Here is a 143,459-nt window from a genome sequence, read left to right on the forward strand (position 1 = left end):
TCTCTAGACTCTGGACCAGGGTTTTGTAAAATTTAAAAAAAGGCACAACATGGTCTCCCACTGGAATGACACTAACGGGTCAATTCCTCAGCTTAGGGGTGCAAGTTTGGCCTTGTCGGCCTAAACCCACCCTAATCCACCCTGAGCCTGAATAAGGCCTGGGTTGAGATATTTGGCCCTGAGGGCAGGTCAAGGCTGAAAATTTCTGGCCCCAAGTCAGGGTCGGATCAGGCTAGGGTTGAGGCCTCAGGCTAAGCCTAGCTCAGCCCAACCTGACCCAAACCTGTTTTAAGTTATTCTATATATATATATATATATTATAAACTTTAAACGTCACCCACATTTTATTATATGATATATTATATAGGACGACTAATATGAAAACAATAAGTGATATAATACATTTTATTGCAGTGTTATTTTACATAAAATTGATCATTTTCTCCCCGGCCATTCTAGCCCATGCATTTCTTTCCCTTCATGATCAGGGGTCGATGCTGAGGGCAGGTCAAAGTTGGATTTTTCTGGCCTTGAGTCAAGGTCGGATCGGGTCCGGGCCCAGCTAAGGGGGACTTGGGGTTGGGCTACGGTTCTATAAAGCCTGGCCCAACCCGACCCTATTACGGCCCTACCTCAGCTATTTCAGAATTTCTATTTCATTTGATTTTTGTTTCACTGAAATAAACGGAAAAAATCAAACCAAACAATTTCCGAAATAGAACACCCCATGAATTTGAGATAAAAATCATACCAAATCATGCCTAAATCTCGATTTCAAGGCCGATTTTGGTCAGGCTCAAGCCTGAAACTGGGGCGTGCCAGATCTCATTTCATTCTTGCTCTTTAATGAGCACATGGTTAATTTGATGAGTGAAGCAGTAATTTCATGTTAAAAATAAAACACCACCCTTCTTCTCTTGATGGTCTCACCACCGTCTCCCTGCCATTGCCATCGCCACCACCACCGCCTCCCTACCACCATCACCACCACCATCTTTTTGGCCCCACCTCCGCCCGCTACCACCACCCTCTCCCAAAAATATATAGAGAATATATTCTCATAAATTGAACTACCAATTGAATTTTTATTCTTAAAATATTTCAGATTGATGTAACCAAAATAATTTAAATTTTTTTAACCAAAAATCTATTTGTTGACTATTTCTTGAAATCAATCTAAAATCGAAATAGAAATCATACCAAATCTGGCCTAAGAACCTTGCCTATATGTGGACCAAGGATTTCTTTGCCCACATTGGCAAGTAGGTTAATGAGTCAGTTAATAAGCATGGGACATACTATGGCATGTTACAAGAATCTCTTACTGCGGAGAAAAGTTTTAAAAAAATACATTGCCAACACGTGGCAAGAATAATCAATATACAACTGCTTCCTATCTTAAATATAAATAGTTTTGAAGGATATCTTAAACAGACTATACAAGTGAAAAAGTGAAAGAAACTACCTTTCAAGAGAAGAAGCTGATGGTTTCTTTCAGAGCTTGAATAAATATGTCAATTTCTTCTTTGGTATTGTAGAAATAAAGGCTTGCACGAGCACTTGCATTGACTCCCAAATGACGGTGAAGAGGCTGAGCACAATGATGACCTGATCGGATGGCCACCCCATGCTGAAAGAATGACATATAAATCATAAGAATATGTCTCTACTTAAGCTAAAACTGTATGGAAAAGATGTGTTAATTGACACATTGTACACTCTCAGTCCTACCTCCCTCCACCCCAACCCCATATTATCATTCCAGAAATTCAAAAAGGACAAATTGTCACAGCAGACCTTGTCTCAATGTTCGCCCCCTTGCAGGGGCAGGCCATGCCTACATCCTATTCAAACAATGTTGTCTATCTGCTCAAGCTAGATGGGTAGGGTAAATTTTGTACTTTCTTTTAATAACAAGGAACCCCCTACCACATAACTCCCATCAATCCAAATCCCCCATACAAAGGAGACGGTCTGCTATACCAGCAAAAAAATTTGTACTTCATTTCATTTTGCAATTAAAATATCTAAGAATAAAACTAGTTACTGTAAAAAGTTGTATTTCCCTTAAACTAGATATTGATGTAAAAATTGTAATTCATTGCAAACCAACATGATTGTTTATTGCTATTAAGTTGGACAATCCTATGCCGAAGGCACTATCCTAAGAATGGCAGAATTATCCCTTTTTCTAAACCTCTGTTATGAGAACAGGCACTCTAAAACACCTTTTTAAGTAAGGGGCAGGTTTCTATAGATTTAGATATGGATAGCGATCAAATCCAGATCTCCAAAAAAAAAAGTTACTTTCCTAACGATATGGAATCAACTTCTAAAATGGAAAAGGATAAACAGGAATGGATTTTCCTACTCAATGCATACTCTGAAATTCAATCCTCTGTTGATCCATGTATAGTGTATAGTTACCTTTCCCTAGAAAATGAGGCATGAAATAGAACATCAAGGGCATTTCGGTGATTGTGGTTACAATCTCCAATGCTTTTAATGCACTAAGTAATTTACTTAAACAGCCTTGATATACCTTTTTTACCCCATGGGAAGCAAACAAAGTGAGGTAGGGGTCTTAGCCTGCATGGTACACACAGGAAGGCCTTGCTGCATGGGTCTTCATATTCGCCATTTAGCAGACCAAGTGGGGTCTAAAATTTGTGAGCAGGAAGGTTCAGGGACATACACTCGCATGCCAAGTTTCGGCCCTAATGGACTTGACCACATTCAAACCCGTCACAAGGTCAAGATTTAGACAAATGGTTAAAATTTTGAAACAAATGACTAGCTGACAAAAAAGGTTTGCAAATGCCAATCTATGTTACCTCAATACTTCAAATTATTAGCCATACCTGTGTCCAACACTTAAAGTAGGCCAATGAGAATGCAAGAAATGGAATCTTTGCAGCACCCATCTTGTGTCCCTTGAAATGTCAGGGTACACAGATGCCAGTTTATTTCTTTTCTTTTCTTTTCTTTTCTTTTTTTTTTTTTGGGGGGGGGGGTGTTACATGACGAATTTTGCTTTGCAATTTGATAATACCCTTCCAGACTCTAGCATATACATCCAAAGGTTGAGATTGCCACATCAACTTTTTCCACATGGAAAAAACTTGGTGGGCCATCTAGACTCTAGCATATATATCCAAATGTTGAGATTGCCACATCACCTTTTTCCACATGGAAAAAACCTGGTGAGTCATAAATTCTCCCATAACTTTAATCTGTGTTTGTATAATTTTACCCCCTGGTTAATTGAATAACCTAGGTTCTAGGCTCACAATTAAGGCATAGACCTTCGCTTTATCCAGTGAATTGGATCTTTTTCCTTCTTTTTCATAAATAAGAATTTTTTTTTTTGGACAAAGGGTAGGTCTTTCTATTATTTACAGGACAGTAAACTCAGTCTCAGAAAAAGTGTTAGCACGATTGACTCTTAACTGTATGCTAGGTACATTGTTTAAGTCCTCTATAAGATACCCCAAGAAACACCAAGTATCTAGCTTTGGTTGCAACTCTATGAATTAACAGCAGGCAGTTTTGCCTCTAACTTCCATATTAACAACTGGGCATGATGTGAGCATAACTTCAATTTTGGAGGAAGATCACTCCAATTTGGTCTTCAGAAAAAGCGAGTAGAATGAAAGGACATCTAACCAATTCATGCCTCACTCTCCATCTCTCCTCCACCTCCATTGTGTTCTGGGATCCCTGCCTCCCAACTTCTTCTGGAGAATCCCTTCTCAATCCAACCCATCAAAAGCACGATTTGAATCCCTGAAGTAAGAAAGCACTCTTCCTGGTAACAACATCCATCATGGTGTCAGTAGACTCAGTACTGTGCTTGATCAATCTAGTGCCATTGACTGTACAATGAGCCCAGGAGCCAGGAAGGAGGAGAAGAAAAAGGAGAGGACTCTTGAGGGTTTTGCTTATACAAATGAAGGCATTCAATTTAGTCCTTCCATTTTACTGTTATATTTAACTCCTAAAATTCATAAAGGAGGCAACTATGGATACATTTCTAAACTTCTGATGAAATGGCTATAGAGAATAGCTTTTGAAATGAGGCACCCACCCAAAAGTAAAAGCACTAAGTTACTGCTCCACTGCATATTTCCAGACACACTCCAAACCCCAAATGTAGCTAATGCTAAATTTCCTATGTGCTCTAATATCAATCCATAAAAATCTCATTTGTCGAGAAACTTGCCACAAATAATTGATTTTCCCAATCATTATGGTTTCTTCTATTTCTAGCACTTGTATTCATATAAAAAGAATTATTGAAAAGAATAGAAATAGATATACAAGTTGTCATTGTTTACCTGCTGATCAAGAATAGTTGCGATATCCGTTGGGTGAATATTCTCAACATTGAATGAACAAAGAGCAGCACGGTGGACAGTTTGTGAAGGCATAGGACCATAGATGCGGATACCAGGGATGGAACAGAGATTTTCGTACAGATACTTGGCCAACTCGGTCTGAAAACAGAAAAGGACCTTAAGTGGGATTGAAAGTAATTCATATTGACAGACACCACGTGGATAGTAGTGTCTTGCTGCTTGTAAAAAATTTGACACTTTATCATGGACTAAAGCGGAAGGAAAACATAAAGCACTGACCTCATAATCATGGATATGTTGCATGCCAATCCCAGACAAATAATCAATTGCTGCACCAAGCCCTATGGCTTCTCCGATTGCAGGTGTTCCAGCTTCAAATCTGATTCAGTTGAAAGAGTGAATAAACAGACACAAAAATTAATTAAAATCCTAGCAAGTAAATAAAAGGTCAAAATAACAAGATCACACAATGTGGTTAAAAAATATCAAGGAAAGTGATTTGATTGGTATTTCATGTTACGAAAAGAACTCAGGTAGCCGGCACATCATACATGACAATGGCAAATAATTCCCAACTGATCTAGCAAGTTTGTAATTTAGATGCAATCACCATTGGTATCAAATTAAATCCTTCAACCACAAATAAGTTTTTTTTTTTTTTAAAAAAAAAAAAAAAAAAGGGGGACCCAGTGCACGAGGTTCCCACCACTGCAGGGTCTGGGGAAGGTCATAAACGTACGAATCCTTACCCCTGCTTTCGCAAAGAGGCAATTTCCAGACTCGAACCCGTGACCACTTGGTCACAATGGAGCAACCTTTACCGTTGCACCAAGGCCCACCCTCTAACCACCAATAAGTAAATGACCACAAATTTAACAACTGCAAACATCACATACTATGAACTGGTATTGTGCAACGATTTTCAATTCATTGTTTATGCTGGGTGCATGTCCATATCCTGGGTACGTACCCAACCCAAAAGTTCAGAATACTTAATATATATATATATATATAGATTTGGATGCCGATACATATACCATACCACACCACTACCTATGCCATGCTAATAACATAAAATTTAAGATAAAATGAAGGACCCATGCATGAGTAGCAGGGGAAGAACAAGAAATTGAATTTTCCTTTTCCAAATTCCACACAAGGGTGAGTTGGGATCAGGGACTGCATCAGTTCTGACTAATCCTAATCCAGATTTGCCTGGATCTGCCAATCCAAACATTAGATGCACCCAATCCTTAAAACCTTGCCCCAGCACTGACAATGACGGCAACACAGCCATACCAAAAATTAATATATATATACATATATAGATAGATTTGGATGCCGATACATATACCATACCACACCACTACCTATGCCATGCCATGCCATGCTAATAACATGAAATTTAAGATAAAATGAAGGGCCCACGCATGAGTAGCAGGGGAAGAACAAGAAATTGAATTTTCCTTTTCCAAATTCCACACAAGGATGAGTTGGGATCAGGGACTGCATCAGTTCTGACTAATCCTAATCCAGATTTGCCTGGATCTGCCAATCCAAACATTAGATGCACCCAATCCTTAAAACCTTGCCCCAGCACTGACAATGACGGCAACACAGCCATACCAAAAATTAATATATATATATATATATATATATATAGATTTGGATGCCGATACATATACCATACCACACCACTACCTATGCCATGCCATGCCATGCTAATAACATGAAATTTAAAATAAAATGAAGAGCCCACGCATGAGTAGCAGGGGAAGAACAAGAAATTGAATTTTCCTTTTCCAAATTCCACACAAGGATGAGTTGGGATCAGGGACTGCATCAGTTCTGACTAATCCTAATCCAGATTTGCCTGGATCTGCCAATCCAAACATTAGATGCATCCAATCCTTAAAACCTTGCCCCAGCACTGACAATGACAGCAACACAGCCATACCAAAAATTAAAAATTTCAGAAGCACAATGGATGTTCATTAATGCTATCCACAGAAGTAGTCTGAACCTCTAGTCCTAGTAATATTCATTTTCCAAACATCATCATTATCCTTCCTGCTTATTTTTAAAATCAAATAAGAATTTCTAAATCAGTACTAGTTGATGCTATCCACAGAAATAGTCTGTGACTTCACAAGGGGGGCCTGCAGTTCCCATCCAGATCTTCTGCCACAAGTACCAAGCAGAGAATTTAGTTCAGCCGACAGCATATCAAAACTAAAATATTTTTTTTTTTGGTGAAAGGTCTTAATCGATCAAAGCATGCTTTAAATAAACAATAGGTATTAACCTTGAATAATATTTAAGAAGCTATACGGTCTTGCATGTATGCAGCATGGAAGAAGATGAGAATAGATGCTCCATATTAAAACTATCAGGAAGAAAGATTCATTTACACCCAATCCCAAACAAAACGATCCTTTTCACTCTAATATTAGGTCAACGTAAATATGCCACTCTAGATTGAACCTGGGAACAATAAACTCAGGACTGCTCCACAGATCTTGCGTCAGAACTTGGTCAAAATCAAGCATATCATCTGATGGAATTTTGGGTAATTGAACTTATGTCGATGTGACACAAGTCCTCTTTATTTATAATGTATCATATGAAGTGCAAGTTACAATTATACCCTTAGGGCAACACAAGCTAAACCCTACTGGACAAATACACCCTTGTACCCATATTACAACACCATCCCATCTTCTGAATTTCTTTTCTCTTAGAGTCATGTGATATAATATTTTGGCCATTCAAAGAAATAAGTTAACTGGTCAAGTTGATTACTAGTCTTGCTACTCCCAGCTGCACATCATAAAGGGTGGGTTTGAATTAATTTTCTTTTCTAAGACCAGATGAACTGAAAATAATAGGTTATCACCTTTGACCGCATTTTTTAGCAAGAATTCCTTATGTAAAGCCAGAGCAGCAGATTTGCAGCCACTCCTACAGTTTTTTAAACAGGAGGAATTGTGGAAATGTGGGATACCATCCAATCTCAGTAGTTTTTTTGTCTACATAATGTGTTATAATACAAATGGTAAGTGCTTACCCTAAAAATCTCCCACCCTTCCAAATGGTCACAGTTCAAACCAAACTCCAGCACATGTGTTGTTCATAGAATAGGTTGGGTGTCTACCAATTTCCATTTCTAACATGCATTTAACCATCTTTACAAAAAAAAAAAAAAAACAGGAATTGTAAAACAAGCTCACAAACCTGGAAGGAGGGTCTGCATAGGTAGAGTGGTCCAGAAACACATCAACAATCATTTCACCACCACCTGAATTAGACACGCCCCAAGAAGACAAAAAAATGCATCAAGACATAATCTTCTTCTCCTATCAATGACCATGCATCTAAGAAGATTCCCAATAGGAGCCAACAAATGGGGATCTTCATCTCAAAGCTTTGGTAGTATAAATGGGAGAGAGAAAAACTACCTAAGAAAGGATCCATCTTTGACAAGAGTTCGCCTTTACCGTACAAGAATCCAATGCCTGTAGGCCCACACATCTGAGATATTTTTAATCCTTAACTTCATGATATCAACCCAAACAAAACTGACAGCATAATTAACAGTAGATATCTCATAGGAACCAAAACCGACAACCAAGAGAGCTCAAACCTTGTGTGAAGATGCAACAAGGAAATCAACATTTAAATTCTGCACATCAACCACCATGTGTGGAACACTTTGACAAGCATCTACAAGAACTTTTGCCCCAACATTATGAGCCCAAATTGTGATTTCATCAATAGGAAGAACAGAACCTATAAAAGAGGAGATTGATCAGGAAATTCTACATTTCCGGTGCTTGGTTTTTAGAATATTCAGTCAATTATAAGTATTATCAGTCATAAACTATTAGATTACAGTTATATGCAGTGAATGAACAAGTAAACCAGCTGTGACCATCCAATGCACATGATTAAATGGTGAGTTTACAATTACATAAGGCAAAAAATCCTTTACATGGCCCACCTAGGACAGAGTTCCTCCACAGCTCAACTACTTTTGCCATGTGGCTAGGTGATGTGGCAATCCCAATGTTGGATAGAATATGGTCTGGAATTCTGGATTGGCCTCTTGTCAAATTTCAGATCCAACTTGAATCAAATAACCCCCTCCCAATGTAGTGGCAGTTTCCCTTCCATTTTCAGCCATCCATTTATTTTCAACCATTTTTTAAATTTTCACATTTTTAACTATTTCTCACAAGATTTTCAAAGCTTTCTCTCACCAGATGGCCAACTCACTTTTGGCTGAAACTTGAAATGTGAGTAGGGTACATGAGCCATACTTGCCCACAAAACTTGGGCCCAACCTGATCTATCATGTGGCAGATATTAGGGCAGTGAAGGAAGGGCTCCCTAGTCGAGCAGTGCGGAAAATCCACGACAAATATTTGAAGCATCTGCTATAGGGATGGCTGTTCATTAAATCATAACTTTTTAGTGTGGCATGAACCGCTCCAGTAATTGTATCCTCATGCCAACCATGAATGCTCCCACCACCAACATCAGATGCCCCAAACTACTGGGCAAAGACATTGTTACCATCCATCCATCAACATCATTATTCATTAGTGCTGTCCAGTTTCAACATGAGAGCTTGGCTCAAGGAAACCAAGCCTGAGCTTTATTTTGCAGCTTGTTAGCTGAGCCCTAACTTCAGATCTGTATAGTAAATAAGCCTGAGCCTTTGATCCCCTCTGTCTACTAAAATCTTAGCTCATCTAAGACTGTAAATGAGCCGGATATTATCCAGATCTGACCCATTTATCACAGATATGGATACACCAATATCATATCTAAGTAAGGTCCGATCCATCTATAGCATATCCTATTAATAGGTGGCCGGATATCGGTAAAGCCATTTACATTTGCTACATTTTATACATGTATTATAAACATTTGTGATATATATGAGTGCTTATAGGTTGTCCACGCCTTACTCATAATTGGGCTCATGAAGTTAATTCTTTATATAAAGGTAAGGTGTTTTCTTCGCTCCATAGTTTGCATCGTTTGCTTGAATGCCCCCGTATTTTTGGCTGAGGCGAGCAAGCAATGTTGCTTGTGGTTATAAATCTTATAGACCTTGCTTCACCTAATACTTATGTGTATGCGTTCGCTCGATCTGGAGTAACATGTAATATAAGGTTATATAGACGGCATTCAACTTAACAAGACTAGACATATTTGAAACCGTGGGGAAGTTTAGAATTCTACCTGATTACCAAATATGAAGTCAGATTTGGAACCACAGATGGAAATAATGGAGAAATTGAATGTATTAGATCGTTCCTCCAATCTTCCTACATTTACTGGTGTGGCATCTTCGCCATCCCTAAAGCCACCATCAAAGCTATTGAGAGCCTCTTCTGCGCTTTCCTTTGGAAAGGGAAAAAAACCTCTAAATTCTTGCATCCAATCAGCTAGAAACCCGTTTGTCTTCCCAAGGCAGAAGGAGGCCTAGGCATTCGCCGCATTCAGGACTCCAACATTGCCGGAATCCTCAAACTCATCTGGAAAATCTCTTCCAAGCACGATTCCATCTGGGTCAACTCGGTCTACTCCCATCTTCTTAAGAACGATTCTATTTGGACTGCTCCTCTTCGCCCTGATGCGTCTTGGGTTTGGCGTAAGATTCTCCTTCTCTGGCCTCTTGCTCTTACAGTCACCTCCACCGCCATTGCTAATGGCTCCTCTACCTCTCTCTGGCTTGACCCCTGGCATCCCTTAGGCATCCTTTACAATGTCTTTGGCCCTAGAGCTGTCTACTCTTCTGGCATCCCCAAATCTGCCCCCTGGCCCCTGTCCCTCATCATTTCGTTTGGTTCCTGGTCCCCTCCCTTTCCCCTTCCCTCTATCCTTTCCCAAATTTGGCCTTCCCCCCCCCCCCCATTAACTTTCCCACTCTTGGCCTTAGGGACAAGACAATTTGGCTTCCCTCCCCCTCTGGTCGCTTTACCACTAGATCAGCTTGGAACCTTGTCCGCAACCCTTCCGGTCCCATCCCCTGGCACAACCTAGTCTGGTTCAAAGGCTCCATCCCTCGCCATAGCCTTACAACCTGGAGATCGCTTCACCTTTGCCTCCCTACCCAAGCCTTTCTCCTGCACTGTCACATCCTCGTCCATCCCTCTTGCACCTTTTGCTGGAACGGTTTTGAGGACACTGCACATCTCTTCTTTGCTTGCCCCTTTTCTTCTACCATCTAGAAAAAAGCCCTTTCTTCCATCTGGTACCGTAGCAGGAGACACCTTCCATTTGACCAAGAATGCATCTGGTTGACCAAAGCTTTTAAAGGCAGCACCATCTGTGACAGTATTGGCAAACTTGTTTTTGACGCGATTGTTCATCATATTTGGATGGAGAGGAATCTTAGGAGATGGACTTCCAAATCTAGATCTTTCGACTTGATTTGGAAAGACATCTCCTTTGAAGTTTCCTCTAAGATCAGTAATATCCCTCACCATTCCTTCATGGACACCCCAAGGAACAGGCACATTGTTGTTACCTGGGGTCTGGATAGCAGTTTGCTGCGGTCCCCTTCTAGTTTAAGGAGGACTTGACTTTTTCTCTCCCCCCCCCCCTTTTTATCCCCTTGTACATCCCCCCCTTCCTTTTCCCCCTGCCCCCTCCTAGGGTTTGGTAATATATACATATTCACCAAAAAAAAAAAAATGGAGAAATTGAAATTACAACAAGTAAGGTATGCCTGAGAAGATAATAGAAACCAAAATAATGACCTGATTTGATGGTGAACAAAATGCAGAAGAATGGAAGAGAAATATCCTTTTAGGGACCAAGCATCTCACCTGGAACTAGACCATAGTTGTCAAGGCGCCTAGGCAAACCAAGGCAATCGAGGGGGTTAAAAACCAAGGCGACACCAGAAATCAAGGCGAGAGAAAGGCGCCTGGACGCCTAGGCGATGCCTTGACAACTATGAACTAGACTGAAATCCCATCATCCCTACTTTAGTATCTTACCAAGGGTTGTACTACATCTCACAGAACCATACCGAATCCCACAAAGCATAAAGGCAAAAAACCGACTTTATTCAACTAGCAAAAAAGTGGGGCTTATGAAGCCTCACAATACTTATATAGAAACTGAAATAGGAAAGAAAGAAATAAGAAATTCCATCCATAATAGGAGTAGATATCTCTTATAACTAAAACTCTATCTTAACTAGTTAGAATAGGTGCCCCACATGATTAAAACTCTATTCAAAACAGGAATAGAAGTTCTATTCACGCAACACTCTATCCTATCCTTAACAACCAAGGAATAACAATTACTTGATGAAATAAACTAATCTCAAACTAACCTAATAAAGTAAATCCCGTATTCCTACCTCCTACCTATATTGTAGGCCCAGGCCCACTAAAGTGACCTATTACCATAGTTCTCAACATAGTCCGAAATCTCGCGAGATCTCGCCGAGATTCTCGGTTTTTCGATTTTCCGAGTCGAGATGGCCTACGAGTCCCAAAAGTATACTTTCTCGCCAAGATCCCGAGATCTCTTCTAGGCGAGATCTTGGTTTGACATAGGCAAATGCCTATCTAGGTCCTTTATATGAGTGCCACATCTCGAAATCTTGGTGGAAAATCTTGGTATACAGACACCTATCTATGCTAGGAACCAAGGCAGACAAGACAGACACTTATTTATGCCTAACATCATTTAAGTAAATGTCTTTGTATTTGTATTTCATTTACTTAAGATATTATTCATAAATAAGCAAATACCCCCCTATTTGAATCCAATAAAAATAGTTAAAAAATCAAATTCCAAAAGGAAAAAAAGTCAACCCCCTAGTTAAAGATCAAAAACTAAATTTTCGACGGTAGGTGCAATTTTCAACTTTCTAATGCTGGGGTTTTTCTCCAATCTAAAAATTTCATAAATCTTATTATGGTAAAACATTGCTAAAAACCAAAAGTGCAGTAAAATATTCATTTGTTTTGATGTCCAAAAAACTATTTTCATTCAGAGCGATTTTGACAGCATTCGCGCACACCGACTTAAATTTGACCGGTACATAACTCTTTCAATATAAATCAGATTTTAGCAATCTTGGACTTGTTGGAAAGCAGCTGTAAAATCTGATTTATATTGAAGGAGTTATGTACCGGTCAAACTTAATTCGGTGTGCGCGAACACTGTCAAAATCGCTCTGAATGAAAATAATTTTTTGGACATCAAAACAAATGAATATTTTACCGCACTTTTGGTTTTTAGCAATGTTTTACCATAATAAGATTTATGGAATTTTTAGATTTGAGAAAAACCCCAGCATTAGAAAGTTGAAAATTGCACCTACCGCCGAATATCCTGTTTTTGTTCTTGAACTGGGGGGTTGATTTTTTTTCCTTTTGGAATTTAATTTTTTAACTATTTTTATTGGATTCAAATAGGGGGTATTTGCTTATTTATGAATAATATCTTAAGTAAAAGCATTTACTTAAATGATATTAGGCATAAATAGGCATAAATAAGTCTGTTTGTCCTATGTCTGTCCTGCTTTCTAGCATAAGTAAGTGTCTGTCCTGCTTTCCCAGTAACTGAAACTCATATTTGGACTTTGTTTTTGCAAAATCTGATAGTGTCATTGTGTTTAAATGGCCTAAAATAGGCTGAATACCAACTTTCAGACCCAAAAGAGGTCTAAAACCCACCGAGATGGGCTTCCAAGTCCGAAAAAAAAAAAAAGTACCAACTCGGTTTTTGGCTGGGCCGAGATGGCTCCGAGACTCGAGTTTTCGAACCTTGGTTCTCAAGGCGTCGCCTGGGCGTTCAAACGTCCTTTGCTGGAAGGGCGTCTTAGTCGCCTTGGTAGCCTAGGCGGCCTTGTTGGTGTTGCCTCGACGTCCAAGCCCCCTCCAATGCCTTAGGTCACCTAGACACCGTGACAACACTGTCTATTACAAAGAAAACCCATTGGACTGAAGGTCCAATACATATGTTACCCAACCTAAGGCTTATTTCTGCTAAAACAAGCCCAATTATGTGTTTTATCTGCATCACAAAATTCCATGGATCACTCAAACCCTAGACCTAGGTTTACATAACTGGACTCAACCCTTTTTAATTTTTATAGACTAAACCTATAACTTCCTATCTTAGTATGACTCAAATTTAAAAACTTTCCAATTCCTAATAACTTGGAACAAGGAAAAGAGGAAAATAAAACTCTTCTAGAACTTCTATAGACATTAACAAAATTGAAACTGATTTGCATCTTTTAACAAACTAAATAAATAAAGAAATAGAAAGATAACTTAGGCACAAACTAAATACCAATTTCGTGCATGGCTTATACCCCACGTATTTGGGCTTATAGTTAAAGCCCAGTATAATAATAAACCCAGAGTAATCAGCCCAAGGCCCATATATCCCAGCAAAAAGCTCAAAATAAGCCCTAACCAAGCCCAATCGGGCTGGCCTGCCAGTATGGCAGCATCAATACTTTTATAATTAAATTAACACACACACACATGATTATATGCAAACAAATCATACATCCACAATACGTCCTAAGGAATTTGCATATTTTTTACAAATATAATGCATGCTTAAGATGCAGTCTTATATTAAATATTCTGTAAATTTTAATATTTCTGATAAAAATAATAATTGTGTTGAAAATATAACTATGAACACAAATGCATATAGATCATATAGCTAACAAATAAATATGACATTCTAATATTATCTCAATTTTTCCCCTTTCTTTTGGTAGTATTCATGCAGTAGTCATTTGAATTCTATTTACCTCAAGCTTGATTCTATTTAATTAAACTTGAGCCTAAACCCACCCAACCCCCCCCCCCCCCCCAAAAAAAAAAACTTGGTGTTGATGCTTTAGTTCTGTCAAAGCCACTCAGATCTTTGTTTCGACTTTTGATTGGCATGAAATGGTTGAAATGTCTAACCAATATGATTTCGGACAAATCTTTGTAAAAAAATTTAATCGAAACATTGATATTAGGAGGGTTTGGATGGAAATTTCGAGCAAAAACTGGAAACCATTGTACCATATCATCATCAAGAACAAGAAATAAAGCCCTAGCACATCATAATAAACTCATACATGATTTTTCCCCATAGGCTAAGACTCACATCACAAATCCACAATGCATCAGAAGTATGATAGAGATATCAACCTATATGGTTTGGAGAAATAAGATAAAGATGGTCAAGAGAAAAAGAAAACGTAGTTGCATAATAGACAGTGTGTTATAACAGAGAGAAACCTACCAAGGGTGTTCGAGACATGGTGGACGACGACAAGTTTTGTCTTCTTTGAAAGCATTTCTTCCATCTTCTCAATATCAGGAACCTCTTCTTCTGTCAAGCCAACAAACTTCAAAACAGCACCAGTTTCTTGAGCCAAAATTTGCCAAGGAACTATAGCGCTGTGATGTTCAGCAACTGTGAGTACAATCTGCAAGGAACTATTATAATAAATCTTAAGAAGATTACAAGAACTTGTTACCAGAGCTTAATTTAAGAGAACAGGGGGGATAAAGAAAAACAGGATATTGGTGAGCAAAATAGCACAGTTCATGCCTTTACAAGGTAAACCATGCATAATTAAATATATTATTGGACACCTAAACTCAATATTGAACAGATAAAGAGAATATTAACTTTGCAATGAGATAAAAAAGATATTCCCACAGGGATAGAGGACAACAGAAACAAGAATTGTGAATGAGAACAGAGATTTCATTCTTAAGGCAACTAACAGAAAGATTTAAAAAAAACACCTCTAGAAAATGAAAAACAACTTTCACTGAACCCTTCCCTCCAATCCAAGGGTACAAACGCTCTGATGTTTGGCTTAAAATGAGCTTTTTTGCTGGGGGGGGGGGGGGGTTATGAGGAAAGGGAAAGGGAAGAACGAAAGATAAATGATCATTGAGATATCCAACTTTGGTTACTCTCTCAGCAAAAAGAAGCAACAGTGGCTCACAGAGACTTCAATATAGGCAAAACAAGATAGAATAAAATGTTTGAACTGTACTATAAACTATAAAGTGAAGATTTTAATGCTTTATGATTAATGTAAATGGGGTAAGGGAAAATTGGGTGAGCAGGTCTAACTAGGCCAGGCAGGGGACAAACTTGGTGATATGCTGCCAATTTGGAGGTTCAAATCAGGTTTTGATCATTTTTCAGGTTTTCTCCAATGGCAAATGGTGAACATTTCAAGTCAAGGTCAGAATTAAGCTTAGAGAATTCCATGGGTTTTTTTTTTTTCCTTTTATTTTTTTACAAGGCAACATGAATTCTCACATCATATGCATGCAATTTTTAAAAAAAAACACTAATTGTTTCAGATACATTTCCATAAAATCATTTTTTGAAGGACTTTAACAGGGTATAACCAAGTCAACTTACAGGCATGTAACAATTAAAACAAAATATAAGGCTCAGTTACATAATAAGAGCAACAAACACAACTATCCAACAATATTCAATGAACACAAAGCCTAAACTTGGGGCCAAAAACACCCAACCTAGGGTATTCCCGGTTAATTATAAAAAAAATAAAAATTTCCTGCTTGGAATCAAGTGGATCCAGGTAAAACCGCCTAAGTGCCCATCCCCATTAGCGAAATTAACACCACATTTAGGAAATGGTGCCAATTTAATCCCTAAAAACTCCAGGAACCTGTAGCAACAAAGCCTAAACTTGGGGCCAAAAACAGCCCAACCTAGGGTATTCCTGGTTAATTATCAAAAAAATAAAGTGTTCCTGCTTGAAATCAAGTGGATCCAGGTAAAACCGCCTAAGTGCCCATCCCCCTTAGCAGAATTAACACACCATTTAGGAAATGGTACCAATTTAATCCCTAAAAACTCCAGGAACCTGTAGCGCATCCTTAATCTCAATACAGCAGCCACTCAAGCGACTAGGAAGGACCACCCTCCATAAAAAAGAGTGAAAATATTTTACAAATCAAGCATAGATTTTTCTATATACAAATCTAATGCTCTGTTGGAGCCATCATTTGTTCTATACATCTTCAAGAAAAATGTAAATGAAACAACAACAAAGGCGAAGATGGTGAAACAATGTAAGTGAAAACCCAACAAGAAACAAGAGGTACCAAAATTAACATACCTCATCCCCTGATTTTACATTCGAACGACCCCAAGAGTGGGCTACAAGATTTATCGCTTCAGTAGCATTCCGTGTAAAGACAATCTCTTGGGGTACTGATGCATTAACAAAATTTGCCACCTTTTTCCTTGCTAATTCATATTCATCTGTAGCCTTCGCACTATTTAAAGGAAACAAGAGCTAATCAATAAGCACGTGAGAGTATGAGACCCAACAAATAATGTTTGTCAATTCAAACTAGGAGTATTTATAATTTTGATGTGAATGGAGACATGTTTAATATCAGAAAATGCATTTGCATGTTTGAGACATAGGAAACTCTCCCACTTTACTATGGTCTGTCAACTTGGATGTAAATTGTTGTAATGTAAACAGGAAAAAAAAAGAAGCATATGAGAAGATAATAGCATTTGGATGGTAGTTGAAGAGAAGAAAAATACTTTCTTTGCCATATTCTTCTACAAAAGCCTACGTACTTTACACAAATAAAAAAATTTGGTTTCAATATTTTGTAGGTTTCTGAGTTAGTCACACAACTATTGTTAGTATTAGCCAGAAATTTTCTACCTCCAACTTCACACTCAAACACTATGCATTCAACCAGATGAAGCCTATTGATGGAAGCATCTGAAGAAGGTTAATTTTAATACCTCAAGAAATGGATCGCACGGTGCACATTTGAATTGTAGTTTTGATAATAGTTCTGCAAAGCATTCAAAACGGCAGTTGGTTTTTGTGAAGTCGCAGCATTGTCCAGGTAAACAAGGCTTGATCCATTTACCTCCTGCAAAAACATTTTGAGGTGAGGATGAATAGAACCAAATTGACATTTGGACCGAAGTGTATGCATTGGTTTAATAATTGCATCAGGTAAAACATCAGTACTGTAACGAAACTGTTATTAAATGAACTGCATGACAACTAGTACAATTTCTCCTTTGTTTTGGCTAAACTTACAAGCCAAAAAATAAATTGCACTGGTTTCTTTGATAGAACGGTTTCTACAGGCAAACCACAAACTTCGGCAGCCTAATAAGGACTAAATTAACTCTAAATATACCATAGAATATCTACGCAAAATCAACGCCTCGAACAGAAAACATCCATGATTCAGATGACAGTAAACAATAAGCAATAACAAAGCTTTACTGCAATCAATCGAAGATACTTCGATCGGAATAATCCAAAGATGATGTTGTATTATTATTTTATAGATGCACTTTGGGTCAAAGCACTTGTTTCAAAAAAAGCACTTTTTCAAGTGTGTGTCAAAGTTTCAAAATTGTGTTTTGTTTCATTCCCTCCTTTTTTTGTTTCCCTCCTCTATTTTGTTTGAAATTGGTTGTACTCTCTTGTGTGCAAGAGGCTAGAATTGAGCTCAAGAATAGTCCCACATTGGTTGTGGGATAGTTACTTGAGGGGTATATATATAGGATTGTTTCCTTAAGGTGTGAGCCTTTTGGAGAGGAAGACACCCTACTCTCTAGTGTGTGGGGGTCCTTGGGGTGCTTTTGAATCGCAGCATGGCGAGCCGAGCCGGGCCGGGCCGTGGCCGAGGCCGAGGTCGGGGTCGGGGTCGGGTCGGGGTGTGGGTGTGGGTGTGGGTGTGGACAAAACCTTATAGGAGTTTTGATGTTTTGTTTAAAACTCGATTTGGTTCATCCATACGGTTGAACCACACTTGTCTATTCGTACATATATATGAATAGTTACACCCCCTCCCCGTACGTGGAGGTATACATACGGTCACACCTCCCATGAAAGGGTACACCCGTACGTATATCACTGTATTCATACGGATGTATCCCTTCATGAAAGGGTACTCCAAGATATATATATACACCATGTCATGCCTGTTTTGAAATAGAAAAGAGACGTATTGTCCCCGCCACATCCGTCCAGAGACAGACATCGTATTTTTGTTTAAGTATTAAGAGGGTCGTATAGCCGTTTGATATCCTGGTACTCGTATTAGGTTCGCAACCTATACGTTTAGGAGTTGTATTTATCTTGGAGGGTAAGGTGCAAGGTCAACCCCGCTGGTAAGAGGGGCATCTAAATCCTTAAGGAAAGTATCTTTGGATACGACTCAACTCGATAGTCCGTGCTTCTTCCTTTCTCGGTTCGTTTCACTCTGCAACGGTGTGCGATAACGAGTATTTCTCTATTTCAGTATATCGCTTTGTCTTACAAGATATGCCTCTTATAACAATCTTAAGGATTTAGATCTTATTTGGCTTATTTTTTGTGTAAGACTATGGTGGGAATAATATGTGGATACTACGCCTCGTGGACCTTCCCCTATCCGCGCTGCCCAAAACATGCCGCTACCATACAACCAAGTATGGAGAAACCGAGAATAGTCTCGAGAGTTTGATAAGATAGCACAGTTCACCGGCAGAATTTTAAACGGTGGAAGCAGATGATGCTATTTGCATTAACGCAAATAGGGGTGGCATTTGCATTGATCGATCCCAAGCCTCCGGATAGTGAGGATATTGATCTCGATATGAAGAGGCTTGCTTGGATCGAAGCAGATTTTCAATGCAAGAACAGGATTCGAATGCTCTATCGAATGAATTGTATAATGTTTACAATTCCTTTCATCATGCCTACATGATTTGGAATGCTTTGGTCAACAAATATACTCGGAAGATGGCTTAAAGAAGTATGTGGTGTCAAATTTTCTCGAACTTCCGGATGATCAAGGTGAAACCATCTCTTCTCAAGTAGACAGATTCCAGGTTATGGTTGGGAATTTGGCTAAAGAGAACATGATTTTACCGAGATCTGTTTGTCACGAGTTCTTTAATTGATAAACTACCGACTCTTGGAAGGATTTCAAAACTACAATGAAACACAAGAGGAAGGACTGGTCTTTTGATCGGTGGTAGTTCGCATCAAAATAGAGGAACGGAACCGCATTAAAGACAAAGGTGAAAAGCCCATTGGATACATTCGATCCAATGCCCATCCGTGGAAACAGAGAAGAAACCAAATCTTAAGAGGAAAGGCAATCCTGTTAAAAGTTCAAACTCAAAGAGGAAGAAAGGAAATTGCTTCATGTGCGCAGCGGTCACTTCAAGAAAGACTGCGAGAACAAGAAGAAGGTTTTGCGGATAAGGCAAAGTCAATCTTTCAAGAGGAAGTCTTTGCAGCAATGATAACAAGTATTTTTGGTTGAAAAACCAAATGACTGGATAATAGACACGGTGCTACGAGGCACATCTCGTGGGGACCGAAACTCTTTTTGAGTTATTCTATTTTAGATGATAAGGTCTATATGGGCAACTCTCAATCACCAAGGTTATCGGCAAAGGGAAAATTACTTTGAAGCTCTCTTCAGAAAGACACTTGTTTTGGACAATGTGTTGCATGTGCCGAAATAAGACGCAATCTTATTTCAGGGCCGCTTCTCAACAAGGCAGAATGAAGTTACTTTTTGAGTCCGAAAGCTTGTAGTTCGAAAAATGATGTATTTGTGGGCAAGGGTATCTTAGCGATGGTTTATTTGTACTAAGTGTTTCGAGATAATAAAAGAAAAGCCTAGTGCTTCTTCGCTTACTTTATTGATTATTATGATTTATGGCATGGTAGATTAGGTCACTACAATGCATCTTATATTTCTTATATGCATAAGAAAGGCTTAATAGACAATCATATTAAGCAACCATTGACAAAGTGCCCCACATGTGTGGAGGCAAAATTCACTAAAAGACCACATAGGTCAATGGAACGACAAAGTGGCCTTCTTGATTTGGTGCATAGTGATCTTTGTGACTATAAGTCACTAATCTAGAGGAGGTAAAAAATATGTTGTTACATTCATAGATGACCACTCTAGATTTACCATGGTTTACCTTCTTAAGTCCAAGGATGAAGCAAGTAATGCTTTTATATCCTATAAGGCGAGGTGGAAAATCAATTAGGGAGGAAAGTGAAAAGGCTTAGAACCGATAGAGGTACTCGAATACTCTAATCTTTCTCGGTTTGTGAGGACCATGGTATTATTCATGAGACCACCGCCCCTTATCAACCTGAGTCTAATGGGGTGGCAGAAAGGAAGAATCGAACATTGAAGGAAATGATGAATTCAATGCTCATAAGCTCAGGGTTACCCCTAGACATGTGGGGGGATGCCATGTTATCGGCATGTTATATTTTAAATAGAGTTCCGCACAAGAAAACCGGATTGTTACCCTTTCAATTATGGTATGGAAGAAAACCTACCATAAAGCATTTAAGGGTATGGGGTTGTTCAGCCAAAGTGGCTATACGAACCAAAGAAAAGGAAACTAGGACCAAAGACATGTGATTGTGTTTTTGTTGGATATGCACTCACAAGATCGCATATCGATTTATGGTTATTAAAACCATAGATGATGTGTTTGACGAAAATGATATCATTGAGTCAAGGGATGCGAATTCTTTGAGAATGTATTTCCTCTTAAGTCTAACCTATTAGAAAGGAAGGTTGATAGTAGTGTATCATCTTTTGGCCAAGAAGTGTCAAAGAATATTGAACCTATATCTAGTGATTCAAGTCAATTACGAAGAGTAAAAGGCAAAAGAAAGCTACTTTTTCAGATGGTGATTGGGTTGTCTATCTTTTAGACAATGATCCTTTATCGTATAAAGAAGCGGTGACATCTTTAGATGCCGTGTTTTGGAAAGAGGCCATCAAAAGTGAACTAGATTCCATTTTAGCCAATCACACATGGATATTAGTTGACTTACCTAAAGGTTCCAAAGTGTTGGACACTAAGTGGATATTTCGAAAGAAATTGAAACCAGATGGATCACTAGATAAGTTTAAAGCCCGGTTAGTAGTAAAAGGCTTTAGACAAAAGAAGAATATAGATTACTTTGACACATTTGCTCCAAAGAGCAAGAATAACTACTATACGAGTAATGATGGCTGTTGCATCTATGTATAATTTGGTTATACACCAAATGGACGTGAAAACAAGCGTTTCTAAATGGCGACTTGGTAGAAGAAATATACATTAAGCAACTGAAGGTTATGTTGTGCCCGGACAAGAACACAAGGTATGTAAGTTGGTTAGATCACTTTATGGACTCAAACAAGCTCCAAAACAGTGGCATGAAAAACTTGATTCGGTACTTGTATCGAATGGTTTTCTCATAAATGATGCTTGATAGGTGCTTGTATAGTAAGTTCAATAAAGGCAAAGGTGTGTTCATCGTACTTTATGTAGATGACATGTTGATAATGGAAACGAGTTTAGACATTGTAAAGCAAACTAAAGGTTTCTTAATGTCTAAGTTTGATACAAAGGACATGGGGAGGTGATGTAATTCTTGGAATTAAGATCATCGTAAAAGAAAAAGAGATTATATTATCCCAATCCCATTATGTTGAAACCATACTAAAGAAGTATGGTTATAATGATTTATCATCGGTTAAAACACCTTTGGACATTAATTGTTTTTTACAAAAGAATTTGGGGAACCGTCTCCCAAAAGAAATACTCACAAATCATTGGTTCGATTACATATCTAATGAACTGCACTGCACCGATATCGCTTTAGCAGATTGGGAAATTGAGTCAATACACTCATAATCCAAGTATAGAGCATTGGCATGCTATGACAAGATTATGCGATATTTAAAGGAACGATAGCCTATGGCCTTCACTACAAGTGGAAGACCAGCCGTGTTAGAGGGCTATTGTGATGCTAATTGGATTTCGATACCAAGGAAACATTAGCAACTAGTGGATATGTTTTCACACTAGCGTGGAGCGATTTCGTGGAAATCGGTAAAGCAATCTCGTGGTACAGGATCCACCATGGAAGCCGAGTTTATAGCTTTGGAAAAGGCGGAACCAAGCAGTGGCTCGAACTTTGATGGCGGATATTCCATTGTGGCCAAAACCATTGCCTTCGATATCACTTCATTGTGATAATCAAGCGGCAATAGCTAAAGCGAAGAATAAAATGTACAATGGAAAGAAGCGCCACATCCGCCTAAGACATAATTTTGTACGGCAAGTATATTAATGAAGGAACAATAGCTATTGATTTTGTGAAATCAAAGCAACTTAGCCGATGGTTTCACAAAACCGTTGCCTACAAAAATAATTCATGATTCATCTAAGGGAATGAGCTTAAGGCACGTTCTGACATAGGTCATGTGATGGACACCCAACCTATGTGAAGAGGTAAATTCCCGAATTAGGTTCAAAGGGTACAAACGAAGTCACTGGATGACCTGTCTAGTACTACTACATTTTTGCTCATTCTAGGTAGATAGGAAAAGTAGTACCACCACAACGGAAGGAGGATGAGTCTTATAGACTCTTAATCTAGTCGGATCTCATGTAAAGTGGGGGTGTGTTAATCGTGGTGCACACTATGGATGACCTAAATAGATGTAGGAGGTGAGGCCGCCACCGATGAGAATTTTATAGGCGAATTCTCTAAACATCTATGAGACCAGGATAGGGACAAGGCCGTTAAAAAATGTCCATCTTTATAAAAGGGATATCACAAACGGTCGACTAGTAGGATGTGGTGTGAACTAGTCGGCTACACCGATGAAGAAAGGTTCAAGAAGTCCGACTTCACCTGTACTCGTGGCGTAGTTCATCGACCTAGTGTAGGTTCAAGTCCCGAAGACACCCGCAACGATGTGTCCTACTATGTCTAATATACTTATCACTCGATATGTATCACTATTTTGAAACTTGTGGGGAATTGTTGTATTATTATTTTATAGATGCACTTTGGGTCAAAGCACTTGTTTCAAAAAAGCACTTTTTCAAGTGTGTGTCAAAGTTTCAAAATTGTGTTTTGTTTCATTCCCTCCTTTTTTTGTTTCCCTCCTCTATTTTGTTTGAAATTGGTTGTACTTCTCTTGTGTGCAAGAGGCTAGAATTGAGCTCAAGAATAGTCCCACATTGGTTGTAGGATAGTTACTTGAGGGGTATATATATATAGGATTGTTTCCTTAAGGTGTGAGCCTTTTGGAGAGGAAGACACCCTACTCTCTAGTGTGTGGGGGTCCTTGGGGTGCTTTTGAATCGCGCGCGCGCCGAGCCGAGCCGGGCCGGGCCGTGGCCGAGGCCGAGGTCGGGGTCGGGGTCGGGTCGGGGTGTGGGTGTGGGTGTGGGTGTGGACAAAACCTTATAGGAGTTTTAATGTTTTGTTTAAAACTCGATTTGGTTCATCCATACGGTTGAACCACACTTGTCTATTCGTACATATATATGAATAGTTACACCCCCTCCCCTGTACGTGGAGGTATACATACGGTCACACCTCCCATGAAAGGGTACACCCCTGTACGTATATCACCTGTATTCATACGGATGTATCCCTTCATGAAAGGGTACTCAAGATTATATATATACACCATGTCATGCCTGTTTTTGAAATAGAAAACAGAGACGTATTGTCCCTGCCACAGTCCGTTCCAGAGACAGATACTGTATTTTTGTTTAAGTATTAAGAGGGTCGTATAGCCGTTTGATATCCCTGGTACTCGTATTAGGTTCTGCAACCTATACGTTTAGGAGTTGTATTTATCTTGGAGGGTAAGGTGCAAGGTCAACCCCGTTGCAGAAGAGGGGGCATCTAAATCCTTAAGGAAAGTATCTTACAGATACGACTCAACTCGATAGTCCGTGCTTCTTCCTTTCTGGTTCGTTTCACTCTGCAACTGGTGTGCGATAACAGGTATTTCTCTATTTCTGTATATCTGCTTTGTCTTACAGTATATGCCTCTTATAACAGATGAATGTGAAATTTTTTGAAAGAGTACAAAGCAAATGAATATATCATTTCGATGTACCTGATGGAGAATCGGAAAATCTTGTCTAACAAAGTGTCCGAGCGAAGCGGATACCGGAGCGGCGGTGATTGCAGAAGAAGAAAATCTTCGAAACCCTAAAGGAACGGTTGCAAAGCTTTGAACGACGGGCTTATGGTTTAAAACATTCAAACAAGGGAGTTTCATAGCGACGCCTTCCATCGACCGCAAGGAAGGAGAAGTACACACAGGAGACCTCCCCTGGTTAATGGATAAAAAGGATTGCTGCAGAGGTGTAAGACTAACGCTCTCGCCTCTCGGGAACCCCCGATCTTAAGTTCTTATATCTGCCACGTGGATTATTAAGTAAGATGCAAATCTCGACAAAACCGAAGTGTGTGCCACGTACGCAAGTTTGCGAGCGGTTGTGCATCTGGCACGTACGTACGGAATATTGCACCGAACAGCGCAGATTTATTTATTTTTTGGGGGAATAAAATTACATAATTATCTATTTTGAGTTTTTCTTTACAAAATTATCCATTTTATATTTCACTTAACAATAATACGCAAAATCAGGGTTGGGTTTACAAAATTATGCAAAATAGTTCTCTCCCTCACCTACATTTTTAGATATTTTTACCCCCGTCTCTTTCTGCCCAGGGGTTTCTAAGTTCCCTACAAGTCTGCAACCCCTACCCCTGCCTAGCCTGCCAATCCCTGCTAAAATAGAATTTGATGGAAATACATATCCAAAAAAAAAAAAAAAATCCATGGAACATTAGACGAAGTAGAGACCTACACAATAGTCATATTCAATCCCGAGCTTATCAACACCTTTTTTTATATCGAATTCCACCCCAAAGTCAAGGGCTTGAAATTTAGAAAAATAGCTAGTTTGTACAGAATAAAATTTGAGAAATATAACAAAGAAATCCCCAGCAATTTTTCCAAAGATCAACGCCAACTCGGGCCAGGTTCTTGAGAGAACACCCATCAATGTTCAACTTAAATCGCCTTCATTTGGTTTGCACCAAAAAACTACAGGAATTATGGGAAGGAACTTTATTAGTGAGTCAAGAAAACACTCTAAAAAAGTTTAAGAGTTTGCAAAAATCGCGTGCAAAAGAAGAATTAAGAGGAGCTCAAGAGTTACAACAGATAAAAGCTAGCACTCATGTAGAGTGGTTGCTAAAATATGTAAGGGGATACCTGTAAGCTCCATGATAGAGAGATTATCAATCCATCTATCAATATTGTTGCTATTCCCCACAATCAATCTCTAATGATCATCAACTTCATTATGAACATATTTTATAGGATGCCAGATTGTGGACGAAATATAGATTGTAATTTTGCCAAAGATGGATTTGTCATTTTTAATAGATCAGCGCAACTTTAAAAACATAGCCTTATTGTTTTTTTGGGGGTTGCTTAACACACAGGCTGCCCTCTTGAATTGGTTAATTTGAAGATATCACACCATTTCATAGTGATATATTTTTTTTGGGGCAAGATGTTTAGTAGCTTATACGCCATAGCAATGTTAGAAGAGAAAAACGGACCCCTTTGAAAAAGCCTTTTGCCTTAAAGAAATCAAAACATGCAAAATATCGATGAGCATATTCCTAAGAATATTTGGAATTATCTAAAAAAATATATATACACAAAATTGCCTATACATATTGACCTAAAAAAACCCCAAACACCTTGCACCTAAAACTTTGGGGATTAGAGTAATAAAGTTATTGTTAAAGCCTTTTCACTAGAACATCCTCGATGAAAGTGTTTTTAATGATCTTGCACATATCAGCTCCAATGAAATCTCAACATACCACAAAAAAGGGAATTTTTATCCTCCACGGTGATGTAACGCATTGTGCGGCAGCTGCAGAGGCCATGTGCACCATGTGGGGCCCCGCTGTGCCACATGGCCTCAACAGTGCCGCACGATGCGTTACAGCACCGTGCTATAATAGGAGAGGATAACGATTCCAAAAAAGCACCATGGAAACCATTTGGACTCGAGGAGTTATTAAAACTATGGTATTTTTTTTTTTCAATCTCCGTACTGTAACAGGAGAGGATAAAAGCTTTTTGGGAAAATTTCATGGACACCCCCTAAAAATATCCAATATCTCAGAAACTTACCATACTTGGTCAAAATGTCACAGACACCCCAAACGTTAAGCACAGTTAGTACCCAAAGGTGAAATATCCATTTTACCCCTTAGTTATTTAAATAAAAGGACAAAACTATCATTTCATCTTCTTCTCTAAATATCCATTTTACCCCTTAGTTATTTAAATAAAAGGACAAAACTATCATTTCATCTTCTTCCCTCTATGGCTGCGGCTCCGGCGACCATCACCTGCTCTGGCTACGACGACCATTACCAGCAGCAAGGAGAAAAAGGTCTGAAACAAGGATGGATTTCCCTGAGCTAGGGAAAACCAAGAGTCGATCCTCCTTAAATTTTCTCGCAAGTCGTCGAAATCGAAACCTCGCCCTGCTCTTCCTCTGCAACTCCGATGGAAACATATCACAACTCCTCCTCAATTACTTCTGAGATGGACCCGCTTCCCAGACTGTCTCACTTTGTTTTTCTTTCTCCCTGCCTTCTCTCTCTCTTACAACGCTTCTGTGCACTGAACGGCCCTGCGGCACTGCACTGACGCCTTGTTTTTTTCCCTCCTTTTGTGTGTACCGGGTTCTGTGGTAGGCGGTGGCGGCCGTAATCACTAATCAGTGGTTAATGGGAGAGATACGAGAAAGAAGAAGAAAAGAAGTAGAAGTTGCTGCGAAGGGACGGAACTATATATAAGTTTCGCTCATGGTGAATCGAGTTCTTGGATATGAAAGTGGAGATAGATTAATTAATTATCCATCTTCAATCATCAAAACAAGATAAACTTTTTACAATAGAAACTGAAAACTCATAAAAATATCTAAAACTAGGCATTCTATGAGTATGATTCAGATTACATATCTCACATTCTAAAACTATGCAAGGTAGGGTTCATCATTTCGAATCCTTGGAACAATCATTCAAAATACAAAAAGACCAACGAAACAAGAATCCTTTGGAAGAGTTTAAGATCCCGCAGATTCAAAATCCCCTTAATCATCCATCCCATCAAGAATCCAAAAAGAGAACATCCAAAGTCATAGAACCCCCCAAAAAAAAAAACAATATCTAGCAGTTCAAGGATGGTAATTCCAAGCTTTCAGTTTCTTTCCAATTTCAAAAGAAAGATAAGAATCCACACAAGCATACTGCACCTGATCCTTTGTAAGACTCTGACCGTCCCAGCAGCTCCTACCAATAAACTCAGGCTTCTTGATTCCATGAAAACCAAGGATTTCGCTCGCCATTGTCTCCATCATATCTGATTCCCACGATGAAACTGTGCAGAGCAATCGCACCGAATACGATTAGGGTTTTAATTTGTAGAGTTAGGGTTTTTATGGGGTTGGATTGCTGAGAGCATGGTCAGGCGGGGGAGACTGGAGAGGGTGGTGGCAGGGTTGCAGGGGAGCAAGAGAAGGAGGGCTAGAGGGGGTGGCGGTGGTGGTGGTGGCGGCGGCGGAAGAAACAGCAAAAGGAGAAGAAGGAGAAGAAGAAGGGGAGAAAAAAGGGATTAAAAAAGAGTATTAAATAAAAACAAGGGCAAAATTGTCTTTTTTTTAAGAACTAACTTCTAACATCATTAATTCATCAGTAAGGGTATTATAGGGATTTCACTGTGGTAAGGGTAATTTTGCAATTTAAAAAAAAATTAACAGACACTTAACTGCAGAGACTAACGGAGTGGACTAAATTGAAACAAATTCATAACAAAAGGGGGTGTCTGTGACATTTTGACCAAGTATGGTAAGTTTCTGAGAAATTGGATACGTTGAGGGGGTGTACATGAGATTTTCCCAAGTTTTTTTCTCTTTTATCTTGGTGGCCAAATGAAAAAACTTGATATTCTTATCTTTACAATGTAACCATTTTGGCTTTTCGAATAGATATTAATTTATGGGGACGAGTTCTTTGGGGGAAAGTGTGGCCCTGCATGCGTGCGCAGAGGCCAATGTGAGCACATTTGTAAGCATCAACAAAACGAGTATTTCTGCCTTTCATGGGAGTTTAGGGCCATCATTTTGCCTCTTCAGTGTCTAGGCACATAGCCACACACTCCCCCATAGAAACAATTTCCCATTAATTTATTTACCAAAAAAAATATTTATTAAATTCTTAAAAGTTGACCTTATGAAGATGACCATTTTTTCATGGGGGCTGGAGTTGGGGGAGGGTCAAAGAGTAATAGAGGGCATTGTTATCAGCTTGATTGCACGTTACTCTTTAGTTTTGGGGTTTTTGCTTACCTAAACACTGGTACCTTTCCAACAAAATTAATATAGGAAAAATGAACGTTTATTGGTGCTGTGCTTGGGCGTGTATCTGTGTCCAGACATAACCTAGCACGAAGAGACTAACACACCCTTGAAACGGCAGAAAAGTCTAGGGGTGCATTGGTCTGTGTCTAGGCGCAGATACACACACCAGCACAACATTGGTTATCGTTCTTTCTCCCATTAATATAATTGCATTTTTTATTCAAAGAGCAGGTTTTGTAATTACGCTTAGGACCAGGGGCATTTTAGTATTTCAACACGCAAAAGGCATGTATAATGAAAGTACAGTTTTTTTGTTTGAATGTACAGTTAACAGGCTTTATTTTTGGTCTGAAATTTATTAAGAAGGATGAAAGATACCAGAAAGCAGTTGTTTGATTGATTTTATGAAAGGTTTAAGTAAAATTAATTAAAGCCATTAATGCCTATGATTTTCCTTGTTTGTTTCAATTATTTATTTATTCGAAATTGTTCAATAATTATCATAGCTCCTTTTTCCCTCTTCATCATATCTTTTGGATTACACCATCAGTGCTTCCGCTTTATTCATTTTGGGGTTTCTTTTTGGCTCGAATGATCTGTTCGCAGGAACTCTGACAACAAAATTCAGTTAGAATTTGGAATCTCAAATGATAATCGACTAATGGACCGAATTTAAACGAGTTGAAGCTGCACCTCTGGTGATGTTCTGTCCCTTTTTTTTTTTTTTTTTGGGTTTTGTTGTTGTTAAATCGTGAGAATTGTTCGCGATTGCATTTGTTTCGTTTGATGACGATGCTAATCTCATTGAGGATTTTGTTTGCTAGATTTTATTTTTCCTGTTTCTCCGCTCAATTGAATTCTATATTGTTTGCGGAAAACTTTGTCCGGTTAGGAGCGTTTGGTTGAATTGGTGGCGGTTAATGCGTGTTCTCATTTGGGTTTGCTTGTGTAGGTTAAGAAGGGTTTCCGTGAGCTACTAAACTTTGAAGGTAATGTTGAACTGCTTCATGAATGTAGTACTTAGTTTTTAATCCTTGAAAATTATTCGGGTTCTAAATCTTTCAGTCGGATGCCTTTAAAGACTTTTGTTCCTCCCCCACCCCCCACCCCCTCCTCTCTATTTTGGTTTCAGTCAAAGTCGCTTAATTTTCATTCTTGTTGGTCTCTCTATGAGAATTTCAAACACTCCATTTCCATGTAATTTTTGAGTTGGGTTTGCAAGGATTGAATCTTCCTCCTCATAATTGTAGGTCTGTACATTTGTTCAATTTTGCAAAATGAAGTACCTCATAGATCTTTCATGTTAATTATATATATCTTTGTTCTTTTATTTATTTTCTTTCTTTCTTCCTTCTATTTCATTTACTTTTATTTATTTCTTTCTTGTTCAAGATCCTTCTGTAGTGTATTTTATTCCAGCTTATGCAAGTTTTGGGTATGTGCCACAAAATTGAGTTGTTTTCAGGAGGGTCATCTCAATGTCTTGGTTTGAAAGTATTTTTTTTCTTCTTCTAAATATTAATATCAGATAGATAGTTCAACTACAACTTGTTGTGATCAGTGCCTTCTGTATTCCCAAATATGGTTGTAATATGAAATGGAATACCTTGTTTGTTTTTGTTGCTTTGATGAAATTCATTTGGCCAGACTCAGCTCTTTTATCGTCGAATAAACAAAATAATACCCAATCATGGAAGTTACTGCTCTTTATATACAGGGGTAGGCTTCCTTTTTTTCTTTATTTATTACACTTCTCAGCTGGACACCCAGAAGCATACAGGGCTGTGGTCACTGTGAATATTTGACATGCAGATTACCTAAATAAAGTGGAACTTCTCTTTTACATTTTGGCAAGGATCAATACGGACAGTCTATGATGTTTGTGATGGTTGTTGGAGTTGAATCAAATGAGCTCCCCAGTCCCCATATGTGTAGAAGTATAATTTCCTTTCTGGCACTCAGGAACTAACAACCCCCACCCAAGAAAAAAAAAGACAAAAGGGAAAATTCTACCTTTTGATTATTTATCGATTGATACATGACTAAAGCTTTAGTCGGAAATGTATCAGATTTTTCCAGTAATCATTTTGATCTTTGGTTCTACCTCGTATTTCCATATGGGCATCTTGTTTCCTTTTTTATTTTAATATTTTTGCTGATATGGACTTTCAGTTCCTGTTGTAAATTTTTATTGCTAATAAGATGTGTTCTGTACTTTCAGGGTGCTGCAGGATTCCTATCAAGAGGAACCAGTACTCCAAACTTCAATGGGAAATTGCGTGGCTAGGGTGAGTCTTTCAAACATATTCCATGTTCTCCAACCTTCCATGGGAATTTGCAGGAATAGGGTGAGTCTTTAAAATGTATTGCATGCAGTAGCTCAAAAAATTTAACTAGTCTTTGATAATAGACATCAACACCCCCTCCCCCCCCACCCCAAAAAAAAAAAAAAAAAAAAAAATTTCTTTATTGTCTGTTTTCTCTTTCGTCCTTATAGTTATTACTGTTTCCAGATTGTATAGTTTGATAAGTTCATTGTCCTAATTGTTGATGAATCTGTATGCAGCTTTTTCTAGTTCTCCGCTCACAATCAATCTTGGATGATTGACCGAGTATACTTCATATTCTCATCATTTTCTTGGTCTTGTTGTCTTCTCTGTTAGTGCATTAGAGAGCAAGTATTCTATCTTGAACCTCGAACTAATGCCCCACATGAGAGGTTTTTTCTGCATCCACTCCACCATCCTCATCTAAGTAGGTTTCTTTATACATGGCACTTCTGCATCCAATCTGCCACCCTCATCCTCAAGCAATTTATTATGCTGCATATTTTAAGTATTTTTTCTCCATATTAAGAGTCTAACCTGAGTGGGTGGACTATTTAGTTAACATTGACCACCAAACTAAGTCAGTTCTTAAATGATCCTAAGGTTAAAGCCTTCCCTTCCCTACTCCAAACATAAAACCTCGCCCTTCCTACCAGGGCTCACAATTACCACCACACAATGATGCTGATGCTTGTTTTCATTCTTGTGTAGGGGTGAGAACTTTTCTATATTTAGTCCTCAGATCTGTGTTCAAGTCCTGATGGCTAATGGCCTTATGTGGGACCGTATGAAATCCCGTTCTTGGCTTAATGTCAAAGGTCCAGTCCGCACCCCAAAAGATGCACCTATTTGGGGGGGGGGGTTGTAAATATTTCATAGTGGCTCCCCTATTTTGAAAATCAATAGCTAGTATGGGTGTTGGTGGCAGCATGGAATGATCAACATATCTGAAGTCTAATATAAGCACACATGCATATCTTTAGACGAGGCAATTTAAGGCAGGATATTCTAGTTTCTCTCTCGACATTTGTTTAAACTTGAATCATTGTCTATTTCGAGGATAAGAATGATGACTATTTGGTATTATGTAGTGACTAATTATAAAGACGCAAAAATAGCAACAATAAATTTTTGGGTTTTTGACAAATGCCCCCCTGAAAATGCCCATTTGTCCAAATGCCCCCTACAACTTTTCTAATTGCAAACTCCCCCCTACTTTCAAAACATTGTAGCACTTTGGTCCCTGCCGTTAATTTGGGACGTTAGATGTTAGTTTTAAGGAATCTAATGATCAAAATGCTCTTCTGATAATAACCCACCAAAATTAAAGAATAAAATGACCAAAATGCCCTCATCTTCCCCAAATCGATTAGGGTTGAAACTGAAAATTTTTCCCCCAATTGGTTAGGGTTTGAACCCATCTTGATACTTTCCTTCCTTCTGGCAGATAGATTTGCCTTCTTAGTAGTAGGCTCTGATAGCTCCAATAAGGTAGTTGGATGACTTGAGTTTTTCCTCCTGAAACCAGCCTGGCCACTAGAAGTTAGAACAGCCGGGTCTAAATAGAAAAGGAACAGAAACAAGAACTGAGATACTCATACTATCAATGCGTAACATTCCCAGAAGAATCTGTATTCCCTATATAGTAGAAACAAGTCAAGAGTGATGGAATACAGTAAATTGACCTTGTCATTGTCTTCTGGAAAGCCAGGGATGAGAAAGCCACAGAATGTCTTCCCCTGCATTCAATTTTAGATTCTCAGCGGATGAGTGGCTGTGCAGAAAGTCAGCAGCTCTACACACCAGCAGTGATCAGCCAAGAAAAGCATTTTACTTCATTCAAATATATAATTGGGTTAAGAACCCTTCGAATCAAAATCCAATAGAAGCATTAGAACTTAATAAAGGTTTTCAAAAAAGAATCCAGTAAAGGAAATTATGTGTGGAAAGATATGAATCCCACCCACATGGCTGTTAGTGGTAATTGGTAAATTAAGCTTCTTGTCCACTCTGTTTATGTGAAAGAAGAAGAATAGAAGAGAGTGCAAACAGAAAAAACCATAGGAATCTGTAGAAAAATTCAAATTCCGCAAGCGATAAAAATAGCAACATCTGATATCCGTCATACGATACATTCTGCGACAATAAACAAATGAAAAAAAAAGGGTGAATTGGCAATAAGAAAGAAAATGAGGAATTTGCCTTCGATTGGTCGGAGGAGATTGAGAAGGGAAAGGAGAAGACGAACTAGTCAAAGGGCACTCTCCTCCACCCATAAGCCATGATTTATCATTACCAATTCTGATCTCTTGCTTTCCAGATGGGTTCAAACCCTAACCACTTTTGGGGAAAAATTTGTCAGTTTCAACCCTAATCAATTTGGGGAAGATGAGGGCATTTTGGTGGGTCATTATTAGAAGGGCATTTTGGTCATTAGATTCCTTAAAACTAACATCTAACGTCCCAAATTAATGGCAGAGACCAAAGTGCTACAATGTTTTGAAAGTAGGGGGAGTTTGCAATTAGAAAAGTTGTAGGGGGCATTTGGACAAATGGGCATTTTCAGGGGGCATTTGTCGAAAACCCTAATTTTTTTATTATTAAAATATGTCTTATTAATTAGAGAAAAAAAATGGTAAAGCTTCAATGAGGAGTTTTTTCTAATCTAGTATTGTTTCAAGGAGAACAAAATGCAATAAAAGTTTCCAATATCAAAATTAAACTTCCATGTTTTCATTATTCCTCTCCCCCCCTTCCTTTGCGGTATTTGTAGCCTCAACCATGAGTTCAATTCATCTGATTCTCATCATATCGGATCGAAACTTAAGGGGATAATCCCTGTATTAGAAATGATCCACGTAGTTGAGTTAGGATCGACATCTGGTTTCAGTTGATTGTTGTAATCAGAGTCTCAAACTTGGTTCTTGATATTCTGCCTGATTCTATCTCAGAAGTTTATTTTTAACATACTACACGGGAGTTGGGATTGATATGGTCTTGAATTGATAGGACTGGGGTTTCCAAGTTTTTCCTAGATTCTCAAGGGATTTGGAGTCCTAGATGAGGGTCTGGTTCGAATGCAAGGGGACCTCCCATCACTGGTTTTTTTTTTTTTTTAATGTTCGTAGGTTGAAGACAACCTCTCGGTTGTTCTTCAGTTCCCTTTATATTTTGTTTTCCCATGTTAACCCTCTCTTTCTTAATTCTGTTTAGTTCTTTTAGCAATGATCTGTTTTGTCCTATTCTGGGATGAGCAGCCCGCAAAGTCTGATGCGGCTCAAATCATTTTCCTTTTTGAGTTTTGTCTTCAATAACTATCCTCTTTTCTTTCTTAAGGTTGAAGACATCCCCTTTACTCGCAATTTATTTGTTTCTTATTTTATTCTCTCACTTGCCATTAATGCCCTCCCCTATTGTCTTTAATCCCTTTTCTCCTTTATGTTGTTTTGCTTCCAAGTCTACCTTCACTCAATAAATACTAATCCCCTTTATATCCTTGTCTACCAAGTAGCACCTTAAACATTCTGATGCAGGTTCATCATAGAAATTGGCTCATTTCTTCAGAAATAGGCCTACGGTTGGGTTATAGACATGTTGGGCCTTTGTTCCGAAGGGTTTTCTATGTATTAGGCCACTTTAATGAGCCTAAACTAGGGGTATATAGGTTGCATACGGGATTAGCCCAATACTTAGTTTATTTTTATGTTTTTTAATTGAACCGGTTCAAATTGGTTGCATCCAATTGGGTCAATTTAAGTGATCATGTGACTTGGTTAAGTGGTCATGTGATGTAAGTTGGGCTGGATTAGGACTCTATAAGTCCAGCCATGTTTTGAGTCTATTTCCTTTAGTATTCTAGTTTCCTAGTCAATTTAAGTTACCTAATAGGTTAGGGATAGGGTTAGGCCTTTCCATTTTAGTGTCTAAGTCTATTTTTGAGTCTTCTATATAAGTTTGTAAGGGAGGCCAGCATTGAAGACGAATTTTGATTAATAAAAACTCAGCTTTATGCTTGCTGCCTTTGTTGCTACCATTGCTCCCTTGTGTGAGTGTTGCCTTGTGGATCTCAAGGTGAAGGGTGAGTGGACTCTCACGACTCCTTGCGTCTGTCCAGTACCGGGAGGTTCTTCTTCTTCTTCAATTGAGCTTCTTCAAGTTGTTGCTGCCTTTGAAGGAGATCAAACCAGTAAGTAATTTTAGTTTCCTGCATATATCCTTCCCCTCTTCATCCTCTAACCTAATCCATCCTTTCCCATCGACCCAATCAGATTACTACAGCCAGCCTTCCATCCCCTCCATTAAACCTGCAACCATTCCTTCGAATTTTAGCTTGATCCCCAAACATTCACCTTCCAACCATCAGATCTGTGCCAAACTTCCAGCAAACATCCCTCCCTCTCCCTCCTATTCTCGATCCCAATTTAACAAAACCGAAATATGGAATTGCTTGGGTGATCAATGTGATCAGCCCAAGGCTTATATTTATAATGTGAAAAATAACACCGTGTGGTAATAATACCCCTGCCATAGCCGACATAGCTAGGCAGTACATAAATAGCAAAATAAAATACCCAAAAGACCAGAATACCCCCACGGGGCGGTATTCTGGTGTACATTATTCAACACTCCCCCTCAAGTTGGAGCAAAGATGTCTATCATGCCCAACTTGACTAGATTAGGGTGAAATAATTTCCCAGACAATCCCTTGGTGAAGATATCAGCAAGTTGATCAGTAGATGTCACAAAGGGAACACAAATCAGTCCTTCTTCTAACTTTTCCTTGATGAAATGCCTATCCACCTGAACATGCTTGGTACGATCATGTTGTACTTGGTTATGTGCTATGCTGATTGCAGCCTTGTTGTCATAGTACAACATCATAGGAAGACGAATAGGAACACCAAGATCCTGTAGCAAACCTTTGAGTCAGAGTAACTCACAAATACCTTGTGCCATAGCTCGAAACTTAGCTTCGACACTAGAACGAGCAACTACATTTTGCTTCTTGCTACACCAAGTGACAAGATTTCTACCTACAAAGGAGCAATATCCAGAGATAGACTTGCGATCCGCAGAACCAGCCTAATCGGCATCAGTGTATGCCTCTATCCGTAGGTGACCATGTGCAGACAGAAGAATGCCTTTTCCAGGAGCTGACTTCAGATAGTGCAGAATACGAAGAACAGCCTCCATATGAGAAGAATAGGGATCATGCATAAACTGACTCACAGTACTCACGGCAACAGCAATGTCAGGACGAGTATGTGAGAGATAAATCAGCTTCCCTACAAGCCTTTGGTACCGGCCTTTATCAACAGGCTCACCCTCTTTTTCCTTGAGACGAACAGTAGGATCCATAGGAGTATCTGAAGGGTGACAGCCTAACAACCCGGTTTCAGCCAATAAGTCTAGGACATACTTCCTTTGGGAGAGAAAAATGCCCTTAGAGGATCTGGCAACCTCAATCCCAAAAAAGTATCGTAGTTTCCTTCGATCTTTAATCTCAAATTCTTGTCCAAGGAAGGTCTTCAACCGTCTGATCTCATCACCATCATTGCCAGTAACCACTATGTCATCAACGTAGACTATAAGAACAGTGAGTTTTTCACCAACCCTCTTTATAAAGAGTGTGTGATCAGTATTACTCCGTTCCATTTCTTCCATCATTGTTGCCTTCCACTTTCCAACTGATAGAGCTTCCTGCCAATTGCTAGGAATACGAACAGAAGAAAGAGAAGAAACAAAAGCACGAAAGGATGGGGAAAGGGAGTCATAGGAAACAACATGAGATATGGGATGCTGAGTGCAAGTCCTGACACCTTTGCGAAGAGCAATAGGTAACTCAGGAGAAGGAACATTACCAGGTGGAGAGGTAGGTTTTGGATCCAGGTTCGGCAATTGGATGGGTACTGGGGCAACAGTTGATTGAACCTGCTTATGTTTCCTTGCATAGGTCTTCACAGTACTGTCATCAATCCTCCTTTGAAATTTACTAATAGTTCTCTGGATAGGAGTCTGGACTGGGGTAGTTTGCTCCCCCTGAATAGGGATGGTCTCCCCCTGACTCAGAAAGAGGACTAGGAGTAGGCCGAACTGGTACAGGCTCATTGTAAACAGACTGGAGTGGAGGTGGAGAGTCTATGGTCAGCACATCTTCACTAACACTCTCCCCCTGAAGAGGTGGGGACGCATAATAGGAAACACTCTCATGAAAGACGACATCCATGCTGACCAAAGTCCGGCGGGATGGAGGGTAATAACATTTGTACCCCTTCTGAGTAGCAGAGTAACCCAAGAAAATGCAGCGGAGACTATGTGGTTCAAGTTTACCAGGGGACCTTGTATCCCTGGCATAACAAACGCAGCCAAACACCTTAGGGGGGACAACAAAGGAAGAAGAGCCAAGTATGAGCTTAACAGGGGGTCTGGAATGAAGAACCCGACTGGGCAGCCTATTAATTAAATAAGCTGCAGTAAGGACAACATCCCCCCAATAAAGGGAAGGGACATTGCGAGCAAACAGAAGGGCCCTAGCTACCTCCAAGAGGTGGCAGTTTTTCCTCTCAGCCACACCATTTTGGGCTGGAGTGTCAACACAGCTGGTCTGATGTAGGATTCCATGGGTAGCAAGGTATTTTTGGAACTGACCTTCCATTTACTCTGTCCCATTGTCACTCCTCAAAATTTGAAGAGTGGCATTGAATTGGGTCTTAACCAACTGGTGAAAATGCTGAAAACATGAAAAAACTTCATTTTTTGTGTGCATGAGGTAGACCCAATCGAATCTAGAATAACAATCAATAAAGGTGACATACCACCGATGACCGGAAAGAGAAACTTTTCTACTTGGACCCCACACATCAGTATGAACAACATGAAATAAGGAAGAAGATCTTTTATTAGAAATGGGATAATTTGAATGTGTCTGTTTGGCCAAGACACAAGGCTCACAAAAAAAGTCTTCCTTATTACAATCTTTAACTAATGCTGGAAATAAATTGGATAAAGTACCTAAAGGGGGATGTCCTAGTCTAGAGTGCCATTTGTGTAATTCAGAAAAGAAAGATGCCGGGTGACAGAGCCTAGAAGGTAATGCCTGGGTAGATGCATGGTCGCTATCAAGTAGGTACAATCCGCCATGCACTTTACCCGATCCAATCGTCTTTCCCGAGCCCAGTTCCTGAAAAACACAATGAGTAGGAAAAAATGTCACTTTACAATTCAGAGATTTGGTGATACCGCTAATGGAAAGAAGATTAGTGGTAAACTTGGGAATATGCAACATAGATGACAATGTAAGAGAAGAACATCCAATGGATCCTTTCCCTGAGATTGAGGAGAGGGACCCATCAACAATTTTGACTTTATCTTTGTCGGAAGCAGGAAAATATGTATTGAAGAGGCTAAAAGAACCTGTCATGTGATCAGTGGCACCGGAGTCTATAATCCAAGGAGTGGAGACTACCGATGCGCAATGACCAGCAAAGGAAATACCTGAACGGGCAAAGAAGGAACCTGAATTGGCAGCAAATGTAGTAGGGGCAGCAGATGTCTGCAACAGACCCCGGAGAGCTTGGAATTCTTCCTGGGAGAAACCAATGTCAGCAGTGGGAGCTGGAGCTACACTTTCAGTGTGATTGGCTTTGTTTTTAGGCTTAGCACGACCATGTTGGGCCTCAAAATCAGCAGGCTTCCCATGTAGCTTCTAACATCGTGCCTTAGTGTGATACGGTTTGTGGCAATGATCACACTTCACAGGCTCTTTGGCTGTAGCAGCAGCAGCAATACTGTCAGATGAAGGAGTCAGGGTGGAGCCAGTAGCCTGTAAGGCTGATCTCTCAACTTTAGGAGTAACCATCATAGCAGCCCGACGGGTCTCTTCACTGTGAACATAAGAAAAGGTCTCCTCCAAAGTGGGGAAAGGAACCCGACCAAGAACTTGCACCCGAATAGGATCATAGTCATCATTAAGGCCAGCCAGAAAATCATACACCCGAAACTGGTCCACATAAGAATGATAGGCAGTAATGTCGGCAGTAGTAGTAGGCTGAAAACGAGCATAGTGATCCAATTGCTGCCATAAACATTTGAGGGCAGCATAGTATTTAGTGACAGACAACTCCTTCTGAGTATTGTTTTGGAGTGTCTTCCTGATCTCATAAACCTGAGTACCACTTCCTGATCGACCATAAGTTCCTTTGACAGCAGTCCATATCTGGGTAGCAGTGTCAAGGGGGAGATACTGACTAGAGAGGTCAGTGTGCATAGAATTCAGAACAAAGGACATCACCATAGCATCGTTGGCAGCCCATTTAGTACGGGCAGCACCTTCTTCAATGGGCTGTTTGGTAGTGCCAGTAAGATGGCTAGTGAGTCCCCTACCAGCCATGGTCAAGGATAGAGATCTGGCCCAAATCAAATAGTTCGTACCATCAAGCTTAATGGCAGCAGCATATGGAAGAAAATCAGACCTAGTCTGACCATCGCCGTCAGAAGTAGTCGTGGTAGTATCAGAGTCTGGCATGATGATGATAAGCAGGGCAAAAATACCAGAAGAAGAAGCCAAATATAGGGTATGAAAAAACCCATGGTAGCAACAACACAATCAGCCCTAACCCCAAATATCGATAAGTTGCAGGGTTTTGAAAAAACCTTGAAAGAGGTGATCGATTAGGGTTAGGGGGTCTTCAAAAAAATCTGAAAGAGGCTGAAAATTCTGTCGAGTACTCTGTGTGGTGGGAGAGACACACCCTCCAAAAATCAGCAACAGCCGAAACCTAAAACCCCAAAATCGATAAAGTTAAGGTTTTGAAAAAAACCCTGAAAGTGAGATCGATTGAGGGAAAAGAGCTCCAATGCTGAATGTAGGGCTGCAGTAGTTGCTGTCCAATGGTGCTAAAGAAGAACCTCCAAAGGTGAACAATCAAACTCCGATGATAAGTATGTTTGATCTTCAAGGAGAGGGCTTCCAAAAAATCGCAGAGAAGAATAGGGCAGCAGCTAACGCAGATCTTAACCAATCTTGTAGAACATAAATTGAGGTATGTAGAGGGCAGCAGCTAGATCATCTGATCACCTCATTAGTATTGCCCTTAAGCAAAAAGAAAAAAACCAGAAAAAAGGAGTGGAGGAAGAAGATGGAGAGGAAGGAAAATGATGGAGGGGTGGAAGTTTTGTAATCTAGATCAGAGAAATAGGCTCTGATACATTGTTAACAAAACCGAAATATGGAATTGCTTGGATGATCAATGTGATCAGCCCAAGGCTTATATTTATAATGTGAAAAATAACACTGTGTGACAATAATACCCCTGCCATAGCCGACATAGCTAGGCAGTACATAACTTACAAAATAAAATACCCAAAAAGACCAGGGTATTCTGGTGTACATTATTCAACAGAGTCCCATCTGACCATCTAAACCCTAGTTTTCAGCCTAGATCCTTAAACCTAAAACCCGAAACCCTAACCCTAATTCTGCAGATTTTCAAACTTAATCAAATCCAATTATTTTTATCCCATAATAACCCCCTAGACCTGCATATTAAACCTATATAAGACCCATTCCCAAATTCCGATCCTAAACCCTAGAATTAGCCTAAAACCTGGTGTTGTCCATCGAACCAGCAACCCCTTTTGCTATTGATCCTGTTATCTGGCTCCTAGTAGGTCTCCTACCTATCTAGGACTACATTACATTCTTGTTATTTATGGTCTTGCCATTCCCCCTTGCAAACTTGGAGTTATTTACAGAATTGCCATTTTCTTCCTACTTTTGGCTATTGTACAATTGGGTGAGCACAGAGAAAAACCCAAACAGGGTTTTTGGATCCCGGAATTGTATCAATTAGTCATGTGTCAAAATTTAGAGCCTCATTCAACCAAATACCCTCCTTTATATTGGCATGCATCTCCATGTATGTCCTTGCACGCTACAGTATTTCGACCACTGCTGTGCATGCTCCCATGGATAGGGTTTTCAAAGCTTTATTTTACAACTTGGTAAATTCCAATTTGGCTGAAACTTGACATGTAAGCTGGGGACTTGGGGGTCTACCTATCCACAACTACCTATCCACAAAATTCCTATTTGCCCTAACATGGCAGAAGTTTTTTTTTTTTTTTTTTGTTGGGGGGGGGGGGGGGAGGGGGCTGTGTAGGTAATGCTTCCTAAATGGACCGTTTAGAAAATCTCCACCCAAATAATATAAGCAACTTTAAATCTTGAGGTACATCATTTTCTTCAGGCGTATTATTGAAATTATCCACAGATATAGTGGGGAATTTTTGAATATCTTTGAATAGAGTTGAGTGGCGAACAAGGTCCATATAGCTGACCCCGTTTAATGCAGATAAATCACAGATGTGGGCATAAGAACTGACATTACAACACGGACCTAAGTTTCAGCAAGTTAGAAAAGAAGGAGATGATAGACAAGAATGAGAATATGACCTGTGAATCACCACCCAAGGCTGGCATCACTACAACAGAATTCTGATTCTCCACAGAACTTGAGGAAGCAAAGCTTTCTTTAATTGATAAAACTATGGAGGCTGTATGGCCTTACAACTTTAAATAGAAACTAGTTAGAATAGGTGTTCCACATCATTAAAACTCTATCCATAATATGAATCGACAACCCTTATTAATAAAACTTTATCCAAAATAGGAATAGGACTTCTATTCAGAAAAGACTCTTATCTATCCTTAACAACCAAGGAAGTAACAATTACTTAATGAAATAAAACACTCAAACTAAAGTAATAAAATAAATCCTGTATACCTACATCCTACCCATGTTTTAGGCTCATTAAAGTGGCATCACTCTTTAGTTAAGAAAAGGATCTGAGTTTAGTTGAGTGAGGACTAACTTTATTTTTGGGTTGGGAATTAAGGAATTAGACAGAATAGATGTACTGGAGGAGGAAAACGACAACAACAACAGCAACATAGCCTTAAAAAAGGCGTACCCATTGCACGAGGCTCCCGCCACCGGGGGGGTCTAGGGAGGATCATAATGTACGCAGCCTTACCCCTGTTTCGCAGAGAGGCTGTTTCCAGAGACTCGAACCCATGACCACTTGGTGACAATGGAGCAACCTAACCGTTGCACCAAGGTCCACCCTCAACAGCAACATAGCCTTATCCCAACTAAATGGGGTAGGCCACATGGATCCTTGCTCTCCAATCATATCTATTCGAAGTCATACATGATATGAGGCCTAAGCTAAGCATGTCTTTCCTCACCACTTCTCCTATGGTTATTTTAGGCCTGTCCCTTGCTCTTTTAGTTTCCTCAATCTGAATCAAATCACTCCTCCCTACTGGAGGTGGAATGTCGTGATTATATATTATGGAGAAAATAGTGAAATTTGCTCAACTCTGTATGTTTTAGTCAAACTAACATTTACTAAGTTGGTGATAGGTGATATAATGTGAACTTTTCTTGAGAAAATGAAGAAAGATGAAAAATTATTGGAAATAGAAACAAATTAGAATACATTGACTCACTGGGGGATGGCAGGTGCATTTTCAATGACTGTCCACTTTAATAGCATGATTCTTCCTGTTCAATAATTTCTTCATTTTGTCCTTACGGCTGCCATATTCCTTTAATAACCATAGAATCATTCCACCTTTATACAGGCTTAGAGGCCCAAAATGTGTTACGGGCATCTGACCATCTTGCTCTCCGGTCAATAGGTCCAGATATCTGGTTAGTAGTGGTGGTAGAATCTTCTTTCATCTAGAGGCATGTGGATGATTGTACAGCTCACCTCAGAGAAAGAAAATCCGTCTTTCCTGTTCTTAGTGTCATATCTCTTCAAAATTTTCTCCTCCGATTATCTTCACCCATTCTTGCCAGAAACAGGGTGGTTTGTCTTGCTGGCATCAAAATGATAGGGTGTTGCAATGAGGCTACTGATCTTGATTGAATAGTTGTCTCCTTTTTTTTTTCCCCTTTTTTCTTGTGGTCGATTATTTGTAAAATTAGACCCACAGGTTAGACCTTTATATTTTCCTTTCCTGGTATGCTCTAACTATGTGATATTAATTTGTTTGCATGGAAGATTTGCTTTGTCCTCCCCCTCTTTCTTAACTATGCTCTGAAGTGGTAATTGCAAAATTTGGCTAATTTATTATTGTACTGGTACTTGTTTCTTACTTTGCTGCGTCATTTTTTATGGGGGAGTAACATTACTACTTGCAAAATTTCAAGGACCAAGACGATTCAGATCATGCTGTAAACTTTGCCAGTGGAAATGTACATCTTGTAACTACCAAAGAAGGTTGGGATGAAAAGATATCAGAAGCAAATAAGGATGGCAAGTTTGTAAGTTTTCTATGCTACTCTTCCTTTTCTGGCTGTGAAGCATCATGTATCATATTAAATGTATCATGGGCTCAAACTTTCTGGTTCCCAATCCACAGCATCTGTGATTTGTCAAATGAACTGAGAACTATATCTTGCTTATGTGAGAAATTTGGCCAACCCTTGGAGTTATGGGAAATACAGCGATAGTAGCATTATAATCAATGGTGCCTTTTTCGGAGGTTCTTAGATTCCTTAAAGAGGTCTTGTTCGGCAATGTGAACCTGTGAGGGTAGGTTGTTTAATCACTGCTTTGGCACTAAGTCATGGAAATGTTGACTTGCTGGTGATTCATTGAGTCCATGAGTTTTAGGGCCCTGTCTTGCTAATTTCAGGAAGCACATGCCGGTCCTCTTCTTCTAGCTGCTTAATGGACAGTTTATTGGGTCTTGAGCTCAAGGTTACTGTCAGATTCTTTCTGATCTATATCTAAACTCTTATTTTGTATTTGGTTTCCATATGCATCGTGCAAGCTTCCCAATGGAATTCTCTCACTCTGTATATGTTAAATCCTCCCATATAATGTCACTTTGTGAGTTTTAAGACCTACACTTCCTGATCCCACACTTGGATCTATTTTCAGTCTTTTTATATGCTCTCACATGTCAGATCAGCCTAATTTCTATTTTTGACCATCTCCTACTTCAAATTTTTATAGTTCATATAAATAGACTTCAGAGAAGAGAAAGGGGGCATTTGTCAGCATAGGAAGCCAACCAAGCGAAGCTCGTTCTTAGTTGACCTATGCTGCACCATTACTGTTGGGGTGGGGCTAGGCCTCTGAACCTACGTGGGACTATTTTCTGCATTGAGCCAGGATCTTCCTTCGTTGGCATCGCTCACTCCACATGCTCCACCTGTGTCATCCACCAAATCATATTTACTCACTATGATCTACCCCTGTTATTTGCCCCTTCTACAATTGTTTCACACTTCCTGGATATAGAAACATCTTTGGTGGATGTAGCCTAACTCAAGCTTTGAACACACGGTCATAACCATCCTAGAAGAAGAAAAAGAAGGTTCATTGGAAGTTATTATAACATGCTAGGCGAAATGAATTGTTTCTATTGGTTGAACAAACGGATTACTATATTATTATATCAGGCAAAATGAATTCTTTTTGAGATCTAGTACGAGTTTAAATTTACCAACGGTCATTCCTCAAAGATCCCATGTATAAAGTACTAGTTGCCTCTAACTTGGAAGCATTACTTGTGACCATTGTTATAGAGATCATGTGTGTATAGTTCACTTTTCTTGCTATGGGGCAAAATAACTTGTAACCTCTTTCCTCGTATTTGTGCATCAGTTATCTGCTTTTCATTACACCAATATTCTTTCCATCATCATTGAGGGGAAAACTATCTTAGTGGCAGAAATCCTAGATTGTGAATCACCGTGTACTACACCAATTGCACTTAAAAAAAGGTTGAATATTGATGCAAACATGTATCAGGTATTCAACATGATGTTTGATACGCTAATAATATGGTGCGTAAAAGCCTACCCTACTAGGAGGTCTCAGGTTCGAGCCTCCTAGATCTCACCTTCCCTCTCCCCCTTAGAATAGAACACCTATAAAAAAAATTATATGGTTCTCAGGAAAGGACAGGCCAGAACAATGGAAGCTTATCTTCCTGTCTCCAAGTATATGTTGTATGCATGTGTACAAAATGTGTCCCAATTTCATAACTGCTGAATTACTAACTGTGGAGGGGACCGCCTACTAAAGCTGGTTCTGATTTTCTTTCTAAAATATTGTACATGCTAAATGCAAGCTAGTATTAGAGTATTTTGTTGATATATGAAGCTATTTGAGATTGAGGGTGGACCTTGGTGCAACGGTTAGGTTGCTCCATTGTGACCAAGTGGTCACGGGCTCGAGACTTTGGAAACAGCCTCTCTGCGAAGCAGGGGTAAGGCTGCGTACATTATGCCCCTCCCCCGACCCCACAATGGCGGGAGCATCGTGCACTGGGTACGCCCTTTTTTTTTTATGAAGTTATTTGAGTTTGCAAATTTACCATTCCAAATTTGTGCTTTCTGTTGAACTTTGCTTCTTTAAATTTTTTTGTGTTCTTTTTCTACATTTTCTGTGTAGCTTGAATTTCCTTATCTGTTCAACAGGTTGTGGTGAATTTCAGTGCGTCATGGTGTGGTCCTTGCAGAATGATTGCACCACTCTACAGTGAGCTTTCTGAGAAATACCCTACACTCACGTTTCTAACTGTGGATGTTGATCAGCTAACTGTAAGTGATACCTCTAGTTTCCATTTGGTTTTCGTCTCTATGTGCATCCATTGTTGGATACTCGCATAGATATGTAAATGCAAAGGGTTAGTCTTCACAAATTCAAAAGAACCTTTCCTCTTCCAAATTTAACCTAGATATCTTTCATGTTCAAAATTTGGGATTCAGTCGGAAAGCCTAATACCAAATAAAACGAGGACAGAAGTCTTCTGATGAAATGGTCCAGGTCAGAAACGCATCAAGTCAGCTTTTGGGGCAATGGCCAATTCATGTTACTGTTTTACTGTCCAGGAATTCTGGCATGATTGCACAGACCTCTGTTAACAAAACTATATAGTGCCCCAACAAAGGCCTGTCCAACCATCCAAAGGGATTAGCTCTGCCAATAGTTACAACATGAGACATTTAGTTGCACGGGCTATCCAGCAAATGGACTTCATATGCATTGTCTTCTAGACACTGTCAGAAGTTCTTTTATGATGGAAATGTTGTGTTTTCTGCAATGATGCAGGAATTCAGCTCTTCATGGGATATCCGAGCCACTCCAACCTTTTTCATCCTTAGAGATGGGCAGCAGGTCGACAAACTTGTGGGTGCCAACAAGCCTGAGCTACAGAAGAAGATAATCAGCCTTGCAGATTCAGTAGCCCAGGTTTCTAAATGATTGCTGATTGCTTTTTCTGTGAGTATTTATAAACTAGACAGCTTGTCTTGTAAATATTTTTTTTTCTCTCTTCTCCCCCCAACCCTCATGTCTAAAGTATGTCATGTCTTTTTCTGTAAAATCAGTTGAATCGTTAGATGAACCCTGTAATTTTTGAGAACTTGGAATTGAGGCACTCTCTCTTCAAAAGCTTAGTAGTTCAGAAAGATCATTTATTGCACAAGCAAGTCTTTTCCCAGGGATAAGAAAGCAATTTTCAAGCTTCTAAAATCTTTGAGTTGGCAGTTGCTATCACCTTGGTATATTCGAATTAAAGGGTATAGAAAAGAAAGGACTGAATTGAATCCATTAAGTAAGGTTCCAGCCATGTTGAAGCAGCTGCAGTGGGATTTACTTCAAAAAGGCGTTGCAAATGCAGTTATTTACTTGTATGGTATGCATAGAAAAAGTATATTCATACTCTGAAAGATAATTTGAGCCTTCCTTTTCAATCGTCTATAACTATTTTTATAAGATGCAATACAAAAACAGAATAACTGAAACAGCAGCCACCCCCTCCCCCACTCCAAAAAAAGAGGAAAAAAGAAACAGCAATTATGTTTAGGGTTTAAAAGAATGGAATTGGGATCCACATCAGTCCCTTCCAAACTCATGGTTTATGGTATCGGCTGACACCGATACCGGATTGGTGCATGCTACCGACATGTGGGCATAATGGTCAAAATACCATATGGTATTGGTATTTTGTTAGGGTAAACCGTTCAATACAGATAGATACTGTTCCCATATTCGATTCAATTCTGATAACCTAGACCGACCCGCCAATACCCAGGATTCACCAGAATAGGCTTGGATCGGCACATATAATATTAAAAAATGAAAAAAAAATTAAAAATGCTAGCCGTTTGCGTGGTTTCTGTGCCATAGGATCATACAAAATTACCGGTTAACCTCCAATGAATTAAAAGATCTCTCGTTCAATCAAATGCTCTTGCATGCATTATTAATTCACCCTATGTATTGACATAAATAGCTTTGGAATTATTTTTTTTGTCAAGGTAGGAGAGAGAATAAAAAAAAAACTATGTGAAAGGACGTCGTGAGATACTTTTTCCATATATTTGGCAAAAGGTTTTGTAGGAAGGGGATGAAGATCTATTGTGCACCCCTCATTGCATCCGATGGCTGTATGCATGACCGGACACAAAACCTCTCCCCTATTTATATACATGGAGCTTATGTATGTTTTGTCCAACAATGATAATATGCTCCAACTCCTATTGAGTTTGACTGCTCACCCACTCCATCACTAATGTGGGTCAACTAAAATTTTCCAGTTGTTTCTACTTGGCAGTGATTTTTAGTTTTGATTTCGTCTTTCTCATCCTCATTCCAAACCTTTCCCACTAGAAACTCCGAAACCACTTGTTTCATGGGAAGTAGAAGCGACTTAAAAAGAGAATTAGAGCGCATTGATTCTAATATAAATACCCAATTGGTTATCTATGATGATATACATGGCTACAAAAATCAATTAGAATTTCTTTATTATTATTATTATTTTTATTTTTTTTGGGGGGATGGGGGTGGGGAGAGAAGTCTTAATAACCCACTTCTCCTACTCTTTGGATTTTCAGTCCACACTTAAGTATCCCAATAAAATCTACAAATTTTTGTGATCAAAATGTCCTAACACCAAGTTGATCAATGTCATATTAACAATTTTATCACATTGCCAAGCATTCATTTATAAGAATAAGGACCCCATACATCTTGTAGTAGGAATTTTTTCTACATGTACAAGATGATTTAGCATTTTTTACCATTTGATAGATAGTAAATCCCTTTGATAGACTACAAGTCCAGTTTGGTGCATCATCTCAACTTTATAACCCCACTATGTATGGGGTTATTCCCCTTGATTTTTCAATAGAATCACTCAACCTTTTTTTTTTAAACAATTTTCATAGAGCATTATATATAAAGGCACATGAAAGAGTCATATCAATGTGAATGCTCTTTGTCTAAACAAATTTGAAGAGGGGGTGGGGGGGGGGGGGTGAGACATTCTTGGGACATTTAGATGTAGAATGAAAGGTCCTACAATTATGAGAAATGGGTTTATTAATGTGTTTTCCTTATTTCTTGGGTAAAATAATTAGATTCTAATTTGACATCTCATAACTCGTTTCCAATCATTGGGTAAGGGAATCATGACTGGCAAAAAATCCATGCAGAGTTTGACCAAAGGTAGAAAATTGGATTTCAGACAATCACATTTCCATGTTTAGTAGAAATATCATATTTAATGTTTCTTTAATCACAATTATATCATAATTAATGCCAAAAAATGCAATTATGTATGAGATCTGAACTTTAACCTCACAGATAAGTTGCTAAACAAATTATCCTGATGTACATAGTTTGGACATCATGGGAAAATAAACTTCAAGCTTATTTACAAGCTTCAATACTAATGAACGGGAAAAAAATTCAAAAGACACAACTTGGTTAACCAAACATAACTTATCTCCCTTTTTGATTTGAAGACAGAGTTCTCAACGTCCTTTGGGGTTCATTATCTGTGAGAACACTGCACTGGGTGTCAAACCATCCGAGTCCTCACTCCCAAGGCTTCGGCCTCCAATGCTCATTGTCATCCCACTGCTACTTGAATCCGTAATGTTCCTCTCATACCCATCTGGGTCCTTTCCCCCACTGCTTTTCTTGAATGGGGTGCCCTCCATGTCGACGTCACTCTGAATCCCACCAGTCTCCTCGGAGCTCTCCTGCAACTGTAATGCAAATTCAAGGTTCCACAGCACATCACCCATTGATGGCCGGTCGATCCCCTGATCTGCCACACACTTCTCTGCTGTCTCTGCAAACTTCTTGAAGCACTCTGGCGCAATTTTCCCCTTCAGATATGGATCCATAATCTGGTCAAGGATCCCTTTCTTCTGGCAATGTAAGGCCCATTCTGCCAAGCTCACCTGCTCCTTCGGCAATGTTGGATTCAATGCCGGCCGTGCACACAGGATCTCAAATAGTACCACCCCAAATGAGTAAACATCTGACTTATCTGTGAGCTGCTGCCGTCGGAAATACTCCGGATCCAAATACCCAAAGCTACCCTTTACAACAGTGCTAACATGCGTGTGATCCAATGTTGGTCCTGTCTTTGACAACCCAAAATCTGAAACCTTTGCTACCCACTTCTCATCCAAGAGGATGTTCGTCGTCTTGACATCTCGGTGGATGATAGTGTGTTTGGCACCGGTGTGGAGGTAGTGTAATCCCCTTGCAGCTCCAATGCAGATTTCAAGCCTTTGCTTCCATGGGAGTGGTGGTTTTTGGGTCTTGTAGAGGTGCTCCCGAAGTGTCCCATGAGCCATGTAATCATAAACAAGGATCATTTCACAGTTCTCTTCACAGTAACCAATCAATGAGACCAGGTGGCGGTGTCTTAGCTTTGAAAGCATCTCAATTTCTGTCTGGAATTCATGTACACCCTGCTCAGAGAGTGGGTTCCCACGCTTGATTGCTACCTTAGTGGTTCCACCATCAATTTCACCCTTGTAGACCTTGCCAAAACCACCTACACCAAGGAGTAATGCCTCGTCAAAGTTTTTGGTAGCAGCGTTGATTTCAGCAAATGAGAAGTGGCGACAAAGGTTTGAAGGATGGGAAGAAGCATAGCTTCCTGTAGTGTTTGTCTTGGCAGATCCCGCAGAGTGTGAATTTCCATAGAGCGAAAGAGGAAGCCAGCCAGATGGTCCATCACTAGAACTGGACTCCTTCTTTTGCCTCTTGCGTCGTGACACAGCAAACACAATAAAACAAAGGAGACAGACAACAATGATGCCACCTATAACACTTCCAGCGATGACTGCAGCATGATTCTTTGAGCCACCTGAACTAGAAGATGGAGAAGCCAAAGATGGGTTTATCACTTCCTGCACCGGAAGGGGAATCGGATTAGGCCCAGCAAGGTTTCCAGTGGAATCATTCACCTTAAAAATCTCCAATCCATTTAAGAGCGCGTTATAATAATTGGGCAATGATTTCTTATTAGGATGCAGTGCAAGCCACATATCCTGCTGGCCTTCCCCCTTTGGAATGAGCACCACATAATCCTTATAGAGAGGAACTTCGCTCACTTGAGTCCAAGCAATCACGTCTGCCGCTTTCTCTGCAGTCTGATTATTGAGGAAGATGTCGAACACCCTCTGATTAATCTGGGTGTACTCAAACTCACAGAAATGAAGCCTCACCAGGTAGAAAAACCCTGAGTCAACTGGGAAAATCCATGTCAGATTGTAATTTATATTGACATTTGGATCTGGACCCATCGATCTAGCGGTGGCATATACATTCACTGGTGCAACATAGCTAGGCATGCCTTTGGGGTATTGAATTGCGGATGTGGAGTTTGCCGTGTCAGTCACACCGATCGCTGCACCAAAGATATATGGCGAATCATCGGACCAAGACCTCAACATGCCAGTATCGCCTGTCGGTGAAATATCATTTCCACCAACATTTAGCCGAAAAACATTCTCAAGTGCAGTACTGTTATCAATGGAGAATGGAGCACCTTCGCCAACGATAAACACATTTTCATTTGCAGTACTATATATGTCAGGCATTGACACAATCTCAATCCCATTCACGAAGGCATAGGTATTGGAAGCCTTTGATGGTGTGAAAGTAAGGTTCAATCTTTCACTATCTTCATTAACTGAGAATTCTTTGATGATGAATGCGTAATTCAGAGCCTGAGTGGTCTGGGAAGCACTGAAGTTTTTGAGTAGAGTATATTGCCCGCAGGTGACAGTAAAGAGCCCATTAGAGACATTGAGGCCAGAATAAGAATCCGGGTAGAAATAGAGACGGACAAATTTGCGACCAGAGGCAACAGGGAAGCTGTAAGTGAATTCAGAGTGGAAGATCCTTGCAGTCATGTAAGGGACTTCAGGAACAGAGGGATTTTGAGTAGCAGCTGGGGATGCTAATGAGTTATCACCAGTGGCCACAAACTTGGAACCGATGTCAGAGGTCCATCTCAGACCGTCCGTATCCACAGTATCACCGTGTGCACCACAACTCAAGAGGATCTTGTCAGCGGGAACAAACGATGAATTGTCGGCACAAACCACACGAAATAAAAAGATGAAGGACAACGAGATGATAATGGATACAAGATGAACCTTACTGGTCTTATCCATCGATGGCAAACAAAAGGGAATCCAAGAAAGCTGATTTTCAACAGAACCCTCAAGATTACAGAATAAGCAAAACTAATCAGAGAAAGAAAGAAAGAGTAGATCTAGGTCCTCGGCCCCCTATCTAGGGTTTCGACCGAAAAATGGGGAACAAAAAACTTTACCATCAGAGAAAGAAATCTCAGCTAATACTCAGATTCATCAAACGAACTGCTTTAAAATACTATGCAAGCTAAAAATAATCTTCCTAGAAAAAAAGGAAGAAGAATAACGAAGTGGCTAGTAGTGAAATGCACTAAAAAGCTTCATCGGAGAAAGGAGATTTCAAGCCATTATAGCTCAAAATACAGAGATAATAAGCGATCGAATTGAGAGAAATACCTTCAGACGAGCGGAGAATTTCGAAAACAAATCCGAAACAGATCTTCCAAATGTACAGAGGATTTGAAACTCCACCGATTGCTTCAACCAAACTGAGAAAATACTAGAAGTGAAGTACAGAACGCGTAAGCTTTAGTGGAAAACTAAAATAAAATAGCTCATTTTCACCAAAAATAAATAAAATAGCTGATGTCGGCGTTAATGGCTTTACGTCGTCGTCTTAGTTGTATATCTAGATGACCGATTTACCCTCCACGTTTTCATAAATATCAGTACTATACCTTCCAGTGAAGAACAGCTGCCAATGACAAGACACTTCTATTCTTTTACTTGATTTACGAATAATACCATAACTAGAACTTGTCACTTCTTGTGAAACTATAGGGATAGTTTCGAAATTTCCTAACGGAAAATTGGCCTTTTTCTTTTTCTGACAGTGAGAATTATATAATTGCGCCGCGTATTTGGTGGGGCCCACCACCGCCAGTGAGTCTAAGTTGTCCAGTTTCTGGTGGGGATTCTTCTTCCACTAACTTCTTGGTCTTCAGCCATGTGCGGACAGTTAAGTGTTGGATAGTGACAGTCCAAGATCTTGCCAAGTGGCATGAGTGTGATGAAGGACGGTCATGATTTCTAGTAATCATTTAAGAAAAGGAAATGTGGGACCCGATCAGTGTGGGCCACATAGAGTGGGTGCATGACAACTCAGATCAGATATTTAGATGATGAGTCAACTCGACTTACAGTTGGAGCTTAGTTGGAAAAAACTGCCAGTAGGATGTCACGCTGTTTGTTGGAAAAAACTCTGTTTGAATAAGGAGACTTCAAACTGCTTTGAACGCGATCTCGCTATCTTAAAAGAGATATTTGTCTCACACGACAAATTCACCTTCAGGAATCAACAAAGCAATAAATATAAAACACAGAACTCCACTTAGAGATATTGAATTGTAAGAGGGAAAGATAATTCGTTTGAACACATGACTCCTATTTTATAGAAGTGGAGCACCTCTTCTAAATAGACATATCTATTCATTCTGTATCCATTAGATCAATTGCCATATGATCTAACGGTCCAGATTAAACCAGAGATGAACCTGTTCACACAGTCATATCCTATCGAGGCGTGACCTTAGGATCTTCTAATCCGAGCGGATCGATCATTTAAAAAAACAACGTACCGGATCGGATCGCTTGCATCGCGATGCAAAGTGCTAAGTGCGTGCGTACGTCGCCACTAACGCCTCTCTGACCTTGCCCACGCCGCGCGTGTGAGTGCGCGTGTGCGGACGGCTACGCCGTCCTCGCATATACACTGTAGAATGTCTCCCTTTTCCGATTTAATTCAAGAGATAAAGAAGGTAATATAATAAATACCATTTATAACTTTTATAGTTTTTCGATGTGGGACTAAAGCATTTTTCCCAAAATAACAAATTATTTATATAATCTCTCTTTTATTACAATCTATCTAACACTGTTTACGCCTAGCGTGTCTAGTTGGGGCCGATTTTGAAAGATTATGGCTAATGCTGATGTAATAATTTAGTTCATTAGATAAATAAAAATAATTTGTAATGGCCACAACACCCCGTGTTAAATTATAAACTCATTAAGTTCTTAGGTCATATTCCTATGCTCTCGCACAATCTCTCTCTTTACTGACACTGTGTCCATGATATGAGAAGTTTTCTCTCTAGTATTATGAAAAACTTCATCCCTAGATGTGATTATTAATCCTCTCATATATTGATATTTTCTTTTTTAAATATGACTAGTGAAATAGATCGCTTTACTATTGGCCACATAATAGTAAATTTGTTAGATCACGTGGTAGATGAGCAAATCGCTTTACTATTTGCCACATAATAGTATGTGAGGTCCTCTATCACATAGACTAACACATGTACTACCAAGTAGTAAATATAAAGTGTCATATCAATGCATGAATGTATCCATTTTTATTTTTTAATATATATGCAGTTTTTTTAAAAATAAATTATATAAGTTAGATTATCCTCACATATCTTATACCTTATTATTGTTGCGACCATTGACTCACTAACCCATTAACCCAATGCTTGCATGGAGGGAAAAATATTTGGTTTATGGTAGAGCGTGAAATAAGAAATATGTTATGTTGTGTTGTGTCTTGAATTGTTTATATCAAAAAAAGTTGTCTTAAATTGTCATTTTTTATTTTATGACAAAAGAAAACATGTGCGGTCAATGTGTATTTTTCTCTCAGTATTTCTATTCTCTCCTTATTAAATATGTGGGTCTCTTTTTTTATTAAATATATTATTTTTATAACTACTATTGATTTGGTGTGTAAGACGCTAATGTAAGCGAGCATATAGATCCCTCTCCCTTAATTTATGGGAAATTTACACATACCACCCCTGAGGTTTGACGAAAGGATATTTTCACCCCCAGTTTTGGAAAATTCTGCGTACCCCCCTGAGGTTTGCAAACGATAACAAATAAGTCTATTCCGTCAGTTCATGACTAACACTGTTAAAAATTATACTTGAACTGACGAAATTGCCCTTATAAGAAAAAAAAGAAAAAAAAACACCTGCAACTCATCTTCCCCAATCGATTTGGGGAAGATAAGTTGCAGGTATCCTTGTAGGGAACACCATGGAACCGATCCTGATTCACTCTCTTTCCTTTCCCTCAATAACTCTCAACCCCCTGATCGTCAAGATCTTCTCTTTTTTTTTTGTTGTTGCTTCATTAAAGCTTTAGACAAATGGAATTGGATGATGACGGTTGCCTACCTACCTCACCTTTCTGATGAACACTCTTTTGATTTTTCTCCGCCCTCATGTATGAAGGAACGTCTCTCTCAATCAATTGCAAATTGCAATCGTAAAACATATGACTCTTACACTGCAACTTCTGTAGTTTTTCACTTCTAAACACCGCCTACAATTGCCTTGTCTTTCTCAAAGCTTATCGGAATTCAGAAATGGAGTGTGTGGACAATAAATAAAGAAAGGGATAAAAGACAAAAAGCGAAAGAATCATAGATTTTTTATGTTCAGATTCCTCTGCAAAATACTTATCCATGTCATATTACTTCTTATAGTGGGAAAATCTCCTAAATTTCAATTATTTTGCTCACGAATTTCAGTTTCCTTGATGAAATCCACTTATTGAGTACAAGGTTTGATCCGTTTTAGGGTTTTGGATTAGAGATTTGAAAGGTTTCTGTATCGTTCTAGAGCTTTTGCTTTATCTTCTCAATTCAAGGGTCGCTATTCACTTCTGTTTAAACTTAATTAATGGCGGCCGCGGCCGAAAACCCTAGAAGTGCAGCCTCCACTGGTCCCTCAAAACACTCGTAGAACAGCAACTCAAAAGTTCCCTCTATTCCGAGACCACAACTGTTCTCTTCATATCATGACAACGCAAATATCTCTCCGAGTGTGAAGATTTTCTATGAAATCATCTCCAAAGTCCTTGTTCCTGAACTTGAAGTTGCGTTATCACGCACCAGAATTCCTCTGTTGCCAGAGCACGTTGAAGAGGTATTGTAGTTTTGTTATGGGTCTCGTGCAGCTACTGTGAAGTTTTTTAGATGGGAAAGCAAATGGAAGAGGGAAAGGAAAGAGAGTGAATCAGGATCGGTTCCATGCTGTTCCCTACAAGGGTACCTGCAACTCATCTTCCCAAAAATCGATTGGGGAAGATGAGTTGCAGGTGTTGTTTTTTTATTTTTTTCTCTTGTAAGGGCAATTCTGTCAGTTCAAGTCTAATTTTTAACAGTGTTAATCATGAACTGACGGAATTGGCTTATTTGTTACCGTTTGCAAACCTCAGGGGGGTACGCAGAATTTTTCAAAACTAGAGGGTGAAAATATCCTTTCGTCAAACCTCAAGGGTGGTATGTGTAAATTTCCCTTAATTTATTTGTATGAAAACAAAATGGGAAGAACACTATCTCGTCTCGTGGCCCCATCACCTGGGGCCAACGAGGGGATTTGTAGGGACATCGACCAAAGGATTTTTCATTTTTGTAAAAGGGTGAGACGGTTACTTTAGAGGGTTATGTTTGCGCGTGACCAGACAACGTTCTTCTCTCTAACAAAAGTTATGAAATTATTGTTGAAAGAAAAAACACTATTTGATAAGGCAGTAGCTGCAACATTTGAGAAATGATCTTGTAGACAACTTACCCACTTATTTGACCATGTCACATGAGATCATGGGCTTGGTTGCCCAATAAAATAAGGAAATAAAAGCTAATGAAATTGTGATTGAATTAGTCAACTTAATCAATATGAATCTCAAAATTTGACATGTGATCAATTAAGATATTTCTCCATAATTGAAATTGACCACACCACCCCTGAAATTTTCCATCTCTTCTCTACCAATAGTTTTGGTCTTGGAAACTGAAATTTCATTTAATAGGTTTGGGTTCAGTTTTAGGAAACCTAAATCGAACCTAAACCATACTAAACATACCCTAAAGGCTAAAATATAAGTTCTAAGATTTTAATTTCCACTTGTCCTTTCTGCCTTTGTCTTTAACTGTCGATTCTCATCAGTTATCTTCTGTAGTTCTGCACGTTTCTTCTTCCGTTTCATGCTTCTTCAAAGCTAGTACAAGACATTCCCAAATCTCATAGGAACTGAAGAAGTGAATTGAACAAAATCGAATCACCAAGACCATTTACGACTTGAATAAAATCGAATACATAAAAAATATCTGTCCGTATCGGCCCTACTATTGTTTCATGTCAGACCTTTACCAAAATAACAAAAAGTTTCCATGCCCTAGCACTCCAATACTTTGTCCATAAAATCTAGACATGTCCATAAAATTTCAATCCCACCTGACCTACCATTGCAAGACGACAAATCTAGACATGAACATTGTTCATAAGCAATCCATATTCTGATTCCCACATAAGCATTCTCAATCACCAAATAAATGAGTGTTTTTATTGGTGAATTTAGAACTTGACACATTCATTTAATTGTCATTTGTTTTATTCTCAAAAACATTTAATGCAGATTTTTCAACGAGAGTAAATCTGTCATCTCTCATTAAATGTTGCATTAAAAAAGAGGTAAGAAAGTAAGGTTACAAATCTATTGACAGCTTAGAGGTGTCAATAAAAAAAATCCCTAAAATAAAATACCAAATAACAAGACATTAAGAATCTAATTCACACAATAGCCCAAGGAGAAATGACAACCAATTCAGCACAAAAATTTAGTTCCATGGCTTATGATAGAATACTGTATCCCCAGAACAAAGGTCCCCAGGAAGAGGGGGGTGGTGCCAAAAGAAAAAGAGAGGGAAAAGACAAGAGATCGTAGATCATGTCCCAGCCTTCCTACGTCCAACACGTGCAACAAAACCAGCCTTGATTGGAGCAACGGACCGTCCAGAACCACACTGCAAGTAAATATGGTTAGAAAGAAGAGATAAATGTCTGTCCATTACATGAGCCATCGCGAATGAATGTACAAAATTCTTCTTTTTGGTAGAAATAATTATTCATCACAAAAACCATCAAAATGATGAAATCTGATGCATTTTATTGTAGTCATAAAGCAGTAGTGGATTGTCAAAGAAATTCTAATAAATCAAATTAGAACATAATATTCAGGCTGAGCGTCAGGCCTCACTGGATTGCAAGTATATTTTTATCATAGCTGATACAAACAACCAGTCTAGACACATGCAAATCATCATTAACCTCAGCAACAGAAAACAATAAAGGTTTCTCATGTCATTTCATGGACAAATCTCTACTGAGGTGTAAGAATACCATATATAAGACAATTAAGTCCTACAAATACATGATAGCAAGCTATGAACAAGATTCACATCGCATATCAAGACCTTCCACATGCTTGGGCTGAACCATGGTCGTAATTTCATGTGACAAAGAAAGAAAGTTGGTTACCTGCTCGCATCTGAGAAAGAATAAACGGTTCTCCTTTGAGAGAATTGTGTCCGGACTTTTGCAGCCATTGCATATGACATATTCATCTGGAAAGAAATAAGTACCAGTTAAGAGAGAAATGAGAAAAGACATATTATCAACAGGAAAGAGAGTAAAACTGCATCAGAATTTTGCTTCCCACTAAAGAAAAAGTGTGAAGTTACCAAGCATTCAGCTATTTATTTAATGTGGTAGTAGAGGAACTTACTGACATATCTTCGCAATATCCCTTCAAAGTTCTTGGGAGCAAATCTTCCCTTAACAACCAATCTTTGCTGCCCATCAAGAGATCCACTCGTTCCCATTTCAGCCAATAGAAAAGTCATTACGTGCTCTGGCTGCCTATGCATCCTGAAATGAGAAAAAATTAAATATTGCGGGCACTCTTAAGTATGACAGTTAAAAAATTGAACCACATATTATACAAATCTTCTAACCATAACACATCCTACTATAGTTGTGGGAAGATTCATATGCAAATCAATAGGTTCAATGATTGGTCTCAAGTCAAAACACCCTTACAAGAAAGACAAACATGGGACCAAGGACAAAGACAAATAGACCAGGAACTCATATTGAATAAGAATTAAAATTCCAATTACCATCAGAACTTAATGCGTGAAAAAGGATGCATTTTACCACAGCGACAGCATTAAGCAAACACTAGTATAAATTCATGTCAATTTACATCACAGAAATTAAAGTAATTTCCAGTATGGAACCCAATAAAATATCTCATTCCACTGAAGGAGTAAGAAAAAAAAGGAATGAGCTCAACCCAATATTTATAAGCAATAAACAAGGAGCTCCGAAAGGCATCATAAACATCTGCAACAATACCAGCAAGCAGCAACCATAAAGAAAGGGAAGTTCTGATAAAAGAGAATAATAAAGCAAAGTTTAGGGTGCCAATCATACGTCTTGCATAGATCCATAAAGTTCACAAAGACAGTCTTTTTTGTGCCTTCACGGAGTACTTGAGGTGGCCTCATCACCGTTCTACGTCTATCTCCTGCAAGCTCAGGATTATTTTCACGCAAGATGTTGAACACCCTGCCTAAAAGCTGCATCCGTTAGAAAAAAGATATACATTAATTAACAAAATTAAAAAACATATTAATTCAAAATGTAGAAAAAGTACTGAACTAAACTCATCAAACCCTATGCAAGTGAAAAGACAAAATGGGTGAATGAAGAAATTGAATATAAAATTCTGGGACTAACAGCACTTTATTATTAAAACACAGTCTAAATATTTGTAAAAAAGAGAAATAACAAAAGTGATCTACAACAACACACGCATGGCTCAAAGTAAGAAAGCAACGAGAAAGAAACTGTTAAAGATGATAACTTTGAATTATCCAAATGCAAATAATTGCTCAATCACTTAATCAAAACCAGAGAGTAAAAGATTACAACATAATGACACATAAGGGAGGTCCTTGAAGAAGAGAATAACTGCAAGCAGTGTAAGTCCTAGAACAAAAAGAGTAACCACAAGCAGGGTAGGTCCTTGAAGAAAACAAGCTAAAATTTTGCCTATATAGGTACCCCCCCCAAAAAATCACAAAAGCACACCTCTTCATATGTATAATCCCGATCACTTCCCTCCCAAGGATATCGTTGTCCAAGTACAATCCCTTCTCCTTCATCATCCTCACCTACATGGTCTGAATAGAGAAAAACAAATCAGTATAAGATCATTAATTACATTAAATAATGAACTAATATTATGACCGATTTGTAACAGACTTTGGAGTTTAAACAAATTTGAAATGAGAGAACATACCATCCAAATCTTCACCTGCATCCCCATTTTCATCACTCAAAGTATCAGTTTCTACCTGCAACAACCGTACTCCAGAGATTATTTACCACCTGCTGTCGGAGAAGATATGAAAGAATAAGGTGCAAAAATGCATTAGCATTTGTGCTCAGGTGAAAAAAATGCTTGACTTACAGGTTTCTTCTTCTTTTTCTTCATGCCAGCAAAAGTATTTTCAACTCCTTCAGACACTGCATGCGAAGAATCTTATAAGTCCCCAAAGAGAAGATCAGTGTAAAAAACATCAGCACTAGATGAAATCCATTCAAAAGGAAACTCGTGGTCATCAATTTTAAATGTACCAGACAAATTTTCTGTTTTCTCAGCCAATTTTTCCACAGCATCGTCAACAGGATCTTGAATAACAACCTTCTTCTTCTTCTTCTTCTTTGTAGGATCAAATGGGGCAAGCTGCAATGAGGTGTTCACAGACCACAGAGAGTGAATTATGACAAACATGACATATTACTCATCAATATTCAGACCAAAAAATTGAAAACGAAGACAAATGGCTAGTTTTCCACTACAATTGCTTTTTAAAGTTCCCTGTCGTTTCTATATTTATTCAGACAGATGGGTATATCAATTTAACAACTAACCAGACAAATAGAAATTTAGGCTGAAACCAACAACATGCCCAAATTCAACTACCCACACCACAGAAAATACAATATTTTGATCCCCACTACATTCTTTATCATCTCGAATAGATAACAAGCATGTCATAGAAATTAGAATACAACATCACTGAATAGTAGAAAAATGGATTTAAAGAAAGGCAGAGCATAGCTTACTTCTCCCACGTCAACAGGAGTTTCGTCTGTCATGGCTGCTGCAAATTCGCCAAAAAATGGAAAGATGCAAGTCAGAAACTGAAATTACATTAGCAAAAGAACAAAATAATTAGAATAGGAATTGATAAATACTGAATGAATGAATGAATAAAACATAACAGAACACCATCATCGAAAATGAGTAGGGAAAACCCTAATATATCGCCATCATAGGAACAGAAACAAACATAACACTCTCCCACACGAAAATAAATATCAGAAAATTTCAAACCCCAACCCTTTTCTTCTTAACAGGTCGAGGACCCTAGTTTAAAGAACGAAGAAACTTGAAGCTCCACAGAAAATCATAATGAGATTTCTAGCAAACTATAATACCTTCTTTCTATCACTTCTAATTCTCTCTCTCTCTCTCTCTCTGTTTCTCTTCGTATGGCTATAATGGCTGTAATCGACGTCGCTTAGGTAATAAGCTTGACAAGCTGGTGCTAGGCCTTCAATTCTCTTGACATTTTTTGCCTCATTCTTTTTATTTAAATACCTTCTTTTCATCATTATTCTTTATGTAATTTCCTTCTTATTTTTCCATATTCTCTGGTACCCTTTGTATTTTTAGTACTTAAATACTCCTTAAAAATTTAATTCCCCTATTCCTCTCACTCTCTCACGTGTGGCCCTTCCTTATCCATCCTTGACGAATTAAAATCTTCTGCCATTCCTTGATCTTAAAATTTAGCGTGAGCTCGACATGTGGAACATGTTTCATACAACAGGGCAAGATCGATTGATCCAATTTTTTTTTTTCTTTTTTCTAGAACTCATCACGGTTCTGTTGGATGTTGTATCTTTCACATGTCGAGCTCTCATGCCCAAACTCCAAGGGATTAGATCCAGCAACTTGATTTAAAACCATGGAAAGAGATCTTGGTCGAAACCAATCGAAACCATCAAGATATCTCAGCTTCTTGTGAAATCGAGACGAGTTAAGGTGGAGTTTAAAAAATACAGGGTTTCGGTTGGTTTTGACTAGTATCGATCATATTTCATTAGTCTCGACCTGAATACCTATATAAGTGTCACTTATCCCCATTAAAACTTAAGAAAACTTGGTTGGAAACCAGCTTGACACTTATGCCAAAAACCAGACCAAATACTTATTTATGCCTAATATCATTTAAATAAATATTTAGTATTTTATTTACTTAAGATATTATTCATAAATAAGCAAATACACCCTTATTTGAATCCAATAAGAATAGTTAAAATCAAATTCCAAAAAGATAAAAAGTCAACCCTCTAATTCAAGAACAAAAATTGGACATTCAGTGGTAGGTGAAATTTTTAACTGTATTTACTGAGGTTTTCTTAAATCTAAAAATCTCATAAATATTAATATGATAAAACATTGCTAAAAATAAAAAATGCACTAAAATATTCAGTTGTTTTGATATCTAAAAAAATATTTTCATTCACAGCGATTTTAAATAGCATTCGCGCATACCAAACTAAGTTTGACCGGAACATAAATCCTTCAATATAAATCAGATTTAAGTAGTGTTCAAAGCTTTCCAACAAATCCAGTTAAAAAAAAATATTTTCGGTTTAAAAATTTTAAAATCATTAGTTGGCTCGGCAAGAAATATGTAAATTCGTTTTTGGTAAAAGAATATGTAAAATTGCGCGTGGTTAGTACACATTTTACTACTTACCGTCTTGCCCTGTGAAGTCATACGGAATTACAGCTGGCGCGTATCACTGACGTCACCTCCTTTATATAAGTATTTTCCCTCGACCGTTTTTTCTGTTCCCTCCCTTTCAAATTAACTCTATTCTCTCTTTTCCCTCTCATTCTTTCGTTCCCTCACACCCTCACTCGCATGTAAGCATTCTGTGCCTGTACAAATTATGGGAAATTAGTTATCTGCTTTAAGTAAACATTACGTTCCTCCATATATATACATTATGGGAAATTAGTTTTATCCAATTATGAGATCAAGGTGATTTTGTAGGTATACATTACATTACTCCATATATATACATGTACATTATTCGAAAGGGCCAACCAATATACATCCTATCCAATCAACCCATGAGGCCATGACTCATGGACTAGACCCATGACCTATTTCTTGTTTATTTGTAACGTAATAGGAATTTTCACTTGTGGCCTAACAAGGTAAAGATAAGGGCAAATCTTTGTCTTCTACCCGAATGAGGCAACATAAAGATATTCTGTATCCCTTAAAGGGGCAGGGTGAAAACCTTCTATAACCTTAAGAAAATTTTCTTTCAGGCATCGTCAAGGGATTCTCTCTTGTTTGAGGGGATTCGATAGTGTCCAGAGGGTATCAACAATAATAAAGATATTTTCGAGCATTCATATATAGAGGGAAAATATTGACAATCACCAATGTCTGCCTATTTCCTTCATGCAACGTGAAAGATTACTTTCCCCAAAACAAAATGGAACTCAGACAATTCACAAAAAATAAATAAATAAATGATTGAAAATGCAAGCAAAAACACCAATACATTATGGATGCACATGATTAAAGGGAAGTATTAATTGCATGCAAAGCATGTGGGAATGCTCTCTTTGGGATCACTCCAACAATGCAAGAGTAACCCATGGGAAAATTCTATTGCTCTGCATGCAAATAGCACTCACTTGTAATTGAATTGAGGTTAGAAAATTACCATGTGGCTAATGCAAATCATGTCCTATCCCAACTCTAGTTATTTAAGGAATGATATTGACTGACCAAATGATAAAAGGAGTGAGACAGATACCATACCCCCTTATATTGGCATCATATATGCTTAGAGATGAATTTTGATGGGTTTTCAGTCCATAGATAAGGAGACCCACGTCATTAAATTAGGAAGAGGAGAAAGAGCTTATGAGGGGGCGTGTACATGGTCACAAGCCCACCTTTTTACAATAATAACTCAGCCTTATCCTAACTAAATGGGGTCGGCTACATGGATCCTAGTAGAAACAAAAATTAGTAATAAGAAGTAGAAGAAGGATATTTGTTTGGGTTGGCTACATGTTTCACCCACCTTTTTTCCCTATAGTAAATTCCAGACATTCTCTCTTAGTCTCTCATAACTTTCAATCATATATAATTCAATACACCCTATTCAGAGGTTCAAGATTTTCAAAGCTCTACTTTTTAACATTTAACATATGAGTATAGGATTCTTTGTTTGGGTTGAAATGTATACAAAGTTGGGATATTGAGTTACATTTGTCTACAAATTTTGGGCTCCACACAAACTAGTTGCCATCGTCCAAGAAACCCAACTGACAAAGATCAATTGACATTACTTCAAAAATTGGAATTGGATTGGTCGAATTGACCAATTTAGATATGTATTTACTGTGATTGATCCTGATTTTGGATAAATTGATCCAGTTGATTCTAGGGTTTTAGAACCAAATCATTGAATTTTTGGATCTAAGGGGTCAATTCTTGGGTTTCTAGTGTAGGTTTAATACTTGATTTTGAATTTAAAATCATTGGTCCGTCTTGCAAGAAATACGATAAAATTGTGCGTATAACACAAATGCTTTTTGTTCCTAAGGTGTTTAGGATCCATCAGTCGAAAAGCGGATGCCTATCAATTCTAGGGCTTGTAGGACAGGACCTTTATCCGCTACTGTAATTGGAGCGCTGCTATGCGCATCGTGCGGCACAGCAGTGGCCATATGTGCACAATGGGACTCGCTGTGTACACATGACTGCTGCTGCACCGCATGATGCGCACAACAATGCTCCAATTACTGCAACGGATAAAAATTCTGTAGGACCCATTCTTTTTTTTTAAAGTAAAATTAAGGACCCATGCAATATTTCTAAGACATCGATTTCCAGTTTAAAACCCACGTGGTGATTAGGCTGATTAGCACATGATTTTGAATTTTGATAGTTATGGCGGGACTTGGGAACAGATTTGGAAGGAGAATATTTTATTACATTTAGTGGGACCCATCAGTAGCTTTCAATTAATAACTGACTCGAGATCGATATCTTTTATTTTGGTAAGAGACTCGATCGACACCATTGACACGATTGCACGCATGTCTCTACAGCGGGCGTGTATCTTTGACGGCACCTTCATAAATATCTCTCCTCGACCGTTATTTCGTTTCCTCGCTTTCAAAACAACTCCAAATACTTTCCATTTTGCTTCATAGCTCAAGAGCTGATTAGCTTCGTCGTGTACAAGTCTCAATATTACCTTGTAAGAAGAGACTTTCTATTTTGTTTAGTTTCTATTTTCGAAGTAGGCAGCTGCAGCTATAAGTATTGGAGACCATAGAGTCTTTCCTCCACAATTTATGAATGAGATTGAATTTGGCTTTGTGCTAATGGTTGTGTGATACAGTGAGGTGAGAGACCTTATAGGTGAGATACCTAGGAGAGAGTGAGAGGCTCGATCCACCCTTACCCCCTCTACCTTTTCTATCTTCTTTTTCTTTCCGTTTGATACCCTGTGTTGTGGTTACTATTCTGAGATCTTTTATTCAACTGAGATTTTACCGTGAGTATTGTGTTACTGCTGGAATTCTATGTTGAATGTTGCAGGAGTGCTTGGGATTATAGTTGCTGGTTGGAGAAGACTGAACATACCTTGCGGCTCACTGTCTTTCGCTCACTCACAGCCTCACTCACAGGTAATTACTCCGCGCCAGTATAAATTCTAAAGTTTTAAAACTCTAACCGGAAAAATCCTTAGAGTCATGAAACGAACTCTGTTAAGATTCGCTCCCCTCTATACTCGCCGCAATTCGCTCTCCCCTCCGAATTGCAGAAGCCCAAACCCTTTTTCTGCTTCCATCATCACTATCACTTCAACTCCTTCTTCGAAGCTGAGGAGGTGGTTCTTCTTATCCATCAACGATAAAGCCAAACCCTTTTTCTGCTTCCATTATCTGGCATTGTCACATAAAGTCAGATAATATGCTGGTGAGTTTAAATTATTCTTCCATTACTGGGGTGGTTTCTTTTATGACTTTCTTACTATGTAAGTTGTCCCGTTCAGGTAAATGAGACAAAAAATGTGTTGAAGCTTTGTGATTTTGGTAATGCCATGTTTGCCGGAAAAAATGAGATCACACCGGATCTTGTGAGCCGCTTTTACCGAGCTCCTGAAATAAGTAAGTTCTTTGTGTCATATCCCTTGATTTTTTTTTTTTTTTTTTGGGGGGGGTGTTATGTGTTAGTCGAGATATATATATATATATATATATTTTTATTGGTTTCTGTCAGTAAAATATGTAAATTTTCTTTTCCTGCTGCAGTTCTTGGCTTGCCATATGATCATCCCATGGATATATGGTCTGTTGTTTGCTGTTTATATGAGCTTTATTTGGGGAAAGTCCTTTTTCCAGACCCATCAAACAATGACATGTTGCGTCTCCACATGAAGTTGACGGGATCTTTTCCAAAGAAGATGCTCCGCAAGGTTGAAATTTGATTTTTGTTTTCTTCAGATTCCCTGCAACCCTCACGAGCGGTGTTTAAACCCTTTTTTTTTGCAGCTTTGTTTCCATGATCATCAATATCTTTAGCTTATTATTTTAGGTTATTGAATGGAAATACTATGTTATGATTCTTATTTTTATTGCTTGTGCTCATTTCAACATTTCTTGCTTTTTCTACAGGGTGGATTTACCAATCAGCATTTTGACCAGGATTTGAATTTTCATGCTACTGAAGAAGATCCTGTTACAAAGAAGGTGAGAAGTTACTTGTCAATGAAATCTGTAGTGATTATGTTTCAGTGACTGTTTCTATTGTTTTTCCTACTACTGCAACCACCCTCTTCCCCCCCCCCCCCCCTAAAAAAAAAAAAAGAAAAAGAAAAAAAAGGGGAAGCATCATTGCCCTCAATTTAATTTAGCCTTGTAAATTATGTCTGCATACTGTGAATAGGCTGCTTCTCAATATTAAGCAAAAAGACATTGGTTCCTTAATTACAAGCTCCCCTGGTGAGGATCCGAAGATGTTGGTGAATTTCTAAGATCTTCTAGAAAAAGTATTTGTCTTAGATCCAGAGAAGAGAATGACAGTATCTCAAGCATTGAGGCATTCATTCATCACAGGCAAGTGATCAAAGATGCTGATTTTATGACCCCAGAAATGCTGTTGAGCTAGATACATGTACATTATGATCTCAAAATATTTTTAGCTCTCTAATCATTGGGCATTTCTCTGTCTTTATCTCTCTGTGACTGCCTAAGAGGATCGACACACTGTTATTGGCGTGGATGAAATGCGAAGAAGATGATGTTTGGTCTGAAGACCTTCCTACATGGCGGTTCTTTCAGTGGGATGGCTTCTGTTTCTATTGTAAGACAACTCGCCAAAGGCGTTTACATCTCTTGTAATCATTCTTAATGATGGGCTTTGAGAAGATTTATCACATTTATTCCCCCTTGAAATTTTTGTTTGAAGTTTGAAAGCAGTGTGCTGCAACCTTTTGCAAGCTTTAGTGTGTTACAAAATTCACACCAATGCTAGTTACTAAATTAAACTCAATGAGGTTGTGAAAAGTGTTCCTATGGCTTTTGGAAAAGATAGATTCGATAAAATCTTTTCCTTTCAGATAGCTTCCATCTTACATTGGATTTCATCTTTCCAAGATTTAGTGGATACTTGGATATTGCATTTTTTTTGTTGTCTACATTTTTTTCATTTATCCAAATCACTTGGATCCTGGAGTCTAATTCTATTTTTCATTCAGGGTTTCATCCAGGGCTATGACGCAACCAATCAGTGCTTTACATGCTTAGAAGGCAACCAAAAGAAGGTACCCTGGTTTGTTTTTTAGGCAGCGTACTGTGAAACCCTTGAAACTACTTTGCATGCTCTTAACTATAAAATTGGGCTCCTGAACTGTCTTCAGACTTGGAGGAATTAACCAGAAGAATTTTACAACCTAAAGTTGAATGGTCAATTTCTTCCTTGCCTATCAGAGCTCTCATGCCTGTTTGCATGTACATGTTCCTGCATTGTGTGCGTGCGTGTATGTGTAGAAATAGAGGTTCAATTTCTGTAATATGGAATATTTTAATTTTTATTGGTATACCCTCCTACAGGTAACAAAAAAGAAAAAAAAAAAAAAGATTCTTAAGGTGAATAATCATAGTTTATATTTTGGTAGTGGCTAAATTATGATTAGAAACCTTTGTTCTGTTTGCCCTCATTATTTTTTGTGAAACTGCATTACATCTGATCTATGGTTTGGTGATTCTGGAGGCTTTTGCACTGGGTATGAGAGGTTGCAGTGTTGCAGTTAATGTTCAAATTGGTTAGTAGTTGCATCTGATTTTAATTTTCTTTTCTTTAACATGATCCATGAGTTTTAACTTTTTCATGTTTTTCCTGATAGGAAACATAGGTTTAGTGTTGTCTCTTCATTCTGTAGTGTATAACAATGCTTTTTGGTTTTTCTAGGACATAGGTGCTAAGTTCATGGAATTCCAGTAAGTTCTTCATCTCTAATCCTATTACTCCATTTTGTCATGGTTCTGGTTGTTTCAGGTATTTCGTTTCATGCATATTTATAAGGAGATCATGTAAATGTTGTTACTTGTATGGTTGATCATACTCAGGAAACCTTGGAGATTTGCACATTTAGTTGGATGCATTCCTCATCTTGCCTCTAGCCTGCATTGCTCTTTTCAATGACCGCCTAAAGTGGTCAATGAGATGGCTGATGAGTTGAAAAAGTAAGGCGTTTTACTTTTGAGATTCTGTTATGGGAATACCATTCCATTATGAGGTGTGGGCTTTTATAGGGGGGCGGGGGTGTAGTTCTTTGTTGTATTATATTATCTGTGCTCTTGCCTCCTTGGATTAATTAAAAAAAATATATTGTTAGTGTTACCAATTAAAGTGTTCCATATGTTTCGGATATTCTTTTTTCCCTTTAAATCATATCCCTCATAGATATCTTTTGAACTTTTGACTCATGAGGAGGATTGATTTATCTGTTGCTTGATATACTTTCAGAGCTTGTGTGGGTATCCCTTATTCATGTACACCATACTTTTGCAACATCAGGTTCTGATGGTGCTTTCAATTTTTGGGACAAGGACAGTAAACAGAGACTTAAGGTTTGGTTGCCTTCTTTCTTTTTCTTTCCATTCGATATCCTGTGTTGTGGTTACTGTTCTGAGATTCTATCGTGAGTGTTGTGTTACTGCTGGAATTCTATGTTGAATGTTTTTTTTTGGGTGACTAAGTAATTCATTACCAAGAGAGAGGAGAAAAAAGAATTACAAAGGGCCCCAAAAGGGGAAAACCAAGCCAGCCAGCCTATACATTAGAAGAGGAGGCTGGAGCTAGCAAAGAAACATTAGAGAGACCCCAGGATTGAACAATGATTCTGTTCCTAGGGGTGTCAGTACAAGAAGAGGGGGGGGGGGACACAAGAAAACTTTGCTTTAATTTCAAAGGAAATGGAATCCCAAATCTTCTGGTAAGTCCGAGAGTTGGATGTTACGGAAGTGCTTGGGCTTATAGTTGCTGGTTGGAGAAGACTGAACATACCTTGCGGCTCACTGGACTGAGTTCTCTCTTACAATAAAAAAATTTGAGCCCCAAGATCTTCCAATCCACCCATCGGTTGCTGGCCAACTTTTGAGGTTCAAATCAACACTCCAGCTCTGCTGTTCGACAGTAATTTCAGAGTCATCTGCTGGTCCATCAACCCTGTGGTAACTAGTTACTAAGTTATGGTCCTTGTGTATGATATTTCTTAAATTCTTAAGTTTCAGTTGGATATATATTGTTTCACATCCTTTTTGCAAATAGAATTTGTGATTCCCCTCCCCCCCCTAATCAGTAGGTCTTCCCTTATGGTATGCATTTTGAGGTTTATCTCTCTATTTTCTCTGAGCCAACTCCAATCCATAATTCTGTAAATGCTAAATTTCTGGATTCTATTAACCCTATAGAAATTTGCATAAATGCTATCTATTTTCTAAGTCCTAACTAGATCTTGATCCGCGTTTGAAAACTTCAGCACCTAAATTTTTTTGGGGATCAATGAAGCCTAATGAAGAATTTTATTTATAAGAAAAAGGAAGAATGAAATTTTACAACAAAGAGCCAGCAATAACACAAACAACTCAAGCTGTACACTATGAAAACAAAATCTGCAAACAAAACTATCTATAAATTCTGAGAAAATTTCCATCACTGGACTCTTCTCACAAAGGCCATAGCCCTCCATATCTTGAGACACCTTTAGACCCAAATCCCACAAATATGCAACTCCAACAATGGATGCCCATCACTTCACATCAAAATCTACAAGATGAGGTGAAAGTAGACATAACTATCCTTCCTTCGACCCTTCTCAGAATAAGAAATCTCTTCTGAGAAAGTAAACTTGATACTTGATTGTATTTCTGAAGCATGTTCGAGGCTGTTTCTTAAGTTGGAACTCATGCTTATGGACTAATTGTCAGTTTCACTACCAGACACATGTTTGACAAACTGTCAGGCCAAACAGATAGGATTTCATATTGGTCATGCAGATATGGAAAGAAGGATCTCTTTCTCTATTTGTGGGATAAGTAGGAAAGATCCTGCTTTCTTATTGGCAGTTCCATGCAGCATGTTTCCTCTGGCGTTTTTGAAGGAGATCAATTTTTTTTATTTGGGGGATTTTGTTATTTTAGAGACTTAACCAGAAACTATACTTCATTTAGGCTACTTAGCTGGCTTTACTCCCCCAGCATCTTGGCTGATCAAAGCCTTGAATTTTTTTCCTTCTTCCTCTTTTCTGTTCCTTATTTTTTAGTCATTCTAATTTGTGCTATTTTGAAGTGAAGATTGTAATCTACTCTGTTCACATTTCCTTCTTCCTCTTTGGCTTTGGATTTTGGGTTTTAAATCTTAGTCCAGTTCTTAGTCTGAGTTTTTCATAATTATTTTTAGAAGAGAGGGAGAGAGAGAAGAAGGATCGGGACAGGGAGAAGGTCTCGGACAGGGAGAGAGATAGGTACAGGAATAGGGAGGGGGAGGGAAAGAGGGAAATTAAACTTAAATCTGATTCGAAATTAACATGTGAACCATTAAACAATCCGACACTATCACATCGAGCAAATTAAACTTGATGAAACTTAAATTTGATTGCAAATGAACATACTATGCTAATTTTAAAGGGAATTGCATACTTGTGCTGAACTTCTAAAAAGTTGCTTGGTATTGCAACTTATTTAAATAAAAAAAAGCTGGATATTATAACACGGTGATTTTGTAGATCAAAAGTAAACTCTATCAGGTATCTAGTTCAGTTGCCCTATAACAAAACCTCTTTGACCTGACGTAGTCTGTTGGACCTATGGAAAAGCCATGTGTACTGCGTTAGAGAAAAAATGATCTGGAATGTCCGGAAATTGACCACTCTGCCCTTTTTTCCCCTCTTGGCTCTTGCAAAATTACATCGTCTGATCCTTACAAGGGTGTGGGTTGGTAAAGCTGCAATGATTTACTGAACAGAAAATGGAATATCTAGGACTGAGATGTCTATGGAATTGTTATTCCTTTGTTATTTTATCTTTTTTATTTTAATTTTTTAGTGTTATTCTGCTTTGCTCTTGTTGGCTCTTTATAAAATTTCTTGTTATTTATCCTTGGGTGGGTTGTCAGGTTTTTGGTTTTTGCTATAAATGCATAATAATGTGGTAGTGGAGTTATTTTACTCCCACTTGTATTATACTTCATTTATCAGATACAGTGGTTGCTCTCTCTCTCTCTCTTCCCCCACCCCTCCCAAATGACTTCTATTCTTCACTGATTTTGTCTTGAACAGTTAGTAATTTTTGCAGGGAAAAGGAGATGGTTTGCATCTTGAAAGAAGTGGTCTTCCTGACAACTGGGACGATGCAAAGGGTTATGACAGTAAGTCCTTCATCAAACCTTTCTTTGTTTTCTTTTGTCATATGCAAGCAAAAGAACTATTATGTCTCTTCGGTATCAACTGGATTTCGGGTTGACCTATCTTTTGCAGGAATTGTGCTTTGTTATTTTCTTTTCATCGTATTCACATATTCTCTGTGTAGGCTATCGATTTGGAGAAATATTTGACAGTAGGTATGAAGTTACTGCAGCCCATGGGAAAGGTGTTTTTTCGACAGTAGTTCGTGCAAAGGACCTCAAGGCTGGGAAGGGTGATCCTGAAGAGGTGGCTATAAAAATCATACGCAATAATGACACTATGTGAATTGATGTTACTCTTTTTGCCCTCAGATTGCTTTAGTTCTAGCTAAATATTGATTTTAACTGGATAGTGCAAGTTACTGTTGACTGTATTTCAATGCACAGGTACACCAAGTGTTAAATGCTAAAAAATGATCAAATTACCCTTTCTTCTATCTTTTCTAAAATTTTGAAAAGACCTAATTGCCCTGACCTATTGGGTAAAATTTGAAAATACCAAAATGCCCTCATCTTCCCCAAATCATTATCTTCTTTTACATACCCAATACCACCACCATCACCACCGTGAAGCCCCACCTCCAGCACCACCGCCACCCACCACCATTAATACCACCAATCATCTTCTTCCCCAGTTTGTTTCTCCAAAACATGAAACCTTAAACCCATTTTAGGGTTTCAAAATCCCACTGCCGCCTAACAAGGAAATAGCCAAAACACAGCCCCGGATCGAATATTGTTAAGGATTTCTCAATCACATTACATCTGTATCCTTTGGCAAAGTTGTAAAGGGTTTGCTGAAAGACTTAAATTGATTGAATGGTTAACATCAAGAAGTTGGACAAATTATACAAAAGAGGACTAAGAAGCTCCATGTTGTTGAATGAGAAGGAGGGTAAACTTTCACAGAGAGTATTGTCAAATAGGTACAGGGCAAGCAGAAAAACCGAATTTTCAACTTGAATTTGGCAATTAAACACCGGTCATGGCTATCATTGGAAATGAGACAATGCCTGTATTACATATGTTATTGAATCAATAGGCATAGAACTGACTGACTAGCTGTGGAAAAATCTATAGAATCAAATCATAGATTAACAATATTGTTTCTGAACTCCAGTTGAAATAATACACTTTTTCCCAAACCAGGCAGACAAATACCTACTCTGCAACCGAAAAAATTACTTAATCAAACATCATCTACCTAAAAGGGCAGAATATTATATAACCCCCTAACCTCTAAAAGCTTCCTCTTCCATATTTTCCCTATATTAAGAACAGAGTCTTTTAACCCCTATGTATCATATCTTAATTATATCAAACCCCTGAAATGTCTTGCTTATACTATCCCTCCTCAAAAAATCTACCCATTTTGATTGATGAAATACACATCATTTCAAAAGAAATTAAAAGGGGGGAAAACCTAAATTTAGTCCAATCTCTCTCTCTCTCTTACACACATGGTTATTAGAAAGATTAAGCTATCATAGTAGGTAATATGATGATAACCATACCGTGAAAATGAAGCTGTAACCACGTCTGAGGATATCACCAAGGAATTGAACTCTTGCCCACATCATCTTAACAAAATTCTCAGACATGAAGAGCCCTTCTCCACCGAAATCAACTCCATCTGTTACAAGTTTGTAACAGTGAAGCCATCTGAAATTGCAGCGGTCAAAGGACGTTTGATCAATTGCAACAATTAGATGGTTGGTGGTATTAATGGTGGTGGGTGGCGGTGGTGCCGGAGGTGGGGCTTCACGGTGGTGATGGTGGGTGGTGGTGGTGGTATTGGATATGTAAAAGAAGATAATGATTTGGGGAAGATGAGGGCATTTTGGTATTTTCAAATTTTAGTAAATAGGTCAGGGCAATTAGGTCTTTTCAAAATTTTAGATAAAATAGAAGAAATGGTAGTTTGATCATTTTTTAGCATTTAACACTTAGTGTGAACTTAAATGGCAGTAGGGGGTTTAAGCAAGGGTGGTACGTGGAATATTGAGGGGTGGTACGTGGACTTATTAGAAGTTTAGGGGGTACTTGGAATATTGGATGCATTAGAGAGGAATACGTGTATTTAACCCATTATTTTTATACTCTCTGATTTTTAAGAACCTTAAAGAATAAGACAAGAGACAATTAAAGGAATGTATCACATTATAAATGCACCTACATGGGTATCATTCACACACTCCCTTCGAGGGATAGCGATGTCATTTGATGTGAAGATGAGCTCCACACACCTACTGCACCACCGACACTGTAATGCACCGACTGATCCATTGAAACCCAATGAGGCAACGAATCGTTGTCCAGTCCAATTCGTTGCTCAGTCCAATTCGTTGCTCTCTCCGATTGGCCCAAGGTGGGGTCCACTTCCCCCTTAATTCTCTTCGACCCCCCGCATGTTGACAGTTGACAGTTGACGGTTGATGGTTGATGGTTGACGTTTGAACGAACCCGCCAATTCTCTTTTTGCAAACGCTGCCTGCAAGTCGAAGAGAAGTAAGGAACCTAGGCTTGTTGCTCGCCAAGACCCACCATAGATCAAACCCTAAGTGAGAGTTTCTTCTGAAACTGGGACTTCTCCGAATGCTCTATTTCTCTCTCATTTTCTCCGCTAAAATACTACTTGGGATTAGATAGTGAGGCGTCAGCTCTCTACGGTTTCTGTGAAAACTTTACTCTCCTCCATGTCTGTACCACTAGAGCGGTAAGCCCTAAGCCCTGCTTCCAAAGATTTACTCCAATGTTGGCCGCTTTCCTCTAGATTTACTATTTGAGTTTTCTCTCTTCCCATTCTTTGGGGTCAAGCATTTGGTTCTTCTTTGAAAATTTATCTTCTCATGTGGGGTATCCCCTACTGCGTGTCTGCACAACCATCTCAAAATCCAATTGATGAGGAGAAATTTGTTCTAATAACTTATCTTAGCAGTGATGTTTATACCTAACCTGTTACATTTGGTTCTCCCTCTGCCAGAGGGGATGGGATGAGAAGGAAGGAACTGCAAAGCAGTAAATCATAGAATTATTTCTTTGCTTCAAAGGCAGAGAGACACCTTTTGTCTCCTTGCTACTCATGCTTTACTTTGTGACAGGCATCTACACTATCTTTTTGTGTTCTTTATATATATGTGGGAAGTGGGTACAAGAATGATGGGATTTAAGTGAGTTAGGTTGAGTAGTGACCATGGATCAGAGAACTACTACCTTATCAAAATTTGGATTCAGAATCATTTTCTTAATTGCCAATTTTATGTTCTTGTTTGCGAATTCGAGCTCCAACTATCATGGGTACTCCCTTAGAGCAAGGAAAATGAAAATATTTTCATTCTTTTGCTTGTTTTTAATGCTCACCATTTTCTGGACAAAGAACTTCATTATAGTTAGTTTCCCTCGATTTATGAAATTTTATTTCTTTCATGTATCACAGGATTCATGATTTGGGTGATATTGATGGTGATGAGTGGAGGATGGTGGAGAAGAAAGGAAACCAATTCATGGTTAATGACCAGCCCTTTTACATTAATGGGTTCAATACCTACTGGTTGATGGTCTTTGCCGTTGATCAATCAACCAGGGGCAAGGTCAGTGAGATCTTCCGAGAGGCCTCTTCTGTGGGTCTTACTGTCTGTAGGACTTGGGCTTTTAACGATGGCCAATGGAGAGCACTTCAGAAATCTCCTTCATTTTACGACGAAGACGTTTTCAAGGTATCCATCCCTATGGCTCAAATTTTTTTTTTCTTCTTTATATGTTAAATAGGCTATTCTGCTCAATCTTTAGTTATGTGAAACCCCAAGTAGAATTTCAGTTTTTATGATCTTGAATTGAATGAGGAAAGAAGCATCTAATCTTTTCTTTTCCCCTTTCAACTTACAGGCACTGGATTTTGTAATCAGTGAGGCCAAGAAGTACAAGATCAGGCTTATCTTGTCCTTGGTTAACAATTGGGAGGCATATGGAGGCAAAGCACAATATGTAAAATGGGGAAATGCTGATGGCCTGAAACTATCTTCAGATGATGATTTTTTCTCCGATTCTACTCTTAAAACCTACTATAAGAATCATGTCAAGGCAAGTATAGCATCTTATGATTATTAGCATATTATTACATTCCAGTGGCATTTCTAACTTAAATCAAGCCTGCCACCTAATAGTGGATATATGTAGAACTGTCTAAGTGATCTATTTGATTTGATCAAAAGGAATTTACTTGGTTTATTAATATAAATTGAAGAAAAGTAAAGATTTTCCATCAATCTTTAATATGTTAACTGAAATTTCGCCAATGTTATGCAGACAGTTCTTAATAGAGTCAACACATTAACAAATGTGACCTACAAGGACGACCCCACAATTTTCGCTTGGGAGTTGATGAATGAGCCTCGATGTCCCTCGGATCCTTCTGGGGATAAATTGCAGGTTTTGATTCCTCTTGACTCGGGCTGAAACAATTTGAAACTCCACTCACACTAATGATAATTAAATCAAAATTTTAATGGATATGCTAATTTGTCATAATAATAATGAAATTAACATTACTTTCTTCAGTTAATTGTAGTACTCACTTCTTGAAATAGTGTTTCCATGATATTGCTTCTGTGACAAAACTGTACATGGTTTCCTAGGCCTGGATACAAGAAATGGCAATCTATGTGAAAACGATTGACCCAAATCATCTATTGGAGATCGGATTGGAAGGATTTTATGGTTCCTCAACGCCTGATAGAGTTCATTTCAACCCAAACACAGTTGCTCAACAAGTGGGAACAGATTTTATTCGGAACCACCGAGCTCTGGGTGTTGATTTTGCCTCTGTTCACATCTATGCAGACTCTTGGTGAGTTTTCATACCATTGATTGCTTCTTGTAAGTTCTGAAATTTAGACTATTTTTAGCTTAGCAGAGTGATTCAGATATATTTATATCAGTCTTTCCACTTTGCAAAGTATATCATCTTAGAAAGAGGTTATATTGGTGCACTTATATTATATCATAGTATTCACCCATTTCTATGTTTTATCCATGTGCACTTATATGTACATAAATGCAAACTTAGGGAAGACAACAAACGAACCTTCCTCCGATACCATATTAAATAAAATGGGATGCGCAGTGTTCGAATCCGTTTCCACATATTTCTCACTGTTTCAATGAGAAGGGATTGTTTTTCCTAAAAGAAAATTGTACTCTTTGGTGAAGGATTTCGCAATCAATTTCTGATGCTCACATCCAATTTGTCAAGTCATGGATGGGAGCTCACATCGAAGATGCTGAGAAGACACTTGGAATGCCTGTTGTCTTTGCCGAGTTTGGTGTATCAGTAAGAGATGCTGGTTATAATGCTTCATTCAGAGATACCCTTATTAGTACAGTCTACAACACCATCTTGGCATCCACAAAGAAAGGAGGGAGTGGTGGTGGGAGCCTTTTATGGCAACTTTTTCCAGATGGAACAGATTACATGGACGATGGGTATGCAATTGTTCTCTCTAAATCCCAATCGACATCAAATATCATTTCTCTCCAATCTACAAGGCTTATGATCTTCAATTCCCTGTGTTCTATGAGGTGCCATTGGGGATGCAAGAAAAAGAATGTTTTGGATGGCTTTCTTTACCTTAATGATCTTTGAAATGATGTATTAATCATATATTACATATAAGTCAATGAACTTGATTGAGATTGTAAATTTTACTGCTACATATTATCAGGTATTTGTTTATTATGTAAATAAGGATCTCTTCTCTCTCTCTCTCCCTCTTTCACAAACACCTAGTAGTTGTAATTGAGTTCACGGGCTCTAACCCCTGGTTTAACAATGTTCTGCTCAGGGAAGATCACCCTGTATCCAATTTCCCCTTCTTTTGAATAAATTTCCTTCATACCAAGAAAAATTCCACAATCACTTAGTCCAACTCTCGATTAGGCTCTCACTGGTATGATTTCAATTTCAAAATTTCATTGATTTCTTGAAATAAGTCAACAAATTGATTTTTGGTCAAGAAGTTGAAATTGTTTAGTTGCAAACATTGAAAATTTTTTATGAATAAGAAATTCATTTGGTAACTAATTTTTTAAAATTAAGTTCATCTCTTCGAAGAAGAGAGAGAAGGGGGTGGAGCAGGAGAACAGGGACTCTGTTGAGAGGGAGGAGATGAGAGAGAGGGGTTGGGGGGGTGTTACCTGCTCCATCTGAACGGCTGTGAGTTGTTCATGTACGCTCAAGTACGTGAACATTCCCTGCACTCTAGAGATAGAGAGGTAGTCATAAGATTAAAGTTAAATGGCATATTTGCCTCTATTGCAAACGTGTGCTCATTTAAGGCTGTGTTTAGAACGATAGAGAAGAAAAGAAAATAGGGTGTCAATTTTAGGTTGGAACCGGGAACCAGGAACTGGATCAGAACCAATCCTCCCAATAGCTTATTGGTCTGGTTCTAGATCTACCAATAAGTTATTGGTCCGGTTCCGTATCTATCGATTAAGTTATTGGTCTCCCATTGCTTACAAAATCGATAGACCATTTAGGAGCCGTTGGAACCAAAACCGGTAGAACCAGAACAAATTCACATCCTAACCCTATATATTATATAATTAGAATACTATTGTTCTTTTTAGAGAACTGGCAGAACCAGAACAAATTCACATCAAACCCTTTAGTTTTTTAGTCTTTCACTTTGACTGGTACCACTTGTCTCATATGCTATTTTACCAAAGATTTGATTGTTAATTTAAAGGTCCATTTGGGAATATGCAAATATAAGAACATGGATCATTATCCTCTCAGGCTCCCTGCCTGGTACGGTTGTCCGATTCTTCTCATAGGGGGCGAAAATGATGACCTAACCCCCTGCCCGAACACACTGGCCGGGTGTGGTTAAGTTGTGATTTCTGTCCCCCTATGAGAGGAACCAGACAACCCGATGGGGCAGGGAACCTGACATGAAAAAAATTCTAAGAGCATACCTTAAAGTAATCCTAACTTATGCAGGTAGTGTGTTCTTACTTATTAATTGAATACAAAACAAGAAGAAGTATGGACTAGTTCTGTGATTTGAGAAAAAATGATAGCGGGTTGCATATCTCATGTAAATGAAATTAAGATCTTATTGTAATATTATTTTTTTTTTTGGTAGAAAGCAGGGCTATTGATTCATGCGAGCCCGACGCCAAAAGAAAGAAAAAAAGAAACATAACACAGATAGTGGACATGTGATACACAAGGTTTTAAACCTGTCAAGGTTCAGAAACCAGGGAGAGACATATGGTCCTAATATACATGCCATAGGCAGGACCGGTCGGGGGAGGCAGTGGGTAACAACCACAACCTTATTGTAATATTATTGAAGATATGTACATTGTGTTAGAGATTTTTTTTTAAAAAAATTTAGATTGCTTGGAACCGTTTAAGAACTGGAACCGGCCCACCTATTAATTAATGGCCTTAGATCTCAGGTTTGGAACCAATTAGCTTATTGATCCGGTTCTGTTCCTGTCCCCTAAGGGCCGGAACTGTTAACAAACCGGACCAATTGACACACTGGGAAAATGTTGAAGTGTTCCAAAATACTTCTTCCCCCTCCCCCATTAACATTATAACAGGACAACGGTCACATTTCAGGATTCAGATCCTCTACTGCCGAGCTGCCCGGCAGGACCGTGGTGCCCAGACATGGTGAGGCGCACAATGACCGCCTTACCCCCACTCGGGTAAGGCGGTCATTGTACACCTCGCCATGTCTAGGCAGCACGATCCTGCCGGGCAGCTCGGCAGTAGAGGATCCAAATTGCACATTTCAGCCAGATAAAGAACAAAGTGGTTGAAACTAAAGTAATATATGGTTTCATAAACTGATTATTACCTGAGGGAGAAAAAAAAGAAAGGAAAACCCACTTCACAATGATGTGAATATAATCTATGGCAAAACTATGTGGAAAATCTGATTTGGATAGATAGTCGATGGTCTGGAATGGATATCACTCATCAAGTTTCAGACTCAAATTTAACCATTTATTCCCCATGTATTGTCATGCTTCTTGCATCCCCATATATGTCCATTGAGCACTTAATTTTGAACCAAACAGGGCCTCAGCATATTGCCTCGGCATATTGATGAATACTATTGTTCTTTTTAATTATATTCACCCTGATTAAGTTTGACTCGTCCGAGTCACCAGGTTTTGAAGATGGCAAGTCAAGTCCAGTCCTCGAAAAACCTGGCTTTTTCAACTATGCTTAGAATGCAGTAGTGAATCAGACTCAGGAACTACGACCATGCAGTTAATGGCCATGGGGTACATCCTCCGTACATCGGTTTTTTTTCTTCAAAGGTGATAACCATGAGATGAACAACTCTATATTCGATTTGCAAGTTGATATTTTTTGAGGATGTGTTCTTTTAAAAGAATAATTCTAGTTAGAATCCAAGACCTCAGGGTGATCAGGTACTGTAACCAATTTATAGGTGGGTGAGTAAAGAAGTTCAAACTTCTTGAAAGCTGTATGTAGCTGGAGGCATACAAATGCTGGTAAGCATCCCTGAACTCATAGAGCATTTAATTGCAGAGAAAACAGATAATTAGTTCAAGACTAGATGGTTCACAAGTTCTGGATAACAGTAGACAAGATCATTGAACGTGAATAAATGAGTACAATTTAAGAAGCAGCAGCAACCCAGTAGAATCATCAAGAGATCCATGTCTCGTAGAGCCTCCTTGGTGGACCATGAACACATTCCTAGCACAAGGACCCATTATTCTGAAGAAATGGGGCCACAGGCCTCACATATGTGAACCCATTGAAGGAGCAGTCATTTGGTTTGGGGCTGGCAGCCGGAGAATCCAAAAGTGGCATGTTGGTCCACCGTTCATCAAAGTTAGCAATGCAATGTTTCCCCGCAACTTCTGGGCAAAAGCTTGGCTGAATTTGCCGTGCCTCCAATTTTTTCCAGTTGATTTGTTTAAACCATTTGTGGCGCTTTATCTCCTCATTCCCACCAGGTCCACTACCAAGGCGCTTGCTTGCATCCTTCTGCAATAGCTGAAACAGAACGGAAGAGAGGTGAATCTTTCCTGTCTCAGTTTCCTTGTTCATGAAACAGAACATAATTAATGAATCAAAAGAAAAATAACTGCAGCAAAGAATGATGTCCGCCTGCTTGCACATTTCGTCATCCACTGAGCAGATGCCTGGATAGAAGTTACGCTAACCAGACCAATCTCCTAATGAAAGATAAATTTGTCTATATAGATGATGAGTTGAAGGATCTGGATAGCTGGATTTCCCCAGCATCCACAACAGTGGATGGCTCAAAAAAAAAAAAAAAAAAAAAAAAACACTAGCATATTAAATTGAAGTTAGAATTTACCCCTTTCAGTAGGGAATGAGCTTCACTCGATAAAAATCCAGGTAGCTTGATCTTATCCTTGATTATCTTCTGCTGAATCTTCCCACGATTGCCGCCAATGAAAGGTGGCTATAAAAGCAGCAACCATAACAACAATGAGATAATTTAACCAAGCAAGCAAGCAAAGCACACCAACATCTACAGAAGAGAGTAGAAATCAAAGATTTCGGTGAATTTATTACATTTACAAAATTTGATATTGTCAGCTGTTACTTTAGGTTTTTCAAAAGCAAAATGGCATCTTTTCGACCTATAACAGGGTATTCCTTCATAACAGAAGATTTTATTATTATATGTGGAAATGGTACACAAATAAAACAATGGCTCAGAACCAGATGAGCCCTACAAGTGCCAATTCAGGTGTGCAGTGTGCTTCTCCACTTGTAAGAAACTTAAATAGCTTGCCCCAGTTTCAGGCACAATCTAATTCATGTATGAACATGAACTGAATTGGGAAAAAAAAAAGCAAAAAAGTAGGAAGCTCAGCAAAAATACGTGGCAGAAATTTCACTGGTTCATTCTAGACATGTCATGCCTTACACAATTTGCAGAAAATTCCAGAAACCAAGGAGTATTTATTTTTGTTTTATCCATTCTATTGTTGTTTTGTTCAATTCTGAATTCAAATCTTTGAAGCTCTTCACTCATAATCAAACTTTTAACAATTTGCCACCTCAGATTTAACCTGGCAAGTCTTCGATTCTTCTTCCATTCCTTTCTTTTTTGGAGTCAAGAATCACATCTTAGTCAAAATTCCAATCATATCACTCCATGATGCAAAATACATTCCTGGTCTAGTAACCACGTAAGACACGTATTTTAGGTACACATCATCACGATTAAGGTAGATACTAATTTGGGAATTCAAGATTGAACACTATTTTCAATATGCTTGTAGGAATTATTAATCATATAGTTCAACCTTATTACCATATTTATAAGGATGTTCTTATATTTCTTCCCCAACCCACTAGGTATTCACATGAAGAAAAACCAATTGGTAGATATACTGACCTTCCCAGTGAGCATCTCAAACAATAGGACTCCCACACTCCACCAATCTGCAGCCTTATCATGACCTTTCCCAAGAACAATTTCAGGTGCCATGTATTCTACTGTTCCACACAGGGAGTTTGATCTTGTACTCTCATCAAATTCTTTTGCTAGACCAAAATCAGTCAACATTGCCTAAAACCAAGATGCCAAAAAGTGTCAAGGTGTGTATGAGAATGTGTGTGTGTGTGAGAGAGAGAGAGAGGGGTCTGTCTCATACATGGCCATCAGCACCCAGTAGAATATTTTCCGGTTTTAAATCCCTATGCATTATGCCATTTGCATGGAGGTGAGAAACGGCAGAAACAATCTCAGCTGTATATATGCGTGCTAGATCCTCTCTGAAACAGATTAAAAGAGTCAAATTGTTGCATGCCCAAACTTTTTCCTTATCCACCAAAGAGAAGTAAAACGTACCTGAAAAGCCCATGGTGATAGAGCTGAAAAAATAGGTGACCACCATTTACAAAATCAAGAACAAGATAAAGCCTGTACTTTGTCTGCATAACAAAAACAAGTCAAAACCTTAGAATGCATAATATGCAGGAAAAGCTCCAAAAACTAAGCAATCTGAATTTATTTTCAGTCGAGGGAAATCAGAAAGTACAAATGGGGGGAGATGTGACAGTCATCTTATTCCCAACATTGAAACTTATATGGGTAAAGGAAAAAGAGCATAGCATACCCAATTCATCTCCACAAAGCCTTAAGAAAAAACTACTTAGAAAGAAATGTACAAATAAATGCCAAAAAAATTATGAAAATAAAACTGCTAAAATCCTATCAATCATACGCATGATTTTAACATTTTCCTAAAGAAAAGAATAAATTAATTTCTAGTGAGGTTTTTCTTTTTATGGTAAATTTCTAGTGAGTTAACATCACCCCTGCAAGAAACTAAATTTGTCATTGTATTTTTCAAATCCCATATATTACGATATCTTTAGAAGTTAGATGTCTAGTAAAGATAGTGGAAGAGTACTAAGTTGTGAGATATGCCATTACTTGGAATGAGTATCTGAGCTGCACGATGAAGGGATGATCTACTTTTGTCAAAATATCCCTCTCAGCTTTCATGTATTCTGCATGATTCTTCTCCATAATCTTATCCTTTCGCATGACCTTCATTGCGTATATTTCTGAAGTACCCTTCTTCCTCACCTGAAACACTTTCCCAAATGCACCTTGTCCAACAACCTTCATAACTTCAAAATCCTCCAGTCCAACACTCTGATTCTTCAAACTTTGATCGTCACCATGGCTGGAGGATTTCTCTAGAATGGTATTATCACTAGTAGGTTTCTTTGGTGCCTCTCCATTGACACACTCTAAAAGTTGCAGTGAATCCTCTGTCTCATGTAACGTGAGCATGCTCAGCTTTAATGATTGACTAACACAAGTTGATGGGCCCACTAAAGAATGGGATCGGTTGTAAATGACCACAGGATCAATATAAATCATTTCCTTTGAATCTGATCCAGCTGAGCAATTTCCCGCTGTCACTATATCAGCTTCAAGTGAGGCCTGCAATGGTAAAGGACCAAATACATCTGAAAAGTCAAACTCGACATAATCAGATGGAACAACATCAGGTGGTCCCATAGGAAGAAGCAACTGGCTTGGCAGGGGCTTGCACATGCCAGTCCTGGACAAACCAGAAAATTGTGAGGAAACCATCTTTGTAGTACAATGGGTGAAGTGAATAGCAGATGGCAGATGGATGAAGATTAATCACTTCTGTGGAATAGTCTCTCCAAATCAGGCCAGGATGCGAACAGATGAAGAAGGGTTTCTAACAATGGCCTTGAACAAGAGGAAGTTCACGTATGCAATTGGAGTTCCAAGGAATCTTGGGAGAATGCAAACCAAAATCCAAAAGAAGAAGTCGTTCTTGTTTCCCGATTTACAGGAAACAATGGATGCTGCAGTACTTCTTGAATTCATGAAGATCAAGTTGTGAAATCTGTAGTGCAAAGTAAAAGTACTAAGTTAGTACCCACCCAAGAGTTAAGTATGTATCATTATGACGTGCATTAGCATTTAATTTGTCCGTAGATGCATATGGAAGGCATGAGATTCATTTAGAAAAATTGAAATATATAATACACAACAAGGCTAACAGGAATGACATAGAATGCTTCAGAAAAAAGACAGCCAAACCCTTGCAACTTTTAATTTCATTATAAATGCAGATGCAAAAAAATTGGTCACTATTAAGAATGTATAGATAAGGAATGAAGTTTAAAAATAATTAGTTTGTCTTCATTATCAATGCCACAGTAAATTCACATTTATTTATTTATTTGATAGGTAAGCCCCAAGAAGAGTTGAACTCATGACATCTTAATTGTGAGGTGTTGTTCCTTGCCAACTGTGAAACCCCCTTGGGGATATAAATTAACATATTATTTACATGCATACCAAACTTTAAAAAACTAAGTACCAAATGGCATATTTTTCAAAGATCAGGAAAATTTAACATATCGTACACTTCAGCCACATTGTTCACAAATGTTTGTCTTATTTTTTTATTTTTTAGATGTTTTTGTATTTATCAAATTACATAAGTAATTTATATTAATATTTTAATGTTAATTATTACAAATTGTTCATTATATTTTCCAACGATCATCACTGCATTATATGCAAAAAATATCCAGTATAATAACTCTCCCAGATCACAAATTTACAAACTATGGTCCAACCCACATTTGGAATGTGATGCACATACCAAAGGCTCAGGATCCATCATTTGATGGTGTCCCATGTGGCAATCCTAGGGCATATCCATTCTTTGGTAACAAACAACTTGCCAAAAGAATGAATGCAACATGGCTAGATAAACGATGCTTTGATAAAATCATGAAAAAGTGCTAGTATCTTTTTCTTAGATCTTCATGGATATCTATATTGCATGTGATAAAGGATGCCACATCCATCTCACATGTCTAGTCTCAGCCCAAAGGCCAAAGGGAGGTGAGTCAAAAGTTTGTTTAGAGTTTCTCATCAAATCTTAAATTATCATTTTGCCATAATGTAATCTAGTTGCTTTTTTACAATTCTTACTAGTTTGTAATCACTTTTGAGTCACTTCCCCACTTGTTTGGAGATAAAAACTTGACTAGTGATTCAACTAAAAACTCTTGCTGCAAGGTGTAATTCACGACCTTGTAAAAAGATGAAGGTAGCCAACTTCAAATGGCCAAAATAATCAGTGACATTCGGCATGGATGTAAGATACCAATAGGATGAAAAAGACCATATTTGAGAAAGAAATAAGAATGTTGAGTAAACAAAACCAGAATCCACCTGTCAATCTATCGATCTCTCTGTTGCTGAGGTACAGGTTAAGCAAGTAAACTCCCCAAAGTAGCATATGGTTGGATCGGCACTACCATGACCTCAATTGGGATGGTTTTTCATTATGCAAAGTGGTTCAGGTTTTACCAAAATTGGGGGGAAAATAGGGTCTTGAGCATTTTACTAGCCCATAACTCCATTCCTTTTGATTTTCCGTTTCTCCCTCAATACTTTTACTGAGAATTTTAGATTTTATACACAGGAAATTAAAGTATGTTACAACCAATTTCGATCTCAATCAGTAATACAATAAAACAAACTAAGCATAAATCTAAGAAAAATTGTTCGAATTTAATTCCATTCAAGCAAATTCTGGAACTAATGATTAAAAGACAACCAAGCAAAACCAAAAGGATGAAAGAGATAAACGATTCAAGAGGGGAGGGAAACCAATGAGATCTTCAATTCCGTCCAAGCCCATATTCTAAAAGGTTTTTAAAAAAAAAAATCTATGCCATAATCGTGATGAAACTCTTCAGAATTTGATTCCCAACAAAAAACGATGCAACAGGAAAAAGATTTAAAATAAAAAACGGAAACTAAAGAAGCATTAGAAGTGACTTAAAATCAATAACGAAGTTCAAAAAACTTGCCTTTGGGGAGATCGCAGAGGAAACGAAAGGTGTTCTTGGAGCGTCTTTTGGCAAATCTTTCACGCAGGGGTGGCTTCGCTAATTATACTAAACAGAAAACCTTCTTGGAATTGATGCTCGTTTTCTGTTTTTAAAACGTGGCACGACGACAATGGTTAGTCGGAATAATTAAACTAAAATCCAGCTCAGACGAAGATACCTTTTGAGGTTAGCCCTCCCTTCCCGACTCCTTTTCCCGAATAATTAAAAAAAAAAGAATATGCATTGGATATTTGGATTTGGTTTCGAATTGGCGCCAGATTTACGCGACGACAAGTTATAGTAACATGAATTGACTAAAATACCCTTAAATACATTCTTGATTCACAAAATTAACCTTCCTGCTTACACGATGGCGTCCCGCGTGGATCGCAAGTTGCGGAAGAGGAGAGAGCGCGCGCGCGGCGTTGTGCCGCCAGATTAGACTTTCTCGCGTGGGCTTTGATTGTCGCTGGTCAAACTTAACGTGAGAGGCTGGGATTCAGATCTTCTACTGCCGGGCAGCTCAGCAGTAGAGGATCCAAATTCGAGAGGCTAAGAGCCTAACAGCCTTAACAACCCTCGCTTACAAGTATAAATTGAACGGCTGATGCAATACCTTACAATGTCAAGTTAGCCCCACGATACAGTGGGTCCCATTACGGTGTTGAACGGTTGATGCAATAGCATTTTTTTTTTTTCCGTTTTAATAAAATACAATGTCATATTGTTATGATCTTGTAAAGTTTTTTTTTTTTTTTTTTTTTGATAAATGGAGACTACTGAAAAGGAAAATGTGTACAGCCAATTATAGCTTCTTTTACATAGATCATGAAGTCATGGAATGAATTGCGGTCAATCTGTCACACACACACACACAAAAGATAGGGCATCTACTAAAGTGTTCATAGCCCATAGAATATATGAAAAATAAATGGGCGAAAAATCAGAAGAGAGTCTTTACACATTTGATATCTAGTCTGCAACATCGGTTGGTGGGAGCCAGTTTTAATCAAGAATAAATTCCACCGCAACATCTCTTGTAAAGCTAGTATTTTTTCTTTATTCGATGGCTCATATTAATTTAATTTTTAACAAGATAAGATAAGGGCGAAAATATACATTGTGAGTTAAAAATAAGGGAAAAGGTTCTATAAATAGTTGGGCTGCGATATGCTAACACCTCTTTGTTTATCTCTTTATTTTTACCAAAAAAAAAAAAATTTATTTATCACATGAAATGACTTTGTTGCCCTCCAATAAATGATATTATTTTATGGCGCTTCATTTTTTATTATTTTTATAAAAATGTAATCACACAAACCACATTCCAATCCGAAAATGTTAACTTTTATGGCACTTCATTGGTCCCTATGTCTCTGTCTCTTGCTTAGATTCCTGCACTGCCTTTAATATGTTCTCTCAACTTTCCATATGAATGATATATTTTTTAGGACATATATTGGTAACATGCGGAACCCTCTCCCAAATAATAAAATGGAATTTAGATGGTTTAGGTTCTGAAACTGCAAATGACATATTCTAGTGTTGTGGATAATTGTAATGATAAATTATTTTTTTCTCTAATTATGAAACATGTAGTTTATTCTACCTCAATGTTTGTAACATATAATTTCTAAAATTTGTCGCTAATATATGTCTCTCTTTTTTCGATGGTCTATGTCAATTTCTCTCCTCCTCATATGAAATGACCTTTCTACCCTCCAATGTATGATACATTTTTGCCACAGCTCATTGATGCACTCCTCTATGCAGCTTGCTCAGAGAACCCCTCTTCCATAAATTAAATAATTCGGTTGTTATGTTTTTAAATTTATCATTAAAGTATGACTAGTGTTGGATGGTATCTTTGGTAATATATATATATGTATATATAGCTTTACAATAAAGAGTATAATTTTTATTTTTTTTCTTAAATTTGTAAAATAATAGAGTACAGCAATTAAGTAGTTAGGGTTGTTAAAATATACTTCTCAATTTGAAAGATAAAGCAAAATATTTGTTTGTTTTCATTGACAAATCTTATAACATTTTAATTTTGTTCAATTAAGAAGATTCAGTCGGACACGCCTCCTAGATTAGCATAGCGGGCAAGTGAATATTCTTTTAAAACACTAAACATGTTTTATTGTAGGGAAAAGCTAATCAAAAGGGTTGGCCAAACATTTGACATGTAATAAATCATATAGAACCCAAATTTTGTGGAAAGATAAATCCAAAGTTTCCCTACTCATGTCAAATTTCAAATCAAACGGAGTTGCCCAAGTGGCAAAATAGATATTTGGACATTCTGGATCATGGGAGAATTCACAATACTAGTTGGAGTATTGTAGATGACCATGACCATACATGGAGATGCATGCAAATACACACAAGATATCTAAGAGGCCCATACAAGGTAGGTCATGCAATTGGGTTTGGTTACTAATTGTGACAAGTGGTCAATCCAAAGAATTTTTCATTCATCTAATGGTCAAAATTACCAAATCATTTTTCAATATGATAGATATAAATCACATTACTCGTGAGAATGGTCTCCCTCACTATCAACACAATCTCCCTAGCTAGCTCTTTTTTTTTTCTCGAAAATGAAACAAAACAAACAACCACTACAAGGACAGTCTGATGGGAATCGTTATCCTCTCCTGTTACAGCACGATATTGTATTGCATCGTGCGGCGTTGCTGAGACCATGTGGCACAACGGGCCCCACATGTTGCACATGGCCTCTGCAGTTGCCGCACGATACAGTACAGCACCGTACAGTTACAACATAGGATAAAAATTTGTCTTATGGGGGTGTTCACTATGGATTAAAGGCAAACATTACTAGAAGTCTAGAACAATGAATCAAATGGAAAAATACAATTAAGCATTTTCCCTTAAACAGAGCATGTGAGAGTTTAATATTGTTGGCTGGTGTCTTTGGTTCCGATGGTGGAAGGTTTATATTCTTATGGTGGAAGTTCTCTATGCAGCAGCGCAGATTGCACCCAGACATATGAGGATGGGCGAAATGACCATCCTACCCCCTAAATGGGCAGCCCATGTGCCTAGGCGCAGCCTAGCTGCGCTGCTGCACAGAGAACTTCCACCTTAAGAATATAAACCTTGATCGATCTACATGACAAAAATAGTAAATCAAGGTTTTTTCTTTAATTATAATTTTTTGTATATATAAAAGGTGGGTTGATATTACAAAATTAACCTTAAAACCTTTTTTTTCTATTGAACTAATCCATGTTGCATGCATCATGATAGGACCTAGATATTAAATCTGAATGAATGATTAAGGACTTGTTTATTATTGTATCACTATTCATTATTCATTGTTCTTAATTTATTAGATGGTCAATATTGGTTGTTGCAATAGATCCTACTTGTCATAGATGTGGGGTGGCTAAAGAATCGATAGATCATCTCCTATTGGAATGTCCTTTCACCAAAGCAGTTTGGTATGAGAGTCTTCTATCCTATATTCCTCCATCGGATAGAATACCAAAATTGGCGGAGTGGTTGAATAGTTGGGATCTATTGATACGCCAAGATAAGAAGGTCAATCGAGAATCTCTTTCCCAGGTTTCTTTTATATGTTGGTATTTGTGGCGTGCTAGAAATGACAGAGTATTCAAAACAAGGATTGGAGTCCAATTGATGCTATCTCTATAGCTGAAAGAGCATTTCTTGAGTTCCAGTCAGTTATTACCTCTTCAAACCCTTCTCAAACCAATTCGGGTGCCATTTCAAGTAATGAAGATGATCGGTGGAATGCCCCACCGTTGGGTTTTATAAAGGTGAATTGTGATGCTGCAAATCCTCAAGGAGATACTGCTGGCGAACTGAGAATTATTTTTAAGGATCACAATGGACGTCCTCTAAAGACACTCTATTTCTCAGGCCTTATCCTCTGCAATCCAAGGAGAAGCTCTAGCCATTAGAGAAGCACTAATGCAAGCTCGTGAATTAGGAATCACATATCTCCTTGTTGAATCAGACAACAAGGAGATTATTAGCTTTATTGAAGATCCTAATCGTGTTCCGCCGCTTGATGTTGCAGTTGTCGTTGAAGATGTTCGTGAGCTACGTTCTCCTGTTGTATCTGTTTCTTTTCTTTTTGTTTCAAGGACTATAAATATAATTGCAGATGCCCTGACAAAGAAGACCCTGTCTATCATGTGTATGACAGATTGACCGATTACCACTCCGTGGTTTGATGATCTTTATTTATCTGAACCCACGGATTACACACATGATTCTCATCGATAAATCTTCGTTGTTGCTGCTACTTAATAGCATTCTAGTGTGTGAGGTAGATTTCAATTCAGAAATTCATTTCTACATTGAGTGTAAACATGTCTTTCTCGAGTTTTAAGGGGCTCTCTCATTGGGAAAGTCAATTCCTATTTCCTTTCCTACTTTTGCTTCTTAGAGGAATGATTCCCCTCCCACTTTCCTCTGATGCATTTGATTGATTTGATAGGTCTCTCAGCTCTCAACAGATAATGTACTGTGTGAACTTATTTCCTTATTCTTAATGTAGTATGAATTATTCTGTTTTCTGGCGCCACCCAAACGCGACTCTACTATCATGGTTATAGGTATCGTCATCTTATCGTCCATATCCGGCGATATGTACCAGTTTTGGATATAGCTGATCCCGATATTGTATCAATACCGTATTAATGGTATGGTATGAATAAGGAGTAAAATGATCAGAAAACTCATTTTTAAGGAGATTTAGGGATAATTTTGTCCGACATAGTCGATCTGTTCTGATATCGTATCGATATTGTATCAATTTTGCAAGTGATCGATACCCGATCCGATACCATGCACTAGAACCATGATCCGTGTTGGTCATGTTTTAAGTGCATGGTATCAGATCGGATATCAATTACATGCAAAACTCATACGATACGGCATGAAACAGTTGTATCGCATAAGTTTACCTTCGATTATCCTTAAATAATGAGTTTACCTTTGATTATCTTTAAATAATGATTTTTTTTTAAAATTTATTTTACCCCTTTTTTGTACCTTTTCAATTTTCACAGATACGATATCAACACACCATCCGGATTGGTGACTTATGATATTGATACATATTGCTCAATAAGGGCAATATGATACCAAAAGCGCAAACCATGGTGTTGTTAAGTATCGTAACTAATATTGATTGGAGGGAATAATGATTCATATGGATCCATCGTATTGGTTACGACTTTACAATGGTTTTTTTTTTTATTTTGGGAAAAATTTTCTGTGGGGTAATGTACAAAGCCTATCTTCAGAATGTCTAAATAATCACCCTCCATAGATGCATCCACAGAATTATCTTTGAGAATAACTTCACGTCGAGTTTTCTCTACTATCCAACGTTGGTTGGTTCTTCTCTTCGAAGATGAAACTTACTGCTGTAACTGCATCCCCATGTAGATGCTTATCGAATTCAGACTTCTCCTATAGATAGTCGTTCACCACTATCAACTCATTAGGATCATTCCTTAAGGAATCATTTATTTTGACTCCATCTTTCTATATTTGTATTGAAGTTGCAGTAGTTTGACCTCCCTCTAGTTTGTCCTTGTACTTTCTTTCTCTTATTTGTAGAAATGCTTGCTCATGCCCAGAGACAAATGGGAGCAAAATGACCATCTCGATCGCCCCATGAACACTCTCATTAATTGCCATATTCACACAGAGGCCACGCTCTTCCACAGTGAACACCGACACCTTTTTTTTTTTTTTAATGATTGCCTTCAATACAATTTGTAAATGGATCTGGTATTATGTCAATTCGGATCCTTTACTTTCGCCTGCCCCTAGTGCCATGTGCGCCCCACACACAAGTAAGGTGGAATGTACTGCCTTACCCTTGTCTGAACGCCTTGCCCGAATGGAAAATAAAGTGGTACTTTCTGTCGTGCTTATGTATGGAGATGCACGATAGTACCGAATAGACAGAAGTAGAGGAATCGGATCCCAGTTATGTAGAGTATACCAATACGATGGATAAGTAAGTGCATATTAGAAGCAAGTGGCATTTTCATATTTTTGTGTAACTTTGATCATCATTTTTTTTAACCTGTTATTGTCTATTTGCATTAGGCAGAAAATGGAATAATAATACAAGGGGTGCTAAACCCTATATAACGGATTACAAAAATTTCAAACCAAAAATAAAATAAAAATTACAAAATTCACCAACATTTGTAATCTTCTTATTTACAGATTTTTCCAAGACCCAATAAGCCAACGGTATAACAAAACTGAGATTGGTTTCCACCACAAGGATGGGCGTGAGCCGTGAGGGAGAGAAAGGAAGGAACGTGCAGCTAAAGAGTGAATGAAGCAGAGAATACTATTTACTGCCAGTAGTCTACTATTACTTTTTTTTTAGCAGAAGCAGCAGGAGGGTTGATGTGACAGGTGATGATGATGATGATGAAATGGTAATGGTAATGCCGTAATGGCCGCAGCATTTAAGTGAGTGGGAAGGCAGACGGTAATGTTGGGGGAATTTGGATCGTCTCCGGCCTGCCTGCTCGTAGCAGTCTTCTATGTAATGATCGTCTTATTCCTGTTCGCGTGCCTTACCCGTGCTCAGGTAAGGCGATCATTGCGTTATGCCTCATTAAGAGGCTGCTACGGCTATTACGGGGCAGCAGGCCATAGACGATCCTGATCCATGTTGGGGATGGATACTACTTGGATTGCCCAAAACCGATGGTTATACTCTGTTCGAGGGTTTTCTGAGATCATTCATAATAATCCATAACTCTTTATTTCCCTTGGGAAGCAGTTTTCTGTTAGAGAGTGTGGCCTACGCCAGCACTCACATGTGTCTATCTCTCTCTTCCTTAAAACAAGGGGGCAGAGGTGTCTTTTCACATCAAGAGGAGAGAGATAGACTCATGGGAGTGCTAGCATAGGCCACACTCCCAAACAGAGATCTTTTTCCCATTTCTCTTTTATCTTCTTTGAATGAAGACCGCGACAGTGTGGAAGAATTAAAATCTTTGGCACGTGCAATCAGCCGCCGGCAAAGAGACTAGGATCCTCTGCAGTATCGGCGGGGCAACAGTGCACATCCGACGGCACAACAGAGGCCATGTGTGCCATGTATGCCACATGGCCTCTGTTGTGCACTGTCGCCCCGCCGGTACTGCAGAGAATTTTAATACCCGGCAAAGGCACTGATGTAGATCCACGAATCCCTATTTCTCTCACTCTCTATCGCTGACACAGTAGTTTCCTGTCCGAGAGTGTGACCTACGCCAGCACTCCTATGTGTCTAACTCTCTCCTCTTCAAAACAAGGGGGTGTCTTGAATTTTTATCCTCTCCTGTTACTGCACGGTGCAGTATTGCATCGTGTGGCGTTGCAGAGGCCATGTGGGACCCACTCTGCAGCCGCCGCATGATGCATTACTACACCGTGCAGTAACGGGAGAGGACAACGATTCGGGGTGTCTTTTCATATGAGGAGGAGAGAGATAGATTCATGGGAGTGCTGGCGTAGGCCACACTCCCAGACAGAGAACTTTCTCCTTATTAAAATTTTGGGTAAAAGAATTTGACAATGCAGATCGTCTACGGCCCAGCTGCCCGTAGCAGCCTGTCCGACGCAGATTGGGTCACGTGCTCAATGACCGCCTTACCCCCTGCCCAGCGCCTTGCTCAGGAGTAAGGCAGTCATTGCACGCACGGCCCTGTCACGTTGCACAAGCTGCTACGGGCAACTGGGCCGTAGGAGATCTGGATCCAGAGGTACATAAAATTATTCAAACAACGAGGGTTACTTGTAATTGAACCAAATTATAGGAGAGATACATATAATTTGCTCAGGAGTAGAAGTCAAGGTATGTCACCATGGCTTCCCATCAACTGCCAAACTACAAGAGTACCACCCAAATTACATTACAATATTATGGTAATCATAATCAAAGAAACTTTGGTCTATCATGTGCATGGCCTCAAATCATAATCATAATAGGGTTATTTATTATCTCTCGCATTTCATAGCATGAAAACAAGATGTGGCAATGAACTCAGGCTGGTCTTCTTCACAGTGCCAGACTTGATAATGTCAATGAACTCAGGCTGATCAAATGGTGAAAAGGGGGGCCAAAGGGAGAAACATCAGAAATCTATTGCAAATATATACAACAAAACCAGGGGGGAAACTAAATATAAATTGAAGAAAAGAACTATAAATGCCGGGGAATAATTTGAACCCTTAAAAGTTATTTTTCTAAGTGTGCATTTCATTTGCTATTGTTTTTTTGGTTGGGGGGTTGGGGGGAGGGAGAGGGGGTGGGAAATCACCTTTAGGGAAGCTCCACCAACCGAAAATCCATCAACGTTGATCTGATGAGTTTGCTATTAGGAACAATCAGATGGGCTCGACCCCATACTCCCCTTGATCTGATGTCGATTGAGAGAGTTAAAAGAGTTAAGGGCAGGCTTAAACTGACCATAAATGAGGTTGTGAAGCATCACATGTATAGCCTGGGCCTCCTACCAAGTATGACCTCAAATAGAACCTATTAGAGGGCAAGGATCCACATTACCGATACCATGTAGCTAAGATTTTCTTGAAATGCTGGGCTATCCTCTTTCCTCTTATTTATATCTTTCACTTTCCATTACTTATCTTGCTTATCAAATTTCTTTTAAGATTCTCTTACTTTCCTTTCCCATATGAGACCTTAGTTTCCTCTACTTTATTTTTAAAGGATCCATGTAACCGATCCCATTTAGCTGAGATAAGGCTGGATTGTTGTTGTACTATGGCTTGCCTTAAATTTGTCTACATAGAGTATTTTTTTCATGGAAAAAGATTCTTTGAACCACCAGAGTATACTACACTACTCTCTTTATGTCAATCTCTCTTTCTCACATAACTGACCACGTTGGCCTTCAATGTATTATTTCATTTTATCTTATCTCATTGGTGTGCTCATCTATACCGTATGCTCAAAGAACCCTCTCCTATTATTTATTTCCACTTATGAGTGGCTATCTGAACAAGCAGGAACAAGTAGATCATTCAGGCACCATGCACATGAGTGATCCAACTATTTCAACAATTTGACAAATATTTGCTTAAATCTCTAGACCAGTGACATAAAAATTGTTTTTCTAACTCAATCATACCATCACCCACACCTCACTTTTTTTTTTTTCCTGATGAAACCATACAACCTCACTTTCATACCAAAGAAGAAATGTGTTATATTACAAAGGCCAAAAAGTATGAGTTGTAGTAATTAGATTTAAGAAAATGTCAAAAAGTTCAAATGACCAAACTTTCTGGTTCCCCTGCATTAAGCATGTGCATAGCTTAGCAATATCTATCCAAACTTCTATTTGTTGAAATCCTTGTTCTATGGCATGATACAAACCCTGCATGATGTTTCTGACTTTTGATGCAAACATGTTCCCTGAAAGACCACAACTCAAGGAAGCAAAGAAAATATTGGAATGGAAGAGTAATACCACAGTCCACTCACAGCATAAAGAAGATGAATCAACATATCTGTCACATATAAGGGTACATAGAGCTCTCGATCATGAGAGGGTAGTGCTTGGTACTGTTGTTACAACATCATGGTTCACAAAACCAAACATGAGATAGAGAGGAGACTAGTCTGGGTATGCTAGCACCCTATGTGTCTATCATCCCATTACTAAACGAGACAGATCCAAAATTATGGATCATTTAATAAATGAGACAATTCTAAGATTGACCCTGTTGGGATTGGAACCAGTAATTAAGGAACCATCCCAATTCCCCAGAACCGTCCCATTTGGAGTTGGGCTCACATTCACGTACGTGAATGTATGAGAACGGCTCCCAGCTGTTCAGATGGAATCCATTCTGTGGGATCGGAATCCACTCCATGTGGGATCCCACAGAATGGATTCCATCTGAATAGCTGGGAGCTGTTCTCGTACTATGCTCACATACGTAAACGTGAGCTGGACTCTCCCATTTGACACCCTCAACCTCAAGAGAGAGGAGGGAATCGGTCTCGGCCAATATCATGTAATTATAAAAACACTTGTCAATTTTGGATAATTACTCATGCCCCTTATTTAAAAATAATAATAATAATAATAACAAATGCACCCATACCAACCGTATGAGGTATTGAGTCATTTTATGACCAGTATACCCTTGATAGGGTCCTCTTCAACAATTCTGTAACTCCTCTTCCCTGGAGAAGCAAGCATCTCCAGACAAAAGACCTACAACTCTTGAATCTGCACACTGGTCAGACCTAAAACCCAGCTTCTTCATTTTATCAAACAGTTGGTAAAGGGTTGTGGGGTTTTGGTAAATTCAATTCAAAATTCTTTTTTTCTACTAAACAGTAAAAAACTGCACATATATTAAAGTATCTAATACAGGATGGTATACAAAATTACTTACATCCATCATCCAAAATGTCCACAATTTAATAGTCTCATAAAATTAAAATGTGGGGTTAGTTAACCTTTTTCAACTTAGTTTCTTGAGGACTCAAAATATCTTAACTTACATGGTGATAGTCTTCATGTTTTCATTTCCTGCATGTTGTTGGGTGAGCTGAAACACGCGTACATCGTCTTCTTCCAAGTAATTATCCCACACAAAATTCCTTCATCCTCCATTCAGTCCATCTCCATCACTATATCTAGCAACCCATAATACTAGAGGAATTTTCTATACACATGAACAGCAAAAGAAACTATATATGATTAATTATCATGTCAATTTACAATAAAAACTAGAAAAGTGATCTGGGAATCCCAATTCGATGGTTGGTATCAAGAGAAGAGTGGACTGGATTAGTCAGGTGCCAATTTTCATACTTACATTCAATCAAATACCCTCCCTGTGTATTGGAATGTAAACCACATACTTTTCTTCTCCATTATTTTAGGCTGAAATTAATATTAATTACAAGTGGAATGGTTTCAAAAAAAAAAAAACAAATGCTTGTTTGAAAACATGAAGAGAAGATGCCAAATGGTTGATAAATGATTTTCAACTGCAGATATTCTAATTCTAGATATGGATAAACATAAGATACATTTTCATAGAGACCTTCATCAGTGTGGGTGACAAAAGAAAGCCATCTATAGATGACGGAAAAAGTTCCCACTGCAATGGTTAGAAATTGGGACACGAGCACGAAGGGAATCGACTATTTGAAGTCAGAACCACCATTACTACTGCATAACTTCACATTTTTCAGGGCAAACAACTTTAGCATCACTTGTAAGACAATTGCTGAAGAAAGGGCACATGATAAAGCCAAAAACATGATGATGTGTAGTTTCACTTTACAATGTCTTAAGGGTTTCCTGAATAGTTGAGTACATGGACTTGTTTTAATAGAGAGATTTTAATACCTGAACACCCTTTGCATCTTTCAAAGATTGATTTAGAGGAGCCAAGTTTAAAACCAGCACTGGTGAATTGTTTTAGACTTCTAATCCCTATAGCAGATGACCACATGGACAAAAGTGATACTAAGATGCAGACCATGATGATGATATGTTCTATTGTGAGACACACATTAACAACCACAGTAATCACAGTAAAAAATTATTCTACCATAACAATAATCTGATGATAATCTTTTTTTCAAACTTTTTTATGCTACATAAGATGGTATTATAGAGACAATATCTCTACTTTTTTTCCTTCAAATGTACAGCAATAAATGGATGGAATTTTTTTTTGTTTTTCTTTTCAAGTAGAGAATAAAAAAAGTTGCAATTTGCAAAGTTGCCTTGAAAGTATAGGAAGTGACAATTTTGTCCTATCAGATGTCATGGTATTAGAACTCATGCCTCATAAGGTCATACTAATAAATTTCCTGATATTTTTATCTTGTTACTTATAATAAGCATAAAAACCAAAGTGGAAAGAAAACCTATAATAAGCATATTTCTCTCTCAGTTTAAAACCAAAAGGTAGGTCATGATGCATATCAAACATTACTATGCAATTATAAAATCCTCTGAATTCTGAAAAGAAAGACAATAGTAACAAACAGGGCAAGGGTTGCCTCCGATGCCCGTGTGCAGTTTCGGGTTTCGGGCATTGTAGGGGGTTAATTACGCAACCCTGCAAATATGGGGTGTTTTAGGGATTTCAAGAAGGGGTGCTACAGTAAAATGGGTAGAACACTGGCATCATGGGAATCTTTTCTTTTCCCCCTAATATAACAAAATAATACACGATTTTCCCCTGTTTCCAACTCTACACAAACTCATAATTAAGATCAAACTGTAACAAATTATAAGAAGTAATTTATCCAAGTGATTCTCAAAATTAATTAGGAATTATGTAATAAGGTGTTTAGGATAGTTACCAAGATTAGGTATTGCCGAAACTGATGACCCTTCTACGAGTATCTGCAGCAGCAGATTATGTTTCCATTAAATATTAATAGCTTAAAGGGGTCCAGTAAAAGAATCAAACTTGGATGATTTGATAAAATAGAGTGGTAGATTGATTGAATAATTGTTGACCTGATCTTGAGATACGATGAGTGAATCGTCGTCGGTGGTACTGTTTCATTGAATCGCTCTCTGCAGCCTTTCCACCAAGCTTCTTCTTCCTGCTCTCTCTTTCAAAAATCTCAGTTTCCCTTCTTGTTTGCAAGTTTGTTGGGAGGCCTACTACCTTCTCATACCCACTCTCACCATCAAAATTAGAAACCATGAAAGTGGAATCCCCTCCATACTGAAAAATAAGAATGTCCCCTGTCTTCAGAGAGTGAAAACCAACAAAATCTCTCCAACCCTTTTGAAAAACCAAGTCTTCACCTCTTTCTTCTACTCCAATGCTCCATGATTTACCACTCATACTGTTCTTAAGAGTTACAGTTTTTTTTACTAGTTGTTCTCTGAACTTGGAGACAATATTTCTTGGAATAACCTAATAAAAGTAATGATATATAAGAAATTAATTAACCCATTTCAATTTCAGGTAGAAGAATAAAATGGAAGAATCACATTGGATCTTGTGGAAGAAAAGAAAGGGAAAAAAAATAATAATGAAGATCAAACAAGAAACTAATAAAATTGAAGATTAGAAAATGTACCAATCCAAGATCAGGTGTGAGAATCCTGCAGAAACGGATTTGAGTGGCTTCAAGATCGTTCCAATACCAATATTCTTGCCAATGCTTGCATTCCATGCATTTGTGTTCCATTTTTTGCAGCCAAGAAACGAAAACCAGTAAGTAATAAGAAACTCACAATCAGCAGGAGAATGCTCTTCGTTTCGTTTTCTTTCTGTTGTGTGTGACCTAGATTGTACAGTGAGAGAGAAATAGAGGAGAAAAGTAAAGTAAATCGATCTATCAGGAAGACAACTCACTCTGAAAGACAGACAGAAATGTCAGATGGAGTGATATAGTTTCCTTTTTAGGTCAAGGGGAAAAGAAAATAGAGTCCGATTTCCCCTGTAATCTTATTCGATCTCGAGCTCCTCGGCTCCCTTCACGTTTCGACCTAACTGCTCTATTGATGTAAGTCTGCCTCTCCTGATTTCTTTCTCTGGTTTCCTCGATCTTAGTTCTCTTTCTGAGGTTCCAAATACGAACTATTCAATATGAATTTTTAATTAATCTTGATAAATCGATCATTTATTACCTTAAGTAAGATGCCCGCCCCGTCCTAGCCCAACTTGAATATTACACAGGGTGCTTGTTATTCACTAGCTGCAGATATTGAACAGACAGCGTTTTTAGGAGAACCCCATTAGAATAACTTCTCCATTTTAATTTTATGGTCTTTTTTTGTTTTAGATTCTTCTTTTTCTCCCCTATGCAAAGAGGCAAATAACAAATTGATCCTTCCCCAGCATAAAATGAGATTAGAAAACACACTTAATTAAATCACATTTAATAACCTCCAAATATTGATGATAAAAACATAACTGAAAACCATCAAATCTAGGAGCTTTAAGACCCTGCTGTCGAGACACAATGAGGCGGTGAATGACTGCTTTACCTCTGCGGCCTTGCTCGAGCAGGGGTAAGGCGATCATTCAATGCCTCGCTGTGTCTCGGCAATACCGTCTTACTGGGCAGCTCCGCAATAGAGGATCTAAATCAGTTCATTCATAGATTAAGAAACAATGGGGGGAAAATGACTATCTACAAAGGTGGGGGGTCTAAAGGATTTGATGTAGTATAAATCCCTTTAAGATAGTGTTGTAGTGAGGCTGGTGTTAAATAATTTGTCTGCTTACTTTTTTGCCCATCTAGTATAACACATTTTGTTTAGGGAGAATGTTCTCTGTGCCGGGGCACAAATTGCGCCCAGAAACATGGAGGTGGGCGCAATGACCACCCTGCCCTTCTGAGTGGCAGGTCCATGTGTCTGGGCACAGTCTACACTGCGGCACAGAGAACATGAGCCTACGTTGCGGCCATGAGTGAAGGTAAATCTTGTCATTTTACATATGTACTAAAAAAATGTGCAAATGTAATTTGATCTTGATAATGAAATAAGAATGACAAATCACTTTCAAATTATTTTAGAATCCCTTTTTTTATCTTAATTTAAAGAACTGTGAATAAAACAAAGGGTAATCAAAAGAAGATTACAAGTGCGATACACACCAATACTGGTGTTCGTCATTTAGACAGTCTCTTTTAATTATTTACTGGAAAAAAAAATGCATAAACATGGAATTCATTAATTAAAACCCAAAATTAAATTATGAAAATTAATTGTTGGGAGGCACTGCGCACAAGCTTCCTAATTGCCAAGGGTAGACCTAGAGGAGGCTTTGAGCAGAATGCTAAAGAGTTCAAGGGGAGTGGAAAAGTTGGGACTATGGTCAGTCTCCAGTTCAAACACCTGAGAAGGTGGCCACATTTTAACCATCTCATCCTGCTGCTTGGGCGTAAGAACTCGGTCATGCACTGTCTTGATGTATACCCGTTTCACTTGGTCCGCTTCCGGTCCTTCGCTGAACCTTGCCGTCTGTAGGGCTATGACCGGCGCTGGACGCATTAGCATTGACGCTAGGATTGAGTCCTGAACCCAAAATGCAAACCAGGAATATTTCTTTAATCACTCTGAAATTCTGTGAATCATTGGTGTAGAAACTCCATCAATTAATTCTAGCACCATAGTTTTAGAAACTGGGCCAGGCTGCGAAGTGAAAATGTGTCACACTCCGGTTTAAGTGTTTAACCCAAAAAAAGGGTTGGTTCGACAACAGGTTTGGTTCAGTTTTAGAAACCATGTCTTGATTGACACTTAAAAAGAAAATTTTTCCTTTAAAAATTGTAAAAGTACTTTCACTTCACAGGAAAAAAATAAGTTTTGAAGTATACCTCTAGAGGGCTCAAGTGGTAAAAGATTTTGCGCTGAAATTCTTTCTTAACAATGGCGCTGGTGGGTGGATGATCCAGTCCCAATCCGAACCCTATTTCATATGCGTCCCCAAACTCAGATAAATCTGGTTGACCCTGTTTCATCGTAAAATAAATCATTAAAAAACATGGAAGATGAGAGTTGAATATAACGGAGAAAATTAACACACTTGCTATACATGTATTACATTTAAGGGAGAATGTTCTCTGTGCCGTAGTGCAGGCTGTACCCAGGCACATGGGCCTGTCACTCAGGGGGCAGGATGATCATTACATCTACCTTCATGTGCGCAACAAATATGGACATCACAGAAACCACGAAGGTGCAGCTTTGATGTAATCTATCTGTTTTCTCTATAGAATTAAATTAGAGGCGAGGCATTGTGCTTATAATTATATTGTTTTCTTTCAAAGAAATTTCCAGAGTTCACTTTCTAATCCATACCTTTTTGTAGAATACCTGATAGACTCAAATTATAAAACTTTTGATAGTAGAATATAGAAGAAGAAAAACTGGAATTTCAGAAACCCTTTGATTATTAGAGGGGCGTGGGGGAGGTATTTTTGACCCTATACAATTGGTGGCCTGAGTTATTAATAAAGAAAAAAGATAACAGTTTGATCGTGTGGACCCTTTGCCCAGACACAGGAGCATGCAAAATTATTGTCCCACCCCCAATAAGTAATAAATCCCCATTTATGTTGATGTCCACTCTCATTGACCCCGCACTGTTGCAAGGGCTATGCGACCAGCAACGATCTGTTGTCTTAATAATAATATGGAAGTTCAATCACTGGGTGACCTCACCAGTAAAGAGAAGATTCTATCTTCTCCAGAGGTGAATTAATTCTATATTTAATACTCAGTACCTAACATCCTAGTAACTATTATATCATCTATATGACATCACATAAACCATAGATATATTATTTTTCTTCTTTTTTTTCTATGGGTACTAAAACAAAGCGAGATAATCAAATGTGGGCAAGAGATCTCTATTTGGTCGTATGATCTCTACACAAGTGTCTGGGCCAATGGGTGAGAATGCCTGAGTATCTACTCAGGAAACAGAAGTGTCATCTTACGATGCCCTATGAGAAGGCATAGAAAAAAACACCAAGCTGAGATCCTTTTCCCATCAAATTTATATATAGAGCATAGAAGTAATGTAATTGTGGTTACTGGTTAGTAAATTATGAATTTATGTACCCAATGGGCCTATAGGGCCACACAGCTCATAAAGCCCATAATGAGGGAAATACAATCAGATCTGACGACTATTCTCCTCCCCGCCCCCCACCACCACCACCACCACCACCACCACCACCCAACCACCTTTGCTTCATCTGTGGCTTTTGGCTAAAAAATTCTGTAAGGGTATAAGGGTTTTCAAAAATAATTCTTTAAGCATTGATTCATATTTTGGGGGTCAAAGATTGAGCCCCAATACAGATTCCAATCTAACCCCGGTTTTAGGTATCGGTATCGGTATCAAATCGTCAGATACAATAAATCGATATTGTATTACTGCAAGATTTTGAAGGTGACCAATATCGATACCTGACCCATTATATCGGTGAAATGTATGAACAAGGGGTAAAATAGTAAAAAAATAATTTTGAAGGAAAACATGAGAAAGAGAGAGGTTCATACATGGAGGACATCAAGTGGAGTGGAGAAGCCAGAACGCAACATGGTGGCAGCGACGTAGATGGCGACATGGATCTTCTTTCCAACTTTATGAATTGCATCAGTCACGCTTAACCCTCCGGCGCTGTGCCCCACCAGTATCACCTGATCATCATCATCGATCCAGTGACCCAAAATTTCAAAAAAAAAGAAAAAAAAAACATTTCTTTTGGTGTAGAAATTTGTATTAATTCACTGAGTTACACAATTAATCCAATTAGAAACTAGCTAATTAATTCAAGTCATCAGATCGATTGAAGGGGAAAAAAAAAAAAAAATGAAAATTAAAGAACTGATTTGGGAAATTTTTGAAGTAGTGGTAGTACATACTTGATCATGTGGAGGCAAGGCGGAGAGGAAGTCGATGAGAGGTTGGTTGTAGTCATCGAAGGTGAGAACGGAGGAAGCATTGGAAGGGTCGATTCCGGCGGACTTGAGGTCTAGACAGGAGACTTTGTGGCCGGAGCTCTCGAGAAGGGACCTGATCTTGTACCAGCACCATGCCCCGTGCCCTAATCCATGCACCAACACGAAGTGCAACGACGCCGACGACGACTGCGACTCACACTCTCCTTCTACACCATCAGCTAGTGCTGCTGCTGCTGCTGCTCCTCCGTTACTCTCGTTGTTGCACGTCGTCTCCTCCATGGAATCTCTCCCTCTTTCAACTCTCAATTTCTGTTCTTGAATCTGGAGCCCAATTCAGAGTTTCAGACACCAATTACAGTTATATAATTAACGTCTTCTGCTCTCTCTCCTTCTCTTGTTCTTCTTGTAACCTCGGATCCAGCTGGCTTTATTTACTCCTCCTTCCAAGTGTAAGCTGAAATTTCATATTCATTATCTTTCCACTTCAATTAAGAAACTCATTTATAGTTGCAAGACACATTTTAGGACTTGAAGAGAGAGAGAGAGAGAGAGAGAGAGATATGTGTTTGGAGGTTTTTTAAGGGAGAAACAAAGCTACCTGGTCGAGTGCCGTGCGTGCCCTTGTGGCCACGTCAAATGATTATCGTGTCTTTAGAAATTTCTAATTTTCATGGGGTCATGACAGTCATTTTATGCGGGCCTACGTTTGGGTGTAGAGACCATGTGCTGCGAGTCTATGACCACGTAGTATTTTTTTTCCTTTTTTTTACTATATATAGTATTACGAGAGAGTTCTCTGCCTGGCAGCATGGCCTACAATGGTGCAAGGGCCAATCATAGTTCGTCCAAGAGCATCAACAAGAACAGATCTTTTACATCCACTGGGTAGGGCTGTCATTGCACCTCCTTTTGTACGTAGACACCAGGATGTCATGTAGGGTTCTTTTCCCTACATGAATGGGATTTTTTTATTTCACAAGGGATTGGATGGTAATATTTCACGCTCATTTGTCTAGGGTGCAGGGGTTATCTGACCGGGGCAGCATTTTTTTTTTTCCGAATAATTATTGGAATGGGATTGAATTGAAAGGAATTGAATTAAATAGAATAGAATGATACAATAATTAAGATATATGTGTAGGCCGCACAAGAGGATATCCTTGGAAATTGGTGTTTTGTCATCAATTACATTACATCTGCTATACAACTCGAAATAATTGTCCCCACGATATATGGTTGCAATTTGTTGCAAATAAAATGATTAACTTTTTTTTGATAAACAATAAAAAAAAAAATTTGATAGTGATTCACTACGTACTATATATATTATGTGAGAATGTTAATGATACAATAATTAAGATATATGTGTAAGCCGGACAAGAGGATATCCTTGGAAATTGGTGTTTTGTCATCGATTACATTACTTCTACCATATAACTCAAAATAATTGTCCCCACGATATATGGTTGCATTTTGTTGCAAATAAAATGATTAACTTTTTTTTGATAAACAATAAAAAAAAATCGAAAGTGATTCACTACGTACTATATTATGAGAGAATGTTAATGATACAATAATTAAGATATATGTGTAGGCCGGACAAGAGGATATCCTTGGAAATTGGTGTTTTGTCATCGATTACATTACATCTGCTATACAACTCGAAATAATTGTCCCCACGATATATGGTTGCAATTTGTTGCAAATAAAATGATTAACTTTTTTTTGATAAACAATAAAAAAAAAAATTTGAAAGTGATTCACTACGTACTATATTATGTGAGAATGTTAATGATACAATAATTAGGATATATGTGTAGGCCGGACAAGAGGATATCCTTGGAAATTGGTGTTTTGTCATCGATTACATTACATCTGCTATACAACTCGAAATAATTGTCCCCACGATATATGGTTGTATTTTGTTGCAAATAAAATGATTAACTTTTTTTTGATAAACAATAAAAAAAAAATTTGAAAGTGATTCACTACGTACTATATTATGTGAGAATGTTAATGATACAATAATTAGGATATATGTGTAGGCCGGACAAGAGGATATCCTTAGAAATTGGTGTTTGTCATCGATTACATTACATCTGCTATACAACTCGAAATAATTGTCCCCACGATATATGGTTGTATTTTGTTACAAATAAAATGATTAACTTTTTTTTGATAAACAATAAAAAAAAAAAAAATTTGAAAGTGATTCACTACGTACTATATTATGTGAGAATGTTCTTGACGGCTGGAGGAGGGTATGTCCACGCCTTTCTCTTTTCTTTATATGAATTGACCTCTATGTCTTCTTCTTATGTACGAAACCGTTCCACCACACTTCATTGGTGAACTCCTCTATGCCACTGGCATAAAGAACCTTCCCTTATATCATTCACAAGACTTTATTGTTTTGGATGTTTTTTTATCTTCACTGGAAAAAAAAAGAAATATGTATACTAAAAGGAGGGGGGGGGGGGGGGGAGAGTAAGATTTACAATTTGAAAAAAAAAATGCTGCTTGATCCTGGAATCTTGTGCCCAGACACAACAGTGCATGAAATTACCATCCCACCTTCTACGTGCGCCATGCGCGCTGGTGCAAGGGCCACGTGATCAGGCAATGATCTCTTGACCCTTACAAATTTTTTTTCCACCTATTTTGATTACAAATTTACAATAAGATTTTTCCAATAAAAATTCTCCATTTCTAAGTATTCTTGTTCGAGTTAATTAATTTATTTGAAAAGAAATATTTGGGCGAATAAACTTAGACTTCAATAATATTTTTTAAATAATTGTTATAAAAAAATGTTTTGGTACTTTAATATGATTATTGTTAAATAATAAGTAAAAATACTAGTATATATTCAATATGCATCAAACATGTACATCATTCAGCAAACATAATGAGAGCATGTAAAATATTAATTTATTGAAAAGAATCATATTTATTACCCAAAGAAATCATATCAATTAAAATAAACATAATATAGTAAATATCTATCTTAATAAATATATAAAAACATAGTCAACCATTTGATAAAATATTTTAAAACTATCAATTCATAGTTGTCATACAACTCATTAAACTCTCAACATACAAATCATATATATATATGATTTGTCACCAGTGCAGGGGCCAATGAGGAGTTCATAGATGTGTGGTGATCAGTTGTCCCCTTGTGTGTGGCCACAGGGAAAGCGATCAATAGTAGGAGCTTGTTGGTTGCAGGCTTGTAGTGGCAAGTGGGGAGAGAGAAAAAGGTTTAGTTTTTTTTTTTTTTTTGGGTTAAAAGAGAAAAGGTTTAATGATAATAGAGAACATGACATTGAATAGTGGAGATGTAGAGAGGAAGATGTAATGATCAATAAGATGTTAGTCTACAAGCAGAGTTTAATAAGTCAAAATCAATCAAGATCAATGGAAAATCAACCAAAACATGTCCTAACCATAGTTTTCATACAAGAATCAGACGAGCCAGATTGATCAAAATCAAGATTACTCTCGATCGATCCAATCTTTATTTTTGACATGTTTGCAAGATTCTATTACACACCGTTAGTATATAGATTCCTCTTCCTTTGTTGCTTTATATCAAAGGTCCAAATGATTTTAAATTTTAATAATATAAACAAAAAATAATATTTTTCTTTATTTTATTTTCCACTATTTTACCCATTGAAGCAAATGAGGCCATAACTGACATACAAACAAATGATGTTACTATTGTATGTATAATTGCAAACCAACACATTAAACTATAAACCCCTCTCAAGAAAGCTTGAATTTTATCTCTTTGTCTCTGGATCCCTTGGTTTAGACCATTAAATAGTGAGTGATTGCTCATATGGCTTGCTTGGGCACCTTATTCTTCTATATTATTATGTTTTGAGTTAACCTAAAGAAATTCAAGATGGTCTAGTATACCCTATAAAGAATAAGAAGGATTGTAGGTGGTCCCTGCAAGCTAGATTTTGTTTTGAGGAGCCCAACCCACTTTGTGGACCCCTATATATATATATATATATTTGGAGGGAATAAGGGTAGGATGGGCCCACCAAAAAGAGGGCCCATCAGTTGTTGACCTTTACTATATACCCCAAATGGGTGTGGCCATGAGTAATTTATGATTCTTCTTCACAGGGACTCCTAAATCCTAGGATTGTTTTGGCTCCTTCTGTCTTTTGCTCTTGGATTTGTTTGAATAAAATGTACAGAGGTCTGCCTAATGGCTGTAACTTTGGACTTTGATGTTTGTCTAAGGAAGTAGTTAATGAATGATATTTAATCATTCTCACAATAATAATAATCTAGTAGATAAACCACAGATTAAAGATTTAGATATCTTCTTGTAGAATTTGAATTTACAAATATGCATGAACAAAAGAGTTCTGGAAAATATTTGAATTTTTTTTTTTTTCCGCACTAAATGATTAAGGGCGTGCCTAGTGTTCTGGGGAGGGTCATGTTATTTCCTGACTTGAACCTGCAACCAATAGATCACAATGGAATAACCTTATCGTTATATTGAGGTCCACCTTTTTAAATATATAATAATAATTAAATAACAAAAACTATTAAAATTTATTAGTTTATTTTTTTTTTTGTTTGGTTCGGTCCATTCAAGCGCTACATTAGGGTGGATGAACAAATTGAAATTTTCATGATCATAATTTATTTTTTGGGCCCTTGCCCTGATTAATTCAATTTTAAGGGAAAACTATGATATGTGATCCCTCTATTTTCTTATAGTAACCAATAAGATGAAAACTTTTCTGGCTTTCCAAGTAGAATACATTCTCTTTGAATTATTTACTGAGAAAATCCATAAACATAGAATTCATTAATTAAAAAAAATTATGAAGATTAATTGTTGGGAGGTAGTGTGCACAAATTAACTTAACCTAATTGCAAAGGGTAGACGAAGAGGCTTTGAGGAGAGAGCTAAAGAGTTCAAAGGGAGTGGAAAAGATGGGGCTATGGTCACTCTCCAGTTCAAACACCTGAGAAGGTGGCCACCTTTTAATCATCTCATCTTGCTGATCTGGCGTAAGAACACGATCGTGCAGCGTCTTGATGTAAACCCGTTTCACTTGGTCCGTTTCCGGTCCTTCACTGAACCGTGCTTGTTGTAAGGCCATGATCGGTCCCGGACGCAATAGCATTGACGCTAGGATTGAATCCTGAACCCAAAATTCCAACCAAAAATATTTGTTAATAGTGTCTCCTCTTGAATCACTGGTGTAGAGAAGCTCTATCAATTCTAGAACCAGAGTTTTTATAATTGGAATAGACAGTAAACCAAAAATGTGCCACGGTCCGGTTTAAAACTGGGTCTAAAAATAGATATGGGTTCCCTTTTTTCTCTTTTCAGAAGAAAAAACATAAAAGTTGTTAATTTGAAGTATACCTCAAGAGGGCTCAAGTTGTACATGAGCTTGCGCTGAAATTCTTTCTTAATAATGCAGCGGGTGGGAGGCTGATCCAGTCCCAATCCGAACCCTAGTTCATATACGTCTCCGTACTCGGATAAATCTGGTGCACCCTGTTTCATCGTCAAAGAAATCATTAAAATGGAAGATAGGGAATGAATTATAGGTTGATTTCGCATTATCGGATGATAAAAATAATTGTTTTTACCACTCAAGAATGCAAAATCAACTTAGAATACATAACAAACACATCACATAAGTTCGTAACAATTTAATGTCCAAGCTCAGGCGGGCTTTGAAGAGCATAGTAGTATATTATTAGGGATGTTAAGCTATACTTCTCTGGCTACTTTGGAGCTCTGGTTAGAATAAACCGACTGGTCTTGTATATTTACTGCATGAGTTTCCTACACCAATTAGAGAGAAAGAAAGAGAGAGAGTCAATGCGGGCCTATGGCTCATTATGTTAGAGGGTGTAGGAAGAAATATCCATTAGTATTGATGGAGATTCACTCAAACATGTGGGGAGGGGGATCACTCCCAGACTGCATGGGCTCTACACCAACATGGGGGCCAAAAGAGAGAGCACATAGGAGCATCCAACATGGGTGGAATTTTTCATTTCGAGTAGGAAGGGGAGATATTTTACCCTTCTAGTGTTTGGTGCAGGCGCCACACAGCCTTCTTTTTTCTATCTTATTATTATGGAGAAAGGTCAATGGAGAGGAGATTCTCTCTTCTCCACAGGAGAAAACATCCACAGGTGAAGTAAAAAAAACTTAATCCCTCTATCTAATACTAGTAACTTGTATATTCATCTATATATATGACATCCCATAAACAATAGATATAATCTTATGGGGCATACGAGTACATTTAATGTGTCTACTAAATTATGAGCTTATGTAATCAATTGGGCCTATTGGGCCAGCCAGCTCATAAAAAAAAAAAAGCCCAGAATGAGGGGGAAAAACATTCAGATCCGTCGACTATTCAACTTCTTCCTTCAATTCAGTTTTGACTTTGGTTGCGTGAATTGGACAAAGAAGAAAGTCAAACTTCTAATATAGTACTATAGTAGTAGTGTTTGACCCGAAAAAATCTGGCATTGGTTGGCACTTTGGCAACTTGGGAGGCTTCAGCTTCTCCCCCACAACTCTTCCATTCTAGCCGGAATTAGGAATGTAAGAATTTGGATTCATGCTTTGGTGGTCAAAGATTGAGGCTTCATGGCAGATTCCAATCCAACGGATTTAAAGACAATTCTGTGGAGTCTAATTAGCTTAATCATCATATGGATGAAAGTTTTCTGTGGGGCGGGGCAAATGAACGCCCTCCCCCCCCATGAAAGGCCACGTTCCCCCATAGAGAATTCTTCCCCTTATCTTATATATCAATAAAAAAAAAGAAAAGTACTCTTTGGCCAGTGGGATTCTACTGCCCATGCCTAGACATAATTTGGTGGGGTGGGGGGGGAGAAAGGATTGAAATGACCGTCCTATCTCCTATAAAAGGTGAAAATCCTACCCCTTATAAAAGGCATAAATCACATCCTTCATGATGCTTCTACTCTTACTCCCATTGGTCTTCACACGCACACAAGAGTTATGTTCCCCATAGAGAACACCCCATCAAATAAGTTCAAAAAAAAAAAAAAAATCTTAATCCAAAGGTTTTAAGATGGAATAATTACTATCACTCCTAAACACTTAAGCATATATTTACTAGAAGTCTCAGATCGGGCTTTTCTAAGGCATAGGGGTGTGCTATACATCTTTTGATGCGGTACCAGAGCGACGAGCTTCCATTTGGATGGTGCGGATTGAATTGAAAATTTAGATTCAAAATAAAAAAATCCTCTTGTCCATCATATAGGCACCATGCTCAGCTATGCTACAACGATCTGCATCATCCAAATGGGAGCTTATCCACGAGGTGAACTCTGAAGCTGCGCCAAAAGATATTTGGCCCACCCCTGCGCGGTAGACGGGTAGAGTAGCCCGATCTCAAAATCCCCAACTCTTAACTTCTTTTTTTTATACTATCCTATATTTAGACTTTTACCTCTCTCTATAGGTTTCTCCTCAGAAAGAAGTGTGACAGTGCGTGTACAGAAGCAGAGAAGAGGAGATTGGTTGGTAAGAACAATAATAAAGCACGGAGACACCAAGGAGGATGAGGACAATCTGGAGAGAGAGAGAGAGAGAGATACATACATGGAGAACATCAAGGTCAGTGGAGAAGCCAGAACGCAACATGGTGGCACCGACGTAGATGGCGACATGGATCTTCTTCCCAACCTTATGAATTGCGTCAGTCACGCTCAACCCTCCGGCGCTGTGCCCCACCAGTATCACCTGCTCATCATCCATTGACCAAAATTTCAAATTTTTTTCTTCTTTTTTAGAAATTTGTATAATTAATTCACTGATACAATTAATCCAATTAGAAATTAACTAAATTCATGAAATCATTGAAGTATATAGATTAAAGGATTTAATTGATTTCCACGAAGCTTGCATCATGCATGCTTCATGATTGATCTATCATATTCATGGCTAGCTAATTTCATTTCCTTATCCTCTGTCTTCTGTGATTCTTAAAAGAAACAAGAATTTAAGATGGAGGGGTGCTTGATATGATCAGATAATTGAGGAAAGAAGGAGGAGGTTTAATTTGAAGTAGTAGTAAGAGAAGTACATACTTGATCATGTGGAGGCAAGGCGGAGAGGAAATCGATGAGAGGTTGGTTGTAATCATGGAAGGTGAGAACAGAGGAGGCATCGGAAGTATCGATTCCGGCGGACTTGAGGTCGAGACAGGAGACTTTGTGGCCGGAACTTTCTAGAAGGGGCCTGATCTTGTACCAGCACCATGCCCCGTGCCCTATTCCATGCACCAACACGAAGTGCGCCGACGACGGCTTCGACTGACACTCTGTTCCTCCACCAGCAGGTAGACCTACTGCTGCTGCTGCTGCTCCGTCACTGCCGGCGTTGGCCGCTTCTCCCATGGAATCAGTTCCTTATCTCTCAATTCCTGTTCTTCAGTCTGAGCCCAATTTAGACAGTACCAATTAAGAGTTTGTAAGTAACGTCTTCTGCTCTCTCTCTCTCTCTCTCCCCTTCTCTGGTTATTAATCTGAATGGAATGGAACGGGTCAAGCTGGCTTTTACTAACTCCTCCTTCCAAGTGTAGGCTGGAAAGTTCATATTTATTCAGCTTTCTACTTCTTCATTTAAAAAACTCCTTCGTTGTTGCAAGACGCATTTTAGACTTTTGGACTATTAGCAGCTGTGCGTATGAGAGAGAGGCGCTACTTGTAGTTTTTTTCTTCCTTTTTCTCATAATAATTAGGGGGCAAGAGATCGCTGATTGATCGTTTAACCCCTCATCTGCGTGGGACCAATAAAAACTTATGCTACATCAGATGAGATTTTTTTATTGTTTGGGAGCAAGGATCAAAATCCAGGTATTAGACTCGGGATTGATCATGGCCGATGCCAATCCAGATCGGTAAAAAATGATCAAAATCTAGATTTTTCGGATTGGTAAAAAATATTAATAAATTATTAAAAATCAGTACAAATCGATAATAAAATAAAAAAAAGGGTTTTGAACAAAAACCCCAAAAAAATGGCAAGGATCATATCGAATCAGCCGATCCAGGGAATACCAAGAATCCCTTGATGAGTCGGTCTAAAACCCAAAAATATAGGCTCAATATGTATGATACCTTTTTCAAGACACCCATTGGTGTGGTGTGTAGATTCCTCTCCTCAATGACAATGTAGGGAACTCTCTCCCTTACAATTTCCAAAAGTTCTTTAAATTAAGTGTAACAATTAAAGTGATTTTAAAAAAAAAAATTCTTATTGACGTAGTCTCTTAAGGCATCAAATAATTTGAACCTATTACCAAAAAATAATAATAATAATTTGAACGCGATTCACTATTATATTATAGGAAAATCCATCAAGAGAGGGTATGTTAGCATCCTCTCTCTATCCTCTTCACGTGAATTGACCTATATGCTTTCCTATTGTAAAAAACCATTCCCCCACACCTCATTAGTGTGCTCCTCTATGCCATTAGAAAACCCTGATCCTTATTACCTTATATTATTCTCAATACTCTATCATTGTCTAATATGTTTTTCATGTATAACGGTATACATGTATGTGAAATGACAAAATTGTAACGTTGTTAAAAAAAGAAATATATTATACTAAAATGCAAAAAAATAATAATAATAATTACAAAAATCTTTTTCACCAACTTTGATTACAAGAGTATTTTTTCAATAAAAAAAATTCTCAATTTTTATTAACGGAAAATAAAACAAGGACACAAAGTTAACTAATTGGAAATACAAACATAGTTTTTTTTTTTTTGTTTTAGGACAAAGTTTTCTTTCACCCATAGAGGATAGTTCACCCACCATCCTAGGGTTCACAAACTCCTCTTAAGGTTTTAGTATGTTCCAAAATACCCTCTTGAAACCCACAATATATATGGGTATAGCAACAACAAAAAAAATAAAAGTATGGATATAGACGATAATTAAACAAACTAAGACTTCAATAATATATTTAAGGGACAACGAATGTTGCTTGGTAGTGTGTTTCTCACGCTCAGAAACAAGAGCACACAAAATTACCTCCCAACCCCTCTTAAAATAAAAATCCATATGTGTTGATGGCCTTGCGTGTGTTCTCATTGGACCCTGCGTTGGTGCAGAGGTTAAACGACCAAGCAACAATGTCTTGCTTTATTTTTAAAGGAGAAAGAACATATGTGTACGTAGCCTATGCTAGAACCTCTTGTGTCTATTCTCTACTCCCACAGTAGATGTAGATATATATGTCATTTCATAGCAGGGAGGAGAAAAATCGACATAAGGAAACTTGCGTATGCTACGCAGTCTGACAATGTTCTTTCTCCTGTATTATCGTTATTATTAATTAGTATTAATAATCTTTGTTTTCCATATTATTAATGTTGAGGGTCAATATGGGAGGGGCAATTTAAAATCATATTTGTATATACTTGGATTGAGTTTGGAGAGTCATCCTTCCACCGTCCCACGTATGAAATGCTAAGATGCGTTTTGATAAAGCTGACTTCATTTTTAATTTTTTGCTTTTTTTTTATTTGTCTGATTGGTCATGTATCGTTTTTATATAGAAAAACAAGTTTTCAAGTATGATTAAGATTAAAGAGGGTTAAACTCAAGGGGTTAGCGCAGATGGCTTGGAGGGGACATGAGACTTCGCCTCCAGAAGCTAGGTCTTGTGATCAAACCTTTACCGTTGCATAATTTCTTGAGACCACTCGTCTGAGACTTACTAGAAGCCCATGTGTCCGGGCACATCTAATAGAGAATAGTACGGACAGATTAATACTGTATGAGGGGAAAAGGTTATCAAGGAGGACACAAAAGCAAAGCTGACGAAAGAGTTAAAGCTTTTAAAAAATGGGTAGGGAAGGGAAGTGCGGAGGAGAAGGTGTGGAGTGTGGGCAACAGAAAAGCACTAACTTTGCATTATACGTCAACGCCTTCTGAAATTTCTAACATGTGAGGTGGTGGTACGTGACAACTATTAAGGTTAAGTATTGAATAATAATATAATAATAATAATGGATTCAATTCTGTAAAAGCATAGTATATAGGGGGACTTCTCACCTCTCAAGTGGTAGTTTTATTAATTTTAACACAGCTAAGCCATCAACATTCTACAGTTTAGATTTGGACGGAAGAGTACTATTGTAAATTTAATTTTAATGTTCAATATAAGGGTAAAATAGTCATTTTATACTAATAACTAATAACAAACTAATATCGTTACTGTAGAGAGGGTGATTTGAGTTTAAAAAAAAAATGCAAGGGGTGATCTGAGTTTCGTTTGAAAACGAGATATTGACGTGTAATTTACCAAAAAAAAATCCCTATAAAGATTAAGGATTGTAGGCAGGTAGTCCTTGCCTCCTTGAAATTTTTTTTTTTTTTTTGGGTTAAATCCATACCCTATAGATTTTGTTTTGAGCAGCCTAACTCACTTGGTGAGGTTCCTACTCCCTATGTCTTGAAGGAATAAGGATAGGATGGGCCCACCGAAGTGGGCCCATCAGTTGTTGGCGTTTATTACTATATCCTGAAATGGGTGTGGCCATGATGAATTTATGATTCTTCTTCATAGGGACTCCTAAATCCTAGATTGTTTTGGCTCCTGTTGTTGACGAAAGAGTTGTGCAAAGTGCAATAGGGATACCAAGAAGGGTAGGGCTGTCTTTTGCCCTTGAATTTGTTTAAATATGTAGAAAGGGGATCTGCCTAATGGCTGTAATTTTGGACTTTCATGTTTGTCTAAGGAAGTTGTTAATGAATAATATTTAATATTTCTTGTTTGTCTAAGGAAGTTGTTAGTGAATGATATTTAATCAATCTCACAATAATAATTTACTAAATAAGTTACAAATTAAAGATTATATTTTCACTAAAAAGTTAAGCAGTGAATATTAAAAAAATATTGAAGTATATAGATAGATAATATGTCTACCTCGGATTACCAAAAAAAAAAAATACACGGGCAAAACTAGCTAGAGTTAACCACCTGCGATATCGTCATCAACGGTTAGTAATAATATTTGGTCCATCTATTGATGAGTGCAAGTTTAATCTGACTTGCATGATTTACACTAGAGTGTGAAATGATCAGTTTTGTTTGGTTTTGGTTGGACTGATCGATGCCTTCAGCATTATTCGATTCAATTCATCGATCCTTAAAATGAAAAAGCAAAACCAATAAGCTATCAATCCAATCGATTTCGATCCCTTATCAGTTGTCATATATAAAAATAACAATAATAATTAACAAAAAAAAATTTAATTAGCACCCTAAATTGAATTCCTATAGTTCGTTGTATACTTCATATTTCTTGATTTTTAGCAGTTATGATCAATTATAACCTAATGATTAAGTATATAATTAATAAATAACAAAAATTATTAAGTTTTATCAATTTATTTCAATTTTGATTGGTTCTGTCCATTCCATCGATTTCAATTCCAACTTATCAGCCCAATTTGACTAGAACAAAATAGACTAATATTTAATTTTTAAACCAAAACCAAAATCAGAATCGCTTGATATTAAATTTTTTTTAATCACAATCAAAACCAAACTGATAAGGAATTCAATTGGTGCAGTTTTGACTTATCGATTGGTCCCATCAATTTCGAGCGAAATTTGTCACCCCTGATTTACATCATTAAAAAATGACAATAATGACTAAGTGTAAGGGTGAATCACCCACCAACTCGACATCACCCGATAATGAGATCTATATGATCGAGAAATCTTTCATGTGGAAGATTAATCTCCTCCATGAAATGTTTAATTAAGATAAATGGGTTTTTAATTTTTTTGATAGTGATCATTTCATTTTTCTTTTCTTGAGATTAGGATGTTGGTGCATTGCTGATTTAATTAACCATAGCAAAATTAAAGGAGCAATTTTGATCTTAGAAGATAGAATATATATTGCTTTGAAGAAATAAACATCTTATATTGTGGAAAGAGGAATAAAAGAAGGAAACAAGGACAAACCGAAAAAGAAGATTAATGTCAACGATTACTAGATAACAAACCCTAACTATAAAATTTTGAAATAATTAAAAATTATTAAAGCAACCATGATTGGTAGGGATAAGGTTTGGTACTTTGATAGTGGCCTTTAACATTCAAAACATTAAAAAATGATACAAATTCATGAAAGAATTTTTATTTTTTAAGAAGTATTATATGGGGGCTGGAGCTTGGAAGGAGAGAAATGATAGAGGGATTCGTCTAGGCAATCATGACAATATGTTTGGTTCCTAAGTCTCCAAGAAAAATGGATTAACTCTAGTCAAGAGGTGGGGGTGATAATCCTAAAGGTCCTCCACCTCGGTGTTTGGTAGGACCCACTTCGGACCTTAGGAGTTCTTTAATGCTCTTTGCCCTCTTTATCTTATAGTCTCTTTGGATTTTGGTTTCCTTCAGTCATGGCGGGAGTTTGAGGATCCAGCCTAGCGAAAATATGAGGGGATTTGGTCATTTCATAGGGGGTCCACATGGGACCCACCTATGAAATGACCCAAACACCCTTTGTTTTGTTGGGCTGGATCCTCTAGCTCCCGAGTCCCACCACAATTGAAGGAGAGCCAAATTGTAGTCCCTTAGAACTACTGTGGCATATTTTCTACTTAATAATCAAAATCATTCCTTGTTGAAGAGAGCTAAAATGTGAAGTACTCAGCATCCACTTAAATTCAAACATTTATAACACTCTCTTAGGGTTTGATTTCCCTTCTAATGGTATTGAGCTGCTCCTTATGTATGGATCAAGCATGGAATGTTCCAAGTCATTGAACATGTTGTCAATTTTTAACTTGAATTGGTTGGTTCAATCAAACCGACCAAGCCCTTATCAGTTTGGTTTCGATTTGGACCTGAATCAGATCGATCGAAATCGAAAATCTAATCAAAACTTTTAAATATATATAATATTTTGTTTTCATTACTCTTTGGGCAAATTTTTCCTTCATCGTACAGTGAATGTTAACCCACCATCCTAGGGTTCACAAACCCTATATAGGATTTTAGTATTTTTTTCAAAATATACACCTAATACCTCACAGATCTAAAGCCATCGTAATAAATAGATTCTCATTCACTATGGTTGAAGGAAAACTCAATCCTTCATTATTCCATTTGAAATAAGACGAAATCAACCTATTGACAACTCTAACCTGAAAGATGAAATCAAGTGGACCCCACCCACCGTGTATTATAAGAGAGAGAGAGAGAGAGAGTGTGTGTGTGACTGACTATGAACATGTTAATTGATACAGTATGCATAATATAAGTGTGGGCCGTTGTGTTGGCATCTTCCTTGGGAACATCAATAGAGAAAGAAAAAAAGTATGAATTTGAGATAGACCCATATGAAACAAACATGAGATGGAAGCCACAAACCCACAATACACTAAATCTTGAAAGTCTTGGTTCCATCCAATTATTATTATTTCCCCCCAATTTTAAGCCTAGTGTTGTTCTTTTTCTTTTTGAGAAGAAGGTTTTGAATCCCAACTGCAAAACCAGCTTAAATTGACGAGCCAACAACAAACCCAAAAGTTGCTGGTCCTTATATATATATATTTTTTGAGAAGATAAAGGAAAACCCATTACCCACTCCTTTAAAAGATTTAATTAATGAAAGGTCCTCACTCACATGAGTTGTCTCTTTCTTTACCCTGAGACCTTATTAGAGACTGAGATTGGGTATTAGGTGATACCCCTAGTGGCCCAATCTGATACTGATTTGACATTAGACAGCAGCAAAATCATGTGATGAAAGGTCACTCTTCAAGTGAGTGAGTGAGTGCCTATACATATCATTTGGGGTTGGAGTGCACCAAGAAAAGGTTTCCTCTTTATGTCTCCCTTCCCTTGCTACACAAAATTAAGTTTAACTGTTCTGTGTCCTTCACAAATTACAAGTTAGAAAGAGGGTTGCAATGAGATGGACCCGTCAATGTGTTAATTGCTGCGGAGGAGGAGAAAAAGGGGCCCCAAGCATTTGGGAAATGTGGGTCTCTCCCAAGTCCCACCCACCACCTATTGCTGTCTCCACGAGTTGGTGCGTGACAGTGCTCGACTACATCACTTTTTAATGAACTGATATCTCTCACTAGTCACTACCATTGCAATTCAAGCGTCAAACACTTAATGAAAGTGTTTTTAAGGTTAATGGAACACACACTCTCTAATCTCCACGGGGGAGAATTTAAGAGATTAAAAGTTTTGATGGTGGTGAAACAACTTACCATTAATTTGTTCCATTAATTCAGGTTTGTGAAAAATGGATTTTGGTGGTTGATTTAATTTAATATTATATTTATGGGAAAAAGGTGGGCATGTGACTACGATGTAGACGATCCTCATAGACTCTCTCTCTTGATCTCTTTTTATACAAATTGATACCTAGCAAAACTCTTATCTTCTTCTAGACGTGTATGGTGCCAATCGTTAGACAATAGATATTCGATTTAAGATGTGATTGAAGAACCATTGATTGTGAGTGGGGGACATTGGTGAATATATTATGTGTCAGACTATATCAATCCGAATCGGCCAATCCCATATCGATACCTTAATCCATGGCCATCGCTGCTCTACAATTGAAATGCTGAAGTCAGCTCCGCAATGCCTCATTAAAAAGCCCAAGCAATCGGTGAGGAATTAGATGGGCTGAGGCCCACACTAGTTTTGTTTCACAACCTTTTCAGAAGCCCGATGCCCGTGCTAAGTAGCTTAGGCCCATTTTCCTTCTTAGGATCCAAAAATAGATTCATTCCAATTGGGCCCAAAAACTATTATCCTGAATTGGCAACAAAATAGAAACCGAAACCGTTTAAACTGAACCATTTATTAATTAATTTCGATTTAGGGTATTGAAACCGTTAAAGAAACGATTTCTACCCTTCACATTTTGAATTGAACTGAAACTGATTCGATTAATCGAAAGTTCGAAACCGAACCAATAAACACACTTACTCTTGCCCCCTATTAAACCCTAAGGCATACACCCCTGTCCCCCGGCTGGACGTCCCAGAATCCAGTAATGGTCCTTTCAAATTGTAGAACTGTAGGCTTAGAGTTGGATAACCGCCAAGCGCCAACTCCATGCTTCGCTTCACGGGAACAAGACTCAGAACAGCGGCGTCCGCAGGCGCTCGGAGCAACGGGTTAGCTTTCCAATCTCGGAAACGTTCCCTCGTCTTTTCCAAACCCTTCAGGTTTTACGGAACCAACGCCCCTGATGTCGACCCTGTTTCTCTTCAGATGATCAAATACGCACTCGATCACGCTAGATCTCAGAAATCAGGTCCATCTTCCTCTCTCTCATAACCCAAAGAATGTATTTAATTTAGTTGTTATCCTCTATCCATTCCACGATGGTGGCTTCGATATTATCTGAACCATTACAAGTGGATAAATTCCTGTTATATAGATATATTTATATTATCTGTTCACAGATGAATCCTACGCACAAGGCCTCCTTGTTCTGGAGCAATGCCTCTCCGGTAACTTACGAGAGGGGACAGATACTTCAAGGGGAATGGTCCTCCTCGCTATGTCCAGCTTATTATCAGAAAGGTTCGTTAACCTTTGATAAAACTGAAAGCAAACCAAACCCAACAGAAAATTCGTATTAGTTTTACTTATTTAACAATTGACACTACTATTTGCGGTCAATCCATTTTTTTTATCCAACAGGGGAAAAATCGACGAAGCAATAGAGAAACTGGAGACAATTCAAGATTTGTCCCGATCTTCTTTGGCTCTTAGAGGTTGGTTGGCATCTTCCTTATTGTTGTATTTTATATTAATATTCAAAATTTGTTGCCGGCATCGGATAAGGATTTACCGACATTGGGTGAGGTTTTTGGGACTAGTTGCCAGTGTTGAATTGTTGGTAATATTCATCCAAAACCATAAATGTAAATAAGGGAAACAAGATACTTATTTGAACCATAGACATACCACAATTGATAAGGGCAAACTTAAGCACCCAACTTGGCATCACGAAATTGAAAATGCATGAAGAACCTTAAGGAATTGGTGGAGCTGAGTTGCGCCACCAGTCACTTTCCTTAAGGTTGTAGACACCCCTTATGGTGCAAACCTGGTTCTTGCAGATCCCCTTGCTTACTGGGCCGTGTTGGGACACACTCGGGTTGTGCTCAATCAACAAAAGAAAGAAACTCTCAAGAACACACAAAAACACTTGAAAACAACTAAGCTCTACTGAAAAGTGGGAGAAAGTGTGTGTGATGTAGAGAGGAGGAAGGAGACACTTAAAACTCTAACTATCCAAGATGTCCTCTATTTCTAGAGGAGAGGCATCCCTTGGAAGCACCTCCAATAGAGCCCAAAAGATGTAACTCTCTATTAGAGAGAAACTAAAAAATTATCCATTATCGAAGCCCAATGAAATCTGGACGACATGTAATATGAAATTTCCGACACTGTCGACATGTCGATTGACACACATCTGACATCGATCAAAACTCATTACACATTGGACAACATATAAACCATGTAAGAGTTTCTTATAAAGCCCAACTATGAGAAACCTTTGTCCAACGTTTAGAGAAGAACCACCGACATTGGCAACACATCAACAAAACCTCCCCGACATTGGTAAATCTTTATCCGATGTCGGCCATGAAGTTTGAATTCAACAATCATCCACAAGATTGAAAATTCCTAGAAAACAAAAACCGGAATGATTGAGCACACAAGAATTAGTAGGATGTTCCAGATGTCTTTCGGACTTGAATTTACACTAGGTCTGATAAATCATGCTATGGAACAACTTTAAAACCCTCCCAGATAGGATCCCAAGTCAAAATCCCACTTTGATAGAAACCCGAAAACTGACTGAAAACTCAAACTTCTCAGAATAACACCAAACTCTAGGAAACAATAGTTAATATTTCATAGGAAGAAGGATAATAACCCCTCAAAAGATGAGAATGATCCGATGAACGGTTTGGGAGTAATTTGGGTAATAGTGATCCCACGGGTTTGAGTCTGGAAACAGCCGTGAGTCTGGAAATAGCCTCTCTGTGAAAGCAGGGGTAAGGCTGCGTACATTATGACTCTCCCTAGACCCCGCTGTGGTGGGAGCCTCGTGCACTGGGTATGCCCTTTTTTTTAGTTATCCCACTAGCAGAGATCTCAGGAGCAGTAAAACTAAAATTAAATTTAATCAAGTCAACGGATTCCCTTCAAACTTGGATCGAGTCTGAGACTAGGTAAGACTAATAAAACCCCTAGGATTGGAACTCAATCAGATGGCTAGATAGGAAGCAACTAAAGAAATAAAATTCTGAAATCCCAAATTTGCAGGTTTAGAGTAATTATTGATAGCAGTCAAATAACAGAACCAAAGGACTTCAAACTCAGGTCGAGTTGCACCCTAGGGGAGGCCTTTTGTATCCCAGAGTTTCACAGCAGACAACCCAAGGGTTTGGGTTTAATCAATGCTCAACTATATGCTGAAAACACGAAGAAAATAGAGCATTTGCAGGTATGGTAAATCAGAGATTAAACACTGTTTTGACTTCACCTGTGGATTGGGGTGGACCTTTATCCCCTGAGGTTCACTGACCGGTACAGTTGTGCGGTTCCTCTCATAGGGGGGCTGAAATGACCATTCCACCCCCTGACTGAACACACTGCCCAGGTGGGGTCCACCCCCCTTTTATTAGAGGCACTAGGGAACCGCACCAGGCAGGGGAACCGCAGGTGATAAAAATTCGGATTGGGGTATGATGATGGAAGAATAGGCAGGTAAATCTGTTGAATTCAGTGATTGAACTCCAACCAACAACAACAATTGTTGATCAGATCTCAGGTCAGGATTTAAGTGGCAGTAGAACAGAGGAAGATGAAGAAACTAGAAGCAGTCGACCTCTCTCAGGTCTGGGAATCTCTCCCACTCAATCTCTCTCTGATTCTCAGAGCTCAAAGCACTCAATCATTCAATTAATCAAAGCATGTCTGGCTGAAGAGCTGTACATTGTATATATAGACTTAGAAAGTCCTATTCAAACTATTCAAACTGGAAGTCAGACTCCTATCATGAATAGGTAATGTAGTCCTAGATGGGTAGGAGACCTACTAGGAGCCAAACAACAGGATCAAATAACAAAAGGGGCTGCTTGTTCGAATGGACAGCACTAGGATTTAGGTCAATTCCTAGGGTTAGGGTAGGATAATGGGAATATAGTTTATACGATTAAACTAGGCAGGTTTTGGGGAGTTTAGAAAGCTAGATTTGGTTAGGTTTAGATGAGAATTCAAAATTTCAGAAATTAGGGTTAGGGTTTCAGGTTTTGGGTTTTAGAAATTAATCAAAGTTAGGGTTTTAAAAGACAAATAGGGGCAGCAGTTGGGGTCGAATGTAGGGGGGTGTTAAGGAGAGGTTGTGGTTTGAATTTGAAGTAATTCTAATGGTCAAATATGGCTGGACAGCAAGATCTAGGGTTTGATGGAGTTAGGGTTTATGGGATTCAAATAAAAAATAAAGGGGATCGATTGGGGAAAAGGATTAGAGGGTTAGAAGAAGAAATTGGGTGTCAAACTTACTGGAGATTCCACTGGCAGCAGCTTGAATAGATGTGAAGGATAGAACCACCTTCGAATTGAAGAAGATCCTCCCAGCCGTCATGGCGTAAGGAGTCAACTGGATTCCACCAGTCCCTTTCCACCTTGATAGAACCACAAGGATGCACACTTACAAGGAGCAACACTCAACAGAGCAGGGCAGCAGCAATGGCAGCATACAAAAGCTTTTCATTAATCAAATTCGTGTTCAAGGCTTTGCCCCCTTACAACCTTATATAAAAGACTCAAAAATAGACTTCTACTCTAAAAAGGAAAGGCCTAACCCAATCTTTAACCTATTAGGTAACTTAAACTGACTAGGAAACTAAAATACTAAAAGAAATAGACTCAAAACCTGGTTGGACTTATAGAATCCTAATCCAGTCCAACTTACATCATATGACCACTTAAACAAATCACATGATCACTAATTACATAAAAATCAAAACTAAGGAATTAAAACAGCTAATCCCGTATGCAACCTAATTACCCATACTTTAGGCCCATAAAAGTGGCCTATTACACAGGAAACCCATGGGATCAAAGGCCCAACATACATATAACCCAACCCTAGACTTATTTCTAAAGAAATAAGCCCATTTCGGTGATGAATCTGCATCAATAGGAGTATGTACAGCCTTGCTAAAATTAAAAATCAACTAACAACTATATTCCTACTTGAATTAGGAAAGAAGTAAACTAATTAACTAACTAAAACTACTAAGAAGCTCATGCGAGCTTGCTGAATTGACCTAGCCCATCCGGCTGCTGTCTTCCTACTGCCCTTCTTCTTCCTGCGGCTGTTGTGTTGTCCAGCATACTTATCTACATCAGCAACCCTACAAGGTATCACTACTCAACAACAATACTTTGGAGGTAAATCAGCGTACTTGTTTAGTACTGATATTATTTGTTTATTCTGGTTTTTTTTTTTGCTAAAGGTCAGCAATTTGTATTCAGAAAAGAAATGGAAAAAGTTACAGCAGCTGATAGCTAAAAAAAACTATCAACAATATGTACATAGGCCCCTCCCCTTTACATGAATCTATAGTGTGGCCTCCCTAGTGCTTCCCAATTGACCACCTGAGCAACAAAACTCGGAGCTGAGTCCCAACTCAGCGTAGTCCTTCCTTTTGCAGCATGGTTAGCAAGAGCGTCAGCAGCTGAGTTTGCTTCTCGGAAGCAGTGCGTGATGCGCCATTGGATAGTATCTAGATAGTCCGAGACCTCCCACCACTCTTGCATGTATCGCCAAGGTAATGATCGACTAAGGACTGCTGAAACAAGAGCTGCAGAGTCACTTTCAATCCACAGGTTATCAATTCTTAGGTCTTGGGCTTGCTTGACTCCAGTGAAGAAGGCTCCTAACTTTGCCCTGTAGTTGGTCCCTATCCCCTGAAAAGCCGCAAAGCATCTTCTTACCATGCTCTAATGGTCTCTAAAAATTCCTCCTGCACCCATCAAACCTAGATTACCCAAAGATGACCCATCGATGGTCATCTTCCACCATCCAGCCTGGGGTTGCCTCCAACTCACCTCAATTATCTTTCTGGCCGGGGGTTTTGAAATTGCACACTGCAGCTGCCTTGCTAGAACCAGGTCCTGAACCGTTCTAACTTGCACTCCATGCACTCGAGAGCAGTACATAACTTCTCTGAAGCAAATCTTTGTCACCTGCGATGGAGTTCTTCTGCTATTGTCATAACGTCTTCTGTTCCTTTTCAACCAGATTTGTTGGCATGCAATTAAGAGTAACGCATTCCACGCTTTCCAGAGGGAAACAACGTTTGCTTTTCTTCGCCACCATGAGAATAGCAACTCCATGGTTGGGAAGCCGCCCCAAGTAATATGAAATAAAAGCATTATTTCTCTCCAAATCTGTTCAGAAAATGCGCACTCCAGGAACAGATGTTGGAGCGTTTCACTTGCCTCCAAGCACAGATCACACCTGGACGCCATAGACACTTTTCTACTGATAACTTTGTTGTCAGTAGGAAGAGCATTGTATGCCAATCACCATCCGAACACTGACGTTCGAGGGTGCAAATCCTTATTCCAGATCAATCCATACCAAGCAGGCTTCTCTGCTTTCCTTCTCAGCTCCTCCCATGCCGACTTGATTGTGAATTTTCCATTCGCAGTATGAGCCCAATAGCGCCTATCCTCCCTAGCTGATGGTTTTATGTTTAGAGTAAGGATCTTATTAAAAATATTTTGGAGAACATTGTCACCAACAGCCGGGAGATTCCACTGCCCGTCTTCCACCACATCTGAAATTTTGGCGCTTAAAGTTCTTGGGATCACACTGGGCTGTAGGAGATCTTCAATGCTTTGTCCTTCAATCCATTTGTCATACCAAAAGCTGACTGAGTTGCCATCACCGATCACCCACCTCTCCGTTGATGCGACAAAATTCCAAACTTTGCGAATGCCTGGAAGCATCGTAGAGGTCCCAGCCGGTTTTTTTAATGAGCCATCTTTCCTCACAAATCTTCCCCTCAAGAAACGAGCAAAGACCGTGCTATCTGTTTTAATTGTCCATGCAAGCTTGGCTATGAGTGCCAGATTGAGGTCCCGCAGCCGACGAATTCCAAGACCCCCTTCATGTTTTGGCTTACACAGGCTATCCCATCTCACCGTGATGGCCTTGGCGCGGTCAGCTTCTCCTGACCAAATGAAATTGCGTATGCATCTTTCCATCACCTCTATAGCACTCACAGGCCAGAGGTACACTGAGAAGTTATGTGTATGCTGCCCATCACCGATCGAACCAGCTCTATGCGCCCCGCCATAGAGAGAAGCCTTCCCTTCCACGAAGCCAAACGTTTCTTGAATTGGTCCATAAGGGGAAGGATCAAATCGCTGCGTACTCTGCCTTTCTTCAAGATTACCCCCAAATATTTTGTTGGAAAGGTGCAAACTGGGATATGTAGAATCGACTGCAAGCGCTGCCTTCTAATGCTTGAGATGCGGCCCAAGAACACTTTGCTTTTTGCCAAGTTGACCACTTGCCCCGAATACCTTCCATATGCCTCCAGGAATTGCTTGACTTGTCTCACATTTGCAATCTCTGCCTTCATAAATATAAATAAATCATCAGCATAAAGTAAATGTGAGGGAGTGGATACCTGCCTTGAACCATTCAGCGCCTTCAACCACCCTCTTTCCCGCATCGCTATTAGCCCTCTACATAAAATTTCTTCTGACAAAATAAATAGAAGAGGGGACAGCGGGTCACCCTGTCGCAATCCCCTTTCCATGCCAAAAAACCCGGCAAGACCACCATTAATTAAGACTGATATTCTTGTTGATTGAAGAATCTGGTGCACCCAGTGAATCCAGCGTTGATCAAAGCCAAACGCACCCATCACATCAAATAAAAAACCCCATTCAAGGGTGTCAAAGGCCTTTTGAATATCTAGTTTCATTCCTGCAACTCTCGACAGAGAGAGTTCTTCACTCCTTCGAAGTTCGAACTTCTCTGGCAACCTCCAGGACTCCAAGTAAGTAAATTTTTATTTTTTTTAAAATTTGGTTCTTCTTCCTCCTCCCAGTCCTCCGGCAACTCGATTTTTCAGTTCAGTTCTTCAGTTCTTCTCCTCCCAGGCAGACCTCTTCTTCTTCTTAACTTCTTCTTCTTCAGTTCTTCTCCTCCCAGCCTCCGGTAATGATTACAGCCAGTACTAGACTACTAGTAGTATCGTTTTTTTTTTTTTTTTTCCTTCTTGCCTAGCACAGCCACAGTTACACACACAGAGACAGGGAGAGAGTCGAGAGACAGAGGGGGGGGATTTATTTCAGCTAGTAGTCCTCGACTCCACTCGGTTTTTTTTTTTTTTCTTCTTCACTTGTACAGTCACAGAGACAGGGAGATGGTCGAGAGACAGAGGGGGGAGGGATTTATTCCAGTCAGTAGTTACAGCCATAGCCTATCATTTGATTTTTACTATTGCTTTCAATTATTTGATAGGCTAATCTATATTTTCATACTTTCATATACACTAATGGATATTACACTTTCATGAATTAAACTATAGTATATTAGTAGTACACTTTCATGTTGATTTTTGATGTTATAAGACATATATTATAGCATACTAAATGACATTAAAAATAGAGAAAATAAAAAATAAAACATGGTCGACATGCTCGCCATGGCAACGCCATGGCGGGCGACATGTCGATATATCCACGTGACACCCCTCCACCGACTTGGATCGCCGTGACAACTATGCTTGCAGCGACTTCAACAGAGCTCAACTCAGACCTCAGTCCTTCGACTCCTTCTCGAGTTCTCAGTCCTCCCTCTCAATCTCCATCCTCCACCGGCGTCCGGCGAGGCTAATTGTAAGTATCGTGTTTTTTTTCCCCCTTTTTCCTTCTAAAATCTAAACCCCTTTCCCCTTTTTAAGTTCTAACTTCTAACCTCTCCTCTCCACCGACACCCCCATCTCGAGCATCCACCCCCACCGGCGACATCTCCAGCCTTGTAAGTATTGTGCTTTTTTTTCTTCTTCTTTTTTCCTTCTAAAGCTAAACCCCTTCTAACCTCTCCACTCTCCATCGACATCTCCAACCTTGTATGTTCTTTTGTTTGTTTCTAAAGAGGACCGTGGACTGTGGAGTAACAAACAGTTCCTTTAACTTCATTCAATGTTGTCTTTCCTTCTTTTCCTCCTTTTTTTTTCACAGAATTGAATGATTTCTTTAAGGGACTAAAATGAAGTGATCACAAGACCAGAACTTGTAAATATTTTATATTTATGAATGGTTTTGAACTTTTGATTGGGCCGCTCTCTTGGCTGCATTAGGATGGACTTAGGAGAGAGGTCTTTTCGTTTCATTTTATCTTTCCCTCTTTTCCATGGAGGTCTTTAAGGTGTTTGTAGAATGCCCTACCCTTAGCTGACATGTCATGATTATGCTATTTTGTAATTCCTTGATTATGTACTTCAATTCTTTAATATTTATTTAGGATACAAGTAGAATTATATAAAAATTAATATGCTATTTATGCCTAATAAAATGGTTATATAAAAAAAAAGAACACTAGAACGCCTTGTTTGCCAAGGTGATGCTTAGCAAGGTTCGAGAACTCGCGAGATCTCGGATTTTTTAAATCTCGAGACGAGATTGCTGCGAGTCTCAAAAGTGCAATATCTCGGCGAGATCTCGGCGAGATCTCGGTTTCAACCCATTATTTTAACCCACCTACCACTTAAATACCTTACCTAATTGGACAAAACTCGACATATCTCGGCGAGATCTCGGATCTCGGGTCCAGATCTTAGGTTGACCCAAAGCGAGGCTTCGAGTTGAAAAAAAAAAATGCACCAACTCGGCGAGATCTCGACTCGTCTCGGTTTTTCCAAGAGTCGAGTTGGCACCGAGACCCGAGTTTTAGTACCTTGATGCTTAGAGGCCGCCCTATCGCCAAGGCGCTTAGGAAGTCCCTCAAACGCCATGGTCGCCTTGACGCCTTGATAACTATGTCAGCCACTCTAACTTTATCTTTGCCAGAAGCAGGGGAATAGGTATAAAAGAGGGTAGAAGAGCCTGTCATGTGATCAGTGGCACCGGAGTCTATAATCCATGGAGTGGAGACAATCGATGCACAGTGACCAGCAAAGGAAATACCTGAACGAGCAAAGTGGGAACCTGATGGAGTGGAATAACTGGCAGGAACAGATGTAGTAGATACAGTGGAAGGCTGTAACATAAGCCGGAGAGCCTGGAACTCCTCCTGGGAGAAACTATTGTCAGCAGTGGGGCATGTAGCTACACTTTTAGTGTGATTGGCTTTGTTTTTAGGCTTAGCACGACCACGTTTATCCTCAAAATCAGCAGGCTTCCCATGTAATTTCCAGCACTGAGCCTTAGTGTGGTAGAGTTTGTTGCAATGTTCACACTTGAGAGGCTCCTTTGCAGGATCAGTAGCAGCAGCAGAAGCACTATTCTCAGATGGAGGAGCTTTGGAACCAGCAGCCTGTAGGGCTGATCTCTCAACTGTAGGAGCCAACATCATTGCAACCCGACGTGTTTCCTCAGTTAGAACATAAGATAAGGCCTGCTCTAATGTAGGGAAAGGCACCCTACCAAGGGCTTGCACACAGATGGGATCATAATCAGCATTAAGACCAGCCAAAAAATCATAGACAGGAAACTTATCCACATATGCTGAATAGGCAGTAACATCAGCAACTGTAGTGAGCTGAAATGGAGCATAGTGGTCCAATTGTTGCCATAGACTTTTGAGGACAGCATAGTGCTTGTGACGGACAACTCCTTCTGGGTAGTGGAATGGAGTGTCTTCCAGATGTCATAAACATGTGCATCATTTCCCAATTGTCCATAAGTGCCCTTAGCAGCAGCCCATATCTGTGCGGCTGTGTCAAGGAGAAGGTACTGGCTGGAAAGTTCTTATGGCATGGAGTTCAAGACAAAGGACATAACTATAGCATCATTGGCAGCCCATCGAGTTTTTGAGGAGCCCTCTTTAGTAGGCTGTTTAGTGGTGCCATTAAGATGGCCACCAAGTCCTCTACCAGCCACAGTGAAAGAGAGAGACCTGGCCCACATTAGATAATTGGTGCCATCTAGTTTAATGGAGGCAGCATAAGGGAGGAATTCTGTTCGTGGCTGAGTAGTCTCCCATGAGGTAGATGGAGCCTTGGCAGGAAATCAGAAAAAAGGACCTTGAATGAATGGTAGATTGATCCTCCTGGCAGCAAAAAACCTAGGAAGGTAATGGCAGCAACAAGCAGCCCTAACTCCTAAAAATCGAAAGAGCCCTAGACTAATGATAAGAAGTTCCTTGTTATTGGTCCTGGTTTGATTGGCTTCTAGTAGGGCTTTACCCTATCTAGAACTACATTACAGGGTTTTTGAAAAATGCCTGAAAGAGAGAATCGATTGGGATTAGGGATCTTCAAAAGGCTGGAAAAAATTGTCGAGTACTCCTTGAAGTGATGTGAAGGTGCTCTCCAGATCAGCCCAATCATAGAACAGAAATTCCAAAAATCGATGAGTGTCAGGGTTTTTCAAAAAACCCTGAAAGGAGATCGATATTGGGTATATGCCTCAAATCTGTTGAAAGAACCTGTGATAGTTGCTGTCCAAGACTGCTTTGATGGATCTCAAATAGGAAAACCAGCTTCGGATGCAAAGGGAGACTGATCTTCAAGAGGAGAGAACTCCAAAAAAAATATCGCAGAAATAATGGCAGCAGCTATCGAACTGGAGATGGGGTTAAATCATCTATTGAAGAGGTGATATATAGGGCAGCATCTAGATCTCAAGATCACCTCATTAGATCTGCCCTAATGTGGGAAGAGAACCAAGGGAAAAAAAAGGTGAGAAGATCGAGTGGGAGGGGAGGGGTGAAAGAGGATCGAGTGGAAGGAGATGAAAGAGGAGAACAATGGAAGGGGTGGAGTTTGAAAAAAACTAGATCAGAGAAGTGGCTCTGATACCATGTAGAGAAGACAGAATTTAGGAGAATGCTTGATTGATCAATGAGATCGGCCAAGCTTTATATTTATAATATGAGGAATTACAACCAAAAGACCATAATGACCCTAGCATAACCGACATAGCTAGGAAAACATAAAACATAAAAAATAAAGCTGTAAAAGACCAGAATACCCCCACGGTATTCTGGTGTACATTATTCAACAAAGACCATATTGGGACAACCAAAAAAGCCTGTTCTCCACGTCCTCTGCTAGAAATGAAGGTGGTCATATGTTGCATTACATCCAGCCCTCCCTTGATCCCTTATAAATGGAGTCACAGGCAAAATAGATCATTAGAGTAACTAGCTAGTGGGGCATTTCTTGGGCAGTAGGCCCTCTTTTGAGGCTGTGAAAAATGCTCTTCTCCGTCAGTTGGCAACCATTGTCTCCCTACCTCCCCGCTAGATGGTAGCCTACGTCTTGTGGTGGAAACCCTTGTTGTTGACACTTCTCATTCTGTATCTTCCTATGGAGACACGTATGCGTTGGTGGGGCCTCTGTCCCTCCTGTCGCAATGGTTTCGCACCCTAGGGCTTTACCCTATGTTACAAACTCTACTTCCACACTTCTTAAATCTGATCATACCTCTTCCCAGAAACGCAAAGGCAGACATGATAAGAAAGCCACAGCCTTAACCCCCCCCCCCCCCCCTCCTGCATTGCTGGTCAAGAATCACCCACTTGTTTCTCCTCCTTCAATGCCTCCCATGTGGCCCTCCATAGCCCCCCCCCCCCCCGGGAGTTTGGGTATTCCCCTCTGGCTGAATCATTGCACAGGTTACATCCCCAAAATCCTCATGAAGGTCCTTGTAGTGACCCTCTTTATCCAATCTACATGCTTCAAGGTAATTGGGAGTTGGGACTTCATCAAAGAAAGTGCTCTAAAGGTGGATACTAGCAAAGAAAGATCAGCCAGGCTGAGCACCTCCATGGAAAACAACCTTACCCTTTCAGGGAAACCTCCACCGGACAATATCCTGGAACCTAGTGCTGCTGCTCTAGTGATCATCCAAAAGTACTCCACTACTCCTTCGGGCTCTTCTAGTCAAACCTGAGAGGCACCCTTCAAGCCTCTCCTCGAAATTCCACATGCTTTGCTGAGAGTGGAATCCCATCCTCATGCATCGGTAGTTTAGGCCGGACTCCGACCCTATTAGAGTTGAATCTAGTTTTTTCCAATGGATGAGAGTTGAATTCTGATGCAGAGCTACAGCCCTACATCCGCAAAAGGAAGAATAAGAATAAGCTGCTGCCCAAGTGATATATTCAGTAATGTAGGTGGATCCATACTTAGTTTATTTTAAAGTGTTTCTTTATGTTTCGAGTTGAACCGGTCCAAACTGGTTCATCCTTTGGTCCAGTTTAAGTGACTTGAGTCACCATTTAATTACTTATGTAATTTTCTTTTCTTTTCTTTTTTCGGTCCACACCATACTCCCACAATTTAGAGAGGAGTGTGGATTAGATAGGTCGGCCAGGGGTAATTTAGACTCCTTGGCTAATTATGTTTTAGGCTGTTAAGCCCTATTTAAGATTAATGAAATCGTGGAGCTCCTCATCTCCACTTTTATGAATTAAATCTGCTATTAGCAAACTGCTCTTCTCTCTTGAGAGTTTTGCTTTGTGTTTGTTCAAAGCAAGGTTGGTGTTTGATCCAATAGACATCTTGCGTTGCGAAGTCCGGGTGGTTCAAACAAGCTTCTTCTCCAGTATTCTGCTGCAAGGTTCGTAGTCTCTTCAGGCTGCTACTGCTGCCAACATTCTCTGCATCTCCAAGTAAGTCCAAGGTCCTCCCCATCCCCATATCTTCTCTCCTAAAACCTCCACAACCCAACCCTAACTTCCCCCCCCCCCCTTCCCAAATTAAAACCCAAAACCCTAAAACCTGCACAGCCCTTTCAAGCCATCACCTTCCTCTCAAATTTGGATCGATTATCCCCCTCCCCAATTGGGAAACTCGATCTGAGTTTGGTCCCCAAACTCCCACCCAAACCCTAGAAAATGCTACCTCCATTAAAACCCCAAAACCCTAGTTTTCTGCCCAGCTATTTCCCCCCATCAGAATCTGCCCAAACTTGGATCGATTCTTCCCCTCACCATTAAGGGAACTTGATTCAAGTCCCAGCCCAAAACACCATCTCTAAACCCTAGTTCCCTTCACTTCCCTCTTTTTAAAGACCCGAAACCCTAACCCTATCCTGCTGTCCTGTGGTTTACCTCATTCCGATTCACCCAACCACCACTAGACCTATATTGTTAGCCTTCTCTACACCTGCCTAGCATTACCTTACCATCAAACTCTAACCTCACCCAACCCTAACCCTTATTTTGATCCAAAGCCTATTTCTGCCCATTCGAACTGCATGTTCACAACAGATCCTAAAGTAGCTGATCGCTTTCAAGGCCTATTTAGGCCAGACTACCTCCCTATTAGAGAACAGTTGCCTAACGCTCTACCCAATAAACTTCTCCTTGATGACCAGTAGTCCCTCCTCAGGAAAATCCGCAATGAAGAGGAGATTTTTTAGGCAATCAAATCTTGAAAACCAAACGAGTCCCCCACCCCCAGACAGATTCAGTTAGTAGTTTTTTACTTCAGCTTGGAACATTGTGAAAGAGGATCTTGTTAGTGCCAACAGAAGCTTCTTCACCAACCCTTCCTAGATCAAGGAGGTCAACCAGACATTCCTATGCGTTATTCCTTAAGCTGAAGGGACGAGCTCCATCACCAAGTTCAGGTCTATTGCCCTTTGTAATCTCCTTTACAAGTTCATTCTAATGTTCTAGTCAATAGACTCAAAAAGGTGGTTGTTTCATTAGTGAGTGAAAATCAGCCTGCTTTTATTGAGGGTAAGAAATATAAATGAAAACATCCTTCTATGTTCGGAACTTGTACGAGGTTTTCATAGAAAGAATCACTCTCCAACTGCTATGATGAAACTTGATCTCCATTAGGCTATTGACTCTGTGAGATAGGATTATATCAAAGAAACTTCAAATGAAAGTTCCTTCAGCTTTTTTGTATTGGCTGTACTCTTGCATCTCTACTACTCATTTCTCTATCTTGGTGAATAGGGGGGACTCTTATGGGTAATTTTGGCAACAGATTTGGAACCCGACAAGGGTGTCCTCTCTCTCTTTCTCTCTGCTCTCCCCTTCACCTTAGTTATGGAAGTCTTCTCCAAGTTCATTCAAGCAAAGGTAGAAGTCAAGCTCATTGATCTCGCTTCCAAATGTAAGCCTTTCAACTCTCTCATTTAGTGTTTGCTAATGATTTGATGATTTCCACAAAAGCAAGCTCCACTTCCTTTGCTGAAGTCTAAAGCCTCCTGAGCTCCTTTGCCGCCATGTCTGGTCTCAGTGTTAACAAGCAGAAGTCACTAGGTCCCTCCTTTATTTTAGCTGGTTGTTCTGAGGACCAAAAAATGAGATTGAAGGTCATCTCAGGCTTCCCTGAAGGTCATCTCCCTGTAAAGTATCTTGGGTTCCTCCTCAATTCTTCAAGGCTTTCAACTCACCACTGCTCCCCTATTTTGGACTCCCTCAAGAAAAGGCTGCAGCTCTTGAAAGCCAAACTCCTCTCGTTTGTTGGTCGGTTGGAATTGATTAGATCGGTCATACAAAGCTCCTACATCTTTTGGACAGGGACTTTGGGCTCCCTTGGTCTATTATTCAGCAAGTTGAATATTTAATGAGTACTTTCTTTTAGAAAGATACAGACAGAAATTTCTTCACACTATTGGCCTCCCTCTATTTGTTTGTCTAAGAGGGAGGGTGGCCTTGTTCTGAGAAGGGCTAAGGAAGTAAATTTGGAAGGAATTCTCAAGCTTGGTTAGCGGGTGGCTGATAAAGTTAAGAGCATCTGGGTGGACTCAATCTCCTCCCATTACCTCTCAAAGGATTCCATCTGGCCAGTTACAACTTACAAGTCACCAAGATGCCTCTTGATCTTGTAGGAAAATCTTAAATTATAGACACTTAGCGACCTCCATCATATCCAAGATCGATGATGGCTCATCAACCCTTCTTTGGTTAGACAATTGGCACCCTCATAGTGTTCTTATGGACACTAATGGAAGAAGGATTAGATACAATGCGGGTTTTGAGAGACTAACAACAGTTTCTTCAATTATTAGAAATGACAACTAGTGTCCAGGGCGGGCTTCCTTCCCCAGCCTTATTGAGGCTTGGGGTTGCTCTTCCTGAGATCTCTATAGGCCCTCGAGGAGCTGTTGACTGGGTTCGTGGACTGTATCTTCTTCTGGTGCCTTCTCCCCCTATCTGCTTGGAACCTAGTGAGGTCAAGGGAGACGAAGTTCCTAGGTTTGATGTTAACTGGTTCAAGCAGCTCATCCCTTGTCATAGTTTTATAGCTTGGAGGGTCCCCACCATCTCTCTCCCAACTCAAGATTTCCTTATTCAGAAGCATATCTACTCTTCATCCTCTTGCTATAATGCCCTGGAGGATATACTTCATCTCTTCTTTGCCTCTCCATTCTCCTCTCATATTTGGGAGTCTCCTCTGGAAGTGCTGGCCTTAACCTAGACAGATCCTAGGTTTCGACAAGGAATGGAGGTGGATTGAGAAGAAATTTAGTATGAAGCCTAGCATTGACTCGCTGGAGCCTGGGAAACTTGGTATTTTGTGCTACTGTATACCAGATACTGCTAAATAGAAATACAAGAACTTGGACTCGACATCCTAGGACCTCTGATTAGATCTTGGGCTCCATCTTCTTTGAGGTTCGTGCCAAGTCGGAGCTAGGAACTTGTCAGGACTCTCCCTGTAATAGACATATTGTGTCATCATGGCAGCATCCAATACAGTTAGGGCCTTGGTTGGGGTAATTTCCCCTTTTCTTCCTCTTTCTTTTGTGCTTTTTCTGTCACCCCACTTTGGGGTTCGATGTAATCCTTGGGCTTTGTTGAAATAAGTTGAATTTACCTCCCCCCCCCCCCCCCCCCCGCCCAAAAAAAAAAACAAGGAAAAATAATTGCACATCACTCAAGTGATGATCAACATTTTAATGGTTGAATCCAGACAATGTGAATCTTGATATAACTGATACCTGTAAAGTGTATACAGGTTGCCCCTATCTGCTTCAGGTGACAGATATTTTCCTCCATCTCAATCAAGGTCCAATTGCAGAGGAAACTTATAAAGATCATTTATCTATAAAAATGAAAGACAATAATTAAATCATTTTTAGAAGAGAATATCAAATAAGTATTGGGGTGAAATTATTCTCCCAGCAAGAGAAATTCATTTTCTATTATAATTGTGAGAAAGAAGAAGAAAAAAAAATTCAGCTCATAGCACAAAGAACAAAATATAATGGTTCAATTAAACAATTGACCAAAATAAGTGACCCGGCTGCTTACTAAAAAGGAGTACATAAAAAGAGCAACTAACCATAATATAAAACAACAATTTAAAATTTGCTTTGAGTCAGTTTTCACTTGAACCCAATATGGCTTCATATAAAAGGCACTTAAAGTTACCAAGCAAGGAGGAAGACCAAGGGGCAGTGCCAAGATAGGATCTGTACCTGCCATAACGAGGAAGCTACATCCTCGTAAACATCTCCCCATGCACAAAACAAAGGGCTTGAGTGCAAATCCTCTACCAAAAGACAGCAGCCCCAACACTACTACATAAAGCAGTGACTAACAGTGGACGTTGGCAAAGATGGTCACCAGAGTTGCAAGGTTCAATGCAGCATTAAAAAGAGAGAAAGGAAACCAGCTTTAATCTCAGGTTAATTTATATCAAGATCTATCTTGGTAAGCCTTCCAACTGATGCTATTATACACTGCCTTGCAGTCTACAATCTGTATGCACAAGACTAGTACTAATCTCAGAGTACCCCTGAAAAGTTGTGTGTGTAAACTAAAACAAAGCTTTAACACAACAACTACAACAAAAACCTTATGCCACTGTTATACGCTACCAGAGACATCTTCTAATAAATCACAAGTCATCAAAAGATTTCGGAGCACCTTGAATCACACCTCTTACCAGCTCCACTGGTACTTATAGATTCTTTGAATTGCATTTCATCACTCCTCAATACATTTGTCTTCACTGCAAATGATCAAGTCATCTCTGATGTAGAACGAAGAAGGAAGAAGAGAAGAGAGGCCAACGAGAAGCCCAATTTGGGCCCTTGTGGTTGAGCTTGGTCCACTTAATAAGCCATACGTAAGTCCATCAATTGGTTCTTTAAAGTAGTCCATGTGTGAGGGCCTGTATGCTAGTTTCTATTTTACTTTTTAATAGTTACTACAAGTAGTTAGTTTCTATTTTGGTTATTTGGTAGCAATAGGCTAGTTTCTTAATGTATACAGGTCCCTAGTGATAACCAGTCCACAAGAGGATCACAAACCTCAGGTCCAGCAAGAGTAAATATTTCAATTGGAAGTCAGATTTGTAGGAAATTTCCGAACAATAAAATATAAAAAAAAAAAGCAATTGAAGAAGGAAAGAAGAAGATAGGGTAGTCTCTCTCAAACTCGGGTCTCTCACCCACGGCCTCTCACTGTATTTTGGTCTCTCTAACCAATGGCATCTCACCATACTCTCTCACAGAGCAAAGCACAAAGCTATGAATTTTTTTTGCTCAATATCATTAATCAAATTCGTGTACAAGGCTGTTGCCCCTTACAAGCTTATATCGAAGACTCTAAAAAAATACTCAAACACTAACAAGGAAAGGCCTAACCCAATCCGTAACTAATAAGGTAACATAAACTGACTATGAAACTAAAATAATGAAATAAACAGATTCAAAAGAAGAAACTAATGAAGTAAATCCCGTTTTCCTACTTTCTATCCATATCTTAGGCCAATTAAGAAGCCCATTACAAAGATTTTTTTTTTTTGGTAAACCATTACAAAGAAAACTCATAGGATCAAAGGCCCAACATGTATAGAACCCAACCTAAGGCTTATTTCAAATAAAATAAACCTGTTTATGTGATTATCTGCATCAATTCGCCCACCCCACCCCACCCCACCCCACACTTAGAAAAAACTCAACCATGAGTTTTGGTTAGTTGGGGACTAATCTTCACATGGTGAATGTTCGCGTTCAATCCATGCAAAATTCAGGCACCTCCTTGAAAGTACAAATGTAGTCGTATAGGCAAGGAGGACTCTCTTCAAGGTACTTTCAGGGAATGATGAACTCCACATGCTTAACTTCAACATCCTCAGATGTATTATGGGATCATCCACATATGCCTCTCCAACCATCTCAACTGCAAACTCGAAGCTCTTTCTGTAAAATAGGTATTTTTAACCCTTAGACCCCCTCCCCCGCCTTCAATAATCAACCAATAACCCAACCCAAGTAGATCAATAGGCAGCAGCCTATACAATTCATCCGCAGGTCAAGACTCAAGAGTCCAAAAAATAAGTTGAATCAAGAAACACTGAAGCACATTAGGGACTGGGAGGGAATATCAACCTGAAGGTAAAGTAGAGTAGGAGAGCCGGTTGGGGACGGGAAGAAGAAAAGGGAAGGTAAGGTTTTGGGACAGAGGAGGAATTAACATAAATACTTACCATGGTGTTCCAGTTACGGGTGAAGCCTTTGCTTTCTATTATTCTATCGGTGCCTGTTCAGGGACAGAGCAGGTAGAGGTAATGAAAAGAGGGAAGGGCAGTAGTTGAGGTGCGTTCCAGACCAATGACTGAAACTGAAGTTATTTCAATTCTTGAATTAGGTCAGAAATTGTCACACCCCCATCCCCAGATCAGGATGATTTGATGGGAATATCCCTGTATCCCACTCTAAATTACAGGATCGACACTTTGCTGTGTCATGTTCACTATCCGATTTCTCATTCGATGATCAAGAAAAGAATCAAAGTAACGGCGGATATGAATAATAATAAAAGATCAATAGTAAAGAGTTATAAATGATATCACATTTATATAAAAGGTCAATTATACCAGATAGCAAGTACTAAATAGCAAATATAAGAAAGGATAAAACCATATCGAATTAGAATTATCAGTTACAGTCATCCTCAATAATTCTCAACATAAAGCATGCCAAAATCCAGCCACAGTGCATCGTGTTGAACGAAACCCAAAAGTTTCAATTGAAAGAAATAGTTCAAACTTTTCGTCGCAACAGTGCATCTACTGTACTGAACCTTATAGAATATGTTCTGCAGAACCCAAGGAATGCTCACATCCATCAGGGTAGTTGGAATTTTGTACACAGCCTGAAATACACAATATCAAATACAATACTTTGTTATTAGAAAAGTAAAATTACAGGGAAGGGAGGGGAGGGGGGAAGAAGCAAGTCCAACATAAACTGTTTCCTTTTTCGAGCTATATGCCGAACAATCCACATCCTCCTCCTCATTCAGAAAATATGGAACATTGAAACGCTGAGAACAGTCACCTTAACAGACTACAGAGCCAACTGTAACTCCCAAATGAAGCAAAAAACAGAGCTTGGATCAAGTAAACTCAAACCCTATTGATTTAATGAAAACCTTAAATTCTATTCAGAATCTCTTAATTGAAAGAAAAAAAGAGGACAATTTTTTAGATCTACTAGATAAAAACGAAAATCACAAGATAGGTAGGTTTCAAATTTGTTTTCCATCCATTACTTTCTATTTTAAAAAGATTTACTCAATCCCCAAGTTGGTTAATAGTCGTGTGATGCAAGAATAAACTTCCAAAATTACCCAAAAAAACCGTTTTAAACTTTTAAACCACGATCTGAAAATAGGAGGGAAGGGGTGCGCAATTTTCTCTATAGCTTTTCTTTTTTAATTGTTCGTATCATTTTTGTTTTTTTTTTTTTTTATCGAATTTCCTTCCATCAGTTTTTAAATGAGATCCTATTCACCGAAGGGAGAGAGGGTGGGAATAGGTATTGGGAGGGTCTTTTGGAAGATACTAAAACCCTAGGAGAGGTTGGTGAACCCTAGGAAGGTGGGTGAACCGTCCTTATTTTCTTATTTTATTTTATTTTATTTTTTAATATGTTTTCATTGTTTTTTATTCCAACAATTAAGATGTACTCTCCTTTGGATTCGATGTTATAATTTTGTTTTTATTTCTTTTAGGAGATAATAACCGCTTTGATTTCTACTCCTACAATTAAGGTGCACTTTAATCGGATTTCACAGTTTGTAAAACAATTAAATGAGGTTGGGTATAGTAGCAGACTTTTTCTCTATCTCTCTCCTATTCATATGAAATGACCTAACTATCCTCCTATTTACAAAACCATCCTGGCACATCTCATTAGTGTACTCCCCCCTATGCTGCTTGCTCAAAGAATCCTCTCACAAGTAATAGGGAGAATGTTTTCTGCGTGGGACGCAGGGGCCACGCCCACACACAATAGGGGCCGGAATGACAGCCATGCCCCCATGTATGGCGGAAATTCCGCCAAATCTCATTGGTTGGCGCATGCGGCGTGGCCCCTAAATCCCACCCAGAAAACAGCACCCCTATATATTTTATGGGAGAAAGTTCTCTATGAGAGAATATACTATCCACCTCCCGACACAGAGGGGGCAAAATGACCACCCCCAATGACGAAATATCATCCTCTAAGATGCCAATGCGTGAATTCTCATTGGAACCCCTTGTGTGGAGGGGTCATGCTCCCACACAAAGAACACCGACCCATATGAAATAGTAGACGAAATCCACCAATAAACCAATCCTCAACACCCCACCCCCCCCGGGAGCCGACTTTGAGATGATAAGGTCATCTAAAGACATTTTCAGATAAGATTGCATGAGGCATTCAATAAAGGAGGGAGAAGGGATGCTACATGGCTCCCAATCCCATTGCCCCTTTTAAGGTGGCTCATTTATGGGCACCACGCTCTCTCACAGAAACCCATTTTCCCAACAGCTTTTGTCCACGTGTACAAACGCCCCTAAAATTTCTACATCCCTCTTTAGTCTTTATCTATCCCCCAAACTTGTTTAGGACTCAGGGAGAGTTGGCCTGGATTTTCAGAAACCCAGGCCTGATTTTCAAACGCTTATCCCAGCCTAGCTCAATTTCCAGCTGGGAAATACTAAACCTGCCCCGGTTCTGTCAGGCTCATCCAACCCATACTCCGTCCAGAAAAACTGATCAAAAATGTTTACACAAAAGCTATTTAGTAGGGAAAGTCAAGGTCATTAGCATTGGAACATACAGTCATATTTGGTTTTCTAATGCTCCAAGTATTTCACTTAAATGAGGTATTGGAAAAATGTATTTAAAATGTAAAGTTTCAAAAATGCCTCCTTCCCATACTTGAAAATTTGGTTTTACTGCTTTTCTTCCTATAAGGTTTGTTACGTTTATACTGTTGTTTTATTGGAAGTAAAACACTTTTTGTGTGGAAACTTTAGTCCAACATTGGAAGTGAATGAAAGGTTAATATATGGAAATACTCTTTGTGGATGTCAAGCTTTGTTAGAACTTCCAAGGGTTTTTCATCTCTATTTATAAAAAAATTGGGGGGAAGTCGGGTTTTATTGTGTCAGCTTTTGAGGGCTTTAGATTTATTTTCTAGTAGAACATTGGCCTAAATTCAAGGAGAGGTCGCTGTTGCGATTCCCCCATCTGATTGATAAATATCATGTTATTCCACTCTTTCTTGCCCTCAGCCACTCTCTTTCTTGAGTTGGGTATACCCCTTAAATAGGATCTAACACAAAATAATAATAATAATAATAAACTTACAAACATGGTATTATTACATGGTATCGGATCAAGTTTTGATCATGCTCAAATTGATATGATACCGGTATAAATTAGTTATATCGAACAAATTTACCTCTAATTTTCCTAAAAAAATGAGTTTTGTTTTTTTACTATTTTACCTCTTATCCATATTTTGTCTCATTGATACGGTACTGATACCGATCACTTTAAAACTGTGCAGTAGCGGCTGTATCAGGCGATCCGATACCAATATCTTAAACCATGGTTGCAAAATGTTTGAAGGCGGGAAGCCACTTAAGCCAGCTTGGAGTCCTTCCCTCAACGATTTGATGGTTCGATCGGTATCGGACCGGCAGGTTTATTGTCGCCTCTACGGGTTCACGTAAGCCCAAAAAATGAGATTCAAAAAGTTTTGACTTTGTAAAACGTGTTATTTTCCCGCCAGCAAATGAATTTGTTGCGCAAGGCACGATGTGGTGACTTCAGACTTTTGAGGACCCACACGTCGGAGTTGTTTTCTTCTCACGTTTTGACGTTAGAGGTTAGACATATTTCCAAAATTACCCTTATACTTGCCAAATTATCGCCTTTCAAAGCAAGGTCGCGTTTACCAAAAAATAAAATAAAATGGACACTTTCGTAGGCGTTAATGGACTTATCTCTTTACCAAAAAAAAAATAAAAATGGACTTATCTGATATTAAAGTTCTTAATGCTTCTTTCATTGATATTTCTTTTCATTTTATTCTAAGGGACCTGAATTGTATAGAAGATAATTCGTCTAGGATGGCTCTGTCTTTGGACCATTATCGTCTCCTGTTCTTTGCTCGGTACAGTGATCCAGTTCCTCTCATAAGAAGCAAGAAATAATGACCTAACCCCTGCCCGAACACACTGCTCGGAGAATGTCATGTCCACCTCCGTATGAGAGGAATTGGACCACTATACTGGGCAGGGAACAGAACAAGAAAAAAATTCCTCTGCCTTTCATGTGTGTGCCAAATTGACCTGTCTTCATTCTTTGGTTTCAGATGATGTGTTTGTCCGAAGTCTAAGGCCTTTCACATGATAATCATCAGCAATAGAGGAGAGAGAGTTTATTGATCAGAAAAGAGGTGGAGACAACGGGGAGAGAGAGAGAGGTCCAAGAGCCATGGCATGATGTATATATGCTTTGACAGTTAGAGTGGAGCAAGGGTATTGACATTTGACAACCGTGGGGTCAATTACTTTTTTTGTTTTTATGGGAAAGGGTCAATTACTTGCTATGGGATGAAAAGGAAGACTCATTTCATTTCATCATAGTACGAAAATAGATGGACACTACTAAACTCACTTTTCATGCATGTATAACGAAAAAAGGTCATTAGCACTCCATAAAAATGTTACCAAACTAGGCTTTATGAGTAGGGATGTAAATGGTTAATCGAAAATTCAAATTCGATCCACATCTGTATCCGTTTAGGGATATTCGCATTCGTTTAAAGATATCCGGAAAAAAAAAAAATCCGAATACTTAATAATAGAAAATTAAGTAAATAATGATCTTAAGGGTTTTTGAAAAGAGAATCATGATTTAAGAGATATGGGGATCGAGATTAAGTTGTATCCGCTAGGGGGAGGAAGGTCTGGGTTACATAAGGCATAGATATAAACAGATGGTTGAAAATCCGAATTTGATCCCCATTAGAATCCATTTAGAGGTATTCTTATTCTGGCAGGGAATATCTAGAATCGATCACATCCAAGCCGAATCTGATCCATTTATAGGCCTATTTATGAGAGGTGTTTTTTATTGGACAAAGTTTTCCTCCATCCATAGAGGACAGTTTACAAACCCCTCATAGGATTTTTGTATGATCCAAAGTACCCTCCTGATCCCCATTCCCGTCCCCTCTTGGGCCTCGATGAATGGAATCCCATTCACGTGGGTGGAGGGAAACTTGGTCCTTTTTCTTTTTTTGGGGGTAATGTTATTAGAGGGTAATGAAAGCTTCACAAACCAGGTTTGCGTATAGGATGTACGAATCCCAAGTTTCTAACCACACAAACACATGATGGAGTCTCTCTCTCTCTCTCTCTCTCTCCACTCCTCCCCCCCCCCCAATACAGATTGTCTATTGCCCAGCTGCCCGTAGCAGCCTATGCGGCGCAGACTAGGTCGTGCATGTAATGACCGCCTTACCCCTGCCCAGTGCCTTGCCCGAGTGGGGGT

General features: G+C 38.8%; 10 protein-coding genes and 3 long non-coding RNA genes across 15 annotated transcripts; 6 read left to right on the forward strand and 7 right to left on the reverse strand.

Annotated features, from left to right (window-relative positions):
- Positions 1-1,308: 1,308 nt before the first annotated feature.
- Positions 1,309-24,593, reverse strand: LOC122672511 (cysteine desulfurase 1, chloroplastic). Its single transcript, XM_043869977.1, has 10 exons — positions 24,341-24,593; positions 17,175-17,308; positions 16,525-16,684; positions 14,652-14,838; positions 8,002-8,147; positions 7,817-7,889; positions 7,593-7,656; positions 4,638-4,737; positions 4,338-4,496; positions 1,309-1,630 (listed from the first exon to the last, which is right to left on the reverse strand). Exons 1-10 carry the CDS (start codon positions 24,518-24,520, stop codon positions 1,469-1,471), a joined length of 1,365 nt encoding a protein of 454 aa, XP_043725912.1. The 5' UTR covers positions 24,521-24,593; the 3' UTR covers positions 1,309-1,468.
- A 5,009-nt stretch (positions 24,594-29,602) lies between these two features.
- LOC122666186 (thioredoxin H4-1-like) lies at positions 29,603-46,486 on the forward strand. Of its 2 annotated transcripts, none has more exons than XM_043862329.1 (5): positions 29,603-29,674; positions 30,907-31,033; positions 43,234-43,347; positions 45,517-45,639; positions 46,151-46,486. In XM_043862329.1, the coding sequence occupies exons 2-5, from the start codon at positions 30,953-30,955 to the stop codon at positions 46,301-46,303; spliced, it is 471 nt and encodes a 156-aa protein (XP_043718264.1). In that variant the 5' UTR covers positions 29,603-29,674; positions 30,907-30,952; the 3' UTR covers positions 46,304-46,486. The 2 variants fall into 2 exon arrangements, with proteins under 2 accessions (XP_043718264.1, XP_043718274.1); XM_043862339.1 differs by having other exon boundaries at positions 29,614-29,674; positions 30,907-30,973.
- LOC122666146 (receptor-like protein kinase FERONIA) lies at positions 30,402-51,618 on the reverse strand. 2 transcript variants are annotated; one of them, XM_043862283.1, is made up of 3 exons: positions 48,855-51,618; positions 36,315-36,318; positions 30,402-30,413 (listed from the first exon to the last, which is right to left on the reverse strand). In XM_043862283.1, the coding sequence occupies exon 1, from the start codon at positions 51,529-51,531 to the stop codon at positions 48,862-48,864; it is 2,670 nt and encodes an 889-aa protein (XP_043718218.1). In that variant the 5' UTR covers positions 51,532-51,618; the 3' UTR covers positions 30,402-30,413; positions 36,315-36,318; positions 48,855-48,861. The 2 variants fall into 2 exon arrangements, with proteins under 2 accessions (XP_043718218.1, XP_043718211.1); XM_043862276.1 differs by lacking the exons at positions 30,402-30,413; positions 36,315-36,318 and adding exons at positions 36,285-36,297; positions 42,658-42,660.
- LOC122666210 lies at positions 41,710-56,855 on the reverse strand. Its single transcript, XR_006333510.1, has 3 exons — positions 56,777-56,855; positions 54,804-54,813; positions 41,710-41,719 (listed from the first exon to the last, which is right to left on the reverse strand). It is a non-coding gene; the product is annotated as an uncharacterized LOC122666210 (long non-coding RNA).
- A 250-nt stretch (positions 56,856-57,105) lies between these two features.
- LOC122666176 (eukaryotic translation initiation factor 2 subunit beta-like) lies at positions 57,106-60,609 on the reverse strand. The gene is made up of 9 exons (XM_043862319.1): positions 60,498-60,609; positions 60,006-60,114; positions 59,839-59,894; positions 59,668-59,722; positions 59,457-59,548; positions 58,797-58,942; positions 58,087-58,229; positions 57,840-57,925; positions 57,106-57,325 (listed from the first exon to the last, which is right to left on the reverse strand). Exons 1-9 carry the CDS (start codon positions 60,528-60,530, stop codon positions 57,248-57,250), a joined length of 798 nt encoding a protein of 265 aa, XP_043718254.1. The 5' UTR covers positions 60,531-60,609; the 3' UTR covers positions 57,106-57,247.
- A 4,821-nt stretch (positions 60,610-65,430) lies between these two features.
- Positions 65,431-65,887, forward strand: LOC122666204. The gene is made up of 3 exons (XR_006333509.1): positions 65,431-65,467; positions 65,544-65,658; positions 65,803-65,887. It is a non-coding gene; the product is annotated as an uncharacterized LOC122666204 (long non-coding RNA).
- A 538-nt stretch (positions 65,888-66,425) lies between these two features.
- LOC122666200 lies at positions 66,426-68,077 on the forward strand. Its single transcript, XR_006333507.1, has 5 exons — positions 66,426-66,492; positions 66,745-66,853; positions 67,248-67,313; positions 67,763-67,814; positions 67,961-68,077. It is a non-coding gene; the product is annotated as an uncharacterized LOC122666200 (long non-coding RNA).
- Positions 68,078-74,096: 6,019 nt separating this feature from the next.
- LOC122666170 (mannan endo-1,4-beta-mannosidase 6) lies at positions 74,097-77,217 on the forward strand. The gene is made up of 6 exons (XM_043862306.1): positions 74,097-74,171; positions 74,892-75,171; positions 75,341-75,535; positions 75,761-75,883; positions 76,090-76,301; positions 76,664-77,217. The coding sequence occupies exons 1-6, from the start codon at positions 74,152-74,154 to the stop codon at positions 77,094-77,096; spliced, it is 1,263 nt and encodes a 420-aa protein (XP_043718241.1). The 5' UTR covers positions 74,097-74,151; the 3' UTR covers positions 77,097-77,217.
- A 2,885-nt stretch (positions 77,218-80,102) lies between these two features.
- Positions 80,103-83,887, reverse strand: LOC122666161 (serine/threonine-protein kinase AtPK2/AtPK19-like). The gene is made up of 6 exons (XM_043862294.1): positions 82,930-83,887; positions 82,342-82,424; positions 82,145-82,265; positions 81,886-82,059; positions 80,833-80,940; positions 80,103-80,504 (listed from the first exon to the last, which is right to left on the reverse strand). The coding sequence occupies exons 1-6, from the start codon at positions 83,599-83,601 to the stop codon at positions 80,202-80,204; spliced, it is 1,461 nt and encodes a 486-aa protein (XP_043718229.1). The 5' UTR covers positions 83,602-83,887; the 3' UTR covers positions 80,103-80,201.
- LOC122661320 lies at positions 83,693-90,107 on the forward strand. The gene is made up of 4 exons (XM_043856715.1): positions 83,693-83,877; positions 89,264-89,495; positions 89,612-89,710; positions 89,814-90,107. The coding sequence occupies exons 1-4, from the start codon at positions 83,693-83,695 to the stop codon at positions 90,105-90,107; spliced, it is 810 nt and encodes a 269-aa protein (XP_043712650.1).
- A 10,536-nt stretch (positions 90,108-100,643) lies between these two features.
- LOC122661405 (methylesterase 17-like) lies at positions 100,644-111,817 on the reverse strand. Its single transcript, XM_043856820.1, has 5 exons — positions 111,509-111,817; positions 111,021-111,161; positions 108,783-108,917; positions 108,277-108,555; positions 100,644-100,687 (listed from the first exon to the last, which is right to left on the reverse strand). Exons 1-4 carry the CDS (start codon positions 111,815-111,817, stop codon positions 108,277-108,279), a joined length of 864 nt encoding a protein of 287 aa, XP_043712755.1. The 3' UTR covers positions 100,644-100,687.
- LOC122656733 (methylesterase 17-like) lies at positions 100,650-103,890 on the reverse strand. The gene is made up of 4 exons (XM_043851368.1): positions 103,331-103,890; positions 102,965-103,105; positions 101,272-101,406; positions 100,650-100,969 (listed from the first exon to the last, which is right to left on the reverse strand). Exons 1-4 carry the CDS (start codon positions 103,646-103,648, stop codon positions 100,688-100,690), a joined length of 876 nt encoding a protein of 291 aa, XP_043707303.1. The 5' UTR covers positions 103,649-103,890; the 3' UTR covers positions 100,650-100,687.
- Positions 111,818-119,495: 7,678 nt separating the features above from the next.
- LOC122661489 lies at positions 119,496-124,016 on the forward strand. The gene is made up of 4 exons (XM_043856933.1): positions 119,496-119,736; positions 119,888-120,008; positions 120,129-120,323; positions 123,968-124,016. Exons 1-4 carry the CDS (start codon positions 119,535-119,537, stop codon positions 124,014-124,016), a joined length of 567 nt encoding a protein of 188 aa, XP_043712868.1. The 5' UTR covers positions 119,496-119,534.
- The last annotated feature ends 19,443 nt before the right edge of the window (positions 124,017-143,459 follow it).

This window comes from Telopea speciosissima, chromosome 1 (genome assembly GCF_018873765.1).
Source record: "Telopea speciosissima isolate NSW1024214 ecotype Mountain lineage chromosome 1, Tspe_v1, whole genome shotgun sequence".
Taxonomy (NCBI): domain Eukaryota; kingdom Viridiplantae; phylum Streptophyta; class Magnoliopsida; order Proteales; family Proteaceae; genus Telopea; species Telopea speciosissima.

Coding starts and splice junctions, on each gene's coding strand:
- LOC122661489 (XM_043856933.1), top strand. CDS start 119,535: ATGCTTCGCTTCACGGGAACAAGACTCAGAACAGCGGCGTCCGCAGGC. Junction 120,009..120,128: donor TCCAGCTTATTATCAGAAAG/GTTCGTTAACCT, acceptor TTTATCCAACAG/GGGAAAAATCGACGAAGCAA. Junction 120,324..123,967: donor CTAGTTGCCAGTGTTGAATT/GTTGGTAATATT, acceptor TTTTTGCTAAAG/GTCAGCAATTTGTATTCAGA.
- LOC122666170 (XM_043862306.1), top strand. CDS start 74,152: ATGTCTGTACCACTAGAGCG. Junction 75,172..75,340: donor ACGACGAAGACGTTTTCAAG/GTATCCATCCCT, acceptor TTCAACTTACAG/GCACTGGATTTTGTAATCAG. Junction 76,302..76,663: donor CACATCTATGCAGACTCTTG/GTGAGTTTTCAT, acceptor TCTTTGGTGAAG/GATTTCGCAATCAATTTCTG.
- LOC122666146 (XM_043862283.1), bottom strand. CDS start 51,531: ATGGATAAGACCAGTAAGGTTCATCTTGTATCCATTATCATCTCGTTG.
- LOC122661405 (XM_043856820.1), bottom strand. CDS start 111,817: ATGGGAGAAGCGGCCAACGCCGGCAGTGACGGAGCAGCAGCAGCAGCA. Junction 111,162..111,508: donor CCTTGCCTCCACATGATCAA/GTATGTACTTCT, acceptor GATGATGAGCAG/GTGATACTGGTGGGGCACAG. Junction 108,556..108,782: donor ACAACTTGAGCCCTCTTGAG/GTATACTTCAAA, acceptor TTTTGGGTTCAG/GATTCAATCCTAGCGTCAAT.
- LOC122672511 (XM_043869977.1), bottom strand. CDS start 24,520: ATGGAAGGCGTCGCTATGAAACTCCCTTGTTTGAATGTTTTAAACCAT. Junction 7,657..7,816: donor AAAGATGGATCCTTTCTTAG/GTAGTTTTTCTC, acceptor TGTCTAATTCAG/GTGGTGGTGAAATGATTGTT. Junction 4,497..4,637: donor AACATATCCATGATTATGAG/GTCAGTGCTTTA, acceptor TTCTGTTTTCAG/ACCGAGTTGGCCAAGTATCT.
- LOC122666176 (XM_043862319.1), bottom strand. CDS start 60,530: ATGACAGACGAAACTCCTGTTGACGTGGGAGAA. Junction 59,549..59,667: donor TGCAGGTGAAGATTTGGATG/GTATGTTCTCTC, acceptor TTCTCTATTCAG/ACCATGTAGGTGAGGATGAT. Junction 57,326..57,839: donor TCTTTCTCAGATGCGAGCAG/GTAACCAACTTT, acceptor ATTTACTTGCAG/TGTGGTTCTGGACGGTCCGT.
- LOC122656733 (XM_043851368.1), bottom strand. CDS start 103,648: ATGGAGGAGACGACGTGCAACAACGAGAGTAACGGAGGAGCAGCAGCA. Junction 103,106..103,330: donor CCTTGCCTCCACATGATCAA/GTATGTACTACC, acceptor GATGATGATCAG/GTGATACTGGTGGGGCACAG. Junction 101,407..102,964: donor CTCCACTTGATGTCCTCCAT/GTATGAACCTCT, acceptor ACGATGAAACAG/GGTCAACCAGATTTATCTGA.
- LOC122666186 (XM_043862329.1), top strand. CDS start 30,953: ATGGGAAATTGCGTGGCTAGGGTGAGTCTTTCAAACATATTCCATGTT. Junction 43,348..45,516: donor CAAATAAGGATGGCAAGTTT/GTAAGTTTTCTA, acceptor TCTGTTCAACAG/GTTGTGGTGAATTTCAGTGC. Junction 45,640..46,150: donor TGGATGTTGATCAGCTAACT/GTAAGTGATACC, acceptor GCAATGATGCAG/GAATTCAGCTCTTCATGGGA.
- LOC122661320 (XM_043856715.1), top strand. CDS start 83,693: ATGCGAACAGATGAAGAAGGGTTTCTAACAATGGCCTTGAACAAGAGG. Junction 83,878..89,263: donor CTTGAATTCATGAAGATCAA/GTTGTGAAATCT, acceptor TTAATTTATTAG/ATGGTCAATATTGGTTGTTG. Junction 89,711..89,813: donor CACCGTTGGGTTTTATAAAG/GTGAATTGTGAT, acceptor TCTATTTCTCAG/GCCTTATCCTCTGCAATCCA.
- LOC122666161 (XM_043862294.1), bottom strand. CDS start 83,601: ATGGTTTCCTCACAATTTTCTGGTTTGTCCAGGACTGGCATGTGCAAG. Junction 82,425..82,929: donor AGCTCAGATACTCATTCCAA/GTAATGGCATAT, acceptor TTTGTTATGCAG/ACAAAGTACAGGCTTTATCT. Junction 82,266..82,341: donor TATCACCATGGGCTTTTCAG/GTACGTTTTACT, acceptor AATCTGTTTCAG/AGAGGATCTAGCACGCATAT.